We start from the raw sequence: 126,769 nt of genomic DNA, 5'->3' as shown, positions 1-126,769 counted from the left end.
AAGTGACCAGGCTCTCAGATGGCAGGAGAAAATATCTCGAGAGAATAGCAACTGTATACTGGAGTTTCGCAAGACTTGGCTATGTTTCCATTCAATTATCCCAGCCTTTGCTGGAAACCTGTCTGCCTTTTGGTTTGGGGTTTGGTTTTGTTTTTTAAAGGGGAAAAAAGGCAAGTACTTAGTGCTGTAATTGTTCCAAATCAAGGATTACTGCAGTGAGATCTGCAAACTACATGTTCCAAAGACAACAGTTATTTTTAGAACTTTATGAAACATGACTACTTCATTTAGATTTTTTAATGGCTGTTTAAAAAGCCATTTACGCATTCTGAAAAAAATTGTTCCTAATGGAAGTGTTGGCTTCATGTAGCATGTTGTCCCCAATACAGTGTTGTGACCAGTTGCCTGCCTTAAGGATGAAAGGTCTTTCAGCTCTAACAGTGAAGAAAAAGAATTTGGGAGCTAAAAATAATATCTCTGCTGTTAACATACAGTGAACAAGCACCATGTGTTGGGCTCATTCATAGATCAAAGACCTTTCACACAGAGCAGCTATGGGAAAGATTAATATTCAAGGCTTAGGATGCTGCCATGAGAACACCTGAAACAGAGTAACCCTGCCATCCTGGAATGCCCACTGTGACTTGGGTCTGTGTCCACTCCTGCCCTCCCCTGCTAATTGGCATCTGTTCCTGTGGGACCGAAAGAGCCCTCACTGTACTGTGCCAGCTTGTCAGTGGAGATGGATGAGCTAGTAAAGATGGCCAAGTGATGATGGTGCTACCATGGCAGTAAGACTAGGTCTAAATCCTTGTGACATGGAACAAATTATTCCAGGTGAGAGTCAAAACCAGCACCTAAATTCCTGATGTGCAATTTAGGCAGACATCAGAATCTAACCTTGTCTCTTTTGGGTGCCTGAGGAGATGATTATCCTGTATTTCCCAAAGAAAACATCTTCAAAGATTTAAATGCTCCTACCTAATGGCTGAGTTAATTATCCAGACACTTCTGTACAAGCATTCACAAACCACTCTCTGCCCCCACACTTGGTTCTGTACATGTACTAAAAGCAGTTCTTGCATGGATCACAGCATGGGTAGTCTAGTTCATAAACATAGAGCTATCCCAGTACCTAGGAAACACATAGCCTTCCCCCTGCCCTCACCAAAACCAGCAGACACAGAACAGGGGAACTGAGCCAGGATTATTTACAGCTAATCAGGCCAACATCATAGGATGGTCTGGCTCCTCGGGCTTCTGGATCACCTGGACCAGAGCCATTTTCCCTATGTTACATAAAAGAGCAATGCTTCAGCTGACTTTGGCTTCTTACACAGCGAGTGATGACAGATTCACTAGTTGTGCTTATAGGGACTCACCAGCTCTACTGAATTATCTTCTGTTGTAGTTTCCACTTTGGATTAGGCAACAGAAAAGTCAGTAACTTAGTTATACAAGGGATAGCTTGATGGCTGGGTCAATTTGCAGCAAATGTAGGACCTTAAGGACCCAATCCTTGCTCCAGGCTCTAGGACAGCAGAATCCACAGCATCAGTTGTCTGCGCTCCTTTGAAACCACTCCAGTGCACAAGGCTTTGAAGCAACCGTTCTGTTTTCTGGTGGCCTCCTGCTCTGATCTATGTGGTAGCTAATTAAGCTTTAGCAAGACTGGCAAAAAATGAAGGACACTACTGAGACTTAAGAAATGCCCTGTAGCCTCTCCCATAAGGCAGCTGCAGTTTTTTCCCTTCATTTGCAAGGGAACTAACAAGCAAGGAAGTCTCTCCTCCAGAATAAGGACCTAACACAAAGTAGAACATTAGAGGAGAAAGAAGTAAGTCCACAAATAGCCAGAAGTTCATCAGCTATGAATACATTTCTCCTAAGTCAGGAGGTGAGTGAAAAACTACTGGGCTAGAAAGGAAGTCAGCCAAAAGGAGAAGCTGTAACAGGCTGCCTATAAACACATTCCAAGATGAAACCAAAAACCTAGAAAGTATGCCCAAACATATTCATTTCTTTCAAGGGTTAGCACTGGCCAGATGTTAATGCATCTATGAGTGTATGTTTTTCCTAATGAGCTACTGTGAGATGTGGTCAAGAACAGAGCAGAGCAGGCCTAAAACTTGAAAACAGAGAACAAAACTTTATTACATTACATAGGAACAGAAATAGAAAGGAAAACACTAAACACACACAAAAACAGAAATGAAACCTTCCCAGAACATTTCTTCTGCTCCCCCAATTTCCACCCCCTACATGTTACCCTCCATAGACCAAACCCTTGGGTTTTAAAGCAAACAATCACCACTCAAAAAAACTAATCTTCAATTCAGCAAGGGAGAGAGGAGTCTCTCTCGCACCACAGACTGCTCCTCAGAAAACACAGGTCTACCCTTTATGTGTTTCCATGTTACCCATGGCACTACCCGGAGAAGTCTGCCGTGGTGCTCTCACCACTGTCCATGGGCCAAAGCTGCATATAGGGCTCTTTTTAAGGATGCTTGCATGCCGAGCTCTCCCCATCTTTCCCCTGGGGCCGAGGGTTCCAAGAGCAGGTCTCCCCTGAAGGGCAGAGGGCGCCACCACACCCTCCCCCTCTCTTCTCTGTTCGCTCCACTCTTAACATGCCAGTCACTGTAGCAAAAGCAGAGGCAGCTGCATCCACCCAAATGCAGTTTATGTTCAAAAGAGACTTGAGTTCAGTCTATGGCTAACATTATGCAAGAAAAGTCCAGCTCAGAAGCCACTCCTCTTCAATCTTTGCCCATCTAGGGTTCTTTTCAATCGTACTTTATCATCTATGCCCCAGGCTGTTTCTGTTTCTCTTCTGAAACCACTAGCCATGAGAAGCAATGTCTGGGAAAAAGTTTCCTTCTGCCAAGCAAGGGTTAACAGTTTCTGGCTCCCGGCAGGGTGCAGGCTCAGGCACTCCCAGGCTCGACAACTCCCACACGCAGCTGGGCACCTTCTCCCGGAGGGGGGGGAGGGGGGGGAGACACAGAAGGCACCTCTACAGTTTTCCACCCCTCCATCCTGGATCGGGCCAGCTCAGCTCCAGTCCTGTCCACTCTCTTCCCTCCCCGGGGCCCCAGCTTACTTCAGCCTGGCTGCGTGGTTCCCCTCCCCCACCCAGCCTAGTAAACTGGGCAGGGGAGGAGGTGGAGATATTTCTCTGCTGAAACCGGAACCCAAAAGAGGCAGACCTTCTGGGAGTCCTTGCTTTTAACCCCTTGTGTTCTCAGAGGCGTGTCCAAACCTCCCAGTGGCTACTCTAGGTGCCATCATAAAACCTGACCACTGACTGGTTTGCCCACAACTTCCTGGAAAATTCACCTCCCCCTCAACCACAACAATTTCTCCATGACACATCCAGAAGAGAAACTCTGGAATACTGTATAAATATACTTTTTGAGTCTCCTCATAGATATGAAGCTCAGGTTTAGAAAGCCAAGCAAGCAAATGGTCATCTGCACAGGAAAAGAAACATAGGGCTAATGAACCTCTTAATCACCAGTTTTTGGCCAGGTCAAAACAAGGACTGAAACAGTGCTCCCCACCCTCCCAGATAAACAGTCATACCTTCAGGCCATGGGTTTTAAAGGATGTCTTCTCCTTGGCTGGGATACTCCTCCTGCAACAACCATGCCTTCACTCAATCACAGATGTCTGCTTGGCTGAGATAACAGTCACTGCATACCTGGTCTGGGAACCTTAGAAAACTAAGGTTTTCTTCTTGTGAATTATGTTCTACAAACCACATTTTGATAAACTCACCCATCCCACCTTCCAGAAACCCAACACACTCAAATAAGCAACAGATTCATTAACCTGTCAGCTATGGAAAATCAGCATAAACCAGCAGAGCTAGGAGAAAAATTTATGCTTCATACTAGATCAACTGACCCAAGAAGTGGTCTGTACTCTTCATTGTGCTGAGAAAAGGTAACTGACATAATAAAATCTTGAGCACAATATGAAAAAAACATAGTCCAAAACTTAATGATGGTCAGAAGAGTTATTTGATGAGGCCATTCTTTGAATTTTTACGAATTTCCTACAGCTAAGAAAAGCGGCTAAAAAAGTCCTACATGATATCTATTTGGCTTTGTTAGGACATCTATGTTTTAAGACAGAGAGAAAAAGCCACAGAAACGAGGACTCAGGTCTTGACAAAGCAAAATGCTATACAAGAACCAGTTTTCCTTGGCACCTGCCAGTGAAAGCAAAGTGCTGGGTAACAAAAGAGGAGACAGCATACATCACAACAGGGCAGTGACTACATCCCTTGACTGAAAAAAGCCCGAGATGTATTCTTACATTCTAGTTGCTGCTTTTGCTACCCTGAAATATTTTTCCTTTTTACCCTTCTCTGTGAAATGTTTAATTTTGTCATGATTAACATCATCAGCAACAACTTCTTTCATTCTACACTCTATTAATCCTAAATTAATAGGCAGTAATCATATTTGCAAACAAATTATATGACAGAACAGCCACTGCTTTTTTCCTGTAAAGACTTGATAGCTTCAAACTGCACTTAACTTTTTATGACAATAACCTGAGAGAATTCACAATCAAAACACCTTAATCTAATAACCCTCAACAAATTTAACCATGAATGGCTTTAGCCACTGTTTGAAAATTCAAATTTTATAAGGCAGATTTCACATATGGTCAAAGTTTCTGTTTGAGTGGGACTGGTATAACTGTATTACCCAGAAATTAAACCACTCACAACACTTAATCACTGAGCAGTCTAATTCTGCCTATACTGGTACTCTAAAGTAGTGACTACTCAGTTTAGTAAGTGTGAATTTAGTGAAATTACATACTGAAACTGAATTGCAAGCCATTTCTCAATATTCAAGTAGTTTACTCCCTTCTTCATCTAGTCCATTTGATTTCACTTCTGCTCTAGGGCTCCTCCCTCCTCCCCTTTCTCTCTAGTGTTTGACTGACTCCTCTGCTCTTGGCCTGTCCTCATTGGCAGAAAGAGTTCCCTGCTGATGGAACAGCCTTGCTAATTGGTCTCACCCACTCAGAAACAGTCCCTCCTTTCCAATGACCTAATGCTGGATTTCCTATGAACCTAAAAAAGTGGACTTAAATCTAGCACAGGTCTAACACTTATACTGTATTTTTATTCTGTCCAGTTTGGAAATAAATGCAATTTGAAGGAAGAAAGGGGAGAAAGACTATTTTCTAGACAAATGAAGGAAGAATTTCCCTGCATATCTGTTCCCCAAGCACAAGGATGGTACTTCCTTAGATCCCAGGTATGTTGTGAGGATCAGATGCAATTATATGTAACTCATGTAAACCACAGACAGAAGAATTAAGAGATATTTTAAATGAGATGCATACAGCTATGTGGAATTGCATTTTATTGAAATGGTATGCTCTGGCTCACCCCTGGAAAGTGTATGGTTTATCCCAAGTCTGTAACCTCCCCTGCAGTATCGTTTATCTGTAACCTCATTGGCCTGAAGGTCTATCCGCGCCCACTTTGAATCTCTCTGTTAAGGGTGCAAATGAAGAAGGCTTGCTCTCTTTGCCCTGGAGGCCTCCGGAGGCTCTGCTCCTCTCCCCTTCCCTCTCTCCCCCTCCTCTCCCCTCTCCCTCAGTAACCATGTTGCCTTCCTGGGGTCGAAATCCAAATAAATCCTCACCTCATCAGCACCTCACCAGCCGTCTACAGTCTCCTTGCCTACAAGCACGTCAACACCCATGAACCTAGAGCCCAGGGGGCTCCTGGGGAACCCTCCCTGGGATCCCCCCTTCATCTAAACTACAACAAATGACCCACCAACGTGGGGCAAGAGCACCAACGACCCTGAGACAAAGATGGACCACCACAACACCAGCACAGCACAGAACCCCGCAGAACACCGCTTCAGTGCTGTCTCTGGCGGAGCGGCCGTCCGGGCCGTCGCGGCCCCGGGCGGCCCGTCCCCCAACGCGCAGAGACCCCGCGAGCCACCACGCCACCATCCCACCACTGCCAGCCGGCGCGGCGTGGGCCCGGGTCCCGGCCCCTCAGGGCTCTGGCCCGCGGCAGCGCGGCGTGGTGCTACTGGAGCGGCCACATCAGCGGCGCAGCCCAGGAAGCACGGTAGCACGGCACGGGCAGCGTGGCCCCGGCACAGCGAGGCTCCGGTGTGAGCCCCAGCGCGGCGAGGCTCCGGCGCGGCGAAGCCCTGGAGTGAGCCGGGCATGGCCCCGGCCCCGCTGCTGCGTGCACGTGGGCCCCATCACCCAGAGAAGCCACGCGGAGCATACCCGTCCGGCAGCAGCGGCGAGAAGAGCCCCGCAGAACAAGCACACCGTCGAGCTCGAGCAGCCAACGCCCTGGACAGCAGCGAAAGGAACCTAAGCCCGCCTGGTTCAGCGAGACAGCCATCAGAGAAGGAAAAAACAGTCTTAAGCTGTGCCCAAGCCCCACACCTCCCAAAACTTGGTTTTGTAAATTCTGTAACCTCCTTCCTCACCCTTACTCCCTCCTCCCCTCACTGCTCCTTCTCCCTAACCCCCCTTTCCCTTAACAAACACCTGACAGTTAACCCCGTCCTGCTAAGCCTGGCACAGCATGGCTGCTGCCACGTGCGCTGTAGCCACATGGCCAACATGGCCACGTGCGTCCCCTCCAGCTCTTAGTTCCCACCTTCAGCTAACTCCCACAAGGTAAATGCTAAGAAACCAAAACCCAAAGCTAAGGTAAATTTGTAATACCAGTTTTACAGCCTTGTATAGTTGTTAACTCTACTTTATGATCTCCTTTCCCTGTTATTCTGCCCCTGTCCCTTGCTGTTCTGGTCAAACAGCAGGGTGATCCAAACCCCTATTTCTCCAACCCTAAAACCCAAAACCTGTTGTTTCTCCATTTCCTTCCTATCCCCATGAAGTAGTTTTACAATTATGCCTTTCTAGTTTTTGTGTGTGTTCATATTGCAGATTCCCCTGTTTTCAGTTTTAGAAAGCAGAGGCCTTTTCAGGTCACAAGGGTAAATCCATGGGAAGCAGTTTTTGAATTGTTTTCTTGAATAGCGCGATTCAGTAATAGACTACTAAATCAGTAACGCTTTTGGGTTCATGCTGTCCTCTGTAGGTTCTGAGGGTGACTGATAACCTAAAATGGTGTCTGAGAAAGTATTTTGATGGTTTTTGTGGGGGTTTTTTTTCCTTCTTTTTGTTTTTCTTTTGGTGACCTAAAACTGGGGGTCTTCTGTTAGGTCTCCGACACTTCTGGTGCAAATATAGACGAAAAAAATCCCCAATGGGTACATATGAACGTATATAAACAATTGCATGCAGAGTGTCGCTCCTTTGGTTGAACCAGTTGGAAAGTGAAAGGAATAATCTGGCTCAGATCCATGAGTGAGAATCTGAGTCCTTGTGTGGAGCCTGGAGAACTCCAAGTGTTTTCCAGTCCCTAGAGTGGGAGCAGAAGTCAGCGCCATAGCCTAGAACTGGGGGCTATGGTGGTCTGAAAAGCCAGTTGGAAAAGGCTAGACACCATTAGGCCAGTCATGCTGAAAAGGTTAACAAATTTGTTTAAATTTTGCAACATGAACCCACATAACCCATTTATTGCAATTACATCAAGTCAGATGGACTGTTCACAGTATAACATAATCCTTACTGCAATTGTATTTGTTTTTATGCTGCAAAACTGTGTAATTACTGTTCATTTTTAAATTGTTAATTGTCATGTGTCATATTTCTCTTCTCACATTTTAACGAAAAAAGGGTGAATTTGTGGAATTGCATTTTATTGAAATGGTATGCTCTGGCTCACCCCTGGAAAGTGTATGGTTTATCCCAAGCCTGTAACCTCCCCTGCAGTATCGTTTATCTGTAACCTCATTGGCCTGAAGATCTGTCTGCGCTCACTTTGAATCTCTCTGTTAAGGGTGCAAACAGAGTGGGCTCGCTCTCTTTGCCCTGGAGGCCTCTGGAGGCTCTGCTCCTCTCCCCTCTCCCTCAGTGACCATGTTGCCTTCCTGGGGTCGAACTCCAAATAAATCCTCACCTCATCAGTGTGGCAGTGTGCAAATTAGGTTTATTAGGTTTATCGTATTATTCCTTTGTTCTCTCTCGCACGTGCGTGCACCTGTCGTTATGTAACAGTCCGTTACTTGTCGTTCATGCTGCCCGCGGTTTTTTGTATTCCTCCCCGCTTCCCCGGTTGGTAAAGTTAAATTTCCCATGTGCTTAACGGTCCTGGGGATCCCCTTCATTGGTTGTTGTACCCTCACCCCTCCCTCTCAGCTATCTGGATAAAACCCTGCGCAGACTGATCTCGTGCGCAGTCGCGGCGCAGTTGGAACGCGTGTGTACATACAATAAACTCCACTGCTACTCGCTGCCTCCTTCCTGCCTCTGTCTGTGTCATTTTACCACTGCTGCTGAGAGGATCTCTCGGGTACCAAGAACCCCGGAGGAATCAGTTTCGTTCGCATGGCGTATGAACTGATCCTTCAGACGATATACACGGTGCCAGGGCTAGCCGCGTATAGAGACGCAGAGGTCTCAAAGCGCAGCACAGTGACACATCAGCACCTCACCAGCCGTCTAGAGTCTCCTTGCCTACCAGCACGTGAACACCCATGAACCTAGAGCCCGGGGGGCTCCTGAGGAACCCTCCCCGGGGACCCCCCTTCATCTAAACTACAACACAACTACACTACAGGTATAGTTATCATAACATCAACCACACAATTATATAAACATGGAATATACTGTATTTATCAACCAAAATTCAAAGAATTCTTAAGTTCACCTTACTCCAGCCATTGTCTCACTAGCTTAACCCTTTGCCATTTTTGGGCAGGAGTTAGCTCACTTTCGGAGGCAATGGCAAGGAAACCCAGACAGAACAGAGAGAACAAAGCACAGAGAAATCTGATGGGCATGGATTTAAGAGTTTCATCTGAACTATTTTCTATTCGGCGCAACTGCTATTGTAGCATTTACCTTGCCATGACCCCAGGGAAGTGTGGAGAGACCCACGCTTAGGCTGAAGGTGTAACTAAGCAGAAGCAACAGCTCACAGAAAAGATAAAATGGAAAGGTGCAAACACCAGTTCCAACTACCCATCACTCCCAGCTGAACAATGAAGACTAGGCAAGACTTTCTCACCTGTCCCTTTACCAGATTTCATCCAGTTTCTTTTAGACATTGTGGCCAATACTTAAATTAAGTGATTTGCAGAAGACAACTCCTAACCGAGATAGAAAAGCCTGCCACATTCTTTGCAGCATACAGTTGGGGTTGAAGGATGTCCTTGCTAATTCACATCTTGAAACCTTCTAGTCAAAGGTATCTAAAATCCGCTAACACATGCTGGATTTCCAGCTGCCAAATATCAAACTTTGTTATTTTGCTCTCATTCTCCAGCAGATTCAGCAAGTTCTCCAAAACACCTTTCTTGCATGCAGAAGTTAGAGAATATGGCACTCCTTTTAGATTGATTTTTAGATTTTATTTCCCAATTTCAATATAAATCCATTTTAAGTTGAGCTATATGCCTGTGGACTAGCACTACTCTCATAACATGAATGATATGAAATTCTAAGTCAAACTGATACCAGCAGTAGCTAAGTCCAGTCTTATCTGTCACTGAAACAGTTCATTCCCTAAAAACACAATAAAAGCAATTTTTTGAAGCCATAGTTTTCACTAGAAACTTTCCTCCTTGTGATGTTAGAAATGTCTATCACTGTGGAAAAGCACTGGCCTTTGCTAAAAAGCAATGAGCCTGTGGGTGAAGATAGTGCCAATTGTACAATCATTTGACATACTCATCATTTGCTATTATTCTCCCCTTCCACTGCTACTTCAAATATCACATGTCAATAGGCTAAGCAATGATTTCAGCTGTAAACATGTGCAAATAGTCTTTAGAATATAACTCTGTCTTTGAGGTAAACTGTATGTTCATTGTTTAATCTATGACAACCAAACGTCCTTACAAATTTAGATCTAAGTAACAATACTGGCTTTAGTTCATAGATTTGCCAGTTATGCGTCAACTTAGGCAACAATAGCTTTCAGTCTTAGCCAAAAATAAAATGCTAAGTCTCTAAGAAAGACTTCTTCCTCCATTTTAAGTAATGCTTTTGTTTAAATCAATAAAAGAAATGGTATCAGGAAAACCACTTATGTGAAATTCATAGCATCTTCTCCCTGTGCTCTCATACTGTCTCCTACTAAAAGAAATATCCTCAAGCCCATCCTGAATCTCACACTTCACACACACTGCCATTTTTCTAAAAGTACCCTGACTGGTTTCAGAATCCACAGCCTCATTCAAATCAGCTCCCTCTCAATGAACTATCTCCCTGCAGTCTATTTCACCCATGCTCCTCCTCAAAGGACTCACAGAAGTCTTTTAAGGCACTTAAAACATTATTTGGGTGTCCACTGCTCACTCTCTGACACTGATGTCACAGAAGCACTCAGAAATCAATCCGTAAGCAGATGGGATAACACTTTGATTAAAAAGAAAGTGAAAGGAGAGGGTGAAGAAATCAGGAGGCTGTACTTTTTTCAGATTGTTAGCACAGTCTGATTGCTACTGTCTGAAGTTACTAATTAGCAAGAGCAGAATTTTGGTCCTGCAAGTAATTGTGTTCAAGAACGTAGAAAAAAAGGAAACAGACGAAGAAAAGTATGAAAGCGGCTGTTTTCTTTCACATTGTCTCAAGAACTGAAGGGAGGTGGGAAAACTTGCCATTGAAGTCCATACCAGTTCTTTTCTTATATTCCCCATTATTTTGGAAATTAGGTTCAAGATTTAAAAATAAACTAGGACCCCCAAAATCAGGCTCTTCAATAAATAGTTTCTTCAAGTTCTGAGAGGGATTTCAGTGCTGAGAAGAAATCATAAGAAGCTAGATGTCTCATCTGTTTAGACATTCTGGAAAATATCACTAGGCTTTCAACTGAAATAAAAGGCTTTTAGAAATTTCACCCTAAATTGCAATGAAGAAAGAACTGCAACATCAGCTGTAAGGAACCCATTAGCCCTCTTGACATATTCAGAAAAATAAAGCAGTTGCTAGAAACAGTTTACCTTTTACAACCTCTTTAGAGAAAATCAACAACTAAAAAACCTGTGAAATACAAATGCAGTGTATCTTGCACCTGCTTATGTTTGTGGCTGTGTAGGAGTCAAAGCAACAGGTCTCAAACAAAGTCAGTGTAAAGTAGGTGAAGATTCTGAGTTGAAGCAAGGGCTTTCTTTGAATGACTGCAGTGTTCCAATCCAAGTCAGGGCACCACTGTATGCCAAGGAGTCAGGGATCAGAGTGGTCCCTTCCTTGGATTATATGTTACTTACATAGGTCATGCCACCAACAGAGCAATGTCAGCCTGCACCCAACCAAGATCCACTTACTGTAAATGTGTGGTTTTACCAATTTCTATTGCACAAATGTTTAATAGGTCCATTTGAGTATGCAAGGATAATTAAGAAAAAAAAAGGGGGGATTTTATTTGGTGCTAATTTACCACATGCAAATTCCAGCTGTTTACTGTAGACCTACTACCAAGCATACACTTCTTCCCACAGCTCATCAGAAAGCCACTTGCTGGTGAAAGTGGTTAATCCACAACATTTTTGTTGCTGAAGCTAAGACTCCAAATGGAGGGTTTAAGTTACTAATGACAAAAATCTTGCATTCTTTAACTAGCGAATACTGTAAGAGTTTCTCCATTTACAGAAAACCACCCTAGAAGTGGTTGCTGGCAGAGAAAATGGACCAGAATAGAAGAAGCTGTTACCAGGCAGGACAGAGATGCAAAAAGCAAAGCAGCAGCAAACAACAGGCTAGGGAAAAATCCTGTTATCTGGCACACGGGACAGCCAAAGTAAGCGACAAGTTCCTTAGTGCCTGCCAAGCAAAAGCCTTGTGCTAAAATATCCTCCTGTGCCATGGCCAACTTGCAGCCCCTGACCCCAGGCTGGAAACAAATCTTGGCCTTATGCCTCACTGCGATGACTCATGCCACCACATGACAAAAGAAATGGCTCCTTTAATAACTAGGTTTGATGTTTTGTATTATTCCTGCCCCAGAAGCAACCAAAACTTCAAACCAGCATTAGAGCTTTATAGTGCTGGTTTCTCTGCAAAGAATGCACTGCCATGAGTTATTTGCAATTGATGGAAAACCAAACAGAAAACCTCTAGGGGAATAAAACAGAAGAGTGAATTGAACAAGTGCAAAGTTGCTCCATGGGCATACAAATCTAAATCTATTATCAGTAACACCTGACATCATCACAGAGTGTTCTCTCTTACATTTAATTTAAGACTGCATAGCATTGCATTTATAAGCAAACAAGTATACTGGATAGTAAATGATATATAAAGAGTGATTTCAGTTTTGATGTGAACTTTTGAGATCATAAAGTTCAAGGCAGATCATTCTACAAATCATCTTTACACTTACCAGATTGTGGCTCTACTTAACCCTTCTCTAACAGAATTCAGTAGAAGCCCATCCATCTGGCTGTGAATAACAGGAAAAGCTACTGAAGGAACATATGAAAAGATCTAGCTCTCAAAAGAATCACACCATCTGCTTTTTGCTCCTGGTCTCAGCTCCTCCAAAAAGTACAGGGAAAAGGCATTATTCAGGTCAGTTTTATAATTGCTCACATGGTTACAAACTGTAGTGAATAAAAATACTGAGATGTGGGCCACTGCTCTGGTACTAGTTAGAAAAGGAAGAATGTAGCACCATAGCTATGGGTGCCCCTCTTGAAAAAATAAGCTCCAAAACTGTCAGCAGTAAATTTTGAGGAAAAGTTGGTCTCTACAAACCACAGAAGGTGTGTGTAGTTTGACCCCATCTTTGAAGTCATTTGGTACTGTGAAGGGGCTTTCTCTGGATGCAAGAATAACACGCATGCATTAAACAACAGAGAGTGTCTGCTAGTACCTCCATCCTCTAGCACCCACCTCCTAGCATCACACTTGGCCACAGGAATACACTGCATTACATTAGCTTACACCTAATTCAATTGCAGATTTTACTGACCAAAGCCTGGCACAAAGTCAGGAACATACAAGACCTTTTCACAACAAAATCACCTTTTGGGCAGGCAAACAAAACACCTCTTTTTCAGATGCCCTTCTCATTCTAGTAACAGATACAGATTTAACAAGACAATCGTATCTCAATACACTTCACTTTATACAGAAAATTTCTTATTTTTTTGCTTCTTCACCCTGATAAATATACACTAATTTATAGTAAGTGGGTGTCCAGAAGAGATCAGCTGACGAACCTCAAAAGTTTCACAGATACCTGGAGGTGTGTAAGAGCCCCATCCACAGAACAAGTCACCAAATATGGTACTAAGAAAACAAACCCAAACCACAATGGAATCTCATTCAGATGCCACTACCTTTGCTTTTCAGAGACCTGATTCACTGCTGAAGTACAGGGCTGGTAGTACTGCATCTCATGGCTCTGAAGAGCCCATGCTAGATGCTAGAGTTAACTCATGTTAATTGGTTTTTGAAGGGTATTTGCATTGTCACCTCAAAACCCTTGGGTCAGACGGCTTGGGGGACAAATACAACTCATCTATGAAAGAAAGAAGTTACCTTTACAAGTTATTTTATGCAGTTGCTCAGTCAATCAATTTTACACAATTCCTCTTCAGATCAAACTTTACTGCCACCTCTTGCACTTTATACTCCATAAGCCACCCCTGCAGAGCACCCTCCCCTGCCCCATACAGACTTTGCTTTCAAGTCTGTTTAAAATTTGCTGTGCTCCTGTTTTCTCCCCTGCCACGTCAGCAGCTAGGGTGACCACAGATGGAGCACATTTGGCAGCTGAAATGACCCAGATGCTGAATCTGGAGCCATCTTCCCAGCTGCAGTTGCTGGGCTCACGTCCTACTCCTCAGCTGTTGGCTGTCAAGTTGCCCTTGAACAGTGCCAAGTGTACATCCCAAAGCTTTGACCAAAGTGGGGAAAATGCTCTAAATCTGTGAGGCCTGCTGGCAGAAAGGATAATAAAGACTAAAGTTTTAAAAGTAGGCAGTGAGGGAAACCAAACACCCTTCCCTCCTTGCTCTTCTATCCCTCATTTTTTCCCACGATCTCCTTTCCACTATTAATAAAAATTCAAGGAGAGCTGAATGGTGAGAGCAGGTCTAATGTACCGCATGCTAGTCTGAGGTACTGACCAGCAGGAGACTCTCCTTCATCAACATTGTGTGCAGTGGAAGGTGGCTCATGTACCTCTGCTTCAAGTCACAGCCACAGCAAGAGATGGGAAATAATCTTTACAGAGGAAAAGGTGGCAACACAATTCCTTCATTTCATTACATATTCTTTAAGCTCTCTAGAAATCTTTAAACTATCAAAGCTGAAGAAATCTTGTAAAATTCAGGAGTGACTACTTAATATCCTACTTCTGGCTAATTCCCTAATTTTCCTCCCTTAAAAGGGACTCCTACATTCTCCATGCCTCCCCACTGAGGAGCAAAAGAAAAGGCTTACCTTGTTTCAATGACTACAGTCAGTCATTCAATTACCACTCTGCATTCTGATCTAGATTTAAGAAGGAGCATTTGAAGTTTTCATCCTTTACCTCATTTCTACTCATCCTGGCACAGCACTCCACATGCTGATAAAATAGACTATGCCTATCCACCATTAAAGTACTTCCACAGGGCCTATTCTGCTAAAAAAAAGTCTCTTTTCAAATAGCAAGTCCAACTCATAAATGTCTCTTTTTGAAGTTTCTTCTATTTATTACATATACACATACTGTACCTGTTAGAGCTTCTGAAAGGAAAACACTGTTTTAGAGAAAGTTTATTTTTCTAAAATATCACATTTACTAGTGAAAAATATTTTGCACATTTAACATTAAATAGCCTATACCTTGATATAAACCTTCCCCTTTCCAAATTAAAGATTGTCATCCAAGTAAAGGGAGCAGTAGTGAGTTGCTTCTACCTAAATGTTTTTTTGTAAAAAACAAATAGCATTTTTTAAGACACAAGAGTCATTTACATTCCCATTTTTAATTACTACTGAAAACAGTAGTACTGAAGCTAACTTCACCCTGCAGTATTTAAAAGTCACTAAACTGAGCTACAAGCATTAGGAAATTCAGTGAAAAATACTTCATCTGTAAGAAGTGGACTGTATTTCAGTAAAACCAAGTCAGTTTAACAATATATTAGTAAAGGAAAGATACTGTTTATAGTACTGTTTCTTTCCTTTAACCCTTTTCTTTCAAGGCAAGTGGCTCAAAATTAGATATGTAATTAAGACCAGACTCCAATAAACCAAAAATTTTATTCTCTATTCAGAGATTTCTTATGTGATCATGTGCCAGGAAACTAACCTCTGTCAGCCTCAGTTTCTTCATATGCAATCTGAATTAGATGATGGAGGAGGGAGGAAGAGGCAACTTGGCATTAAATAATTATTCATAATTTCTGTAACTAAAGATATGTATATAAGCACTAAGTACAGAAAGTAAAGGAACACTACTACTGAGCTGAACTGGAACACCAATGCTCATGTCCACTTGCTCTGCAATACTTGGAGAAAAGACAGGATTTGAGGCACTCCCACCATGGACAAATTCAGCTCTGCTAAGCCCCAAGGAAATGAAGCTGCAAAAAAGAAGGTGCCTCACACAGCCAGACACACTTTTTTGTTTACGCAGCACAAATTCCCAATTGCAATCCTGAAGGTACTCAACTACAGTAGTAGTGTATTGTGTAAAAATGACACCTTAAATACAGCCAATTTACAGGACTCTAGAAAACATTCAGAAGCTTTCACCAGCGTCCTAGCTTATGCCCCTGAGAACAGAAATCACCTAGAAATCTTCATTATGTTTCTACAGCACCTAGCAAAAGTAGGCCCTCAACCACTAATTGAAAATGCTAGAAAACCCCCAAGCAAATCATGAGCTCTGCTTTTAAATGCTTTATTGGGAACCTTCTGTTCAGGGAGCAGCCTGCCATTGGGGGATTCTTTATTTATTTTTAAATATGTCCTTCAAAACCTTATTGTTCAAGGCACTGTAATTTACATCTACAGATTAGCGGTGCATTTAAGAAAAATCCTAACAAAACAACCCACTCCCATTCCAAGCTGCATTTGCTGGGGTGGGAAGAGACTGCCACCCTGTGGGCTCCTGTGGTGGTGGGTTTTGGTTAAGCTGTTTGGAGTTCTGTATCTCAATGGTTCTTCCCTGTTTCCCCCTGCTCGAAGGGTCGGGTGCTGCCCAGGCATGTCCCCCTTTTTGTGTACCTCTCCTACCCCTGCCCTGTCCCTAGAACCTTCGGTCAGCTGTCCATCTTTCCCCTGACCCTGCCCTATGTTATGGAAAAACCCCTGTCCATCTATCCTGGGGCAAATCACCTGCTTGTTCCACACCCCCCACCCCTCGGGTTTAAAAGCGGGCATGGGCTTTGTTCTTTGCCCTTTTTCATACTCCCCTCTTGGGGAATAAAGGTCTCTGAGAAATTGTACGAAAAAGAGTCTTCTCTAGTCCTCACTCGGAAGTCTAGACACCACAACACCTGTTGCCGTAGAAGAACAGCCTTGATCTGCACTGTTACCTGAATCTGCGGGCAGGTTTGGGAACGGCTCTTGGCACAGCCAGGAAGCAGAGCTAGCTGGGATTTCTACCGGCCGTGTCAGGCTCCATCCAAGACACAACTGCAAGCCCTCACACTCAATATAGAATTGTTGAAATTTTTATTTTTAAGAAAGTGAGGTTATTTTTAGGATTTTCCCCATCAATATAATAATGTTTCAAATACATAAATTCACTTGTCATTCTGTACTGCACCTGAGAAAAATCAACATTTCATGAAGGCACTGTACATAAAAAGCTTTTTGGAATTACAAAAAAATAACAATCCACCAAATCAAGCTTTGAACATAGTTAACTAGTGCAATCACTCAGTTCACAAGTGAGTTATGTTCTAAATGCAGTTTGTGCCGCCCTTGGGAAGGTTTAAACACCTGTATTATGGCAATGCTGAATAGCATATACAGATAGTTTAACACCTCTTGAGGTCAGGAGTTCATTTGTATTTGTAAAATCCTTCTCTGGTCTTTTTACCCAGCTTCTTTTCTTCTACCAGTTTATTCAGGAGTGAACTGGGTGCAAAAAGAGGATTGTTGGACTAATGAATGCCATCCTGGAAAGGAAGGGAAGTGGATGAATTAGTAACAGTTCTGTTTATATGCAAAGATAATAGAGATCTGCATCTCCTTAGAAAAATATTCAAAGGTCAGAAAACTGAAGAGGGACTGGAACTTACTCTAGGCTCTCTGAGACCCTGCAGTACAGCTTCATAAAGTCCAGATCAGTACTCATGATTATGCACAAATCTAACAATTAGACTTCAGGCTCAGTGTACTCCAAACACTTTATAATCTCCACCACTGAGGATTTTTAAAAACAGTTAAGGAGAACTTTTGAAACATAGTTAAATACAAGGAAATAAAATAAAGGCTCTGCTGAAAAGAAATTCAAGTGCAAAGAAATTCCAAGTTGAATTTCTACCTGCAAAACACATGGTTACTTGGAACAATATAACACTGCTCCACAGTACTGACTAAAAGCAAAAGAGGTTCCACTGAAAATGGCATCATCCAAGTGACATTTTGCCTCAGAGAATGTTTAAGCTGCTCATTCAAAAGAACACAACCACCAACAAGCCAGCACCAATGATGTATGTTTTTGTTACTGTATTAACATTCACCCACTTATTAACTGAAGTGACAGGGAGATAGTTCACTTACATCTTTTGAGATATTTACTGGGTTTCTTATTAATTAAGAATGAAAATATGGCTGGTAGAAAAAGGATAGGGAGTCTCAACATTTGTTGCTTTTCATAGAATTCCTCACCCCCAGTACATGTCACTCTTCCCACTGATTCTTTTTAAAGTACCATTAATGTTAATATTATTATTATTTTCCAATAGCACTTGATGAAGTCAGCAAAGCCACCACTGTTCTGTCCCCATGTACAAAGGGTACAGGCATGCAGTAAAAATGCTGTACTCACACAGCATTCTGAGCTGAATTCTAACTCCTTTCTCCTCAACAGTTCAAAGGTTATACCATAAACATTTAGTTTAAATACTGAGTCACATTTGCATTAGAACATCTACAATTTAGCTAAAAAGTGGAAAAGTAGAAAAAAAGAAGCATATAGTACCATCTATAATGTATTTACTGGTATCCAACCCAACATAGTCCAGAGGTTCAAATGGACCCATGGGATAGCCAGCCCCAAGCTTCATACCAACATCAATATCTTCCTTTGATGAATATCCTAGAGAAAAGATTGAAACTTTGATGAACAGAGAAGATTCCACATCTCCTTGGTACCACTTATAAATAATTAACAGGGTGTTATTTCACCCTGGTGCAGCTCTTCACAGAAATCTCTGCATGTTTCACAGCCACAAAAACTGGAGTCAGCATACACATGATGGAGCATAAAGCTGAACCTCTCACAAAAAAAACCCAAAAAACCCACACACAAAAAAAGAAAACCCAGCAGGCCATTTTCCTGGTTTCTTCTTGCATTTCAATACAGAGCACTGCACTGCTGATGGAGCCACAGCTACCATACTGACCCTATCAGAACGACTAAAGGAAGAACTGGTCACTATGAAGAAACAAGAGCTTCTTTTAGAGGCAGCAGAACAAGGTAAGTAAGGAAACAACTCAATTTCAGCTTTGTGAGATCATCAGCAGCTTTTGAATGATGCACAGGACAGAGCTACCCTTACACTACAACTGCCAGAACACAAGTGATATCCAGCTGATGGGTAAGGAAGGCATGGAGAGGGGAGCAGGAGCAGCTGAGTAACACGCTTAGCTACAGCACCTATCACCAGAGGATATCTGTTGGGATCAGAGATGGCAGATAGGCATAATATCAGAGAACCCTAGAAATAAATTTACAAAATCTCTTGTAAAGGTAACAACTTCAGTGACAGTTCTGTATGAACTAATAATTTACATATACCTCCTTTTACTTTTTAAAGCTGTCAATGGGTTTTTTAAGACACATTTTATTTCTGAGAAGCTGTGGAGAGTAACCTTACCTAAGTCTAACATAATTTCAGTTCCTCAAATTCAAACACAGCTAAATCCTCAGCTCATTTGCAGTTGATGCAAGTATACAGACTTGTTCTCTCAACAGATTTATCCCACTTTGTCAAACTTGGGACATGGCCACCCAACAGTTTCATTACAATGCAATAAAAAAAGGTAAAAGGGCAAACAAGGGCTATATCCCTAGTTCATTCTTGTCTCTTCTAGTATAAAGCAGACTTCCATAGAAACTTAGCTGACTGCTTTTTAGTTTTTCCACTAAGGACAGAGCAGTAAAGACCACTATATATTAATATTTACAATATGCCCCATTTAAGTAATTGTTAAAATACTGAAGGTATATTGCTTATGCAAAAGTGCACATTTAACAGAATGAGATTTTGTATAAATAAAAACTCACGGACTAGCCCAATAAAATGGCATTTCAGTGGTTGGGGTTACCAGGAAAGAGACACAATTTCATTTAATGTAGATGACAGTCTGGCTCAAGTGTCTACTCTGAGAATAAACACAAAGGATATGATAAAAATTTAACCTCATTCACTGGAACATATGAATTAAATGACAGCCATCAGCCTTCCCAAGACATCAACTAGCTTTTTAAATAGATTTCATTAGAGTTAAAAAGTCACAAATGAATTTTAGCAAGTTTGGAAATATACTGTGGGAGAAAATACAAAAAGAATAAAGATTAAATCAAAATATTGTTTTGTTTAGGCAAAAGCAGTCAGTTTTAACATACAAATTCAGTGACTGTTTACTTCTGCATTTAATTAAAAGTTCTGTTGTTTCCTGAAATATGCACAATGATACGTCACTTAACAAAGGCACCTCTTTTAAACACACTGAAACATCCATACACTATTTAAAACTGTGACTTTTCCTAAAAGAATAATGCCCCCTTGCATTCATACCTTTGCCTTTAAAGTCACTAAATTTGCTCTTTTCTCCCTTTGAGATGTAATTAGGTTAGGTTTATCTGTTGATGGATAAACAAGTAGTGTAGTTTTATTCTTTTTGTTGTTGTTGTTTGGAAATCAAACCATCCCTTCCATGTGCTTTAAAAGAGATTTTTAATATTTAAAGCATATTTGGTAGAATCCTGAAAATGGAGTGCTTTCATCTGTAAAAAAGCAGTGATTTCAAAACCAAAATGTTTCAAATGACATTCTTAGTAGCACATAGCTACAAGTAGAGCGCTTGAAATAAAAGCAATTATAGTTTGTAATTTCATCTTTATCCACTACATTCATTATTGGCTTCTTTTCAAAACAAGCTTCAATGCTTTGAAAAATTCAGTGGTTCTCTGGGGATTCATGATTATTTTTACCTACATATTAATGTAAAAGAGACCAGCAGTGAGACTGGAGTTTCTGAAGAACCTACATCTAAAACTCAACACAGAAGGGGAACAGGAAGTTTTACGTGGCAGTAGCTGAGCTCAAATCACTTCTGTGCCAGTACCATAGTGTGACACACCACTTACCTCAAAAGTGGTGGTTTGTTACCATGAGATTCTTCTAGTTTGCTGAGCCTTCATATTAAAGTAGGTCTTCACCTTCTCACGTTTGTTTCATGTAAACAAGGAGAGTGTATTTGTAAATATTATCATTGTTTCACATTATTATCCTTGGAGAGAAATGACTGTGTGACAGTCCCTTTGACCTATGTGGTTGAGAGGTGGGAATACCACTCTCCAATGCATGGTCACCTTGCTAAAAGTATATAATAGGAAGTAATAAACAAAGCAGGGATTCTCCCCTGCTGCTTCTGCTCTCCCAAATTCCTGGCTCCGTGTGTCTTTTTGAGCGAGGCTCACAGCGACAGTGGTTCATTTCACAACCCCGTATAAGTGAACTCAGGAGAACTTCACTAATGGTCCCATTATGGGACTTTCAATCACTTTTATCAGTGTCTCCTGGGATAGAGAGAGGAAAGTTTCTGAATAGCTGGCAGAGGATATTTTTACAATGGCACTACACTCACCTTGTCACCTCCAAGCCAGAAACATTTTCCACCACCAGGAATTTCATACACAAGTACCTTCCAACTCTGCATAACCTGACATTTCAAAGTGAAGGCAAGGCCTTTCCAGCTACACATGTTGGCTCATATTTAACATTCTCTATTCACTTCCAGCCTGAAAATTTTGAGGGAATCCCAAGGCTTTTCTGAAGCAATATAACATTTACCAGTGTTATATGTCAACATCCCTTGAAGCCAATTTCCCACTAAGTACCTCTCTCAAAAAAGTCGGACAGCTTCCATCATATATGGCACCAAGAGACGGTTTACAATAAACCCTGGAGTATCCTATGAAAAATAAAACAGGGATTCTAAGTAAACACTCTTTACCAGAACTACACTCAAATGCTACATGACAAATAAAACAAGTGGATGAAGACACTTATTGTATCATTATTTGAGATACTCTCTGAACTGTATTTTTCATCTCATTTATCTGCTCAGTATTAAAACATAAAGCATTGCGAAATTCAAACAAGGAATGGCACATAAAGTCATGACTGAGAACAATATGACTACTACAAGCCCAAAACAATTAATCTTAAAACAATTTAATATAGCTAGAATTTTCTTTATCAAGAGTCTAATGATATGATTTCCTGAAGGTTAGGAGAAAAGCAGCTCTTCCCTAGCAGGTTTTTTTTGTATGTCCACTATCAGAAGCACTCCTGACTAAACAGTCTGCTTCTTCCCCACTGCTCACTGGTGATCCATACTTTTGAAAATTAGGATCATTTTAACAGCAAACATCAGCACTAACAATGAAAAGATAAAACACATGCTGTCAGAAGGTAACAAATTAATACAAAACCTTTGCACAAACATCAATCAAAAGCACAAACGCAAGAGAAATAGTTATGCAAATATAGTATTATTTTGTATATTACTGCTGTTTCAGATGTTTATTATTCATTCCACTTTATCTCAATATTTAAATCAGAGAATCCCAAGCAATGTTTCTTCAATAAGCAAGAATTAAAAAAAAAAACTTCAGGTGTCAATACTGCATTATTCTCTATCCAAGCTAATTTATAACAATTCATCCTCTATTCTACACATTGCATAGTACTAAACTCTGACAGAAATAGGAGAAAAGTCAACTGAGTCCACAGAATGATTTAGCCAGAATTTAGAGAATATAGTCAGAATTAGAGTCCAGCATCCAGAAGCTGAATTAATTAATCCGGTAACTACCAGATAACAGACCCTTCTTTTTATGACAAACTGTCTCCTGGGGGCTGTGAAACCCAAAGCAGTGTTATAAATGTCAATCCACTCTGCCAATTAAGTATAATTCGGTTTATTAAAAAAATAAAATTACAGAATTTCAGTAAAACCAACAAGCGGAGTTACGGTGACGATTACCCGGGATCGTCAGAGGGTGAACGGAAAGCAGCCTCTATCCCACTGCAATCCCCCAGAGTTCACAAATTGGCCCCTTCTGGGGTCCAGGTTTTATACAGTTTATTTCACCCCTGGCATAGGATTTCCTCACAGTTCTTTGTTTTCTTGGGGTGGTTATTCGAATGCATCGCTGTCGTTGATCTGCTGAATGGGGTCTCCTCTGGGAGGGAGAAGTGTCAATTTCTTTCCTCCGGTGGGTGAATGGAAGATGAAATTCTGAATAGACAGGCATTCCCCTCCTATGATAAGCATGATGGTCGGGTGCTCATGGCTCCAGTTGCTTCTGGGAGGAGGACTGATGGCTTATCTTGATGTGTCCTCTTTTCTGATGCAAATGGCAAAGTCTCCAGTTCCTGGCATTGCATTGTCCTCCTCTGAATGGCGGTTTCTGGGTGTTGCCTGCCTTGGAATTTGTCGGTTCCGTGTCTGACTTGAACTAGTGTTACATTTTACAGAACATATTTACAGTTTGAATGCATCAAAACATTAATTAACATACTATATTTACTACATTCCATCAAAACATGAATTAACATACTATATTTACTACAGCAGTAACTTGGATAAAGCTATCCAGACCACAGCTTAATGGATTCAGAAAAAGTGTGCTTTCAAAGTAGGGTGTTTCTCTAGAGAAAAAAAAACCAAAGCTGAGAAGAAATTAAGATTAATGTGTCTAGTTATTGCAGTCTTAAGAAAAACCTGCAATGAGCACACACCATGGAGGATTTGGCCAACTGCCTCACGGTATAAGAGGCAGCAGTTTTCTCTCTGGCATGGCTAAAGATGAGCTCCTGCTTGAGCTCTTCAGTCTATGCTTATGCAGGACTTGAAAAAAAGACTCCATAACAGGAAGCCCTGATACCTGTGAATTTTGCTGCTCTAGATAAGATGTCTAGAGTCACTGGACTTTGAAGAGTTTGTGGTAAATGTGAGTGTTTTCTTTGTTAAATTGCTTTTAATTACGAAGATAAACCGGACAAAAAGCAGCCTGGAAAATTTTCAAGTGCTCATATGTAGGAGAAGGGAATACAGGTGACCTTGTCCGTGATAAGCAACAGCTGTGTTAATTACTCAATACAGCCTTGCTCCTGATGAGTCACAGCTATAGCCAATAAAGATAAGCGTGATAAAAGGGAGTGGATTAGCTGGTGAGGATGAACAAGAAAGTTCCTGGAGACACAATCAATGCTGTGAGGTCAGTCTCGGTTTGTAGTTAAAGCCTGTTGTTGGAATCTGCAGTCATAGTCTAGCTAGGTAAAAGCCTGCATTCAGAGTCTGCAAACTAATACATGAAGTCATAGTTTAGCAGGAAATAACCAGCAGTCAGAGGCTGCAAGGGAAACTCACAGTACGAGCTTGCTGCAGCCAGTCAGTGAATGGTTGGAGTCAGGATGGCTGAGCTGTAAAGAGGAATAAACCAGGACCCTTTACATGCTGCGATAAACAAGAAGTTTGTGTCAGCTCATTTCTACCCTCTAACAAGAGGGCTGCTGCAACACTCATGCATCTACTAAAACGTACCACCTTAAAATTACCAGTCTACAAGGACAGACCCTCTGAACACTATACTGTCAAAATGTACGCACCTTGCAACTGACGGGACTCTTTCCTACTGCTTTACTGGAATCCACAAGTGATTCAAAAGTCTTTTGGCTGGTCATTGGAGTCTTGATGACCTGGGTACAGGGAAGGTAGAGAGAGCATAAGCATATTTATGAGCAGAATCTCTCTCATTTCCCCATTACAGCAATGTAATCTAGAACACTCTTCCAGAAATTCACAAAATGTTTTGCAAAAAAACAACTTCAATGGATAGATATGTAACAGACACAGAACATTATTTTACACATAGATACACCATTTTGCAATATTGGTCTTTTTAGACACTTTCCCACTCAGCCACTATGGATGGATGGTAAAAGGAACCATTCTTTGAGAGCACACTTAAGAGATCATAGCGTATCAAAACAACTTTAAAAGCTATATAGTCTCAATTGTCCTGGGAAACACAAAGACATCACTCTAGACAACCATTTAAACAGCCGTAGTTCTCAATACAACAGGTCCTAACAGCTACTCACCCTCACTACAACCTCTTCTCAGGTAATTTTACAGTGATAAGGTTTCTTCTTGGCCTCCTTTTCTCAAGCTAAACAATCCCAGCTCCCTCAGCTGCTCCTCTGGTGAGTTACTCTCTGGACTCTTCACCAGCTCTGTTTCCTTTCTCTGGACACCTCATTGTCTTTCTTGTAGTGAAAGGCCCAGAACTGGACACAGCACTCAAAGTGTGGCCTCACCAGTGCAAGGGGGGGACAGTCACTGCCCTGGTCCTGCTGGCCACACTATTTTTGACACAAGGCAGGATGGCATTGGCCTTCTTGGCCACCTGAGCACACACTGACTCATGTTCAGCAGCTGTCAGTCAGCACTCCCAGATCCTTTTCCTCTGGTCAGATTTCCAACTCTAATAAATGATGTAGGATAATTCATGTTTTGTATATATGTAACATAATTCAAGTTGTATTTTATTAGTAACTGGTTAAAATCATTTGGGTCTGGGAATGAGATGAGCACGGGAATCGAAGATACCTTTGGGAGCAGCAGTAATTTACAACAGAAAAGAGGGCAGCTCCAGCAGCAGATGTGCCATCGTTACCAGTGGGAGTGTGAAAGACCCAGCGATCATATCTCGTCCCCCCATCTAGAGTGCTTATCCCAATATGAATCTCGCCACACCCTCAGAACTATACATCCCAATACCTGGTTCCCGGATTAGAATCAAGTATTCATCTCTCCTCAGAAAAACCTATTCAACTGACAGGACGGTGAAAAGTGGACTACATGAATATAGAAAGAAACAAAAGGGACAAAAAGAAGTATGAAGCAATACTCTGTCCCACCGAAAAAAACTGTATATAAGTGTTGGAGTCCATGTTTCCATGGATCCTCCACAGAGAGTGAGAAGTACAGAGATTGAATTAAAACCTTTAGAAAAATTAGAATATATAAAAGCTTTAGATACATAAAGAAGAAATCTAACCCTTAGCTTTAAGTTTTACATGCCTTAAGTCCTAGTTGTCAGTGTAGGACACAGCTTCAGGCCTAGTGATAGAGTATAGACATAACAAAAATAGAGTAGAATATTGTTTATAATTTTTAGTATGAGTTTTATGTACAACAAGGTAGAACATTATGCTAGTAAGATAGAGTTTTGCATTAATAGATATGCTATATGCGTAGGTTTTGATACTGATTTTCGTAGTTTTACGAACTTTAGAATTGTGCCTAGATTGGTTAGTGTGTAGATAAAAAATATGAATATGCATTTTGCAATTTGGGATAAAAAGCCTCTGTGTCAGTCGGTCAGTGGATTGGGGGGATTGGTTGATTGATCAATCCGATCTATCGATCCAACCTCCACCTCCTGCAGCCTGAGGAAGGAGCCTTGCCAGGGAGCCGGATGGGATTCTAAAGGTACCATCCACTGTAGTCTGGGGTCTGGGCCCTGGGGTCCCGTCCCTTCCCCCTGTGAGGGTGCAGGACCCCGGGGACCCCTTCTTGTCCCTGTGACCCCCCGGACGGGAACTCTGTGCGGTTCGGGATCCCTCACTGTCATCGTGACCCTGTGACCGAGGACTCTGTGTGGGTTTTGAATCTCAGGGCCCCTTTCTGTTGTTGTGATCCCCGCGGCCGGGACCCCTGTCTGGGTATCACCGTGGAGGCCTAACCAGGAAAACAGGCTGGAGACACAGATCTGGGTGCAACAACAGCAGCAGGGCAGAAGACCCAGTTTATTTACAAAAACCTACTCTTATACTTTTACTATGAGGCCTGTGGATTGGAGGAAGAAATTCCCACCTCAACACCACATTGGTGGAGGGGACTGTCACACAGTCTTGTTTGTCCCAGCAGAGAATGTAAAAACAATGGCTATGTTTATAGAACATAGCTGATGTTTACATTAAAAGAGCGTGAGAAGGTACGAACTTCTCCTTTAATATGAACGCTCAGCAAAACCGGGAAAAACTCATGGCAACATCTGGGATCTGTGATCTTGTGTTCCCTTTCTGTTATTGTGACCCCACGGTTGGAAAGCCCTGCTTGGGGTCAGATGGGAGGCTGATTTACCTAGAGGCTGTAATGTCACATTTATGCTTGCTTATAGTCTTACTAGTTTTGCTTGTTAGGAATTCTATGCTTTGTTTGCTGTTTCATTAGAACTCTGTGTGTTAAGATTTCTATGCTTTGGTTATTGTCTTGTTTAGACTTTGTTTGCCTAGGTTTATAATTGATTATAGAATAAGGCCGCTCTCAGAACTCTTATGCCTTCAGATATGTGCTTTTGTATAAATAAATTACTCTATTTAGATACTAAAATGTTGTAAGACCTTTAGAGACTTTATACCCATACAACGACCTAGGCATATAAGCAGAGGCCGCAGAAGCTGAATTCGTGAACAAGGGAGCTCCTGTGCGATAGAGGCCGAAGGTAAGGTTCACCCAGTGCCGATCCCGGGACTCTACACTGAATCTTTTATTGTGTGCTTACCCAAAATTCTGTCCAATTAATTTTTTTAAAATTAAATTATTATTAATAATTTGAATTGGCCATTTCATTTATAACATAACCCCTCTTCCCCAGCTTGTAGCATTGAAAACATTGAAACAAACACGACCGACTTTGTTTCAAAAGTGACAAGGCGATAAGATTTCATCTCCTGACATTTTAAATTGATTTCTACACTGCTATCAGCACTTCTTATGAGTAAGCCTCCCTGCTTGAAATGATGGCTGTAAATAGCACCTCTGTTGGCAGTTGAGTGGAGAACTCAGGAGCCTTGAGACTGAAGGAGTTACCTCGGTCTCTTAAACCTGCCCCTCAACAGAGACTGCAGCACCCTCAAATCACTAGAGGTAGCAAATTCCATATCAGTACAGCTGCAAATGGAGATCTACTCTGTCAATCTAACTGAAATCCCACTGCTGACAATTGCACTGCTGGGCTGCAGCTGCTACTATGATGGAGCATAATGATAACAGCCCCTGTAAGGTGTGCTCATAAGACACCTCCACAAGCTTCATCGTAGGCACAGGATTGAAGAAATGGAGACCACCAAATTGGTCCTGCCTGGTGGTTGCATTTGCCATCTTTGTGATTTGCAAGGATGAAGTGTTGCTTGCAAATATTGTATGCCTGGAAATAAGAAATATATAGACTGCATGAAGGACAGTAGGAGACTGAGGCACTAAACACAAATAGACATCCATTGGCTAACCATCCAAGAATTCTCAGAAATATCCCTGTGTCGCCCTGTTCTTTTAGAATTTTTTGGCCTTCTGATTAATTTATTGGAGTCAAATTCTCACGCTTCTAACAGTTTCTTAATGTAAAAATAGCACTGTTTACCTAACGGTAGTTTTTTGTTTACATTCCTTTTTGGAAGAAGAGAAGAACTGATTGACTGTCTGTTTGGCTAGTGTGGTTGGAGGAGTCGTGATCTCATTCACCAATCCACAGCTGGTGCCAAAAATGTATAAATATGAAAGAAAGTAAAGTTCTGCCGCTTTTTTTCTTGCTAGGACATCTGAGAGTCGCGTGGTTATTTTGTGTCGAACTGTGTCATCCCTGCAGTTTATCACAGTCCTTTTGCTGAGGTATAAGCACAGCCATGATTAAATAACCACTGCAAAGGCCGTGCGAATTCCTGATTCTTGAGGAATTATATTGAATACTTTTATCAGGTGCTGGAAAAAAGGACTGTGCAAGTAGAAAAATCTTGTTTAACTCCCCAGATCAATTCTAGGTAATTCCTTCAGCAGTCCTGGAAACCTAAGGGTATTATTATTTGTTGTTAAACACATTTATACACTTACTGAAACCCAATCACATACAATATCAAAAGTGCGCTTTGGAGTCTTACAGAAAATTTGCAATCTACTTTGTTTTAAAATTATCGGTGATAGATATGTTGAGCAAACCTACCATCAGAGCAAAGATTTGATGAGGAAAAAACCAGAGAAAACTTAAGACCTGCCATGTATAGGACACTGCAAAGGATACACAAAATGCCAAGAGTTTTAAGACATATATGAAGTTCTTTTCCAGACATAAACCAGATTTACTAACTGCAATTTATAATGGTTTGAAGTTTCTGTTTGTTTGGGGTTTTCTTCCCAGAAATATCTCAAAACCTCAACAGTCCTGCTATCACACCAAAAACTTACAGAGATGGCTTTTTCTTCAAATCATGAAAATCAGAAACTAAATTATAGATTAAAACCTACCTTTCATTTTGGGCTGCATCCTACTATCCCTTCAAAAAGTTATCCTACTGGACTCAGCAAATGTTTATCTACATTGATATTTTGCTTAGATTGTACTAAGATGTAACTGAGCTTTACAAAAGAGCTTTCAGAAAAGTTATGTCCAAGTCATGGGGACATCTGATAGTGGCATTAAGGAAAACATTTCAAGACAAAACCTCCCACTTTGTTTTCCATTTTTTATTATGTTTTCTTTTTTGTTATTGTGAAGGAAATTAAAAAATCATGAAAATTCCTGTTTACTCTTCGTACAAATATTCTTTTATTATCTCTCCAGCATAAAGTGGCCTTATACTGTTCTAAGGTGTTGTACTAAAAGGAGCATTCTGCACTTCATAGTTTTGACCTTGCAAGGTCAGTGCATACAGAAGTCACTCTCACCGAAAATTTGCCACTGTATATAAAAATTAAAATATTAATATAAAAAAGAAGCACATTGATTTGTGAAATGTAATTATTGCTAGGTTTATATCTGAGTTCACTTAAGAGATTTTACCTCAGTACCTCTTCTGTAGCCTCAGACAACAGAAAGCCTTGGAAAAAAGAAAAGCATTGAATTTGCACTGTCAACAAGTGCATTTTAGTTACACTTTCTTCTCTGACCAACCAATTGATTTCAGTTGAGTTTAAAATAGAATTTTCATGCCTGTGTGACTTAGAATTACACAATCCATGCTTCAGGTGACAGCAGTTGGGAGGCTTTGGGAAGCCAGTACTAGTGAAACCATAGAAATGGCTTTCCCAGCACCAGAGTGCTTTCTCTTGGTTCCATCTAGTGGCTCAAGGAAAGATGTCAAAAGCAGAGCCCAACACAAGAGAAACATTAATAAATATTTCCAATAAATCCGACTCTTAAGTCCAGCTGCCTTACACAGCAAACACTGAACAACACTTCTTTTTTAACAGTTTTATAATACATTCATTCTAACACAGTGAACAGGTGAAAAACACTGGTCAGGTCCAAGCTGAGTTTCCACATCTAAAGGTAAATCCTAGACCAAGGAATATTGATGGGCATTAGAAAAAAAAAACCCCAAAACCCAGAAAGCAAGTACAGAAAAGTGCTTAAAGTGGATACCCAAATGTTCTTCTTCCATATTCATTACGACCCTGTTTGGAAAAGTACTGCAGTGTCTACAAAAATCCTAGCCTTACCTTTTTCAAAAGGGAAATGCAAGACTGACCATTCAAGAAAAAGAAAACAAAACTGAAGAGTGGGTAGCAATGCTTTACTCTGCTCCAAAGATGATGACCATGTAACACAGTAATAAATACTAAATATGGTGAGTATAATACTGAGAGGAATAGAACATACAATTCTGCCTTCCGCATTTTGCAAAGCTCCAAGAATATAATTTTGCAAAGCTCCAAGAACCTAAACTAGTATGTTCTCAGACATGGCACCCAAGAAACAGCATCCACTGTTTCACCTAGACAGTTACCCAGATGAGGAATACCCTGAGTTTCCACGGTGCTCTGGAATTGCCAAACGCTTCTGGCTTATTACATTTGATTTGAACACTTAAGAGAAATTCAGTCCCCACTCACAAATACAACTTCTCTCAATAAAAGAATAGCTTTCCCATCCCCTACCTGTACAAATCCACTTTCAGAGGAATTAGTTATTTTATAGGAAAAAGAAGAGGAATTAAGTTAATTGTGTTATGCTTTTTCAATGTAACGTTTTAGATATTTCCAGTTCCCAGACTTATTTATTTTCTTTGGAGATGTCTTCGTAGTGCAAAAATGGGAGAAGAACAAGTACATGTTGCAGCTGAGGAAATGCATGAGACATGAAATACAGCACAAAAGAAGAAAAATGCATGGTTTCACACACCTTGTATTTCACAGGTAGAATTCATCATCTTGTCAGAATAACTGCAATACATAGCCCCTTACATTTCCACCTGCTATCATCCACTCCTGTGGTAAGTCCTGAGATTTGAACGAAGCCAAGTCCTCCCTCCAGAGCATCCTGGTCTTTCCTGGTCTCTCCCTGTAACCCACACTTCAGAGGGCCATTAATGCTCCAAGCCCCTCAGAAGCAAAGCTCCTCCTGAGACTCAAAGCTGTCTTTAAAAAAAATCCTGTCTTTGTTACCAATTAACTACAAGTCTACCACCCCTACTGAGCTGACACAACAGTCCACACAATAGGTTTATAAATTTTGAACTATTCAATCTTAGAAAAGATTGTAGAATGCTAGCACTGGCAGGAAGAACTTTCCATTCCAGCAGAGTGCCATGTGGGATGAGTAAAGCATACTGCTTCCTTCTAACACATGGAAAAAACACTCATACAGGTTTCTGTCTTTCCCCACACTATGCACACGATCTGCAACTCTATACTCTCTCTCAGTTGCAAAGTACCTTTTGTAGCCAAAGCTAATATTTTAAACACTCGACTACTAAGTTTCACTATTACAGGGGTTTTTCATCTAGACTTTTTAAACTGCAATCCATTTTCTTTGCCATTCACTTCACTTTCCTTTATCCTACACATAAGATATCTGTATGTTTATAATAATTTCCAAATATGCTCTTAAAAAGGAAGGCTTCTTGTCTTAGCCATTTTTCCCAACCCTGCAAAATCATCCCTTTTGCAATGGACAGGAGCATATTTGAACAACTCCCAGTGTCTTTTAACACTGTAATGTAAAATTTGATGTTTTACAGCAGCTATGCTGACAAACCGCTCAGTCTTACAAAAAATAGCCTTAGGTGTTCCAAACACATATTTTTAAGTGAGGTTCCAAGTCCCCACACCCACAGTTCTTTGCTGACTGGTTTTAGACAGTTTACCACTTAGTATACTCCAGATTCCTCATTAAATACTTGGGCAATCAATGGTCTGTTTGCACAAAATAGGCACAATCCAACTATAATAAGGTACTCTCATAAATGCAGAAGACAGCTACTTACTTTTGTGTGTCAAGGTAATGGCAAGTTACCCTGTGCTCAGTACATGGCTGCTTGTCATCATTTACTGTTTTCAAAATTACCAGGTAATTTAAATTACTGACAGTAGGAGAAAGCCTGAAAATCTCCCCAGGCTGAAGTCAACTAATGATATCTTTTCTCCCTTGACATGATATTCAAGGCACAGCTTGCCCAGCTGACAGGTTAGACAGTCTAGAATACCTCTTAGCCAATATCCCCAGATTTACCTGCACTAGTTAAAATCTAAACCTGCAAGCAGTCAAGGTCTTGTGATCCTGACTCATCAATTACAAGCCTCAAATTTCTGAGACTGCATTCTCACCTGAACAGCATTTTTGAGTTTGGATACAATTCAACAGTAGCTTCCAACAGTTATCAAATATAGTTCAAAGACATTTCCAGGGACTGTAAGTAACTGAATGAGTGTCTACTAAAATACTATTTACCCTTTTACATCACACACAATAACCAGCATTTGCTGTTTCCTAACTCTTGTAATACAAAGTAAAGTTAGTTCACTTAAGACATTATTGAGCTGACAGACTTGTTCTTAAAACTTGTTTGTGGAAATGCATTTTATGGAAATGGTTTGCTCTTGCTCACCCCTGGAAAATGTATGGTTTATCCCAAGTCTGTAACCTCCCTGCAGTATCAAGTTATCTGTAACCTCATTGGCTGGAGAATGTTACCGTGCCCCTTTGAACCTCTGTGATAAGAATGCTAAGGCAAGGGGTCTCGCCCTCTTTGCCCCTCTTCCCCTGGGGGACCCTCCCCAGGAGCCCCCCAAAATTTAAACTACAACACTTCTTTATGTCAGGTGTGCTGGAAACAAATACTTTATCATACCAATTCCTTATTTAAGTAAACGCAACACTAACAGTAACCCACGTGTACTTGAACAAGTTAATTCTAATGTCCTGCATTTGTAGTTTGATTTAGATTTGAACTTGCCAAGTAGATGGGCAATCTTAATGACTAAACTCACCTGGAACAACAAATGAACAATACAACGAGCAAATGAAGCAATGCAACACACCTCAGAATGTTTGTAACATATGGACCTGGCACAACAACTATTCCAACATGATAGTCTGGAGCTAGTCTAAGACAGCAAAACTCATTTTTAAATAACGCAGCTGAGAAAATAGAGAACTAACTGTAACTATAAAAACAGAAAATAAAATAGTCTAAGTTTCAAAATGTAACAGGAAAAATACACATACTCTGGAGCAAACTTATCCAGCGTCTTGAAGAGTTCATTTTTTACTTCCAGGTTTTCCATAATGGCTTCTATCACCAAATCTGTGCTGTGGACCACTGATGCTGCATCTGTGCTTGTTGTGAGGTTCTTCAAGGTCTTCTTAATGAACTCAGCACCAGCCTGAAACATTTTCAAGCAGCTATAATGTCTATTTACAATGATTTAATTTACTTTTCATGAGAATTCCCTTATGTGCTCTGGTGTTTTTGACCCCATCGTAAAATGCAGGCAGTCTGCCACATTTCCAAATCAATGAGAAAGTTCTAAGTGTGTAGAGATACAATGCTTTCCACTGACAAAATTTTCCTAGCCAATCAAATCTGTTTTGAAGCAAATAGGAGACCTTAAAACTCATTCTTTTAGGAAGACCATTTGCTGTAGTCCAACCGTCAGCACAAGAGTCTGAGTGATCACCTAGTCGATCAATCAGTAGCTATAGTTTCAGTGAAAAAGCAGGGGGAAAATGTCTTCTCACTAGTAAGTCTCTTTATATAGTTTGTGTGGGCAGAAATCAAACAGAAATGCAAGACTTTTAGCCAGGGGTAAATGGAGACGTAGTACAAATAAAAAAAAACCTACATGGTAGAATATAATGGCATACAAAAAGTGCAAGTATTATGTGGACAGTTTTCTTTTTGATTAAAAGACTCCCCATAATTACGTATGTATGCTCTACTTATCCTGACACTCCCATACTCCTGTGAACAAGCCCTTTTCATTTCCTTTGTGTGCTGCATCATTTTCTGGCAGTCATCAATATCAGTATACACTGTATATATTAATATGTATCAAAAGAAGAAATGAATCTGCTGTGTAATTTAGAGAAACAAGCACAGCAACAAGTAAGCCTTAGGATACAAAGTTAGACTCATCAACTGCTCCACAGTGGCTTGCTGTATGCAAGTCATACTCAGCAATGCAAGTGCAAAGTTATACATCCAATGTGTCACTTGCACTCTCATTTCCTTAGCAGTAATCCTGTGCCCAAGTGTTAGGAGGAAAAAAAAAATAAAATAATAAAAGACTCCTTACTCAGGTATTAAAACAATTTTGTTACTATTTGCTTTTGGACAAAATGGGTGCATTCCCTGGTAAGCACTCAAAGACTGCTTGCTTTTAAGTTACGATGAATAATTTGACTCCATTTCACACTTAGCATTAGTTTTAAAAGATTGCCAAGTTGGTTTAAATCTTTATCTTAAAGCTGAAGTTTATTAAGGAAAGAAAATGAGGTAAGACATCTTTCAACCTCCCTAAATTAAAAAAAAAAAAATCCCCAAAAAACTCCAACAAAACTGAAAGTCTAGGTTCTTGAGCACACTGGGAAAAATGTTTTCTTTTTAAGCAAGTATAACAACATGCTCTATAATGCATAACTGCAGTATCATAACTTCAGTACGACAGTTTTTATTCTTCCAAGTTTTCCTAGAGGAATAAAGAAGGTGTCAACCTCAGGCTTATCTGCAAACTTCTTCTTTGTTACTCTCCCCAAACTCTCTTCAATTCCTTTTGTAGACTTTTTAAGGATTTCATCTGACTGGTCAACTAACACCACAGTATGACCACTGGCTGCTCCAACCTGAAAGTTTAAAAAAAAAAATAAAAATTCAACTTCAGTGTCACAAAACAACCAACCATATTGATTTGTGTGATATGCCAGACAATATGCCAGGCATTAAGGCAAAAGAGAGCTAAAAGACATCAAATTAAATACACTTGACTAGAAAAATCAAAAAAGCCTGTATACAGTTGGGGTGATGCTGAAGGGATAAAGATCTCAAACAACTTGAGGGAAAAAGAAATCTCTTCCTCACACTGCCTGCAGAATCTTGTGTCTGAAGGCATCTAAATTCTGTGACTATGGCTACAGAATAAACCGCCATCTTGAAAGGAACAAGTGTTTCAGCTGAGAGCCTTGGATCTTGTAAGGAAAAAGGGCTGTGGAGACCGAAACTGGAACACTGGCAGGGTGAGCAAGTGGTACAAGGGATGGCCTTGTGTCCCCAAAACACAGCTCTGCTGTCAGGTCATGAGCATGTCCCTGCAACAACAGTGTCTTGGGTTATGTAACCAAAAAAAAAGTGTATTCTATTTCATCTGTAGAAAGCACTTGGGAGATGGTTTCTTTTTTATCTCTTGTAACTCCAGGGGGGAGGAGGGTGGATGCCTTCTGATAATAGACCATTGTCGGAGTCCAGGACATCCCTCTGGCCACCCTGGAGGGTTTGGAGACCAGACAGGGGGGTCTGGGATCTGTACAAGGGGGTCAGCCAGCCTCGCACAGAGCCCAGGAGGACACTGCTTTTGATCCCTGGCCATGGGAGTGAATACCCACATTGTATGAAGAATCACAAGCCAAGAGAATTCGAAATAAGTAGTAGTTAGTTTATCGCAGAGTGTGAATGTAGAATCTAGGATTTTTAGCATATGGGGTTGAAGAGACAAGATGGAGGAATTGGGGAGTGGTCCTGTCCTCCTTGTTCTTGTTCTCGTCCCCCATTTTCTGCTGAGTTGTGTCACAAGGATTGGTTTAGAGTAGAAATGACATGTTAACATAGGTAGTAAGTATTGGTAAGATTTTGTAAATAAAAAGTACATTGTGGATGGTGGTTGGGTCAGGGAGACCATACATTAAGTCTGGGACCCTCTGATCCACCCAGTCTGCCATGTGTCCTGCTCTGCTGGGGACACCTTGCAGAACTGAGAAAGAACTAAGAGATAATGAAAGAATAAACAACCTTGGAGGCATGGACTGGCAGACTCTGTTTCTCTTCTCTGGCTCTGGCGTGGACCTTTTGGGCAAGAAAAGCTCGAAAATCCTATATACCTTGGGGAACAGCAACCCCAAGGAGATTCTCAGGGAAAAGCAACCCTGAGACACCATCTGTTAAAACCAGGTGGGGCAGTGTTTCTTATCTCTTTCATCAACTTCGTCCACCTCCCGGTGGATATCTTCTGTTAATGGGCCATTAAGGCTCACCAATGACATGACACATTGAATCATTCCATTGTGAGATGCACCACCCAGTGGGGAGGAGCCAACTATTCCCTACCCACATAAAAATGGAGACATAGGGACCCCAGACATTCCCCTTTTCCACTGGATTATCAGAGGAAGACTGGACTCATTTCGCCACCACTGAACCTGTCTACAGGATCATCTCTACTTCAACAGAACCACATCTGTCACTCCAGGAAGACTTTTTTGGACTGCTTCCAACACCCTGACAACAGGGTGTCAGGTAGTATTCCTGACTCTGTCACGGTTTTCTAGGACTTTTGTTCGTTTGATTGTTTGGGGTTTTTTTATATTACTGCATTTACATTTCCAATATTTCTAGTAAATAACTGTTATTCCTATTCCCATATTTTTGCCTGAAAGCTCCTAATTGCAAAATTATAACAATTTGGAGGGAGGGTGTTTTACATTCTCCATTCCAAGGGAAACTCCAATTTTCCCTGACAGATATCTGTCTTTCCAAACCAAGACAACAGGAAGGTGACAGTGGAGCTGCGAGCAGCAGTGAACATTTGCCACTCCAGGATTCCACACAGACAGAAATGGCTGCAAAGACTCCTTATTATGCACTTGGTGCAAACACTGGCTCAGCTACACACAGCTCTACTGGATTGCCTTTTTGGTTGGTATTTACTTGGTATTTAAATTAATTTCAAATATGTAACGTCACTGTCTCACACTGCATCAGCATATTAAAGATCAGCTGCTCATTATCTGTTACTTTACTATTACTTTATGTTCCTTTTCATAGTTAGCAACAGCCTATCTTCACTTTCAGAATCCTTGAACTAACAGAGTTGTGATTTAGTAACTGTGTAAAACAGATATTAAAACATGGTGCCACTGATGGTTTTAAAGTCACTCAACTTCAGAGCTTCCCTTCTGCAATCTTTTACCTTGCATTTAACCTTACACCTGATGACTAAAGACTCATGCACCCACAAGACCTACTCAAATAAAACTAGCTGAAATGGAAAGTACAGATATCTCATGAAGAAAAGCATGGTGATATTCTCATCCAATTTGCCTCACTAACCCAGCAAATAAAGAAGTGCCAGATTGTCTCTGGACAACAGCCGTAGAGCTTTAACAAGGGGTCAGTCTGCAGACGGACATTTCTTTATCCAGCTTGGTTTCTTATTTTCACTATGGCCATTCCATAATAACCACCTAAACCAAGCTTGTACTTCTAACACTTCATCTGTTGCTGATCATTTATAACAGTGAAGTGAGACTCTTCAATCTTCAGATGAAAAATCATTACCAAGCACATTTTTAAGAGGTGCTTCACTGAGAATCCATTTATGACATTATCACTGACCAGCTGGTGAAAAATCCTAGAAAAAATAACATCTTTCATTTCCCATCATATTTACATGGACAGGAAGGAAGAAAATGAGACAAAATCACCATTTCCTTGCAACTCAAACATACACTTGCCTAAACTCTACTATCCAATGATCTTAAGAATGCTAAATAAGAAACCCAAGTGCTGGGGAGTCAATTAATGCTTTTCTCATACAGAAGTGCTTTTCACAGGGCAGAATCAAAAATTATGGCTTTCAGCCATAGATTTTAGCAGAGGCTCGTTTCACCTAACATTATGAAAAAGCAAGAGGAGACAATTTCTTAAGTGTTCAAAAAGGGATGAAAAGCAGCTTTATTAATAGGGTACAGGGGAGACACCACTCAGTGTTATAATGACCTCTGCTTTGGGATTATTTTGGATTGATAAATTGGAGGCAGATGGTCAGCAAAACAATCCTGGCTCCTTAACAGTGATAGAGGCCTGCAACCCCTGTTACTAACAAATACCAGACACATTTCTCTTGAAAAGCTGCTCTCTGAAAATGTGCAGTCCAGCAGAAAAAGATCAGCTCACTTACCTGGAAAATTATAAGCTTTGCATAGTGTGCATCTTTCTCAAACAGAAAACAACTTTTTTTCTAAGGAGTTCTTTGATGGTTCTTCAGTGGAAACCTCAAGCTCTAGTATCATGATGCAGAGGAGTGTTTTTATCAGAAAAGTGAATAAACAACTATTTTCTTAGCCAAAAAAAAATTACTTCTGTATTCCTTCTGCTAGAAATTTGCCAGGAATGTAAGAAAGCTTTCATTCTGAGAAGCAAACCTATTAATTCATTGAAATGGAGAACTGCTATTCATGAGCTCCAGCTCCAGCCTTACTGTCAATTTCTACTTGGATGTTTGCTTACTCCCCTTATTCTTTGTAAAGATTGTGAACTACCCTGGTATTCTGGGCAACAGGTTCTTTCTCTGAACTAAGTGGTGAAATTTTCAGTCACTGAAAGGACTCTTCAGTTTCACGTCCCAAAGCTATCAAGTTAAAGGTGTACTTAAAAGCTAAAGGCCTGAGATTAAACTCTGGGAAAATAAGTCCTATTTAAATATTAACCACTTCATAACTCTGAAGATGACTGTCAGCTAAATGCTCGTTTAGCTGTTGCATTCTACTGGTAAAATGTATAAAATGTCACTTGATCTGCTCCCTTGGCAAGTTAGAAGAATCTTCCTTCCAACATTTTCCACATACCATTACCCCACTTTCTGTTGAGAATTAGTCCACACATTGTCTTCAGAACCACCTTATAAAATTTAAACCATCAGCCTTGGTTCTTTTCACCAACCCATCTTGAAATGAACAGGGCTAATGCCTTTATTAATATTCAGCTCTTTATTAAAGTGATCAGCTGGGTGGTAGAGCTCAACAGAGTTTTTCACGCTGCTGTAGCAATCCGGAGGAGCAGGAAATGTCCCAGATCATTACTCAGCTGCAAGCAGTAGGTGCCGAGTCCTTGTTCCCATGGGAACAGCTAGAAGCTCTCTCTGGTCAACTCTGAGGAAGCAGAGAGGTGCAGGTCTGGTTCCTGATGTGCAAAGCAGCAGACGTCAGCTCTTTACCCTCATGGAAAAACCTCTAGAGTTTCTCTCTCTCTCTCTGAATCTGTCACTTGAGCTGGCCCAGTCCCCACGCCCGTCAGACTCTTAATAGATCACGGCGAGTTCTCAAACCAGGTCAGGGGATGCGTCCACCTCCTCCTCAGGGAGAGCATCGCCTGGCTCTTTCACCGTGTCCAGTCTTCCATCTTGGGGTGCCTTTCATCTCCAAAGAACTCTTTCCCAGCGTGCTGTGTGTTTGTCTTATTTGCATATGCCTTCCTCGAGTAGGCAGCGTGGGATGGGGGGGTGCTAGGTGAGCTCCGATGACAGTAGACACAACCAGGACAATCAACTTGCTTTTAACATGCTAATTCAGAAATGCAGGACCGGCAGGATGGCTGCCCAGCCCCGCCAGGGACGGGGGTCGCCTGTCTGAGGCGCCGGGGCACCAGCGCCTCCCATTGCCCCCTCCAAAGCCCTGCAGAACCACGCTCGGCACTCCCCCCTGTCCAGCCACAGCTCCCGCCAACAGCGACAGGGCTGGCCCGACAGAGCCAGCCGGTGGAGCGGACGCTTCCGGGGGGGGAGGGCCGCCACACCAGCAGCCACAGCGGCTCCGGCAGCCACCAAGGCACCTATGGCGGCAGGGGTCCGGCAGCAGATCTGTCAGGGCTGGGGCGGCGGCAGCAGTCCCAGGAGTTCTGGAGACATAACCCTGCCACATCTCGGGCCACAGCAGCCACACGGGCAGCTTTTGGAGCACCCACACTCACTGAGAATTCATTCATAACAATCTGACCTGAAGATGTGCGGATCAGCAAGAGAAGTGTGAAAATTGAGCAAGCAGAGAGCAGCATAGCAGCAATACTTTGTACCCTGCCCTGGCAGCAGTCGAACCGAAACCCACAGCAGTCTGGCAGTAAAGCACAGGGGCGCGTCCCAGCGCAGCCAAGAGCCAGCGCAGCCGAGAGCCAGCGCAGCCACTGCTTGCCACACAAACGCAGCCTGGAAAGGCAAGCGCGAAGGAGTTTGACCACGGACTGCAACACATTCCGAGAATCGCTAGGTTTATTTTGTTTTGTTGTGAGTTTTATTAATGCTGGTCTGTCAGCAGACCGCTCGCCCTCCCTTGCGCTCGCCCCTTCCCGCCCGGGGACAGTGCGGAGTGCAACACCGCAGCTGGGCTCAGCTCCGAGCGCAGAGCCAAGCTGAGCGCAGGGACTCAGGAGCAGCAGCCCAAGAAGGGCCAGCGCTGCCCGCAGGGCTTGCCCTGTGGCCCCAAGCACTCACTGAGCCCTCCAGCTGCCATGGCGCCACGCTCCCCCTACCCCCCCTCGGCCGGGCTGCCCCACCACGCTCACCTGGGCAATGCCGGCACCCATGAGGCCGCCGCCGATGATCGTGACATGCTTGATGAGCAGCTTCTTGGTGGCCACCGTGGCGGCGTTGGAGGAGGCGGTGTGCACGAAGTGGTGGGTGGCGAAGGGCATGGCGAAGGCGCGGAGTGAGCAGTGGGGCCAGGACAGGCGGGACGAGGGCCGTGCTCCGCCCTGGGGGAAGGCGGCAGGTCCCGGCTGCGCGGTCCCAGCTGCCTGCCGAGGGAGAGGCACGTTGGGTCTTTCACCTTGGTTACCTCTGATTCCTTTAGAGCCAAGCAGCAAGGCCAAGGACAGCACTGCCGGAACGCCCGCAAGCCCCCATCTGGCGCTGGCCCAGTGGCCGAGGCTGCGCTGATTCCCACTCTTTGCCGCAGAGGTCACCCTGCTGCCCTCAGCACTCACCTTCCCGCTGCCACTGCTCATGCTCACAGAATCGCAGAATCAGTGAGGTTTGGAAAGACCTCCGAGACCAAGTCCAACCCATGACCAAACACCACTATGTCAACTGGACCATGGCACCAAGTGGCACATCCAGTCTTTCGTTTAACGCCTCCAGGGACGGTGACTCCACCACCTCTCCTGGGCAGCCTATTCCAATAACCAATCACCCTCTCTGAGGACAGAGTTCAACCTAAACCTTTCCTGATACAGCTTAAGGCTGTGTCCTCTCATCCTGTCACTGGTTGCATGGGAGAAGAGGCCAACCCCCACCTGGCTACACCTTACCTTCAAGGAGTTGAAGAGAGCGGTAAGGCCTCCTTCGAGCCTCCTTTTCTCCAGGCTAAACAGCCCCAGCTCCCTCAGCCACTCCTCACAGGACTTGTGCTCCAGACCCTTCCCTGGACACACTCAGGCACCTCAATGTTGTTCCTATTTGCACCATTAGAAGCTCTCTCCACAACAGATGTTTCCTGACTAGAAGGGGACTTTATTTCCAGGCTAGCACAATATATATAATAAACAAATACAATAAAACAACAACAACAAAATTCTTCCATTATAAACACTAACAGCTGAATCATATCAGATGCAGACTGCCCTGATTTTCCATCTAATTCACTTATCACCAGAAAGACTTGCACTTCAAGTCAGCAACAGCAGCAGCTGACAACACAGCAATTACTACTCTAATCAGCATTGGGGTAAACATTAAGCAGCTTGTTTTATTCAAATAAAGTGTTGTATTCTCATACCTCTGCACTTTGTACCACAAGCCTACTGCAAAAAATCCACCTGGATTAGGCAGGAGCAGGAAGTGGCTGTGGAAACAGCTTTACCCAGAGACTCACCCTTAATGATCTTTGTGTATACAAATGACAGGTGAGTGGTAATTAGTGAATTTCCCTTAAAAGAAATAAAATAGCAGTATGCCAAGTAACCTGCAACCTAACTCCAGGGCATAAGACACAAGATTTCCACCTACAGATGTTACTCCTAAGTGCCCAGCTCCTGGTTAACACCAGTGCTGATATCCACTCCTTCCCCACAAACACTTCAGTTGGCTCCTGCTCAACCCCTGCCTTCCATATGGAAGGATCTCCCGTTTTCCCCTGAGAGCCCTTGGGGGATCTTTGCTGTCTACCCCAGGCTCCCCCTTGGCACCCCTTTTGCTCTGTGCCCTCTGCCTCCTGTGATGCCAGGAGCCCAACTTCTGCCCAGGTTTTCTTTCCTGCAGACTGCACACCTCCTGCTGACAATTCATTTGCTCTTTTATCTTCCTCATCTCTACCTTTCCTTCTTCTTTTATTCCAGGTAACAGTGTTTTTTAAAAAAAACCTCTTTCTATCATTTGATCAAAAACATGCCTGGCAATGTTACTTTCCCAATTTCACTTTGTTTCCCCACCTCCTTCACTCCTCATCCAAAGCATTTTTAACATTTTCTCACTCAGAAGCTTTTTCTGCAAGATGTAAGATGCCAAACACCACAAGTTTTGTCAGTAAATGGAACTCACTGAAATAACTATGCAAAGCTGTGAAACACTTACTTGGTAATTACTTTATTCAAAATAAAAACACATTGAAGCAAAGTAATTTTAGAAATAAAGGTATTGTCAGCATTCAGAAATGGTCACCCATTTATATGAACATAGATTTTTCAACAAGGCATTTGAGATGCTTCCTCTGCTAAAAAGAGAGGGTGAGGATACATTTGCAAACACAAACCAAATCTGCTACCGCTCTTTACAGTTTGCCTAAGATGGCAACACACTTTGAAAACCACAAAGAATTTGTTGCTTTTATGTTATTGTTTAACTATTTTCATGGTATCCTGTCAAAATTTCAGTGCACCTGGAAGGTATGAAAGGCAGGTTGCTATTGCCATTTCCAACAGCATCCTGTATTCTAGCACACCTTGACATGACTGGAACTTCTCATCAGTAATTTTTGCTTGTCACACATTGCAGCATTTGATTACAGATATCACCAAAAACCGCATTCTCAATGCAGTATTTGTAGAAGGCTAATTTTCAAAGGATAGTTTTCAAAGGTGACATTTTAAACTAAACTCAGAAGGCAAAACAAGCACAAATATGTACAGTTTCACATATCAGGGGATTATGTGAATTGCATCTTCTTTGGAATCTGTAGAAAAATACTAAAGTGCTTTTCAAATGTGTCCTCATTGATTAAAAGGACAGGTATTTTGTACAAGTGATCAGTTGCACACCAACATCATTATGTTGTTTAAAGAGGCATTTCAACAGAAAGATAAATATTATCAGCACTTAATTTTAGCTTCTCAATGAAGCATAACTATAGGATTTCCAGACAAAAATCCCAACTCTACAGAATCTATTTATTCATTGGAAAATACAAAATCAAATTAAATAAAGTGCTTAATTCTCCAGTGCTGTCAGGTTTTAGAGCAAGTTCACTGGCATTGGTACCAAACTCAACTTTTTATTGTACTAAGTTTTCAAAAACTTCATACCAAAAAATCCAAACCCGCAAGCCTATATAGTCCAAAGTTAACCTAATTAAGAATTGAAACTTCTCACACAAACAGTGGGATACCTGACCAACCAAATATATAATTCAGAAATTAAGGCACTCTGTTATTCAAAACAGGTAACAGAAAACCTTAATTTAAATGCAAAATAACTATCTTACAGTCTTTGTTAGGCACTACCTGGCTTTTAAAACTTCAAGGTTAAAAATGACAAAGCCAGACATTAGTTTAAAGCTGAAAAGTTGTCTCTTCTTTTACAATTTAGGTTTCGTTTCTGCTATGGAATACCCAATTCTAAATTACATTCAAATTCACATTCCAGTCTTGTGAAGTTGATATTAGGAGGGCTCTGGGTATTCTCTAGATCTCCAGTGAGGGGAAAAAAGTCTTTAGAAGAGTATATAAGAACTTAATTCATGTGATATGAAATTCTGATAGATCAAAAGGAGTGTAAAGAGATTTAAGAATGATTAAGAACAACTGTTTAAAGGTAAGTTGTTACATATTCCCCCAAAAGATCACTTTCCATGTTTGAAATACAAGGCAAGACTGAGTGCCCTGTTCTGAAACAATTAACATGAGCTTTCCCTGGCAGCTGGTTTGACAGTGGTTAACAGCACTAAGATTCATCATGTAAAGAGTAAGGTACCAATACACTAATACTGTATGAACTGCAGATATTTTTACTCTATATGGAAGATATCAAAGAGAGAGCCATTATAGTAAAACCTCAAGTTTGTCAGCTTCCTCCTGTTCCATGGTAAGGCCTTCACCTGTACTGCTGTAGTGATGCCATATTTGAAGATTCCAGTTCCCAAAGCCAGAGGCTGTGGCAGTACTGTCCACACTGCCTGTTGATGAAAAACCTGAGTGCCAGCCTTGACTTCAGGACTACACACATAGTGTTTTCCCCAGTGAGCAGCTGCTGGTCCCATCCAGCCTGCAGCCACTGCTGCTATGAGGTAAACAATGAATGCCAAGAGGCTGCACAGATGTCTTGAATATGTTTGGCACCATAGAGAACAGAGTTCTGCTGTTTCTAGTTAGAGAATTCCTCTCTTGTTTGTATTCTGAGAGAAAATATCTGCATCCAGATGCTGCACACTCATTTCATGTTGAGAATATGGCATATTCAAGGATTCATTTGGCCTCAAATCCTGGCTTTTAAGACTTGGTACCTTCTTTTTTATAGTGAGCCCTGAATCTCAAGGATGTTTGGATCCAATCTACTACCCCTATAAGTTACTTGCAAAAAAGAATCCTCCAAGGTTAAAAGTAATGTCATTTGGTAATTTCCAAAAAGTATACATAATTATTTAAGCTAAGTTATAATCTCTCTATCAGTCTCTCATTCACAAATACTTTTAATATTACATGATGTGCTTCACTCCATTGGTAAATGAAATGTTTATGTGCTGCTTTGACAATTTTTTATGATTTCTATTTGCCAGAACAGTAACAAATGTTTTGGACCATTCTCCCATAATCAACATTTGACAAACTGACAGTGATAGACAGAGGTTAAGCCTACCAAGTTTTAATATCAAATTAAAAACTATGCTGTCAGTTCATTTGTGGAATGGAACAATGGACAAAAAAAATCTCATTCCAGAAGTCTAAATGGATCATTCTCACTGACTAGGAAAGCCTATGCAATTGGGGTTTTTTTCTGGAAAGAAAGTAACAAAATAAGCTGGAAATAATAAAAAAAGCACTGTATTTTAAAAGTGCAGCATTTCTTTGCCTAATCTTTTTTGACACTATCATTTCTTCAAAGCTATTATGTTGAATGGACATGGAGCTAAAGTTAGACCAAACCTTCCCTCCATGGATGGTTTTGCAGCATTTTCAGGGTACACGAAGGTAAAACTTTGCATAAGACTTGAAAAAATCAAGAATAGCTCCATTTTTGCCAACTGCTCTCCCATGCATACACGTTTACCTAAAGAAGTGTTAGAAGTATTACTGGCTTTATACAGTTGACCTATTTGTTAACACACATGTAATTCCTGTGCTACCATAGTCCAAAAAAGGCTCAAACTACTATTAAGCTATGAACTCTGAAGCTCTGGCCTCCTGTATTTGAGTATAAGCCTTACTCAGCTGTACTATTTAATATTAACAATATTTACATCCACAGCAAAAGTAGTATCAAAGGACAATTCGTAATTTCTATCTGGCAACTGGCTGTTTAGGAACCCAAACCATTTTGCATGCCACCAACTGTGATAATAAATCTACTTCTATAATTGGTCCTATGTGCAACTTTTGCATCACCCCTAAGACACTACGCTTGAAACACCATCACCCATCCACTCAGCGAATGACTCCATGTGGATTATCTTACCCATTCCAAAAGGAATGAATGACACTTTCTTTATTAGCTGGCCATTTTCATCCAGAAATCTTGATGGTTGAAATTCATCTGGCTTCTCCCAAATGTTAGGATCTCTGTGTACCTACCACAGGTTGGGCACAATCACACTACCCTTAGGAATAGTATATCCCTGGAGCACTTTAAACAAAAACAGAGACAGAGATGTGACAAGTTGCTAGAAGGAAACATGGGAAAAATACCAGTAAAAAGGCAAGAGGATGTCACAAAAAATTATATCGATCCCTAGCTGTGAGCTGCAAATGTAGCAAAAGCTGAAGGCAAAGGTGATCTCTGCTACCCTGCTTGAGTCAGAATCACATAAGCCTGAGCAGCTGGAAAGACACCAAGCTACACCAACAGCTTCTGCAGAGAGAAGGAAGCAGCAATTGTCAGAAATGCACTCTGCAGCACCCCAGTGCTGTGACCCACTTTCCTCCTGCTCCTGTGCTGTCACAGAGCTCCACCACAGTCAAAGGATGGATTCTGAACTCTTGTGACACAAGGGTTTTGAAATTACTAGTCTCATTTCATCTTGTTGCACGCCACTCTCCTGCAAAGCAAAACATTTAAAAAAGCAGATCAGTTCAGTAATAGGTTGAAAAGGCAAGTATTGCTCTCTCACACTGACTTTGGCCAGTGCTCAGCTATGTTTATGAAAACGGATAGATGAGTTGGAAGAGGATATTTCTTAATGTTTTCTGTACATGTGAAGGTCAATGGTATAAGCCTTTAGCAAACCAATTACTCTAAACTGATGCTTTCAGACCTGTGTCAGAATGCCAAAAACAAAGGTGGGAGTTTCAGCTGCCAACTATGACTAAGCACATTAGTCAATACAAGCTGACCCCAAGAGAAGAAATCACTCGAGATTAGAAAAACTGCTGGATGTCAGGTCAGACATGTTGCTTACATAGAGAACTAGGTTGAGGCCTCCTGCTCCCTATAAAGGGCATTTTACATATTTGTTTTACAGGTCTAATACATAAATGAGGTCTTTGTAAATTATTACTAGATGTCCCATCAGATCTTCAGCCCAGAAGAAAGCTGTAGTAACAAGTCTCTAGAAATGCTTACCCACAGTTTCTGAGGCCATTCGAGGAATAGAAAGGGGAACAACTGCAGTCATCCTCTGCACTTCCATAATGGTTGCCTCTGTGAAGGGCATTTGAGCCTTGTAAGCAAGAGAGGGAACTTGGTCACATCCTAGAACTGCTTCAATTTCTGCATGAACTTTCTCTATTCAAAGGGAGCAAGAAAAAAAAGAAGTCAAAAGACATAATATGTGAGAAGACATCATCTCAATTTCATCTGACTGTGCTTGCTTCAATGTTTACATAGATTTCTAAAAAATTACTCCAAGATGTGATTCCTAACTGAAACAGCTATGCCAACATTAGCTTTAGGAACAGACTCAGTTAAGAAGAAAGCAACCAAGCACAATCTTGACAACAGTCAAGAGTAAAGGTACTGAGATGACAAACTTTGCTAGCACTTCAGTATTGGGAAAGTACAGAAAAAGTCCTGTTGCTACTCCAAACATATTCATAATCTTACTTTAGGAGTTTAATTATACAGTAACTTGAATGATGAAAACATCAACCTTCTGCTCTGCAATTAAAAACTTGAACAGTAAGAGAACTGCATGCAGTGTGTGCCTGAGTGTGAAGAGCTGGGAAAGTTTTTCATGCAGCTGCTTTAGATACTTCATTCTGCAGCAGGAATTGTGGTGCTTTTACTGCAAGCATTGAAGCCATTTAATGGCTCATTCTTGCCTTTCCCTACTTTCTATTCACAGAACCTAAACTCAGCTATTTCTCATTTCCCTCAAAGGCAGCAGCAGATACTCCTTTCCTACACTGCCCTTCTGCAAAGTCAAAAAAAAAAAAAAAAAGGTAATGAGCTTCTTTACTTTCTCATTCATGGGAAACAAAAAAAAAATCAAATTATTTGCTTGCCCCTTTCATTTCACTGAAGGCTCAGCATACAAGTAATTCTCTTCATAGAAGTTTCCAAGATTCAGGATTTGTTTCACCTACATACATGGAGGATGATGTGCCTTTTCTTGCAGGTAACTTGTAATCTGGCTACACCACAAAAGAATCTTGGAAAGAGGAGACCTCAAAATTAACCTTTAATCAAAAATAATAAAAGTCAGTTTTCATTTTTTACCCTTTATATCCTGCATACTTTGTGGTTGTCCTGCTTGCCTTTTCCAACCAGGATGCTGATATTCTGAGTTTTTGCTCTTTTCTCTCCTTAGCAGTAATACAAGATTAAATAAAAGCTCAATGCAAAAAACCCTGTCCGTTTCCTGAGCAGCATCCCAAAGTGCTGCTTGGACTGTGTCTAACGAACCACTGCTGCCACCTACTGGATTTTCCAGATGAAAAGCCCATGCATGAGGAATATTAAAAAACACAAAAAATACAGTAAAGAGATGTGCTGACAGTGTGGCTCTCCAGTACCTTCTTTGTGGGGGTTTCCTACTTCTATTAGGGACATATCATAGCCCTATATTCAGGCATGCATGTCCACAGTAATCTAAACCCATAAATAAAGTTTTCAATATATAAAAAGAATTAAAAATTAAGGATACTGTCTCATACCAAATGTCAAACCAGTGCTTTATCCTGAAAAACTCATTTGTTCAGCTTTTCTAAAAATATGAGGAACTATACAGAGAGCAGCCAAACTGCTGCTCACATTACCAGCTGCAAAATGTAAACTCCAGCAGCCTCTGCAACAGCATGTTATTTGAACTGCTCCACTACTTTTCATATATTTAAAAATCTCACAGATCTTCAGATCTATGTTGTCCATCCACATAATTCTCTATTTCTGTGTAAAAAACAAAACCATTTTCCAAAGAGAAAAATGCTTGTTTTTCCTCTGATAGCCCTTAGTTTGCCATTCCATGTCTGCAAACAACTTTTGCTACTTCTAAAAGATACCAAATTCAGGTATTTTCTCTAGGGAGGAAATACATTTAAGAGAAATGTATTACCAGGAATAAAAAAGAAAGAGGCCCATACATAACTGCAAGGCAATCAGGATATAAGGAATGGGATACTAAAAGTGATACAGTCTGGACTACTGAGCATATTTAGATTACTTGACAAGAGCCACAATGTCGTGGTGCCTTTAAGAGAACTCAGTCTCTCTGCCTGCCCGGCTAGCTCAGACACTGCAGCAGGCTAAAGGGTACAGCTAGGCAAGTCACGCAAGCCTGCTGGTCCCTGTGAGTTCTTGTCCTGAGAGGCTGTGTGAGGCGGTGAAGAATGCTGACAACGACGGAGAAGAAGAAGGGAGGAGCCAGTCCGGTAAAAATGACAGATTTATTTGGGGGTCCCACGGGACCTCCTTACCACTTGCCGGATGCTCAGACTGCCCCCGAGGCTCTTCTGACCTGCCGTTTTATACAGCAGTGAAATGGGGTGTGGTAAGGAGGTTACAACCAATGGGTTTCAACTAAAGAGGTGGTACGAACATGGGGTGACATTACAGAAACCAATCAGGGACAACAGGGAGGGGTTTACACAGACCATGATAAAAGATTGACAAATAACTGAAGAGTTATATGACTTAGGGAATGCCAGGATAATACCAACAGGGGAAAATGGGGTACAAGGAACATACCATTGTACAATCAACCTGCACAAACCAAATAAACTTATTATGAACTTAATTCCACACCACCACATCTCCCCCTTTTGTTTTTATTAAAATGATGAGAATTGGTGTGGAGGCGGCAGATATTCTGACTCCCGGTACAGTTCATCGAATCCTCTCTCTGTGGTCAGCCACTGCTCGTAGGGTGGATATTCTTGCCCATCAACATCTCGGAGGTCCATCATTTTGATCTCTGGATCTTCGGGGAGGCTGACTTGATTCACAGACGGATGGGGGGTAGATGTAGCACTCAAAATCAATCTGCTTAACATGTGTCTAACTAAACCTAAGATAATTAAGGCAACTATAATAATGAATAAAATTAACAGACAAGTTTTTATAATTGACCCAACCCAGCCTGAAAGTCCCCAGCTCTGCAAAAGTCCACTGAACCTATCAACAGGACTAGGGAGCTGGCCATGATGGTGAAGGTCAGGAGCTGGACTGGATCCTCACAAACTGAAAAAATGACTTAAAATGAAATACGATTAGATTTAATACAAATAATATGAGAAGGGCAGGGGGTCCTCCCATTCCCACAGAATTGGGAGAGTCAACCGGTTCAATATTTTCTTGCGGTGAAGTGCCGCTGATGCAACCTGTGGCACCTCATTATTTCTTTCTGGCTGTTTCTTAACAAATGGTCTCACCCATTTTGCAGGCACCCACCTCAAACCTGTGGACGTAGAGACACAGGCGTACCCACGCCCCCACGTCACAAGGTCGTATGGGCCCTCCACCTGGCCTGACTGGTGACCTTAGCAAAACTGGCAGCTTTTCCTTGAGGTCGAAATTGGAGTTTGATCCAAAGTGTTTCACGATTGGTGGGTTCAAAACCTCAAAGGTGCAATTTAAGAAATTGATGGTATATAAAGCCCTGGCCAGTCTAATTGAAGGAGGCTCGATCTTTAGAAACTGTTGCTGCTGAGCAAGGACCCTTTTGATCTCCTGGTGGGTCCTTTCTACGATTGCTTGGCCAGTGGGGGAGTGGTGGATGCCAGTTTAATGTTCCACTCCCCATTGCTGCGGAAAGTCACAGAATTCCTTGGATTTGTACGCTGGGCCATTATCCGTTTTCAGGCTCTTGGGGATGCCCATGAAAGAGAACGCCTGTATGAGGTGTTTGGTTACATCTTGTGCTTTCTCTCCTGTGTGGGAAGAGGCAAAGACTGCACCTGAGAAGGTATCGACAGAGACATGCACGTACTTTTGTCTGCCAAACTGTGGGATATGTGTGACGTCCATTTGCCAAACCTCGCAGCTCTCCAGGCAGCGAGGATTGACTCCTGCATGCAGTGTGGGAACTGTGTGTGATTGGCAAGATGGGCACGAAGCCACAATGGCCCTTGCCTGCTGGTGCGTGAGGTGAAAACGCCGAACAAGGCTTGGCGCATTTTGATGAAACAATTGGTAGCTGAGCTTCGCCTGCTCGAAAATGTTCGGCAGTGGGGCAATTGCTGCAGGAGCAGCGAGAGCATCTGCCCTCCTGTTCCCTTCAGCAATATACCCTGGTAAATCGGTGTGCGATCGTGTATGCATCACATAAAATGGATGCTCTTGGTGGGAGACTAGCTTCACTAGCTTCGAGACCAACTCAAAAAGAGCTGTGTTGGACACCTCCTGTAGAACAGCCTGATCTGCCCTAGAAACCACCCCTGCAAGGTATGCAGAGTCGGTGACTAAATTGAATGGTCCGGGGAACCTTTCGAAAGCTCCGACTACTGCAGCCAACTCCGCAATCTGGGGTGATCCCATCACCTCTTCTATATCTGTCTCCCACTGCTGAGTTTGGGGATCTTCCCAAGTCAAGACTGACTTGTGAGACCTCCCGGACGCGTCTGTAAAAACTGTCAGAGCCTCTAGAGGTTTTTTACTGCGGACACTTTTCAAGGCCAATGTAAACTCTACATTTGAATTAAACAATTTGTAGGCTGGCCGATGAATTGAAATTTGGCCCGTAAAGGAGTCCAGGGCAAATTGAAGCGCTTCATTCTCCTGAAGCAGGTGCTCCAACATTGGTTTCATGATTTGGCCCGTTTGCAAGCCAATTGGCATGTGAATGCATGGGAAATCGCATCCGGCCAATTCTTTGATCCCTGTTCTCGCTTTGCGGATTAGCTCAGCCATCAATTCTTGTGGCTGTGTCATTCTCTTGGGCCAGTGGTGACTGAGAAAGACCCACTCTATGATAAAAAGAGGGTCTCCTCTGCCTTGGCCCTTCCTACCTTGTTTCGGTGACTTGTGTGATGAGTCCCACTGGAAAATCACACCATGCAGGTGTGGCAGCTTTCCCATGATGATAAAATTGAATGGCAGACCAGGGTCACACCTGCTTGCCTGTCGTGTTGACATTGCCCCCTGTACCTTCACCAGGGCTGCCTTCGCCTCCAGGGTAAGTGTCCTAGGAGAACTAAGCTCCTCTCCCTCTTTCAATAAATTGAAAAGAGGAGCTAGGTCCTCAGTAGTCAGACCTAGCCAAGGCCTTACCCAGTTCAATGCACCACACAATTGATGGACATCCGCAAGAGTCCTGACTTTGGTTTTGATGTCCAATTTTTGGGGTACAATGTATCGCCTACTGATTTCCAGGCCCAGGTATCTCCAAGGTGGCATCTTCAGAATCTTACTGTCCTGCAACTCAAAATCTGCAGCAACCAACGAATCTGTTGTGAGGTCAAGCACGTAGGCCAGCAGATCATCAGTTGGGGCGCAAATGAGTATGTCATCCATATAATGATGGATGATTACTCCCTCCGCGGCTGCGCGGACAGGAGACAGCAAAGAAGTGACGTATTGTTGACAAATCACTGGAGAATTTTTCATTCCATGGGGAAGCACCTTCCAGTGATATCGCTTCCTTGGGGCCTCTCAGTTGATGGAAGGTACCGAGAAAGCAAAACAAGGGGCATCATCAGGGTGCAAAGGAATTTGAAAAAAGCAATCCTTAATGTCTATTACAGCCAATTGCCAATTTCGTGGGAGCATGGTTGGGGAAGGCATCCCAGGCTGGAGAGACCCCATATCTTCAATTACATTGTTGATTTGACAGAGGTCATGGAGGAGCCGCCACCGAGTCTTGTCAGCCTTGCGGATGACGAAGACTGGGGAATTCCAAGGAGAGTTAGTCTCCTCTATGTGTCCTTTTTTCAATTGTTCCTCTACTAGCTCCTGAAGCGCCTTCACTTTTTCGGTGGTGAGCGGCCACTGTTCTACCCAGACTGATGTATCAGTCTTCCAATTCAGCCTTTGGGTAGGGCGCTTCTCAGTAGCCACAGCCCAAAAATTTTGCGAGGGTTCAGGAATGTCAATTGTGACCCCCCACTGGGCCATGAGGTCTCTTCCAAGCAAAGGTTCCTCATAATCTAAAACAAAAGGACGCAGACTTGCCAATTGTCCTTTCGGCCCCTTAATTTGCACCACGCTCTTGGATTGTTTTGCCAATTGGAGTCCCCCTACACCTCTGACGTGTCCAGCCACGTTTTCCAAGGCCCAATGTGATGGCCAGTCCTTGGTGGGAACGATCGTCACATCTGCCCCCGTGTCCAAAAGTGTCTCTGCGTCAAAAGATTGATTTTCCACCGTAAATGTTTATTTGATCTTTGGCATGTGAACTGTTACCTTTTGAACTGTGTTGACTGATGGAGTGTTTTTCGGAGATGGATTCCCAAAAGGAATTGCCTGTGCTACAATTTGCCCTTTTGGTAAAAATGTTAGTGGGTGGATGCATTGCAGCCAGAGAATGAGGCCCCTGGGATTGCTGGAAAGTCTCCCAGGGAGAACCTCAATCTCGTGCGGAGTAAATTTGCAATCCCCAACAATGAGATACTCACCTTCAATTAGAGGCCAGTTCTCTATCTCGTCAGGATTGATGACGACGAAGTGCCAATTGCGGTCATTGAGAATCAAAGATTCCGTCAGCTGCAACCTCTAAGGTTCAAAGGTAGAATGAGTTGTTAAAATCGGTTTTCCCAAGTCATGTTCTAAAGATTGAGTCGTGTCAGGTAATTTTGTGTCACAGTGTGGTTGTTCTCCCCCTTTCTTCCCTGCCCGGTCCACCCCGTTGGTGTCATCGTGCTGGGTGGACCCGGGCTCCCCCTTTAGTTTTTTTGGAAACGGCGGTTGGGGCATGGCGTTCCCTGTGGTGCTACGTGTTGTGAATTCCCCTCCTTGCCCTGAGTCTGCTGTCTGAATGCCTGGAATTGAGCTTTGACTGGACATTCAGTTGCCCAATGACCACCCTCCCCGCACAAAAGACAAGGCTTTATCGGGGTCTGGCGAAAGGATGGCTTGCGCTGCAAAGGCTTGCAATGTGTAGAATCTGCAGCGGTCGCACCAACAACGTTGACTTCACGTGAAGTACGATGCAGTTGGGTCAGTCGTGTCGGATGCCTCGGGGTCAGGAATGGCACCTTTATCTGGCAGACTTGTAGCATACTTTGAAGAGTTCTAGGGGGGTCTAGAGGAAGACTTAAAATTGCTGCATGACAAAACTCGTTAGCATTCACAAAAGCAATTTCCTCTAAGATCCCTTCCCTAGCTTGCTCATTCTTAACCTGGAGCTCAATAGCTCGTGTTAATTTTTCAAGAAAATCTACAAAAGGTTCAGCTGACCCTTCTTTAATCTGAGTATATGGAGGCAGAGGACCATGAGGCTGCAGACCAAAGAATGCTTTACATGCAAGCTCTTTGACAACATCAAGGGCAGGAGCAGGGATTAGGGAAGCCTGAGTGGTGGCAGACATCCACTGTCCCTCACCACAGAGCAACTCAGGGGTGAGAGCACTGCCTTGCTCATCAACTGCCGTGTCTGGTTGCTGCAGGAGATGTGGCAGTGAATCTCTGAGCAACTGTTTCCATGCCCCTTCCCAGAGCTTAGATTCTGTTGTATTCATGAGGCATGCAAACAGTTGTTGGAGATCTGCTGGAACAGTAACAATTCCTGAAAGATCAGCAGCAAGGAGACCTCTGAAGTATGGACTTTCTCTGCCATACTCCTTATGTGCCTTAAACAGATCTCTAATGATGGATTGGGAAAAGGCATGCCAATTAGGATTGGCATTATTAACTCCCCGAGATCTTCTGTAAGTCACTGGGGCAGCAGTGAAAGAGGCATGGGGACTTCCAGGTTCCCGGCTGCACACTTCCGGGTTCCAATCGTGGGAACCAGAAGTGGGGGCGTGGGAACCAGAAATCCAAGATGGCCGACTTCTGGTGAGCAGTGAGGCTGAGGGAGGTGGGGATTCAACGTCAGGGGTGTGTCTGTGGGCAGGGAGAGTGGGTGGGATCGTTGGGGAAGTGGGAGGAGTTGGGGACCGGAAGGGGTTGGAGGAACAGAAGGGATTGTGGGAAGAAGAAAGGGACAAAGAGGACCAGGATCACCACACGTGATCGCTGCCATTTTGAGACGACGACTGCGGCACGTGATCGCCGCCATTGTGACGCAGCAAAATTATAACCACAGGTGCCATTTTGAGACGATTGTGGCGCAGCAAAATTAAAACAAACTTCAGGTTTTTCAACTCGGAAAGTCTGGGGAGGGCATGATCCTCGGACTGCCTGGCCAGGGCTTTCAGAGGAGTCCCGGGCAGTCTGGCCTCGACTGCTCAGGCAGGGGGATCAAGGGACCTGTGGGGAGCCTGAGCTGACAGACCTCGGGGCTGTCACTCCCTTTAGAATCCCTTTTCTTGGGAAAGAGGGGTTGGGACTGGGACGAGGAGAAACTGGGGAAGGTTGTCCTGAACCTGGCTTTTCCTCCATTTCCCTGTCTTTCAGTGTGGCAGCCTTAAGCTGCAGGACCAGGAATGAATAATTTTGAACTGTTTTGTCCCCTGCATTAGCCAATTCTAAAATTTTCTGCTCCACAGTGCACCACAACTGGGCACTGTGGACTTGTGCTAGGGATACTTGAGGGAAATGTAGAAAAAGCCATCGGACCAACCGCTTCAAACAACCCTTAGAGAATTTAACTTTCTCTAAGTTCAAAACTTCAGCTAAAACATAAAACACCCCCTTCTGAGCTGTGGAGAGACCTGCACCCATTCTGCTCTCGATGTTAAGTACAGCTCACACACACAGGATCAAGACTAAATAAGGCTAGCAACTGAAATTAGAAACCACAGCACTCTTCAAAATCCAGTATTCAAAAACCCAAGCACTCACAAAAAGCCAGACTGGGGCACTGTGCTTAACTTAAACTGACTGACAGCAATCTGCTCCTGTTGGAGCTGACAGCCACTTGAGCTGACACTCACTCTGCACAAACTAAAAGCACGAAAAAACCACAAAAAAACCTAAAGCTGCCGGGGAGTCAAAACCAGGGAGAGGGGTCAAAACCCACACCCCTGGGGCTGCGCAGCCGACGATTCGGGTGACACTGCACGAATCGCCCACGGAGGGAGAGAAACTCAATCCCTAAGACACACACATCTGCGTCCTCACAGAGGAACGAAGGGTACTCACCACTACCCAGCTTGAGTGCAACGCTTGATCCTGGGGTCTCCATCTGAGAAAGACCTCTCCTGAGTGCCTAGAGAGGCCACCTTCCTCGTCCACCAGGATCAGACCCCGATTACAGAGGCTGCTACGACCGGTGGTAGCGTGACGTCCAAGGACGATCTTCGCAAGCCCAGAGCTTCACACTGTGGCTTGCCAGTCCTCTCTGCGGGGTCCGTGGAGCTTCTCAGGCTCCCACGTTGGACGCCAGGCTGTCGCGGTGCCTTTAAGGGAACTCAGTCTCTCTGCCTGCCCCAGCTAGCTCAGGCACCGCAGCAGGCTAAAGGGTACAGCTAGGCAAGTCACGCAAGCCTGCTGGTCCCTGTGAGTTCTTGTCCTGAGAGGCTGTGTGAGGCGGTGAAGAATGCTGACAACGACGGAGAAGAAGAAGGGAGGAGCCAGTCCGGTAAAAATGACAGATTTATTTGGGGGTCCCACGGGACCTCCTTACCACCTGCCAGATGCTCAGACTGCCCCCGAGGCTCTTCTGACCTGCCGTTTTATACAGCAGTGAAATGGGGTGTGGTAAGGAGGTTACAACCAATGGGTTTCAACTAAAGAGGTGGTACGAACATGGGGTGACATTACAGAAACCAATCAGGGACAACAGGGAGGGGTTTACACAGACCATGATAAAAGATTGACAAATAACTGAAGAGTTATATGACTTAGGGAATGCCAGGATAATACCAACAGGGGAAAATAGGGTACAAGGAACATACCATTGTACAATCAACCTGCACAAACCCAATAAACTTATTATGAACTTAATTCCACACCACCACACCACAGCATAAGGGGAAATCAGAGAGAGGTAACAGAACTGTTAGAGATCAGCAGAAAAGTGAAAATTGACTAGCACATACACATACAGCATCAGGCAGAAGGAAAAGAGGTTAAAAAAAACAAACACAAAACTCTTCTAGATTCCATTTGTGTAATTTAGAATATATCTCATCCATGTAACTGCATATCAAGTCAAGCAGTTACACAACATTAAAAACAGAAGAATAAGCCTAAAAATAAAAAATAAAAGTTTACTTTAGATTTTTCCCCAGTGAATGCTCTCCCCCATGTACTGAACTGGTGCCCTATTTTGCAATCTTTGGTCAACAGTTTGTTTGACTTTGTGCAATAAACTATGATCCTGACCTATTTAAAGAGATTTTTCCAAACAGATCCAACTCAGGGTAGATGAGACTACTACTGGTCATAACCCACTTAGTTTTGAAAAATTCCAAAACCAGACATTCTGTTTACTCTCAGGGCAATCTGTGTCACTCCTTTGCCATGTTCACGGGGCAATTTCTTCTCCTAGTATCTGATCAGAATTTTCTTGTTGTAGGTTGTTTCCTCTGCTTCCCTTCCTTCCACTGCACACCTCAGGGGAGACTGCTTCAATCTTCTTAGCATCTTTTGATCAGATAGTTATAGAAAGCATAAGCTTTCCCCTCAGTCATCCTTCCCTAACACTGAACAAGATCAATTTGTTCTGCCTCTGTTTTTGTCCCCTCTACCCCTCACCATCAGCAACCCACCCAACTGCCATGAGCACTCAAGACTGATGGGAAGAGGCCCTCTAATGACAATGGCAGCTGGTGCTGTGCACTTGTGCAAGTCCAGTCTGCTTAAGCTGTCTCTGATTTGATCTTCCTCTACAGTAGGTAGTGTTTCACTTCCCCAAACTCTGCTGCCAGGCTCAAGAACCTCCCTGCTCAGGGAGACATAAAGCAGACTTAGTGTTATGATTTTCACACATATCACTACTATCTGCCTGGAATGTCACAACTGCCAAAATTTTTCAAACATGCTAAAGTTCCCTGGAATTGCTTGGGAAAGATTAAGTTGTCCCAAACCAGAAGAAATTTACATATTAAAGGGCCATTTAGCACTTAATATATAGCACTAACCCAAAAATCATCATCGAACAGCAGGATAGAAGATGCCTGATTACATACAAGCCTTTCAAATCATACATACAACATGAACCCTTGGTACTCCAAATGATTTCTTTACTGATGCTGCTTGCTTCTGTTTATGAGCATCCACCTGGGGCTTTACAGTCTGGAATAAATCACCTAGAATAAAAGTAATCTTACCTTGTACTTCAGGGTAAAGAGACATGTAGAGCAGGTACCACAGCAATGTGTTTGAAGTAGTATCTGTGCCTGCGATGAAGAGATCACCAATGATAAAAAACAGGTAATCGTCATTAAAACTGCTCTCCTTGTTCTTCTCTTCTTCCTCATGGATGAAGTACTGTCATGGGTTAGCACTGGCCAGTTGTTAATGCACCCATGAGTGTATGTTTTTCCTAATGAGCTACTGTGAGATGTGGTCAAGAACAGAGCAGAGCAGGCCTAAAACTTGAAAACAGAGAACAAAACTTTATTACATTACATAAGAACAGAAATAGAAAGGGAAACTCTAAACACACACAAAAACAGAAATGAAAACTTCCCAGAACATTTCTTCTCCTCCCCCAATTTCCACCCCCTACACAGTACTCTCCATAGACCAAAACCTTGGGTTTTAAATCAATCACCACTCAAAAAACTAATCTTCAATTCAGCAAGGGAGAGAGGAGTCTCTCTCGCACCACAGACTGCTCCTCAGAAAACAAGGGTCCACCCCTTATGTGTTTCCATGTCACCCGTGGCACCGCCCGGAGAAGTCTGCCAGGGTGACACTCTCTTTTCCATGTCCAGTGCTCTCACCACTGTCCATGGGCCAAAGCTGCTATAGGGCTCTTTTAAGGATGCTTGCATGCCGGGCTCTCCCCATCTTTCCCCTGGGGCCGAGGGTTCCAAGAGCAGGTCTTCCCTGAGGGCAGAGGGCGCCACCACACCCTCCCCCTCTCTTCTCTGTTCGCTCCACTCTTAACATGCCAGTCACTGTAGCAAAAGCAGAGGCAGCTGCATCCACCCAAATGCAGTTTATGTTCAAAAGAGACTTGAGTTCAGTCTATGGCTAACATTATGCAAGAAAAGTCCAGCTCAGAAGCCACTCCTCTTCAATCTTTGCCCATCTAGGGTTCTTTCCAATTGTGCTTTATCATCTATGCCCCAGGCTGTTTCTGTTTCTCTTCTGAAACCACTAGCCATGAGAAGCAATGTCTGGGAAAAAATTTTCCTTCTGGCAAGAAAGGGTTAAGAGATTCTGGCTCCCGGCAGGGTGCAGGCTCAGGCACTCCCAGGCTCGGCAACTCCCACACGCGGCTGGGCACCTTCTCCCGGGGGAGATGGGGACGACGGGGACAACGGGATGGAAGACACCTCCAGTTTTCCACCCCTCCATCCTGGATCGGGCCAGCTCAGCTCCAGTCCTGTTCACTCTCTCCCCCCACCCGGGGCCCCAGCTTACTTCAGCCTGGCCGTGTGGTTCCCCTCAGCCCGGCCACGTGGCCCCCCTCGCCCACCCAGCCTGGGTAGGGGAGGAGGGAAATGGTGCTCCTCTCTTGAAAGCAGAGCCAGAAAAGAGGAAGTCCCTCTGGGAGGCCTCGTTTATAACCCCTTGTGTCCTCGGAGGCGTGTCCAACCCCTCAGTGGCCACTAAAAGTGCCAACATTCAAACCTGACCACTGACTGGTTTGACCACAGCCTCTTGAAAAACTCACTTCCCCTCAAACCAGGACAAGTACATATCAATGAAGTCCCTGGGATTTGCTGCATCCAGTGTATCCTTGTGCTGGGCAATTATTCTCTTCAGAAAAGCAGTAATGTCTAACTCAGTTTGCTGAAGTTCCCAGAAAGGCCCAAAGGGAAGGTAATAGAGCCAAGGGCAGATGTTGACCAGGATCATGTAGCTGTTCACGCTCAGCTCCAGGGCACGGGCCATGTTCTTCAGCATCATCTTGAACTCATCATCTTCGTAGTTAAAATGCTTGCCAAAGGCCATGGAACAGATAACATTGGACACTGCATTACGAATGATTGGAAAGGGATTAAATGAATCCTTTCCATGTTTCAGCATTTCCTCCTTTATAAAGTTCAGCTCCTCAATGATTTTAGGCACTAAGCTGTGCCTCCCTACTCCAAAATGACACAGTGTTGAGAGAATTTCCTCTGTTGCTTCCAGACAGGGCTATAAGGTGCAAAAATAACACCTGAAAGAAAAAGGGAGAGACTAAAACCAAAATGCCTAATTTTCAGTTAGAAATAGTTAGACATGCCTGCAACCCAAGAGCCAGAGGAGAAGGAAATGATACACAGCAAATCTCTCCCAACCACCTGTCTAGGAGCTAAAGGAAAAACACAAGGTTCTTTATTATAGCTTTTGGAAATCCTGTCTCTCTTTTTTCTCATCACTGAAATGAATACTCAAGTTACATCACTAGTTTCATTAGAATTTGCAAGACACAAATAGATGGAGAAGAGGGAACGGTGAGTCTGGGACATATGTTAGATATAGCCTTTTCTCCCCAGTGTCCTGAGACAAGAACTTCTTCAGCAAGGCATAACAGAAGACATTAAAACAAAAACTGATTTGCATTTTTTTCCCTTCGTGTTATACAAACTTCTTGTGTCTATTACAAGTGAGCTTTATCTTTAAGTTATAATAAAAATACAGGATACTCACACTGCAAGAGAACTGGGAAGGTGAAGACAGGTTCAGAGACCCTTGGCAAAACCCGGCTTGATTTGCATCTTAACAGTTTTGATGCCCCGAGGCACTTGTTCTGCATGATTGTGTCATTATGAAACACCATTTAAATTAAATCCCTATTACTCACTTTCAAACAGAAACATCTCTTAAGTTGAATTAAATGACCACACCAAAGACACCACAACCTGCAATTTTGAATATACTCCATGGTTAACCTGAGAAAGTTTAGTCATCAAACATGACCTAGTTCTGGATTTGTTCTTCTAGTAAAATGACACCACTTTTTTTTTTTTTTTTTTTTTTTCTGGAAACAAAAAAGTTACTTTGTAAAAGCAACATCAATTCTTCTGTCAACTGCAAACCTTAATATTGAATTTAAAAGGAGAAATGGCCATAAGAAAATAGAAGAAGTACATAAACACTAGAAGATACACCATGTTTCAATATTTAACATTACTCACATTTCTATTACGAGTTCATGTTCCTAGCCTTTAATGCTAAGTGAATACAAACACATGACCTAGCTTCAAATGTCCTAAACAAGAACATTAGGAAGAGTCAGGACAAGCCCAGAATCAGCTGTATTTCATCTTCTCTGCATGAAGACATCCCTCAGGCTATTTATTCGAATGCCCACTTCCTGGTCCTTCAAAAACAGAACCAAAAACTTTCCAGATTTCCTCTCTCAACTGTTTCCTGTTAGTACTGGTGTTCTCAAGTAGGTTAAGTGAAAAAACAGGAGTATTTGGGGCTGAATTTGTCCAAGAACCAAATTGGATTTCCAAGGTTTGTAGCTGGGTTGTGAAAGAAACACCGATTTCTTGGAACAAAACAAAGTTATCACTATTTCTATCCCACAACAAATATCTCCAAAACAGGCTATTCATCCACAATCTCTTCTTTTGTTGTTAGGAAAAATAGTTTTAGGATCCAAATGCTTTCATAAAAGAAAACAGACCTGTCGCGGTGTGTGTTTCCCAGGACTTGCACGGCAGCATTAGGGTGCAACACATTCCCCCGGGGAGCTCTTCCTCCCCGCCCAGGGACTCGGATGCTCTTAGCGATTGCTTCTAGGGCGCAGAGATGAAGCAGAGGCGAGACAGGTTTTGGGGTAAACTGAGGAGATTTATTAAAGGTGCAACTGAAGAATAAAGCCTAAAGCTGAACCCCAAGAACCGGGGAGCACGCCTCTGACCGTGGGTTTTATAGAAAGGGCGACACAAAGCAAACAAACAATGAGGGTGCACTCAGGGAGGAGTCTAAGGCGGGGAATACAGAACTAAATCCAATAGAAATAGCAAAAGGAGTGGAACGACACAAAATAGCAAATGATATATCAAGATAGGGGAGATTGGCAAGGAAGGTTTTAGAAACAGGGGCAGGGATACAGAGAATTGACATATAACGGTATGCATAATTTAAACCATAACACATAAATGAAATAGAAAGCTGGCCTGAAAACTCAAAGCAAAAACCCACACCACAACACAGACCTATTGCCTTGAATGTAAAAGTGACTTGCCTAGGTCCACAGAAAAGCTAACACCAACAACACACCTCCCCACAGTCAGTGAGCCCCTCCAGCAGTCCTGCATAGACCATGGGTGTTTTCTGACATCCCAAAAGTCCAAACTGCTGCAGAATACTAATAACTGATTTGTAAATTGGGAAAGAATTACGTAGGAGACAGATTAAGGAAGAAGAAGAGCATAAAAATAGAACAACAGAGGTAAGAGAAGAAAGCAAATCTTCAGCTGCATCCCTACCAAGCTACAATAATGGAATAGTCCTTTGCTGATTTCAAAGAAAATCTGCCTGCCCTCAAAAGCCAGGTTACTCAGCAGAGACATCTCTACTCTTAAAAAAAATCCAAAAAAACCTCTAACCACAAAAACAACCTCCCCTGAAAACAAATTAAAGCAAAACAAAACAAACAACTACAAAACCTGAAGGACATACAATAGTAAATTCTGAAGCAACAATAACCAGGACTTCATGCTCGCTGCAGAGGCCTAATTTCTATAAACTTATAATGAAACCCTTTCAATACAACCAACAAACTCACAAAACCAGAGAGTTCATTTTATTCCCCCTTTTTACATGAAAAAATTTCAAATCCTCACAAGAAGCAAGTTCTGGCAATGGCTTAGTTACTGTCCTCCATCCCCATCAGTTTTTACTGCTAGCTCTAGTGCTGCTACTGGGGACATTAACAAACACAGCAGTAATGACATTTAATAACATTCAACTTCTGTATTGTCAGATATCCACATGTGGATATGCATAAGGCAGGGCTATAGAGGCAGACAACCACTCTGACTCCATGTACTCGGCAGATTCAGTCTTTACTACCTCTTGTAGCTATAGAATACAAAGACCTAAAATACTAAAATTAGACCACAGAAATGTCTTGTTTCTCCCAGTCTACAATTTCTCTGTCTGCAGACATATGTGATGATTAATTAAGAATTAAGAACTGACTACTGCCTTCTCCCTTAAGTTCTTGTGGCACTTTCTATCCAGCCAAGAAGGCCTCCCTCACTTGCTAATCGAGTTGCTGAAATGCAGTATTTGCCATTTCTGATACATCTACCTGCTCTCCCCCAGACACAATTATTTTATTTGCATCTTATATGCAATAGAGCCACACAGCTAAGCCCCTCTTTCTTCCATACCATACCTGGCAGGGCAGCTCAAGGTAAAGACAAAACTACACCAGCAAATGTAGCTTACAAGAATACAGCTCTGTAAGTTCATACCACAGTAGCTCACTTACAGAATGAAGGAACCCAATGAACCCAAGGACATGCAGGAACCCATAATAGGCACTAAACCTCCCAGAGCTGTAGTACTCAAATTGTGAGTGGTAGATCTGAAGTTACCCATCATCCTGCCTTTATTGTTTCCTTTCCTAGTGCACAGTAACACAACTGCCACTGTCCTGACCTGCAGCAACATCTCACCCACGAACTCCTGAAATTATCTCCCAAAACAATCTTAAGAGGCCTCCCGTTTGAGTGCAGTAACCCGTTGACCTCCCCCATGAACCACACACAAAAAAGGCAACACTTGCTAGCACAAACGCAGCATCGCAGAGGCTCAGTCATCTCCTCATGCTGCCACTAAACCCAAGCCAGTACAGGGGACAGTATCTGTAACTTCCACTGGCATTTGGAGAACCAGCTTGCGGGGAGCAGTGGCCCCACTGCCCATACCCACCAACTTCTCCCTTTGTGCACTCAGAACACACCACCCCTGTGGTTCACTCTACAATACTCCTACATCCGTGGCAATTCAGCATGCTGCTAAAGCGAGCTCTATGGAAGAGCTGGGGATGTTTTATGGACCACTGGGCAGCCCTGATGCTGCAGTCCTCATGCCTGAGCACAGCTATAGCGACCTTCCAGATAAAACCAAACCTAGAGCAACACAATGTTCCTGCCACAGTGCAACACAGATAGGCACCGTCCCTGGGCTTGGCTGCAGCATGCTCTGGCTATGGACAACAGGTTCCTGGTACCTCCAACTCTCCTGGAGCACCCACTGGTGGAAGCTGCCAACTGCCCTGGCTACTCTTTGCTTCACCATATTCAAAAAAGTCTGGCAGAGAACAAGAAACATGAGATTCACAACATTCAAGAAAAAAGAAATCCACCATGAGCATGAAATGAGGTTTTACAGCCCTGCTAAAATTATCTAACTCCTCTTCCCCTTTCCTCCTCCAGTTCTTGCTAAAGTACTGTAACTAAAAATACTCACACATGATAACAACGTGCCAGTAACATCGGTCTTGGAACAATATTATTAAATCAACAGAATTCATAATTTATTTTTTTATTCTTTAAACTAATTTCAGCAATGGTCCCTGATAGCATTTTAATAAACACAATCTAGGTCCCTCACTTTCTTCTTCTCTTTACTGGGGCAATTCTGGTATAGGAAAAAAAAAAGATAAATGTTTCATGCACTTAAAAACCAGATTTCCCTAGCCTTGGGGAAAAAAAAAAAAGGAAAGGTAAGTTTCACAACAAGCTAGCATACTAACAAGCTTTCTGGGGTACACCTCCTAAATGGAAAAAGGGTAAGTATATTTCCATAAACACTGAGATCAGTAATGACATCAAAATTAAACATGAAGAAATTCTACCCACAGTATTGTCAGCATGTGTTTAAACTCTTCATGCTCTTTTCCTGCAAAAGCTAGTAACTCTCCTTTGGACTCTTAAAAAAAAGACAACCAAACCCAAATATGCCCACTAAGTTTTGACAAGCAGAATAACACATTTGCAAATATCTCAGCAACAGTAGCTTGCACACAGGCAGCGCGGACTGTGCAGCCATGGGACTCCACAGAAGCCTAATCTCTCCCACCACTACGTTGGTAAGAACTGGGAGAGTGCTCAGTTTTGTACCACTGCCCAAGTACTCAAAATTTCTTCCTCTCACATAGCCAAAATCAGAAAGCCCCCAGGTGACAGACCAACTGTGCCTTAAACCCCTGCACAAATGCCAGTCACAGAAACAATGAAGTTGGGAAAGACCTCTGAGACTGATTCCAAACCATGACCGAACACCACCTTGTCAATGGGACCATGACACTGAGTGCCACATCCAGCCTTTCCATAAAGGCCTCCAGGGACGGTGATTCTACCATCTCCCTCTGCAGTCCATTCTACTGTCAAACTACTCTTTCTGTGAAGAAATTCCTCTCCTAATGCCCAACCTAAACTTCTCCTGGTGCAACTTGAGGCCATTTCCTCTTGTCCCATCCCTTATTACCCAGGAGACTGACCTGGCACACCTCCCCCCGGCTACAAGCCCTTTTCAGGCAGTTGGAGAGAGAGGTAAGGTCTCTCCTGAGCCTCCTCCAGTTTAAACCACCCCAGCTACCTCAGCAGCTTTACTGCAGAGTCCCTTTACTGTACACAGAGCTACAGGGATCAGGCTGATTTCGGTCACCCAGAGATGCTCCATGGTGCATGGCACAGCACTGCCAACTTCGTGGGGATGCTGCACCTCAGGGCAGGTCAAGTTTCTCTCTGAGTGCTTTCTGTCAGCAGCAGGGCGAGGGACATATGTGAGGAACAAAAAAGCAAGTAAACATTTCAGCCCACAATTTGTAGGAATTATTTATAAATTTTGGCAGAGCAGCCATGGTCCCGAGCAGCTCCCGCTCCATATCGCTCCTAAGCATCACCCTGGCCATCACCGGGCATGCGGCAGCTCTCCGGGCGAGACTCGGGGTGCCCCCAGGCACTTACCCTTGTGGTGTGTGATCATGAGGACGATGGGCACGGAGGGCTGGTCGCTGAACACCTCCGCCTTCTGCACCAACGCCTCCCACACTGCCCCGAAAGTGTTGAGGATGATTAATGGGCGGTTGTCCATGAAGAGCCGGAAGACGCTGCTGTACGTCTTGGTGAGGCCAGTGAGAATGACATGGGGTGAGAAGGCAGGGGAGAGCCGGTCACCCTTCACGTCCACCGCCCACCTGCGCAGCAGCGGAGGTGGCAGAAGGGCGAAGGCGAAGTTGCCCACGAGCGGCCAGGGCGCGGGGCCCGGCGGCAGCCCCGACAGCGCCTGCGGCCGCCGCCGCAGCAGCCAGTAGCAGCCGAGCCAGCACAGGGCCACCAGCAGCAGCTCGGTGGCCCTGGGCGGCCGCAGCAGCCATGTCCAAGCTTCCGTGCTTGGCCCTGCCATCTCCCCAGGCAGCGGCACCGCTGGCCTTGCCCCGCTGCCGGCGCATAGCGGTTTAAGATGGCGGAGGCGGGCAGGAAGCGATGGCGGGGGCGGATGAGAGGCAAGGCTGGGAGGCGGCCTGACCCCGTCCCGCCGGGCCTGTGGGCGGGCAGTGAGGCCGGGCCCTGACACTGCCCCGCGCCTGGCAAGATGTGACGGAGCCCAAGTTTATAAAGGATTAAGCATAAACCCAGATGTCCTGCTTGTGGAGAAAAAAAAAAAAGAAGTGAGCTCTCTTCTACACCCCCCACAGGACTTGCTTTCAAATGCTCCTTACGCAAATACCTATTTTTTTTGTGGTTTAGAAGGGAGGGAAATACAGATGATCCTTTCCCCCCATTCCCAAACACAAAAACCCGGCAGTTGGAGGTAAGACCCCGACATTTTCTGTTTCCAGAGCCAAGGACAAACCTAGAACCTTGTCCCAGCTCTAGGTTCCCTGCTTGGCAAATGCAAAACACCACACAGAGGCTTCGAAGAGGGGCACTTAAATTTTAGAGGAAAAAGACATGTAGTTCTCTTCCTTTCCCTCAAAAAAAAGTAGTAATAAAAAAACCCAAACACACACACAAAAACCCAAAACACACCTGTGAAAAATATGGGATGTTAATTCATGTTCTTATGGGTTATGACATGTTAAAAAAGTTATGAAAACTACTGTATATATGTTATATGAGAATATAGTTTCAGTCTGCCTTGAATTTTTCTGAGATAGAGGCAGCCACCACCCTGGAATTTCATTTAGAAAGGAGACAAAGGATTTACGGGAAACCTTGGCCTTCTCTTTGGCATCAGAAAAGGACACATTAAGATAAGCTATCAGTCTTCCCCTCCCTGGATGACAGAGCAATCAGAGTATCGAGATTTCTCTCGATAACTCCGAGGGTCCAGCCAGCGGAGTAATGGCTTAATAAAATAGCGATACGGCTTCCCAGGATATGCTTTGTAAAATAAAGGTTTTAATAACAGCAAAAATAATAAACATTACAAAATGAAAAGAGAGAAGCCGAGCACAGTGTACCAAGCACAGTTACACTGGCTAAGGCACTCCCAAAAAGCCTCGTGCACCCCCTGTGCAGGCTCTTTAGTACTCGATGGTCTAGGTGGGCTTATTTGGCTCTTTGCCCAATGAGATGGACACTAGGCTTTGAGGTGCACTTCTAAAGCCCTATCACTGTGTCTGTGCTGGTACTGAGCCAATTGCAACGAGCAAGCTATAGAAAATTCTAGTTTAACTTCCTTATATAGAAACACCTGCTCGGGTACAGAAATGCACAACTACATCAGAGCACTCTCATCAGCTATCAGAGCACCTCATAAAAAGCGTCATCAGTGAACCATCATCATCAACATCTTCGGAGATGAACTTTTACCATTCATAAACTTTGGTGTCCATTCACTCATGGGAAACTAAAAATTAACACCTTGCAGTAGAGAAGGAGACTCTTTTCAGCTAAGCCGGAGAGAACTATGAATTTGAATAACTAGCTTGGAAACAAAAGGACTATGAGGAAATTTTTGCCAGAGGCAGAATAAAGTGTGTAAAAACTAAGCCCCGAACAAGGCCAGTTTGTGAACTCAGGGGGGACGGCAGTTGGCCAGATACTGCGTCCCAGTTCACCGCTGACGATTCCCGGGTCAATCGTCAACACATCTCCATTGTGGGTGGTTTTGCCGAAATTCTGTAATTCGATCCTTTTTTAATAAACCAAAAATTATAATTTTAATTGGACTATTGTATTGACATTTATAACACTCCTGTTATAAATGCCAATCCACTTTTCCAATAAAATATAATTTGGTTTATTAAAAAAAATAAAATTACAGAATTTCAGTAAAACCAACAAGCGGAGTTACGGTGACGATAACCTGGGATCGTCAGAGGGTGAACGGAAAGCAGCCTCTATCCCACTGCAATCCCCCAGAGTTCACAAATTGGCCCCTTCTGGGGTCTGGGTTTTATACAGTTTATTTCGCCCCAGCATAAGATTTCCCCACAGTTCTTTGTCTCCTTGGAATAGCTATTTGAATGCATCACTGTCCTTGGTCTGCTGAATGGGGTCTCCTCTGGGAGGGAGAAGTGTCAATTTCAGTGGGTGAATGGAAGACCAAATTCTGAATGGACAGGCATTCCCCTTCTATGATAATCATGATGGTTGAGTGCTCATGGCTCCAGTTGCTTCTGGGAGGAGGACTGATGGCTTATCTTGATGTGTCCTCCTTTCTGATGCCAATGGCACAATCTCCAGTTCCTGGCATTGCATTGTCGTCCTCTGAATGGTGGTTTCTGGGTGTTGCTGCCTTGGAATCTGTCAGCTCTGTGTCTGATTTGAACTAGTGTTACATTTTACAGAACATATTTACAGTTTGAATGCATCAAAACATTAATTAACATACTATATTTATTACATTCCATAAAAAAACACGAATTAACATACTATATTTACTACACACCCAAACACCCCAATCCCCTAAACCCACTCAGAACTGTTTTTGAGGGTAACTTCCCCCTCCCTCTAGAACACGCCTTAGTGCACTTTCTCCAGCTGATCAGCAATATAAAATTTAACCCCTAGAGAGGTAATTAGATGTTGAAAAATGCCACTGTCTGGTCTTCTCAATAATTTGCTGCAGCATCAGTGGGTTTAGTAAGTGTTATAAATGCATAGCAAATTAAATTAATAAAAAGAAATTTATTAAATAATTTACAAAATAGAATTTGGAAAAGCTACAAACAAAATCAGTTTCAAGCCCCGGGTCGGCACTGGGTGAACTTAGCTTCGCCTTCTATCGCACTGGAGCTCCCCTGTTCACAATTTCAGTCTCTGCAGGGTCAGTTTATATACAGTTTCTTTGGTTGGACAGGGCATTGCCTCATACTTCTTTGTCTTTCCAATTTCTTTTCCATATTCATGTAATTCTGTCCTCACTGCAGGGACGGCTGAATGGATTTCCGAGTAGAGATGAATACTTGATTCGATTTCTGGGAATCTCGTATTGGGATGCACACCCCGGATGATGGAGGCTAGATCCATATCAAGCGATAATCCTTGCGTCGTTGTCGAGTCCACCTCTGGAGTGGGCTTATCTCTTCTCAGAGTCACTCTCTTTTTTGTTGCAAATTGTGGTCCTTGCCTGAGTTTTGGGCAAGGGCGTTTACAATTCCTGATCATTTTTCTTTAATTCTAAGTCCGAGCGACTGTTACCGTATTCCTTCTAAAACGCGACTGATTTTACACCATTGATAACAAATGCAAGCTATTTCACATTATATTACATGAACATGAATGATTTCACATTTACATTGTATGAACATGAATTATCGCACATCATATATTACAGTAAGTGCTCTTGATATCCCCTCACTAACAGAGAAAAGTGATCATGTTTTGCCCATAGTGCTCCTTCTTTAAAGTGACCCCCTAAAAATAAAAAATGCACAAAATGGTGCTTATCCATTAAAAAGGGTGTTCTTAAACTATATTTTAAACAGTTGAACATTCAGTAAAGATAGCAACAAGTGGCTCTTAAAATAGTGGCTGAAATGTATTAAAAAGCTTTTATGGTTTTATTGCAATTATACAGAAGTTACAGCAATTTCAGAAATACATAAAGCTTTAAATGGTCAAGGTCAGTTTTCCTCTGAGCAATTAAGGCAACTTTCTCTTTCATCTAAACAGCAAGTGGACATTTTACCAGCCATGGATTAGACAAAACAGAAAAACTAAGAGCAGATTTAAACTGGCAGAACAGAATGCAGCTTTTATTTTGTCCATATTTGGCAGAAATTCAGTGGCTAATTACAATGTATACCAATAAAATGCATCTATTAGAAAAAATATGTAAAAACAGGTGAAAATTTAGCTGAACTAAAGATATTTTAAATCTGAGTCTCCAGAAAAGTTTAAGTTCTGTAGTGCAAAAAAAAAAGAAGCTAAGGTATTTAGCACAGCTGAAACAAATTACTGGTTTTGCCTGTTTTCTTTGTACAAGAGCAATCTAGCCTCACTTCCTTCTCAGTCTAGTCAAGAAGCAGAACTTGATTTAAAAAATGCCTTCCTTCCTTATGTATGCAATTGAAAGTTTGGTTTCAGTGGCATATGGCCAATTCTAGGGTGTCCAGAGATTAAACTGCACATTAATTTTGATAAAAATGAGATTAATTTCAAAATTTTAGGTGATAAAATGTAACTTTTGCTCTAACATACCAGTACATAAGTGGATGTTTCAAGTTAAAATAATTGTGGCAACATTAAAATCAGTTTCTCAAATTTAAATTAGAACCAAATAGCCTCTTTTTAAAGCATGAAATTAACAGCAAAACATATCCAAGTACTTTACTTATATTCTGTACACCCCAAATAACTATATGTACAAGTTTTAGCACTATAGTACTTTCCATGGAAATCCTTCCTCTTCAGTTCTGGCATCAGTATAAAAAAAATCACAACCCCTTTAAGGCTGCACTTAAGGAAAAACCATTCTTCAAACTCTTTTACCTCTAATTGAGGAATCAAAGCATTTGATGACTCCATTTTTAACAGGTCAAAAAATAGCTCCATGTAACAAGCAAACAAATATCCCCACAAGAGTAAAGACCATCATGAAAACAAGAATTAAAAATAGAATAGTTCAAGGGAACTAATTTTTCTTTAAAGATAATCAAGTTACAGAGTTAAGGCCCAAGCAGAAGCATTGGAAGTTTAATTAACACAGTAAACTCTCAAAAGCAACATAATATTCTTCTCTCAAACTTAATCTTTGAATCCTACCAATGCTTAGGACTGTTGACCAGCTGTTCTCTGCAGCTGCTGAATTAGCACCCATTCTCTTCAAGTATGATGGGCTGTTGTTTTATATGCTTTATTTGAGTTTGCAGGCAACTTTTGGATTTTTATTTCCACAGGCACTTTATTCATTAAAAACACTCTCCTGGTCAAAAGCACATTGAAAATATTTGAAAGTTCTGAGTTACACTAGTGCACTGAAACATGTTTCTGTAACACTAAAGGTGTAAAAAAAAGCTAAAAAAAAGGTAAAGCTAAAAAAAACCCCACTTTTGGTCAAGTGCATGACACATGCTTGCAAATGTTTTGGTTTTGCAAGGCATTGAAACATGCAGGCATTTGCCTCTTAATATTTCTGTAGGTATTGCAATTTTTTTGTAAATTAAGAAAATACAGTCCATTTTCTCTGAAGCATCTAGTAATTAAGATAGGGAAACTATATTTCAATGTGGCTTAGGACTATTACAGATGACTTTGTTCAATCTTTGGCTTTTTCAAGTGTCCTACTATTAAAGCAGGCACTGAGACAAGCGGGAAGACAATCCAGACTATTGTTACTAGACTATCCACCTTCACACAACAAAAACCCCACCCAGCCCTGCTTTTATCCTAGATGGCGAGTTTGTTTCTGCTTTAAGTTACTCTAAACGTGGAATATTCTTTGCACTGACATAGAAGTTTCATCAAATAGATCTTAGAGACCCATTTACTTCTTGAAGTACTAGGTGGAAGTGATTTAAGAGAATTTATTGCAGTATATAAAGGATAGCAATTTAAGGTACAACCACTTCAGAGCAGTGTGATGCAGTGCCACCAGTGCACCTGGACATGGCACCTGCTCTGCACACTCACATGTCTGGATGAATTAACATCATTATGCTCATTTAAGAGCTGACTATAGCAGGCTTACCATACCTGTCACAGGCAGATAATTTCACAACTGTAAGTTCACAAGTAAGGGGCCTTTAATAGGAACTAAAGGCTCGATATTCTCTGTGGACAGAAAGTGTAGGTATGTAGGTACTGCTGCCCAAAAATTCCTCTCAGAAAGAGGAAGCGCGCTGTCCATTATATACAATAAAATCACAACCAAAGACAGGGGGAAAGGCAACAATAGCTTCTGCAACAGAAGGCACAAGATAGTTTTTCATCTTGAGAAAAACTTGCTTATGAAGCTTTCAAACAAAGCCAGAAAATTTCTTTGTTTCACAATCTAAACAATCTAGTTTAAGGTTCTTTCACGTGTTTTTATGATGTCCTGCTGTGAACTGCCTTGACAATTTTGTTTCACTTCTGTTCTTTAGATAGTTACATGGTCATGTCCATCACAAGTTGTTTGAGCTTTTAATGTTTCAGCAAAATACACATCTATACTGCATAATCAGTGTCCTCCTAATACAGCTTTGTTCATTCCACATCCTCTCCCTCTGCCTCCAAGGCTTCAACAGTGATGATGAAGCCAGAGAATGATTTTCTTTAAACTAGTAGCCTGTCCCTTAATCCTGCCAAGTACAATTCTTATATTTTGGACTGAGTTTCAGAAGATTAGCTATCCTAAAATGCAGGAAAATTTAGAATTGGACATGTAATTTAGAACAATATACACTCCTAATGTCTTCCTGTACTAAAATACTAAATTTTTTCCAGTTTTTATATGAAACAGAAATAGAAAAGTGTTGTATTTATATAAAAAGCATTTGGAACAGGCTTAAAATGTAGCGAAATTCTGTTTTATTGAAAAGGTGTCACAACAGCTTTCCTTAGTGTTTATGTGAAATGAGAGAATACCAGCTCTTTATAATGTTTGAAATTATTAGCACCACAAATGGATATAAGGTTTTTGATTTTTAAAGACGTGGGTGGTTATCTAAATAGTCCAGCTGTATTCATTAGTACACAGGCTGACCATAAAAAATTTCAACTTGAATGTGCCAAGTAAACCACATAGGAAAATTTCTTTAACATGTTTTTTACCAAATTCACAGTTGGCAGTGAAATGTTCATGACAGACAGCACCTCTGGAGAGAAAAGCTACAAGATGCTCCTGTTATTGCTTTTTAAAAGTACAGCTAGTGCAATAGTTGGCTTTGGTTTGGGTTTTTTTTAACACAGTGAACAGATTGCAGCACAAATCACAACGCTAGCTCTAGTATCTTTTGTACATATATAGCAAACCATAACACTCAGTTACTTAACAAAGTATCAGCTATAAAGTGTTATCCTGAAAGTTTTACAACATAAAAGACAACTCTTGCTAATTGTGAAGAATTTATATGAAAATGACACCCAGTTTGCAAAGATCAGTAGAAACTACAGCACCAAAGATTTCTCAATTTGTTATTGTAGTAGTCTTCTCCAATTGCAGAATTGGACCCTAAAGCTACAGAACAATGCCATTTTATCAGCTCCTTATCATGCACGTATTACAGCGTTCTTATATTACCATGTAGGATTCCTCAGCAGCCTAGTTCTCTTCTTGCCTAGTTTTTCCAAGGTTGGAAAAACTCCAGCTCCAATTGACATACAGAGCTATGGATACACAGGATCCAACCTAGGAGAAGTCATGCAAGAAAAGCTGCAGCCAAAGTGAGGTCCTGTACTTTTTTTAGGGAAGTCTTGAGAGTTTTCAAAGTCACATGAAAAGCATGAGAACCACAGCCATCAAACCATTATTTCTGCTTTCACTTTCAGTTTCCTTGGTATAACCCTGACCTCAAAAGCTACCAGAACCTTTTTCACATCTCACACATGCTCTCCTGAATCACAAAAATAGACACAAATAAATGTGCCAAACATTTAAGAATCAAGAATTGATTCCTGAGGGAAAAGAAGTATGTCCTAGTATGTTAGGTTTTGAAACTTGAAATTATTTTCACGTACTAATTGTGGAAAGATGCATCTGACAAGAATGCCTTTTGGCTTTAGGGTTAATTATGAAGTCTTCTCCAATTTAAACCCTACTCTTCTGTATTGAGCCATTTAAAAGACAATAGAAGCAGATGTAGTTAGACAGGAGTCTAAAGCAGCACAGGCTTCAGCATAAGCAGCATTTTGAGTGGCAACAAACTGAAAAAAGTGGAATGCAAACCCAGTTTTTACAGAAGTAACAAAGCACTGCTAAGTTACAGAATGTAAGAGGGGTTGAAGTTCCGGAAAAATTTTTAAGGTTCATACACAAACCCTTCAATGGTAGGGGTAAAAGTAAGCAGGGAAATAAATTTCCTCTTGGTATTCTCAGAACACCTGCCATTTTTAATGAGAAAAAAATAATTTAGAAAGCAAACAGTCCCACTCATCTTAAATGTGACACATACCTGAAGTAACACCCAATTGTATGTTCTGTTGAATTGGAATGCAGCTCTCTGGTTTTACAGAGATTTTCAGCCCCATTTATAGTTTTGATTTGTAATTGACCTTCATTTTTTAGCTATTACCAACTTTAGTACTGCACTGCCAGTCCAAAAGAAGATCAAAAGGACAGGTAAAGATGGCTCACAGCCACCTGTACAGTACAAGTACAACTTTGTTTGCCTTCCTAGGGAAGCTGCTGTGTACTGAATCCAATATTGCTTATGCCAGAGAAACCCCTTTCCACACCCATGTGCCTGCATGGTGTCTGGCCCCAACTGCTCGAGATGCTTTTATTTCAGACTAATTTCTGAAGACTTTTTCTCTTAATTAAAAACAAACAAACAAAAAAACCCCACCAAAAGTAATCTCCAAACATATTTCAGCAAAGATACTTTGTGAAAATTGATCTCAATTGGCACAAAGGAGATTCTTCTGTAGTAATTCTTTGCAGTGTCAGAAATGCTAACCTCCTTAAGACCATATTATGCTGAGAGAAAACTCAAGAGCTGACATTATTATTAAGGCACAGCTTGAAAGAAGAGTATTTCTCCTAGAAGAAACCCATGCACAGACACTTTGAAACACCTTAGATACTGTATCCGAGATCTGCAATTTTTCCATTGACATTTACCAGAACTAAAACCAGTTATGTTTAACCATACAGACAGCAAATAAAGACAAAAGCACTCACTCCTCATCCAGCAGAAGGACTGGATCAACCGCTACAGAACCATTTCAAAAAGTGCCAACACTAACTATAATAGCATAACATAGCATCTTTTTTCAACTGTAGTACAGGTGAGACTGCATGTAACATGCAGCCAATATAATTTTAATTCAAAAAGTCACACATTGCTCCTCTCAGTAAGAAGTGGTCTGCCCTTTCCTCCTACCTAGTTTGCATCTTAAAGGTTAGTACACAGCCAAGAGTCACAGAAAACAAACAGCTAGTTATTTGCTCAACTCTAAGTCCTTTGCAATTAAAAAAAATTCACTGAGAAAAAGTCAAACCTTTGTGGATTTTTAATCACTGATTTACAGTAGAAAGAAGGAATCTTCAACACCAGTATTTCATACACACATTAGAAACTGCACAGTATTGTTACTTCCTTTTTAAACATCATTCAGGCATTGAGTGTTTAGTTAGGAAAGATGAGTTCAGAACTGAAAAGTTTCTCTGCAATACATGAGCTACCTGTATCTAGCCTGACATTCTTATGTGCTGCTTTCTAGGTTAATAAGATTTAATCATATGGTTAAATCCATGGAAACTGAAGCTAACTAGAAAAAAGCTTCAGTATGTTTTAAGAATTGCAGCTCTTTGTTCTTGTTTTAGAAACTATTAGTGACAGCTTGCAGGAACAACTTATAAAAAACTGCTAATAATATTTAAGTACTTTAATCTCCAAGCATCTCTCACTGAGTTGGGTTTTGTTTTTATATTGTAAGTTTGGATGAGAGCCAGCAGAGATACACAGCTGTACCATAGAATGATGTGCTTAATACTGATGCTTCCTTATAGGTCTAGGGGATTTTTTGCAGAACTATTACACAATTTAAATCTACACTTCTTAGAAGTTAACTCATTTTCATGCAAAAAGCAATATATGATCGCCATCTACTTCAGTGTTTTCATTTTCCTTCCTTTTCCTTATAAATACTACAACAAATGCCTTTGTCTCTATTCTGTTTAACAGCACTTCTCTCTGGATTCTAAGAAGCATCATAAAGTGGCACATGAAGGCTTACTTATAAGCAAAGTTATTTTAATGGCATGCTAAGATATTTTTCTCATGTGCACTTAAGCAGCAACACTCATTTGAATGATGCCTAATAGGAGTATTTACTTTTAAGATCCCTATTCTCAGTAACTGAATTTAAGACATTGATTTTACAATGCCTGGAATAGAACACTTCAATACAGAAGTGTTCAATCTTATAGCATCCCTCTAATTTTGTGTGCCTTTATAAGAGTTCTAGGTAAGTCCAAAACATGTACATTGTAAAAATATGAAGATGACAATGGAGCTCTACAACTATTAGATCTGCCAGTAAAGCAAAATGGTTCCAGTCCAACTGGCAGCTTTGACCCATTTTCAAAATTACCCCATGAATCCCAAAGATTCAAGGTTTATGCATTAAAAAACAACAACACCACAAATCCACCAAAACCACAAAAAAACAAAAACCCCACTGCCAAAAAAAAAAAAAAAAAAAAAAAAAAGAATCCCCACAAACAAACATAAAAACTAAGAGCTATGGGAAAGTTCACTTGAAGTTAATGGAAAGACTACACCTTGCACTGAAGTTAATGGATCTGTCTCTAGAACAGTAAATCCCATCTAATGGAATGAGAAAAAGAATTTGGGTTAGTACCAAACAACTTAGGATAAACTGTCTAGCCAGATACTACTGATAGGAGAAAGCCAGAGATTGAACAAATTCTGGTTTAAGACCCTGGTAGGTGGATTTGCAATAATCCAATTAAGAAAATGGTCTTGCATCTCTTTTAGGACTTCCCAGTTCTATGTTGTTGAGCTTTATTTCTCTATTACATGAAGGTAGTGTATTTTAAGAAACTTTTTTTCGTCTCCTTCTCTCTTTTTTTTTTTTTTTTAAGGAAGGCAGCAAATCCAGTAGTAGGGTTTATAGCAATGTTTAGCACAGCTATTTTTGCTACTACGCCACCTGTGGCGATCTTTCCAAGAAAACAGCAGTGAAGGATGATTAACAGTTAGTACCATTCATGTCCACATGGGAGTGCTAATCACGTACCGAAAAAGGTGACCATTTACAGTGCTTTCAAGTAGACGTTAACAATTTCTGGCATTAGAAGTAAGCATCCGTAGCATGACCACTTAGTGGCATATTTCTTTAAATGCTCAAGTTAACATTTAAAATCCAGATTGAAATTTAAATTGGGCATTTTAAGAAAGCCCATTAGCATTTAGGTCATACTGACAGGTCAGGTGTACAGATGTAGTGGGTTTTTTATTAAGTATCTGTAAAGTTGAACATGTAAATGCTCTTCAGTTGAGAGGAGCATGTTATAGTCAGAGTAAAGGGGCAGCTCATGTGACATCTGAGAAATATTACTGTAACTAGGAAAAATAGTGACACACTGCAAAGTATTGGGCACATACAGACCAAATAATATACTGATCCACTTGATTGTAGGCTTAAGCAAAGACCAAGTTTCTCCTTTTTACCTACTACAATCTCTTGCCTCTCAGGATGAAACTATACTTTCAGCTTTGTATACATTTGTATACAATGATCAAGATGTTAAAATTAGTAGTTTTTATGTAGCAGTTGCAGTTTGAATTGGATAAACTACTACAGCAGTAAAAACTAGAATATACCATTACTTATCCCATTTTATCACCTTACATATAGGTCTTGAGATATCAAATACAGTTACACCATCCAAGATTGTAAAACCAATTAAAAACTATTGAGAACGCGCACAGAATTGGGGCTTTCTGCTAATTAAACAAACACACACATACCCCTTTGAGAGTTTTCATACAATGGATAAATATTAAGCACTTAAGGGAAGACTGAGCCAGAACAGGAATCAAGTATTTTGAGCCAGAGCTGCTACTTAAACTTTCCTTTTGTATTACAATAGAAGTCTTTATCAAATTCAGCAGTAGAATGAAAGTTCACACAGCCCAACAAAAGCAGTCTTTACTTGGTTCTATTTTATCCCTTTCACATCTTTTTCTTTCAGAAAAAGGAATAAGTGTAAAAAACCTCAAACACCTCATCCTGCACAAAGATGTGCTTTGCTGATCTATTACAGAAACCCCACTGAAGCATGGTGGTGGTGGTTATGCAGACAATTAGATATCTAGACTATCAAAGTGTTTATTTTTCAGCCACCAGATGAAAACCCACTGCTTAAGCTCCTTCAGTAATGCGTTTCATCATGCTATTTTCAAGGCACGGTGACCACTAATGAAATCCATTCATAACTCCTAAAAGATAGTATTACTACAAGTGGATTAACATGACCATATTTAAGGTATCACAAAGCTTAGATTTTAGCTTAAAAAATTATGATCTATGAAGTAGTACTTATATAACAAGGATCTTGGGAGATCTACTGACTGGTGTTGAACAGATTCATTTATATGAGAGAAAAAGGATTCAAAAGTTTTTTGATACAGGCTTTTTAGCTGTTCAAGGTCTGCAAGATGCAAGCAAATGAAAGCACAGATATGCCCACACACACCCAACTTCAGGGGCATATTATCAGTCTACTAAGCTCATTTTAAATAAAAAAACCAAACATCAGGAGAATTTCTTTCTTACCTAAGTTTTTCCAAAAATGTATTGAAAGGAACACTTTTTATTGTATTATTTTGATAATGTACAAAAATATTTGAAATGCACATCAAAAATATTCTCATGTACAACTCAGAGCAATGATCCCCTTAACTGAAAACGATTATACTTGAATACTCTGTATTTCATTTTATAACTTTAACTGAAGTTGTCATTATTTAAATTGTAGTCACACTTGTCACTTAGTTCAAGACATTCTTAAAATATGCAGCATTTTGTTTATATTAGTATCACCTCAACACTTAATGGAGTTCTATCTTTTCATTAGGTTTTAGTGAAGATCTGAAAATAATATTGAGTTAACTGCAGAAATTAATAGAGAATATAAATGGCTAAACATGGTGTGCTAATTTTCTACTTTGCTTTCACAACAATACAAAGCAACATAAACTAACAAGAAACAGGTAGCTGTTAATCTGTGGTTTTGTTACATGTTCACCCCATAGTAATATCCCCCATTCATCAGCCAACTTGTTTAAATAGCCATTTTAGCTGGACTGAAACCCTGGGGAAAAAAGGTAATCTACATTCGAGTTCTACCACAGTGTAATTTGATATGAAATTATTTAGGTTGTAATTGAAGAAATGATGCTGTTGTAGATATTTCACCTTAGCACTTTTTTTTTTTTAAAGTAAGTCACAGAAACATGTATCAAGAGGCAAAAGACAAAAAAATAAATTCAATGGAGAATTATGGCTCCCAAGCAAGCCTGCTACATAGCTTCAGCAAGAGATTGCTACTAAAATTAAAACATTTATTTCAAATGTAGCCTCATTCTGGACCTGGCTTTGCATTCCTCAAGCAGGTGAGAGCTGTACAACTTTTGCCTGCATCAAGAACTCTATAATCACTCTTCCCAGTAAACCATTTTGTTTAAGGTGTGTGCTTTTGAGTATCTATGCATTTATATACACTGACAGGTATTGTATATCTATATACACAAGGCCAGCTGCAATTCAAGATTTAGATGTTGAAACTGTGTCCCTTATTAAAGATAAAATTTTAGGCTCCTTGAGCTCTGATGTTAGCAGCTATTTCTAATTTGCAAATTCATCAGGTAGCACAACTATTTAAATATAAAATTATTAATAAAAATGTAAAAACTGGTATATAGTAGAATACATGGGAGTTAATAGTGTTAAGTAGTATTTTCAGGTCATAAGATATTCATACCCGCAGCGTGTAAAAAAGTCAGACTTGCTTCCAGCTGTACCAGTCACACAAAGGCCTTACCTTCATTAGCAAGAATAATGCAACAAACCACTTCCCACAATTGTGTTATTTTTTTATACACCTCAATACAGCAATATCATGCCTTTACATTTCAGCATGTTTTTGCCCTTACGCACTCCAGAGCTCTGAAGATGAGACTTTTGGGTGCTTCTGTGGATGAGTGATAGTAACGGAAGTGTTACTGTGGTCTTTGGCACCTCTATCTCCTTAATAAAGCAAAGTCCTGCTCCAATTTTTCTTTAATAAAAAAATCCCATCAGTGGTGCATTTCATTAGCACTGAAGAGTAGAATAGGTCTGAACAGCCTGACAAGAGGAAAACATCTGAAATGCAATATATGCGTCTACAATTGTCTTTCCATCAATTGCACAGAAGCTTGGCCCACTTCCTCAGTTACAGTCTTCTTAAGAAGAACTTTGGTTACAAATGTTTTGGTTAAAAAAAAAATCAAAAATGAAAAAAACAGACCAGATGCTTTCCTTCTTTTCTTCAGGTAGATTTTTCATTGTCCTCTCCTGTCTTCTGAACCCGTGAATACTTTTTGCATGAAGATTTGAAGCAGCTGGGAGGCCAAGATATTGGCCAGGAAAAACTGCAAGGAACAGAGCCTTGCACATTCTTCTCGAAGAAATAAAATATTGGATACCACCATGCTCGAGAGAGAAAATTCGTCTGCAAAGACACCTTTAAAGTCTGTATTGGCACAAGCATGTAAAGAGGAAAAGGCAACTGTCAGTTTAAAGGCTTATAATCAATTACAATTAATCAAGACAACAGCAAAAATGCAATGCATTTGCATGCATTTCTGCAAAGACAGTGAGTATTTAGCCTAGAAAACACAGAATTGAGATAGACATAGTCCAAATGCATACTACAAACTGAGCAACTTTACCACAATGAGATACTTTGTTGCTGTGCAAAATTGGGGGCAACAAGCACTTAGGCCCTTTTCCATATGAGTGCTTTCAGGCACGTTGTGTTTCCACTGATGAGTAATAGCTGAGAATTAGATTAAATGGGCTTAAGATCTATGCTTCTTACTTGTAAGTGTTGCTGAAACAACAGCAGCAGCAACCTTCTGAACAGTGTACCTTTAATGACATTTACACAAGAATTGTCACTAGAATTGTAGGACTGTCTAGGTAATTTCAGTCGGCCAGAAATTTTATTACTCAACTACTGCTTATTCATAAGCTGAGACAAAGAAGGGCGATTCTATACATCAACTACAGCATTAAAACCTCAAAAAGTATTTTTAAGACAAATTAATATTATTTACTTAAATAACAATGAAGTGAAATTCCTTGCCCATTCTGTTTAAACTTCAATATGGAACACCTATTTTTATTCTATTAAAATTAAGAACTAACTTTCACCTTTAGGCAATTTTAACAAATGCATGCTACACATTGATTGTGAAGGTATTTGCCACTCACCTTTTCATTAGCCAATGAGTGGTACCACCAGAAGAGCCGCGTGGTGATATAGTAGGCAATGATGACATCTACAGTATAGTGTTCATGAGCAACCAGGATACAAATGATGCCAGCAGCACTCATCAGCCAGCAGATTAAGTGATACCACCAGAGGTCACATGGTGAATCTGTGAGACAGGGAGGTGACAGGGAAAAAACAGCAAAAAGCAATCTCTGTTATTCTAACAATCTACAAAAGGAAGGGGAAAATATAAAAAAAATAATGTAAGGCTACTAAATTTGAACATATAAATCATATCACACTGGTACAGACCACCTGCTTTGATTTGAATGAATCTACATAATGAATTATGCAAACTTACCGAGGTGTTCTTTTTAAAATGAGCACAAGATGGGTTAGTTAGACAATGCTGCCACCCATTTTCTAGTCAAATTAAGTTTTCCAGGTAAATAATTTCTAGGATTTGAGGCGCAGAGGAAGAGACAAAATTGAAGTAAAACATACACCCAAGTTAAATAACCAGAGTGTATTTAATCTTTTCACAGTCTATATTTGAGTAAACTCAAGTCCCTAGAATTGATACAACCTGAGCAGAGATCACAAATTAAACAGAAAACGACACTTATTTTAATTCTTAGGTTTTAATTCATTTGCATGAAGCCTCAGTTCTGTGAAACAAAATATACTGTACAGAAAAGGACAGTATGTGAATTTATACCCTTTAATGAAAGATTTAACAAATGGGAGCAAAGCTATTCAAAATGCATTTCAGCCACTTCAGTGGAAAAGTTCTCCTATATTTCTTTCCCCATTGAAAAAATGCCCTGAGTGTCACAACAACCACTCATAACTTCTGACAGGCTAACTGGCTTCATTTCACTCCCAGTGGGAGGTTTTGGCACCTCTTGCCTTGTCGGGTAATGGTCAGACTTTACTTTCACACAATACCAGCAGAAAAGTTACTGATCTCAACAAGCCTACCCAGTAGGCTCTCAGAGGCCTGTGCAAAATAATAACTGTAGGGCCATTTTTTGGTGCAAGTGTCAAAACAATAAATTCTTTAAACTCTCCCCAAAATACTGAAGACAGATCTCCACCTACTGATTTTTTTTTTTTTTTAAGATAGAAAGCCAAGTATTCTCAAGAAGTTGATGAAAACAGCATTGAGCAAGACAGACATACCAAGGCTAAAAATATGAAGAACTATTATAGTGAAAAATGTGGTATGTAGAGAATAAGTGAAAAAATGGTAGAGTATGAAAGGAAGAGCAGAGCAAAAACTCCACTAAGCCAGACATAAAAACCTCAGAATGCATCTCACACCAAAGACATGATACCAAAAGAGCAAAAAAGACCGCCATAAGCAGCCTCTAATTCAGAGCAATTATATGGGAGGTAAAAAAATGAAAGCTATGCATTTCTCACTTAGAGAGCACAATTTCAGTGAAATATATGCCTAACAATTAGGCAGCAAAGAGCTAATTACAAAAATTTGTATGCTAAAATTGCTCCAATCCCTTATAGTATAAAGTACAGGAGACACTAGCCCAGAAAATATTGGATTGTCTTCATCTTTCCTGGTACAATTGAGTACGTGAATAGCATTAAAATACAATGTAACAGACACAACAAGACAAGCTAACTCTGTTATTAGGATATTTTCCTAATATTGCTCTGGTAATTTTGATGAGTTACAAATGCCATTCCCCCAGTAACAGTCACATTACAGTAAAGACCTAGGCCTAAGAATCATCAGACTATAATCAGCATATTAAATCACTGTTCAAAACAGAACATCTCCAATCTGCGATGTGGCGTCTATCGCATTCAAGAGGCCCTTTTATTCGGTGGTTTTTGTTTAAGGCAGAATGCAGCACTGCAGCACCTTGTTCCCTCAGCATTTTAATAAAAGGAAGGCATCAAACTAATGCGGATTAGTCTTAGTTTTGTTTCAGTGAGAATTACTCATTCCCATGAGACAAGGTAGCATTTGCATGCTTTGGGATACATAGGAGGGAAGATTCCAACTCCAAACATGTGAACTGAGAAGGGAACTCCTCACTACATATTCATGAGCGGCCAAGCTCCTAGGATAGAAGCACTGCTCACCATATATTAGATTTAGAAGTCAGTGCTAAGTTCTCTAACACTTCAATAGATACTCTGGGTGCAGCACAGAAGATTTTTCCTCCCATGCCCTAGAGCAATATAAAGCCAGGGAGAAAACCATAACTGCATCTTCTGCATGCTTGCCAAATTCTTATCAACTACAAGAAGCATTAAGTAGGAGACTTGAGCACAAGGCATCCAAAGAGCATGAATTAACTTTTCAAAGTTACTTTGCTTCTGGATGCAGTATAAGTGTGCAATGATCTGGGAATACACAAGACAGAGAGTCAAACAGACTTGATTAGCATAGCTAGTTTGATAACCAAGATGCCATGGCAGGAACAAACAGAACTGTGAAAATTACAGGAGATGGGATTACACCTGCTTACGGGAAGAGAGAAGATTCAATCAACTTCTGCAAGCAAAGAATTGTTGTAAAATGCATGAGTTTTCTGTGTGATTTTTAACCTGATTATTGTAGTAGAAATCATTAACCTGTTTGAAATAGTATATAAGCTTTTGGGAAACCTGAGTAAAATGGAATTCTGATCACGGAATCAGTCTTCCCATTTCTCAATCAATCGCCAATAACTGGTGCCCCGTGTGAGGAGAGAAGAACCAGCTACCCAATGGCAATTGGCGACGCCCCTGGAACTGATTGTGACTGTGAGAGAACCGTGTTTGGGCCCACAATTGCCTGTACGCTGCGACGTGATAGGTGAGCCAGGGGAACTCAAGGTATGGGACAGGACGTGTCCGACGAGAGAGATGTTAATGAAACCATGCTACGCTTGCTGAGCAAGCATGGTTCCCCCGTCCTTAAGCAGGACCTTAAGTCGCTCCTACGATGGGTGTCACGCATGTTCCCCGATACCACCCCTTCCTCTGTTCTTACTCTCTGCTACTGGGACAAGGTCGGCGTAAAGCTCTACGACCTGGCTACACTGCCTGGCCACGAGCCAGAGCTACGCCTGCTTCCTGCATGGAAGGTGGTTATGGAAGCGATTAAAAAAGAGGGGGGGAGCGAGGCAGCCTGCGAGGCTACTGCGGAGACGGCCCCGGAGGCTGTGCCAGACCGAAACCTGCCCAGGTCCCGCTCCCCGTCCCTGTCCACACCCCCTCCCTGACGAATGCCAGGGATAAAGCCCAGCTGCCAGCTGCACCCCCACCGGGATCCCACCAGCGACCCCAGAGCCGCCGAACGCTAACCGCTTATGGGGACTCTGACTCTAGCAGTGACAGAAAGCCATTCGACCCCAGCCCCGAAAATGATCCGGACTTACTCGCTTCAAATATGCATAACAATTGGTTACAGATAAAAAAGAAAGCCCTTAAAGACAGAGACTTTGCCTTTATTTGGCTAATCAATGCCTCTTCAAGTTTCACCAAATGGCCAGCTTTTACAGCAAATCATCTCACAGCACGGGACAGCAACGAGTGCAGACACAAGTCCCACAGCACACGCAGCAGCTGACACAGTAACCAGGAGCAACCTTCAGCTTCCAGCCGGCCCTGTTGCCATGAATTTTCCTGGTTTGCTGAGCGTTCATATTAAAGGAGAAGTGAGCAGCTTCTCACGCTCGTGAATGTAAACACAGGACCATGTTTTGTAAATACTGCCCTTGTTATGAATTCCTTCTCAAGGAGAAGGGGAGGTTGAATGACAGCCTCCTTGACCAATGTGGTTGAGAGGTGGGAATACTACCCTCCAATCCATGGTCACCTTGCTATAGGTGTATAATAGGGAAATAAACTAAGGGGCAAGTCTTCTGCCCTGCATGCTCTGTTGCACCCAGACCTGTGTCCCCAGTCTGTTTTCTGGTAGGCCTCGCGGTGATACCGGCCCAGCCCCTATCCACCGGACCATCTCCAACCTATGTGCAGCCACCCCAAGAACTGCAGTAACGTTGTCTAATTGCTCAGTTTTTGTCTCCCTACAGGAAATCTAGGGACTCTTCCCAGGTCCTCTCAGGAGTGGGTGGAAACAGTCAAAGCTATCAAAGCCAACACCTGGTACAGATCACAGGGGTTGAGGGGAGGGTGGCAACTGTCAGGCCTTATGTGTTTTCTGCGCCGCTAGTTTTGTGGGGGGGAGATGTTCTATCTCAGTAGGGAATTTTTATGCAGTCAAATTTTGTATAAAGGTCATTGAAGCGCGCGACTTTAAAACTAACCTAGGGAAAAAAAAGTTTGGTAAATTAATGTCTCAAGTTCTTAACAGGAAAGGGGGAGCTGAGGATGGCACCCCTGCTGAGAAGACTGCAGAAAGCTCTTTTACGTTTTCAGTCTTTTTTGTTCTTGATGAACTCTAAACAAATGGTTACAGCCTTTGAGTGAGAACTTAATGCAGAACTGCTTCTCTCCTTCTCTTGTTTAGTTTATCATCAAACCGAGGTTAAATACAAATGTGTTGAATGTGAGATACTCTAGTACTGTGCATCTCATAAAAGATGAGGTATTTGCTGTCAATGTGATCCATCAAGATGGATCAGAAATAATGCACAAATTCAACGATTAATGTGTCTATGTAAATTTGATCCACCTGAACAATTAGAGCACAGTGGCTTACTGCCACTGAGAATAAGGATATGATGATTTCCTGACTATCATGATATTTACTGAGAATTGTTTCTAGTGCTCAGATATAGTCTGTAAAACTTACATGCTTTTGACAACTTACATGCTTTTGACAAAGATTGTGATAACCAGTTTGATTTTTAGTTCAAAATACATCTCCCTGGAAATATTTGGGCTGGCAAATAGGCATGCGTTCAATTTCTGCACAACCCTTGCAAATTTCAACTGAAATCAAAACTTTACATGATGCTCAAAAAAATTTTTGGGAGCAAGCTCCCTATTAGAAATCCCAAATGCAGAACGAAGTCTTTTGTTTAGCTTGCTAAAGAGAGATTCAAACCTTTTTATCACCTAAAAGACTTAATTTAAAAGTTCAACATGCACTGCAGAGCTTGGTAAACTAGCAAGCTGCATGCTAGGCACCTAAACTGCCTTTCCTTTTAATAATTTTGCATCTAGCAAAACAGCCTTATGCCTTAATATTTCAGTGGGACTCAGAAAAACCAGACTCTCTGCTAATTATCGAATGGGTCTTTTTGCCTAACAATATGCCCAAGACTATTTCCATGCAAGATGAACTTATGGCCATGTTGATTGTCAAGGCTCGTCAAAGACTGACCTCTTTGGCTGGGAAAGATTTTGATCGCATCTATCTACCTCTCACAATGTTTTATTTGAATTGGTTGCTACAGATGTCTGAAAAATTGCACATTGCTTTAACAAATTACCCAGGGCAGATATCTATCCATCTGCCTAAACACAAATTATTAAGTTCGTCTTTTAACTTAATCCCCAAGCCAAAGAGAAGTGAGACTCCTTTGCAAGCTATGACAATATTCACAGATGGGTCTGGGAAAACCCATAAATCAGTGATTGTATGGAGGGACCCTGAAACTGGAACTTGGCAATCTGATATTGCTGTTGTTGAAGGGTCTCCACAAATAGTGGAACTAGCTGCCGTGGTCAGAGTGTTTCAGAAATTCAGCACACCTTTTAATCTGATTACTAACTCCGCATATGTTTCAGGTATTGTACAGAGAGCAGAGAATTCTGTTTTGAAAAATGTTAAAAATGACATTCTTTTTTCCTGGTTAAAACTACTGGTCTCTGTTAGACCAAAGGACGGCTCCTTACTTTGTGATGCATATCAGGTCACATTCTAATCTACCTGGCTTTCTCACTGAAGGTAATGCCCAGGCAGACTTGTTAACCTTATCAGTGCAGCATGTTTTGCCTAACAAAATAGAGCAAGCTAAACTGAGTCACTCCTTTTTTCACCAAAATCCTGGGGCTTTGGTAAGACTTTTTGGATTAACTCCAGCACAACCCTCTAATATCATTTCTATATGCCCTGACTGTCAGTGTTGCTCCCTTCCTAATGTGAACACAGGGGTCAACCCGAGAGGTCTACAGAGCCTGCAAATTTGGCAGACAGATGTGACACACATTCCTGAATTCGGCCGCTTGAAATTTGTGCATGCTTCTATTGATACCTTTTCAGGTGCTCTGTTTGCCTCAGCTCACACGGGAGAGACAGGGAAAGACGGGAGAGACAGGGAAAGACGTTTGCTGTCATTTCGCTGCTGCCTTTGCCACCTTAGGAATTCCGCAGCAGATTAAGACAGATAATGGACCCGCATACATTTCCCGTAGAGTTGCAAACTTCTTCTCCTTATGGGGTATCACCCACAAAAGAGGGATACCTCACTCACCCACAGGACAATCAGTTATAGAACGTGCCCATGGCTCTCTCAAACGTCTTCTGTTACAACAAAAGGGGGGAGCTGGGGACATTCCTGCTGAAAGATTACGCAAAGCCCTGTATGTTTTTAATTTCTTGAATTGTTCAATGACAGACTTAAATCCCCTCAAATTATTGAACTTGCTACTGTTGTCAGAGCTTTTCAAAATTTTTCTCTTCCTTTTAATCTAGTAACAGATTCAGTTTATGTTGCAAAATCATGAAGCCTCAGCTCTAAAAGAAAGTGTAAAACCTCCAAACAGATGATGGATTTGAATAGCTGAATAAACTCCTAAGAAGCTAAAGACTCCATAAATAAATTAGAAATTTAGTTAAAATAAGCTTATATGTATTAGACATTATATTATGTATTGTTATAATTATTCCTTATCTTTTACAGTGTGTTTAAACTAAAAGTAGAATCTGGATCTTGGCTAGATAACCTCTTTAGTAGCTGAGGTTTGACACCTTGGCTAAAGGATTTTCTTAGGATAGGAATGCATGTAATGATTTTAATAATAATTGTATTAGTTATGATACCTTGCTTGCTTCAGTGTGCACAGAGATTAATTAATAAAGCCATCAAGGGGTTGTTCTTGGTTAATACAGAAGGGGAAGATATAGGAATTCACAAGACAGAGAGTCAAACAGACTTGATTAGCATAGCTAGTTTGATAACCAAGATGCCATGGCAGGAACAAACAGAACTGTGAAAATTACAGGCGATGGAATTACACCTGCTTACGGGAAGAGAGAAGATTCAATCAACTTCTGCAAGCAAAGAATTGTTGTAAAATGCATGAGTTTTCTGTGTGATTTTTTAACCTGATTATTGTAGTAGAAATCATTAACCTGTTTGAAATAGTATATAAGCTTTTGGGAAACCTGAGTAAAAGCGAATTCTGATCACCGAATCAGTCTTCCCGTCTCTCATCAATCGCCAATACAATGATGCTGTTTTCAAGCCACAAAATTCCCTACAACCACCTGCAGCTGACCTGCACAGAGCTAGTGTGCACAATTACTACAGCATGTTTTATCCAAAATTTAAATAACCTGTCAACAAATGCTGAAAAGCTATATTGTTTTAATCAAGTAATAAACACTTACATAAAGATAGAGGTGACACGTTTAGTCACATTGCCCTTAATTAAAGCCCACAACACTTATAGTCAGCCTTACCACAATCCCTAGGAAGGCGATGGAAAAGCTCATCCTTGAGACCATCACTAAGCATGTGGAAGACAAGAAGGTGATCAGAAGTAGTTAGCATGGATTCACCATAGGGAAGTTATGCTTAATCAGCCTGATTGCCTTTAAAAAGTGGAAAACTGGCTGGATAGATAACAGGAGACAACAGGCTATTGTCTATGTGAACTTCAGACTTCTGACACTGTCTCCCATGATATCCTCACAGGCAAGGCTGAACAATTGGTGAGGGTGGACTAAGAACTGGCTGAATGGCAGGGCTTGGTGGGTTTTTAATCAGTGGCACAGTCTAGTATTGTTTAACTTACTCATCAACAACTTAGATGAAGTGATAGAGTTCATCTTCAGTAGGTCTGCTGAGAATACAAAGCTCAGAGGAGTGGTGCTGTGCTGCCCTTCAGAAGATGACACACACTGAAGGGATGGGCAGAGCAGAACCTTTTGAAACTCACCAAGGGCAAGTTCAGGGTCCTGCACTCGGGAAGGAATAATCTGGTGCACCACTACAGCATGGGGGTCAACCTGCTGGAAAGCAGCTCTGCTGAGAAGTATCTGGGGGTCCTGGTGGCCAAGCTGTCCATGAGCAGTGCGCTCATGGCCAAGAACAGCAGAGTAGCCTGGGGTGTATTAGCAAGATCATTGCCAGCAGGTTGATGGAGGTAGTCCTGACCCTCTACTCAGCCTGGTGAGGCACATCTGGAGTTCCAGGCTCCCTAGTACAAGACAGATGTGGAACAAGTCCAGTGGAGGGATATGATGATGATTAGGAAACTGGAGCATCTCTCTTATGAGGAACAACAGGAAAATAGGCCTGCTTAGACTGGAGAAGTGTGAGAGGAAACTTCAACGTGTCTAAATATCTGAACGGAAGGTGTCAAGAGGACAAAACCAGGCCCTTCTCATTGGTGCCAAGCAATAGGACAAGAGGCATCAAAAGCAGGAAATGATGCACAGGAAGTTCTACCTCAATGTGAGAAGAACATTTTTACTATGCAGGTGACCAAGCACTGGAACAGACTGCCCAGAGAGGCTGTGAAGTCTCCCTCACTAGAAACATTCAAGAAATGTCTGGACACAATCCTGCACAATGTGCTCTACAGAACTCTGCTTGAGCAGAAAGGTTGGGCTAGATAACCTACACTGGTCCCTTCCAACCTTAGCCATTTTATGATTTTACTACAGCGACAGTTCCATTTCCACTCAATTTGTGTTTCTAACCCTTATAAATACAGTCTGTGTACAAGTGATGAGTAACTTTTGGAGGACAGTAGTTTTACATGTACTTTTGTCATTTGTTTTCCCAGTACAACAAATATGAACAAGAAAGTGTATCAGAATACAATCACTTACACTCTTTGATGAACAAATAGACCAGCGTTAATACTACAGTGTGTCCACTAAACAGGAAGTCTCCACACAGGATGTGTGATCCAGTTATGGATAGACCACCACCAGAAATCAGTCGCAGGATTCTCTGAACCTTTGCCTGAGAGTCTCCGTTCAACTAGAACACCAGAAAAGTATAAAATAAATTTTAAGATACACCTTTAGTGACTCAAACCTCTTGCCCAAACACATGTAGAGTCAGGGAGACAGGGATAAATAGACAAATTATTTTCATTTTCTTTGGGTTTCTTTCACATACTCTTAAACAAATAAGCATGCATTTTGAAGTTGACAGGTGATAAAGATCAGTTTGGTAACATTAGCATTCTGTCTTTGCTTTCCCAGGCTATTTTAAAATATGTGTTGTATGAGAATGAGATGCAGAATATACTGAAAAGGTAAACATTAAAAATTTATAAGGTCAGGTCTCTCACAAAAGCAGTTGACAGAATGAATAAAACCCATTAAAAACTGGTACAATCTTGCATACCAATTCTTTTACTCTGTTCAGAGCTGACCAGTGTTTTTACTGAGTAAAAACCTCTAACTTGCTTCATTTTAGATTTAGTTACAAACTCAGTCAGGACTTAAAACATATTTGGAGGATGTACATTTTTAAAGCATGTATTAGGACCAGCTTTTGATTTCTCATAGATACTAGACAGTTTTATCTAGCTGTTTTAAATTAACTCTAGAAAAAAAACCCAAGAAAAATGGATAACTGTGTTTTCCATAATCAGAAAAATATTCTCATATGACAAAAGAAATCCAGAAGAATTATCATCAAATGTTTTTCCAGAGTTCAAGTAATTCATACTGGTTTAATGCTAGCAAAATGCACTTTCAGCAGAGACATTTGCATTTTCCTTTGATTACCTCTTCTCACTCCTCAATACACAGTCCACTACATAGTCATTCCCCAAGCTATTAGAACAAAATCATTAAATCTGTACAATAGTGGAAGTTAAATAAAGCATTTTCAAATAGACATGGATTCATAAGAAAAGTAATTCATCCACTATAGCCTCACATTGTCTCAATGTAGAAGACAACAGCCATGATGCTGTAACTCAAGACTGGAAATGTTATCCAAGAGGTGACAAATTTATCCCCCCACTAAACTGGTAATACTTGTTTTTCAGTACAGCCAACACAATAGAATTTGTTCCAAGAAATTTTAAGTCTGCAACTTTTTATTAGTAACCTAAAGTGGGAGTAACAACTCTTTTATGTCACAACTTAATTCCAGTGTCCTTAAGTTTTTCAAATATTGTTGTAAAATTATTACCACATTCATGTTTCTATATGTATCAGTTCATTTACGCAGCTGAGTTTAAGTCACATTTCAATACATTTTTCAGGCTGGAAGTAGAGATAGGCAGTTGGCTACGAGTATTGCAATAGCTCTTGACCAAATAGTGTGACAAACTAGGCAAAGCACATAACAGTGTGGGTTTTTAAAGGGATACAGCAACACAAGCTTGCATATCAGCCCATGAATTACAGTACTGACCTTGGGTATCCTACCATATAAGAAAAAATATTGCTACAGTATTAGAAGTGATTAGCGTGAGCCTCAGAAGCAAGTTGATTTGATTTAGTAGAAGCATGATTTCAACCTAAGATGTTCTGAAAAGGAGCACCCAACTGCATCAACAACTTGAGTCTCTGTTACCACACAAGTTTTGGTTTATCACTACCTATGTTTCTGAAGACATCAGCTGAAAGTAATTTGTGTTATTTAGTAATACCTGAAACATTATCTACTATTTGTTCTAAGGAGCCATCAGGACTGATGCAAAGACTAAGGCAAGAAGCAAGAGGCAAAGACTCTTACCTTTGGCGCACACTGAAAATGCATTCCAGGCACAGGTAAGGTGGTAACATACATGGTAATACAGCGGTACAGATACAAAGTTCCTATTATAAAAAAGAACCTGCGTCCCACTATTGATCTGAAAGTAAGGAAAGGGGGAAACAGATTGAGTGCAAAGTTTACATGCAGGATATTCAACAGTTACAGAGCTCCAGCTTCATTAGATAGCTAAATCCTTAGAATGAAAGCGCAGCTCCACATCAGCTCTTCACCATACACTTCTCTGAATCAAATATTAAAATATCTCTCTTCAGCTTTTAGTCTTGTTAGCTCCTTATAGTGTGAAGCTCCCACCAATTTAACATGGCCTCAGTCGAACTTACAGGTGCGGTCAGGCAGTTTTCCTCAAGTCAGTGACCTTTTCTTTTTAGTCTCATACTATAACCACATTCTTGACTTAGATATAGTTTAGGCAAACGAAGACACAGGAGAAAACTTCTATTTAGCTGGAGAGGACAGTGGGTTCTCCCTCAAATTTCGATGAGATTTTCTTACATCATCATGATTTCCTCAGTTTAAACATCCCCAGGTCAGTAAACACACTTTGAAATGCCCAATCTCAAAATAAATTTGACTAGTACAATACAGGTGTCCGAAATTCAGAATTCAAAGCCATTATTCAATAATCAGAAAACATGTATTTCCATATCTGGCATGGACACTAGAACATTTTGTAAACAAGCCATCCCTTTGTTATTTTCCTGCCAGCCCTAATCTACAATATTGTCAGGGATTTTACTGTACAATTTCTTCTACCCAAAATGAGCAATATAAACATACAGCAGAGAATAAAAAATATATATTGCTAACTTACTTGTATCTAAGAAACAACCACTGGAATATCCATAATCCAAGTAGTATCATCCCATTTATTTCTGATACAGAAAAAGCCCATTCCACACGATCAATGTAATCAAAAAATTTGTCAGGCAAGGGAGGGCTTAGCTCCTTTGGAGGTACTCTCTCATGGACCACAGTGATCATGACAGTTGTTAAAATCAAGTTGAAGAGAGCATAGACAAAGGCAATGCCTGTTTTCCACCATTCCAAAGGAAATATGTTCCTAGATTCAGCAGGCATAGCAATCTGGATATAATCGGGATACTTCTTTGCTGTTTTTCGCAAGCCATTTGACAAGCCCTTTGGTTTGCTAGTGCCATTTTTGTTCTCTTCACTGACTGAGAGAGTAGGTCGTGAGTAGCCATTAGAAGTCTCATTTGGCTGACCCTCCATATGCTCCTCAAGCTTTGCTGTCTCAATGGTATTAATTTCCAAGCTGTATGGCCAAAGAGGCTTTATTAGTGACCAATTTCTGAGCTCTCTGTTATTCCTCAAAGTCCAATGTTCTTGTTCTTAGATGACTTCTGTAGAACTCTAAAATGCATCCATTGTGCTTTCAAAGGAATTTCTGAAGACAAATCTTTTTTCTACAGCTGAATCATCTGCAAAAAGACCCCAAAACAGATATTGAGGACCTTCATAACAAGTGATGTGACAGTGAACAAAATATTCTCAGAATAGGCATTTTTAAATATTTGAATTCCATCCAAGTCTACTTACAAATACAGTCAAAAGGCAAATTACTGTGAAATAATTCAAGCCAAATCCTACTTGACAAATCTCATATCAGTTTAAGAACTAGTACCAACTTCGGCTCGGGTTTTTTTAAAGGACAAGATTCACAGACTTCAATGATCACTTGCTTTATCAGTTATCAGAATTAAGGCTAATCCATATTTGCAGTAACATTGAATTTTACTGCTTAAAGATATTCCATGCAAAATATCCTGGTTTTGACCATAGGGTTGCTGCAGATATTAATATGGGTTGTCCATACAGATCAGACAAATCTTGTCAGTTCAGGTGACAGGACAAAAAACAGAAGGGCACTAGAGAATTCAATTTTGTAGGGCATAAATTAATTTAGATTCATCTAGAAAATCTACTCAATAGATAGCTCCATTAAATTTCATTTGATCTAAATGAGTATTCCATCAAGTCAAAAATGCGTTTATATAGCCACCGTAATATCCACTAAATGTCTGAAATTTCAGATAACTGAGAAATATACCCCTGGATTCAATTCTTAGTTATGGTATACCATACACAGAACAGATGACAAATGAACCTGCATTTGTCCTTTAGCTACTTAAAAAAAAAATCTATTTAGATGGTTTTTAAACAGGAACAAATAGAAAGAGTCATTATTACTCAGGATTTATTTCAGGCTGCATTTCCTAATTCATAAAGGTTTTGTAAGCTAAAAAAAACCCAGCTAAGTGGGTATGTCTTATAACAAGATTTTCTACAAGGAAAAAAGAATGAAGTCCATCTCCAGCAAACAGACATTTCTCTAGTAAAAAAAAAAAGGCCATTTCCCCATCTTTAAAGTTCTGTGAAACCACTTACCATAGCTATAATGTACCTATTTTTATTATTCTGTTCAGCTCCTATGGCAAAAACAGTATTATCATGTACAAATTGCTCCCCATCTACCAGTAAATTGTGATTCTCTCTTATTTTAATGGTTCCTGCAAGAGAAGCTCATCACCGCTACCCCCTCAGGTCTCTGCACGGCAACACAGGCTGCCAGTTTGCCATGTTTTGCATACAATTAAGTTGCTGGGATAGCAGCTAGAGCTGCCAGTCTCCCTAACCATACACCACAGGACTTGGCTTAAGAACATGCAATCTGCTTAGAGGACAATCTAAACAAAAAAGAACCTGGAAAGTCAAATGATTGTGTTTTGGTCCCTCCAGCCTCATCTCACCCAAACAGAAAAGACACTTAACATGGTCAGCACATAAATCTCACTGATTTCCTGGATGCTGCTCCAACCACTGAAAAAGAGAGGAGGTAGAAGTTCAGATCCCCAATACGAGATTCATACAAATAATACTGAAATAGCCCAAGAAGAATTTTGAAATTTATCCCCCAGCAGTGTTTCTGAAATCCATTGGCATTGGTTGACCTTCTCTAAATTCCTGATTAGCAAGTGTATGATAACTATCCACACACAATACACACAAACAATAAACACCCAAGAAAACAAGTGATGATTTTTGATACTTTTTCTCCCTCTTACCAATCATATTGTGATCCCCGCATCTCTAAGAAAAGGGCATGATTAACCCATCAGCCAGGTAACAATTTCTCTGATGCTTCCTACAACTAAAAATACCCTTTTAGGGCATCTACAGAAGCAACAGCCTTACTCAAAACTATACCAGAATAATATTTTAGCTTTCACAAGTCTTTTTCTTAACACACACTCTTCTATTCCTTCTGTCTACTAAGTTAAGCATATGACAGAACACTTTAGAGACAGTACAGAAAAAAATCTGAACCTAATTGCTTATGTTTTGGAATGCATGTATCTAACACTCATCTACTCAGTCAAGACCCCACTTCTCACCATTATGTTACATATAGCAGTCACTGAGGCAGCAATCAGCAAAACTTGGTAGATTTTACATCATGCGCAGTTGAAACATTATTAGAATTATGCATTTACTGAGAGAAAACTACCTTAGTTATTTCCTTCTCTTCCCCACAAATACCTAAAGTAGTATGCCTAGTGACATAAGTGAAAGATGTTACTTTCAGATGTTTAATGACATCCAAGTAAGCCTTCAAGATCAAAGAGTATCTGAAGTACAGATGAACAATAAGCTAAGAACCTAAAAAGAAGAGTGCTGCTCATGGACTCATATTAACTTATTAAGCAAAACAATTATAGCTACAGCTTGCAAGAGAAAGTTGTGTTCCTTCCTGGTACTTTTAAATGGATTGTAAGGCATATTGATCTACCACTTCTGATGGCACATCAAGATTATTTCAAGCAGAGTGCATACTGTGGCCAAAAGTTTGATTACGTTGATAATTAAAGGTGCTACATATCATCTGATGAGTAATCTGTAAGAAGGTGCTTCCCTTTATAGTACCTTTTCAATCTCTTTCTCCCATATTCTTAAATTCTCAATTCTATTGATTGTTGCATTTTTGTTAAATGGTATGCTCTATCTCACCCCTCAAAAATCTATGGTTTATGCCAAGTCTGTAACCCTCCCCTGAAGTATCATGTATCTGAAATCCCATTGGCCCAAGTCTTATTCCACGCCCATTTTGAATCCCCCTGTTAAGCTGTGAGGGGGATACCAGAAGCTCACTCTCTCTCTCAGTCCCTTGCTCCCAAGGCTGTCCCTCTCTCCCCCTCCCTCCCCCTTCCCCCCCTCCTTTCCCCCAGAAATCATGCTGCTCCCCAGAGTGGGACCCCCAATAAATCCTCATCTAACTAGCATCCTCAGAATCCATGTGGAGTCTCCTTGCCTGCCTGCTGCTACCAACAAACATACAGCTTAGGGGGCCCCCGGGGACCCCCAAACACCACAGCAACAACTGGCGCTCTCAACGTGGGGCTTGAGCACCAACAACCCTGAGCTGAAAATGGACCATCACCGCCCCGCCGTCACAGCACAGAACCCCGCAGAACACTGCTTCAGCACCGTCTCCGGCACCACGGGGCAGCTGTGCCAGGCCACAGCCGCAGCCCCAGGCAGCCCCACCACCATGGCGCAGAGGCCCCGCGAGACACCACGCCACCCTCCCACCACTGCCAGCCAGCACGGCCCTGGCCTGGCGGGCCCTCGGCCCGCCCTGGCCCTGCTGCTGCATGCTCACGCCCCAGCACTCAGAGAGGCCACGCGGAGTGCACCCAGCCTGCCGCCCGTGGCCACCTGCCCGGGAGCGGCAGGGGGTGGCCCTGCAAAACAAGGAGACCGTGCGGACCACCGAGCCCGAGCAGCCAATGCCCTGGACCATAGCAGCAGCGAAAGAAGGAACCAAAGCCCGCCTGTTTCCGCGGGAGAGCCACCAGACAAGCAAAAAAGCAGTCTTCAGCTTTGCCCAAGCCCCGCACCCCCCAAAACTGTTTTCGTAAATTCTGTGACCTCCTTCTGTAGGGTGGGTGGGTGAGATCTTTGGGGAAGTGGGAGGAGTTGGGGACCGGAAGGGGTTGGAGGGACGGAAGGGATTGTGGGAAGAAGAAAGGGACAAAGAGGACGACGATCGTGCCATGTGGTCACCGCGATTTAGAGACGACGGCTGCGCCATGTGGTTGCCGCCATTTAGAGACGACGACTGTGCCACGCAGTCGCTGCCATTTTGAGATGACTGTGGCACAGCAAAATTAAAACAAACTTCAGGTTTTTCAACTCTGGGGAGGGCATGATCCTTGGACTGCCTGGCCAGGGCTTTCCGAGGAATCCCAGGCAGTTTGGCCTCGACTGCTCAGGCGGGGGGATCAAGGGACCTGTGGGGAGCCTGAGCTGACAGGCCTCTGGGCTGTCACTCCCTTTAGAATCCCTTTTCTCGGGAAAGAGGGGTTGGGACTGGGACGAGGAGAAACTGGGGAAGTTTTTCCCAAACCTGGCTTTTCCTCCATTTTCCTGTTTTTTAGTGTGGCAGCCTTAAGCTGCAGGACCAGGAATGAGTAATTTTGAACTGTTTTGTCCCCTGCATTAGCCAATTCTAAACTTTTCTTCTCCACAGTGCACCAAAACAGGGCACTGTGGACTTGTGCTGGGGATACTTGAGGGAAATGTAGGAAAATCCATCGGACCAACCTCTTCAAACAACTCTTAGAGAATTTAACTTTATCTAAGTTTAAAACTTCAACTAAAACATAAAACACCCCCTTCTGAGCTGTGTAGAGACCCGCACCCATTCTGCTCTCGATGTTATATTTACAGCTCACTCACAGGACCAAGATTTAACAAAGGTAGCAACTGAAATCAGACACCACAGCGTGCTTCAAAAACCAGCACTCAAAACCCATGTACTCTCAACAACCATATAAAATCCAGCTGGGGCGCTGCGAATAACTCAAGCTGGCTGACAGCAAGCCGTTCTAAGTCCTGTTGGGGCTGACAGCCATGCACATGTGCAAATTAAATCTATTGAAAACTCACTAAAAGAACTAAAGCTGCTGGAGAGTCAAAACCAGGGAGAGGGGCCAACACCCACACCCCTGGGGCTGTGCAGCCTGACGACCCGGGTGACACACCTCGCAGGTCGCCCACGGAGGGAGAGAAACTCAATCACACACACACACACACACACCTCTCCATCCTCAGAGAGGAAACGGAGGGTACTCACCACTCTCCGGCTTGGGTGCAATGCTTGATCCTGGAATTCTCCATCTGAGAAAGACCTCCCCCGAGTGATTGGAGAGGCTACCTTCCTCGTCCACCAGGAGCGCACCCCGATTATTGGAGCTGCTGCGACTGGTGGTAGCGTGACGTCCAAGGACAATCTTCGCAAGCCCAGAGCTTCAAGCTGCAGCTTGCCAGTCCTCACCGCAGGGTCCGTCAAGCTTCTCAGGCCCCCACATTGGGCGCCAGCGCTGTCGCGGTGCCTTTAGAGAACTCAGTCTCTCTGCCTGCCCAGGCTAGCTCAGGCACCGCAGCAAGCTAAAGGGTACAGCCAGGTGAGTCACGCAAGCCAGCTGATCCCTGTCAGTTCTTGTCTCCCGAGAGGTTGTGTGAGGCGGTGGAGAATGCTGACAACGACGGAGAAGAAGAAGGGAGGAGCCAGTCCAGTAAAATGACAGATTTATTTGGGGGTCCCACGGGACCTCCTTACCACCTGCCAGATCCTCAGACTCCGCCCCCTAGGCTCTTGAGACATGATGTTTTATACAGCAGTGAAATGGGGTGTGGTAAGGAGGTTACAACCATGGGCTTCAACCAAAGAGGTGGTATGAACATGGGGTGACATTACAGAAACCAATCAGGGACAACAGGGAGGGGTTTACACAGACCATGATAAAAGATTGACAAATAACTGAAGAGTTATATGACTTAGGGAATGCCAGGATAATACCAACAAGGGAAAATGGGGTACAAGGAACATACCATTGTACAATCAACCTGCACAAACCTAATAAACTTATTATGAACTTAATTCCACACCACCACATCCTTCCTCAGTCTTACTCTCTCCCCCACCTCGCTGCTCCTTCTCCCTAACTCCATCCCTAATCCACCTTCCCCTAAACAAACCCCTGGGAGTCCACTCGGTCCTGCTAAGCCCAGCACAGCAGCCACATGGCTAAGCCTCAGCACAGCTGCCACCATGTGCTCTGTGGCCGCAGGGCCTGAAGATGCAACATGACCCTCCAGCTCCTAGTTCCCACTTTCTGCCTTCCAAGTCCCACAGGGTAAGAGCTAGAATTAGGGAAGAAGCTAAGAAACCAAAACCCAAAGCTAACGTAATTTTGTAATACCAGTTTTAACAGCCTTGTGTATTTCATGGAATTGTGAATTCTACTTTGTGATCTCCTTCCCCTGTTATTCCAAGAGCAGGATAATATCCTTCTCTGCAATCCATACCCCGTTTTTCCTTATGTTGGGTAGTTCACTGGGAGCAAACCGCCCAAGGGTGCAGGGTCCCCCAAAAAGGTTTTTCTTTCACAGAGTCCCTGGCTCCCCATAACCTCCCCAGTTCCCAATCCTTATCCACTTGTTCTAGCTGAAAAGAGCTCGTCAGCTAGAACTTTTATCCTAAAACTCTCTAACCTTTTTGTTATTTTTATCCAATACTCTCTTCTTTCCATTTCCCTCCCGCCCCCATGGAGTAGGTTTTACAATTATGCTTTTCTAGTTTAAGTGTGTATTCATATCGCAGATTGTCCTGCTTTCAGTTTTAGAAAGCAGGGGCCTGTCAGGTCACAAGGGTAGATCCAACGAGAAGCAGTTTTCAATTGTTTCTTTAATAGCGAGTGTTTGGATAGTATTAGACTGCTGAATCAAAATCACTGTTGGGTTTATGCTGTCCTCAGTAGGTTCTGAGGGTGACTGATAACCTAAAATGGTGTCTGGGAAAGTATTTTAATGGTTTTTGTGGTGAATGCTCCCTGAGTATAGGTAGTAGCTGAAGCCAAACTTCTTTTTTCTTCTTGTTTTTCTTTTAATGACCTAAAACCAGGGGTCTTCTGGGTTAAACTGGTTGGAAGGTGAAAGCAGCAATAAAGCTCAGATCCAAGGGTAAGAATCTGAGGCTGCAAACCTGCCTGGAGTCCAGGGGCCACCAGGTGATTCCCTGTCCCTGATAGGGGGAGCAGAAGTTGGCGCCTTAGCCTAGAACTGGGGCCTGTGGTGGTCTGAGAAGCCAGTTGGAAAAAGTTAGACACCATTAGGCCAGTCACGCTGAAAAGGCCAATCCCAAAACTCTCATATGAGCTTAGTGCCAAAGGCTGAAGCCCTTTAAGCACTCGCCCATGCTTTAAATTCATCTAAAATCTGCAATATGAACCCACATAACCTGTTTATTACAGTTAAATGCTCTTTTTATAGTCAAAAGTCAAAAAGACTGTTCACAGTGTATTCAATTTAAAACATAATCCTCACTGCAATTGTATTTATTTTTGTGCTGCAAAACTGTGTAATTACTGCCTCATTTTTAAATTATTAATTGTCATATTTCTCTTCATCTTTTCTTTCTAACAAAAAAAGGGTGAGGTGTTGCATTTTTGTTAAATGGTATGCTCTATCTCACCCCTCAAAAATGTATGGTTTATGCCAAGTCTGTAACCCTCCCCTGAAGTATCATGTATCTGTAATCTCATTGGCCCAAGTCTTATTCCGTGCCCATTTTGAATCCCTCTGTTAAGCCATGCGGGGGAGACCAGAAGCTTGCTCTCAGTCCCTTGCTCCCTAGGCTGTTCCTCTCTCCCCCTCCCCCAGAAACCATGCTGCTCCCCAGAGTGGGACCCCCAATAAATTCTCATTTAACTAGCATCCTCAGAAGCCATGTGGAGTCTCCTTGCCTGCCTGCTGCTACCAATGAACATAGAGCTTAGGGGGCCCCCGAGGACCCCCGAATGCACGGCAACAATTGATGAAAAAGACAAAAGTCCCTCTTGACTGGCCAGCAAAGTGACAGATACAGAGCACCAACAGCCTAATCATCCTCAGCTACTGCCTGTAAAAGGAACTCCCCAGAAGTACACAGGTTCTTCTGCCAAGTTCCTGTCCCCAGTTCAAATATCCATTCGCATACCCATAAAGTGTGTGGTTCCTTTTAGCTTCATATTGTCCTTATGATCCTTTAAATAAAATATCCATTTGATTTTTTTGTCAAATCCAAACCATCCCCATATCAAAACTAGAAGATGCCCACAAACTGCCTAGTAGAAGGCCTTAAAATTCTTCAGCAACCAGGCAGCAATGCTTAAATCTGGCCATCTTGCCAACACCTAGGTCTGAAAAGCACACTAAACTGCTCCAAAACAGGGAGCAACTACTGGGGCAGTCTCAAACTCACAAAAAACTGGCCAAGTAACCCAAAAGGATAAATAAAATTCCTATCAGGGATACCTCCAAGTTTTAGCAACAAGTTTTCTTTTTGGAACAACTTCCATACCTTCTAAAAATAAATGTTACCTCATCAAGAAGCAGAGCTTCTTAATCAGCAGCTTTACAGCAGAAATCATGATTGACTCAGGGAACAACATATTTCAAAGAAAATCTTAAGAATTAAAAAGATGCTAAAAGAGGAAGAGCCCTAATATTATATCCTGAGCTCCTACCTGTTCTCATGCAAATATCTCCCTTAGTTTTCTGCATATCCATTTGACTGTCATTTGAAAGAAAACAGTTGATGGGAGGCACAGCTTTGAGACAAGCATCATAAAGCATGTCTGCATTTGGCTTTTTATGCTAGAACTTAAGAATAACATGGAGTTTTATTTAGCTTGTTAGTCATCCGATTTTCATCTAAAGATCATTTTCACATAAAGTTAGCTCCCAACTGGTATTTCTCATCCAGTATTGGAATTCCAACATTTCTCAAAATATTTTAATTTCTATAATTTTTGAAGGACTGAATAGTCACAATTTGCACAGGGTTTTCAAGTAAGCAGTTCTTAATGTGCTGTTTCAATACTATTTGAACAAGAGTATCCAGAAGAGTGAAACTTACCTATTCTGACATTAGGAGAAGCTATACTTTCATATATAAAATGAAAAAGATTTCTGACAGCACTATTGAAGCATCATTCACTTTTGTTAGGGCTGGCTCAAATATTTGATACAGCTGTATTCTTGTATTTAGTAGCTGCAGAAAAAATGGCCTGTAAAAGTACAGTTTGAAGTAACATGAGAGAACATTTTATTATATTTATCTATATCACAGTTACTGGGAAACAACTGCTAGCTAGCTTGTATTTTGGTTGGTCAGTTAAATTTTTAGGACTACCTATGGAACTAGAACTAAAAAAGAAGCCAGGTTACTGCTGTTATCTAGACAGCAATGAATAAAAACTTGCTTTTAGTGATTTCTCCTTAATTTTTATTTTTGAAAGCATTCCGGGTTTCAGTTAATTTTTATAGTATCCCTTCTTCCAGGCTATATGTACATCTCACAGCAAGCAGACTGCTGAAAGGGAGAAAAAAGAAACCCATCACCACCCAAAACCTCCAAAAGACAACTGCTGTGATGCTAAAGAACTGCAAGTAAAACAAAGCTGGATTACAGAAGTATCGTTCATTATCATCACATTACCACATAGAATAAATGTTAACTTTTTTATAAAAAAGTATTAACTACTTACATCATATAAAATCCTTTTCAGCAGTAGAAATAGAGCAGTTACTCCCTCTACCTTGAGAGAGGGATTCTGCAAGTCCCTCATTTAGGATTATTTATGTACCAAGAGAAGACATCTTTAAGGACTACATCCCTACACTTGCCTAAATAGAGGAGAAAAGCTTCAAAGTTACACATTATCCATTTGTACAAACCAAGTTTTACCAATCCCGTGGAATTCTGTTTCTTCTACCTCTTAATAGTAAAAAGTATGTTAGGTTCCATTTTCCTAGTAATTCATTATCCAGTGTGTTCTACAGCAGTGCCAGGTTTCTGAAACATTATGTCCCAAAAAGCACAAAAAAACCCCATTCGTAGCACCACAGAATGGTTTGGGTTGAAAACAACCTTAAATATCATCTAGTTCCAACCCACTTGCCATAAGCAGGGACGCCCTCCACTAGACCATGTCCTCAAAGTCCCATCCAACCTGGCCCCAGTAACTAAGCAAGCAAGGAAAAGAACTATCTTTAAGCTCCTTTATCATTTTGAACACTGCTGAGTAGGTTTGCCTTAACTGCATGAAGGCATCTTCAAACTCTTGAACTGTTTGGTTCCCAGACTCCAAAGGACTGTATTTGGTAACTAAGAGTCTGATGTCCTTTAAAGGTGACACCATGACATGGCTAAATTTTCCTTGTGATTATTATTACCCTTATCTTTCAAGAAACAAACAAGATCACAATAGTTGTCAAATATTTGTTATCTTTTAGTTCTACTGTAACTCAGTCCAGAAATAATCCATACCTATATGACAAAGTTGGTTTTATTTGCAGGATAACAGTCTTTCCTATAACAAGTGTTTTGAGAATGGTCAGTCACATATCTGTAGAACCAGCCAAATGAACAGAATAATTCAGGTTAGAAGAAACCTCAGGAGGTCTCTGGGCCTCTGGCCAGGATCAGCAATGACTCAGGGTTTCAATCCAGCTGCACTTTTATAGCCTACAAAGATCCACAACCTCGCCAAGAAGCCTCTTTCACTGCATGGTTGTTCTTACAGAGAAAGTTGGACTTATTTTTGTTGATTTGGTGTTTTGTTTGTTTAATTGTTACATCTACTGGTTTTGTATCTACTTCTTATTGGAAGTCACAGCCTTTGTATCTCATCTTCCCACTGCTGTGAAGAGTCTGGCCCTGATGTTCCTGATGGCACCCTTGCAGGTATGAAGGGGTTGCAGTCAGGTACCTCTGAGACCACTCTTCTTCAGGCTGAAGCAACCCAGGCTCCCCCAGCCTCCCTTCCCAGGCCTTCTGACCACCCTGATGGTTCCTCTGCTGGGCTTGCTGCCAGTTCGTGTTTTGCCTGGATCAAGGACCAAAAACTAGATAGAGTATTCTAGACACAGCTAAGTAATACTGAGCAGAGAGGAATAATCACTTCCCTACAAATAATGACTATGCTCCTATTCATTAAATACAGCTCAGGATAGTGTTGGCTGCCTTCACTGTCAATGCACACTGCTAAATCCCTTTTCAACACAGGCAAAACAAGTATTAACATTTCAACGTTAAAGTCTAAAGCTTAAAGACTCCCTCACAACTTCTTTATACCAGAAAGATTAGGTCTTCTTCCTGCTTAACCTATACTCTCCAAAATGGGATGGTTTCAGTATTTCAGATTTGCACAGAAAGGTCTGCTAACCTGAAGTGATATTTAAACTCTGAATCAGCTGCTTTTGAATAAAGGAAAAAGAAGTTCTCTATCAGTGCATATTTTGTAGCATTGCAAAAAATGTTTGGCTCATAACCTTCTATTCATTAGAAAAGTCTGTTATAAACACTGTACAAAGTGTGGAAGTCACTGTACTACCTCAGTCTCATCAGACAAAATAATGCCAAAAACAAGTGCCAAAATAAGCCTCTGGATCAGGCTTTTATGTGCAAGCTGACTTCTCATTGCTAACTCCTTTCATTCTGCTAGAGCTTCACAGACACTGCTGAAGAGCCACTATCCAAAGCAAGGTTCTTTTCAAAGAGACAGCAAGGTCTAAAGATTTTTCAAGAGCCTAGCAGCACATTTGATGCCTCAAATCTTTCCTAGCGGACACAGAAGTTGCAGACACTGGCTGTGAGGTAAGGAGGACCCAGCCCAGGAGGCAGGAATGTTTTAGACTATTTTGTGAAATTTTCCACTTAGTTACTGAGGGTAAAGGTTGCACTTGATAATGCAAAGTTAGACCCAGAGTTTAGTCACCACTTTCAGTACAGGGTGGTGAGGAGTCACAGTGACTAATGTGTGCTTTAAAGTGACTGTGCTACAGTTTATCAGCCATCAGGCAGCTAGAAGAGGAAGTTACATAATAAATTTATCAGTGATATACCCTAAAAATATTTGAGTAGTTATTAAGAAGATAATGCCTGTCAAATTTTCCCCCTATATTACTTCCAAAAAGCAGCCGTGTCAACTCCAAAATCACAAAATCCCACAGAATCACTAGGTCGGAAGAGAACTTCAAAATCACTGAGCCCAACCCCATGCCCTAACACCTCAACTAAACCATGGCACTGAGTGCCACATGCAATATTCTTTTAAACACAGCCAAGGATCATGACTCCACTACCTCCCCAGGCAGATCATCTCCTGTAAAAAACTTTTTTCCTAATATCCAACCTGTATTTCCCTTGGCGCAGCTTGAGACTGTCCTCTCCTTCTGTCAGTTGCTGCCTGGAGAAAGAGACCAATTCCCACCTGACCACAGCCACCTTTCAGGAAGTTGTAGAGAATGATAAGGTCACCTCTGAGTTTCCTTTTCTCCAGGCTAAACAACCCCAGCTCCCTCAGTCATTCCTCACAGGGTTTGTGTTCCAAGCCCCTCACCAGCCTCGTTGCCCTCCTCTGTCGCTGTTAGCCTCACTCAAGTAACACGCAGAGTCAGGAATTTTGCGGAGAGCAGAAAGCAGCAGAGGAGAATCCCTGCTTTGTTTATTACTTCCTATTATATACTTTTAGCAAGGTGACCATGCATTGGAGAGTGGTATTCCCACCACTCAACCACATTGGTCAAAGGGACTGTCACACAGTCATTCCTCTCCAAGGATAAGAATGTGAAACAATGATAATATTGACAAATACCATCTCCTTGTTTACATGAAACGAGCATGAGAAGGTGCACACTTCTACTTTAATATGAACTCTCAGCAAACTAGGAAAATCTCATGGTGACACTCCTCTGGATGCACTCAAGCATCTCAATGTCCTTCCTCAACTGAGGGGCCCAGAACTGGACACAGCACTCAAGGTGGGGCCTCACCAGTGCTGAGTACAGGGGAAGAATGACCTCCCTGCTCCTGCTGGACACACTATTCCTGATACAGGCCAGGATGCCATTGGCCTTCTTGGCCACCAGGGCACACTGCTGGGTCATATTCAGCTGCTGTCACCAGTACCCCCAGGTCCTTTTCTGCCTGGGCACTGTCCAGCCACACCATCCCCAGCCTGTAACACTGCAGGGGGTTATTGTGGCCAAAATGCAGGACTTGGCACTTGGACTTATTAAATTTCATCTTATTGGACTCTGCCCATCCATCCAACCATTCCAGGTCTCTCTGCAGAGCCCTTCTACCTTCCAGCAGATTGACACATGCTCCCAGCTTAGTGTCCTCTGCAAATTTGCTAATGAAAGACTCAATACCATCATCCATGTCATCAATAAAAATATCGAACAGACATGGCCCCAGCACAGACCCCTGAGGAACAATACTGGTGCCTGGCCACCAGCTGGATGCAGCACTGCTCACCACCATACTCTGGGCTCAGCCATCCAGCCAGTTCCTAACCCAGCAAAGACTGCTCCTGTCCAAGCCGTGGGCTTCCAGCTTTCCAGGAGTGTGCTGTGGGAGACAGTGTCAAAGGCCTTGCTGAAGTCCAAACAGACAACATCCACAGCCTTTCCTGCATCCAAATAAGAGGTCACATTTAAGAAAACATTCTAGTGTATTTTCTGCAGCAACAAGATCCTTCCCCCTAGAAGTTTAAAGTGAGAGGACAGTAATTGCTTAAATCTGCAGAGCATTTTACAATATCAACAGTAATACATATAAAAGTTGCACAATCCAGAGAAAAGCTGTTTTAGCACTGAGGTGTACACAGAGGCTGCTACCTCATAACTCACGTTTTTAAAAAGCCTGAAACAGACAATAGTCCTTGCAAAGCATAGGACTGTAATTCTCACCCCACATGAGTTCTTAGGAGAGGGCATATTTTAAACTTATTAGTGTCATACTATAAGTTTGTTTCGGTCTGAAAGACAGGTGTCTGCTAGGGAGGGGCAGGACCTCCTTAGAGATGGAGAATTCAAATCTTCTCCCTACACATTATTCTAATTTAGAAAATTAAAGGGGCTTTCAGGCAGAGGTATGGGGATAGGAACAACAGTTCTTTACTAGTATATATGACAAAACAAACAAACAACAACAACTACAGCATTAATAATAAACAGAACCAGGAACCTTGAGGGCTTTCTCTCACAAAAGCCCGGGGCAATTTGATCTTGGTGTCTTTGCAGGACTCCGAGAGACCAAGCTGGAAGGGCAGAAAGTCCCAGGCTGGTGGATGAGATCAGAAGCTCTGTTGGTGGTATCTTGAGCAGCAGGGTTGTCCCAGCAGGGCAAGGCAGGGCAGTGCAGGGCTACATAGTAGCAGAAAAGCCTCAAAGTGCCAAGGAAGCAGCAGCAGTGGGGCAGGGCTGGCCCAGCAGGGCAGGAGGCGACCTCAGGATTCCCAGGTACATGAGCAGATGATGGTAGATTTCCCAGGACGAGATGGAATGATGATCGTGAACTCTTCCCACAGCAAACAGGTGCCTGACCGTCCTCCCCGATGCAGAGAGCAAGAGAGACTGAAGCTGCCCCCAACCCCTTTTACTTCCCCCCAAACTTGTGTTAACTCCCCTCTCTGAGGGAAACTCCCAGACACCCAAAAACAATAGGTGTAGCCTTGTGCTGCCATCTCCTTTGGCCACTTTGTTTTGGTTAAGCATTCAGTCGATAAGTTTCCTAGCAACTTATGGGAAAAAATTCTGTAAGTGAAAAAAAGCAAATCTAACCCCCAACAAAGTTGGTTTCACATATCCCTCAGTTCATGTGACATTACAAATTGTGACTGTGGTACACAGCAGCAACACTTGCTGTGTTCAGAGGCTCAAACAGTGAAAACATCTCCTTTCAGTCAATACCTACACACCCACATACCCCCTTATCTGATGGTATTCTGACCAGTGTTTTACCCTCTATGCCAACAATAGAAGTCTAGCACACTACACACTGTTAAAACCGGTCAGGAAAGAATCAATGACTCATTTCTCCTCTCTTCTCCCTAAGAACAATTTTCAGTTTGTTCAGCTCTGTGTTGATGTAGGAAAGCTTTATGAATATTAGTTAAGAAGGATGATGCTGACATAATACATCATCTACCACTCACAGTAAACAGAGTGACTAAAACTCACCAAGAACCATGATCTAGTCCCTATTTTGGTCTTCCCCTCTACCTTCTTGCCACACCTACCACCAAGCAGCAATAGCCTAAGGCTTGTGCATCACAATCAGCACCCCCAGTCTGTCACCATGAGATCTTCCTAGTTTGCTGAGCGTTCATACTAAAGTAGAAGTGTGCAGCTTCTCACGCTCGTTAATGTAAAAAGATCATGTTTTGTAAATATTGCCATTGTTATGAATTCCTTCTCCAAAAGAAGGGGAGGTTGAATGACAGCCTCCTTGACCAATGTGGGTAAGAGGTGGGAATGCCCACTCTCCAATCCATGGTCACCCTGCAAGAAGTATAAAATAGGAAGTAATAAACAAGGCGGGATCTTCTGCCCTGCTGCTCTGAGATACCCAAAACTCCAGCTCCGAGTGTGTCGTTCTGGCTAGGCTCACAGCGATACCAGTCAAATAGACATGGGAATACACAGACCCTTCATTCAAGCCATTTGTTTACAGGCTCGGACATCCAAATCTACATCCAGCTCATACACTAGATGCTTCCTTCCCACTTTTCCCCCCCTGCCCCCAGCTTTTGGTATACACTTTCAGAACTAAAATCTGGTAAATTTAATTCAAACACCAAGAAGTTAAGAGTACTGAGCAATTTCAGTAATTACCACAATCAATCCAGACGTGTTTACTTATGGGATTAGAAGAGCAGCAGATAACCCTTTCATAATATACTCTTCAAGCTTCCAGTCTGCAATAACCAAAATTATATCAAGCTTTCTATGTGTAACTGGGTTTCTCACTGAAGTTCTAAGCACAACACATTTAAAAAAAGGCAACACAACCTAAGCTTCCAATGCAGTCCCATGGCTTTCTTTAAACTTGTACAAGTATTCCATTAGCTCAAAGCTTTCTATTAATAGAAGAAAATACTTTCCACATTATTCTGGCAAGAAAAAAACATTTCCTTTTTATATTATTTTATTCAGAAAAGACACTGTTTAACTTCAAATACTAAACCCTTTAATACTATGCACTTCAATGCTTCCTTCTTCATTTTGGTTTCTGCCACAAACTGACGAACAAAACACTTGTTTCCTTAGAATAATCACTTCTCCTGCCTGGCAAGCTATCTCCCCACAACACAGGGTATCATTGTTCAGTAAATTTTCTGAGGATGTTAACAGTGGGGCAGCAGTGGAAAATAACAATTATAATCTAAAACCTTTCTGTAATACCTTTCCCAGATATTTTGCTACCTCCATTCCAGTCTCATCCTAGAGGTCAGAAAAGGAGGCCAAGAATCCTATTAATGTGTTTTTACTGCCCCTCACAGAGCTACTATTTAAGAACTTAACTGAACATCTCCAAAATAATTCAAACCTCTCTTCATTATTCCCTGCTGAACTGCAGCCTTCAGTGAGAACAACTCTGCATTGAACATCAGGGCAATAACAAAATTCCTTAATGCCAAGTCGCTCATGAGACTCAGCACAGGGGCTTTCCCCATTCATATCAGTACTTTCATTTATTTGTCTTCCCCTTCTCACCTAATAGTTTGAGAACTCCATTGCTTTTTTAAAAGCTTTTAAAAAGTATTTAAAGAACCAACTTAGTCAGAAAGGATTTAAATAAGGAAGGTGGTGATGTTCAAACTCCCACTTACTAAAAATATAATGTTAAAACTATTTTTGCAAGAAAACAGCTGAATAGCATCTTCAGCATTGCTCCTACAAAGCCATCATTAGTGTCTTTCATTGTAACATCACACAACTGCTTTGTAACACCTACATCCTGCCCAGGCACACACAGAATAACTAAAAAGGTACAAATGAAATTAATGACTGAAATTACATTGATCTTATCCTACCAGTTGGTAAAACCAGGTGTGAAAGTACTGAGGTGACTCAACCTACACAGAATGATTTATATTACACTGTATCATCATGTGCCTCGAGTAGCAACTTCCACACTTTAAGCTACGTGTTGTACTCAAGGAAGGCTTCTGGTCATCACTGAACCTGTTATCTTTAGAAGCACAGACAAGCAAATGATCACTCAAACCAATCAAGCTTGAATGTCAAGTGGAAATACAAGCTATCAAATCAAACTGTCTGCTAAATGTTTATACCAGCAGCACAGCGTGCTGCACTGAACAAACATCATTTATTTTCCATTTGTGTAACTTTACTCTGACTTTAGATTTTGACCCAAGGGACTACTTCCACAGAAAAAACCCCACAAGATGGAAACCAGGACCATTTCTGACCTTTGTCTTACTGTCCGTGAAAAATTTTGGGGCAGAGGAAGTAAAGAATGTATGATCAAAAAAGATGTTTCAGGAAGGACATTTGGAAAAAGTGATTTACAAACATACATTGTAATACTTGGATACATTTTCATGGGAGGTCCTAGAGCTATTAAGCTTACTTTAAAATAGAAAGTATTTTATAAAAATCATCCCAAAAGCATTTTATGGTATACTTATCCCAATGTCCAGCAGACATCCATATACACATTGATTTCGGAAGAGGAAGGGAGGCCAAAGAGGTGCCATGTAGACTAGCTGAAACATGGAAGGCCAAACAGATTCTAGAAACTGTTCCCCAGTCAGAACTGTAGCTGACAAAACTGTTTAGGACAAAGTCAGTCTCATCTTTAGACTCCCTGAGACCAGTGATGTGAATGTGTGCTAAGTAGCCATGGTGTACAGTAAATAAGTGGTGAATCAACTAATTCCATGTGATCAATTACAAAAGTCTAAGGACAGAACTAAGTGTTCAAATGGAAATAGTGCAAATCAGTCTTAAAAGAAGAGAATTAAGGCAAAATTACAGCACAGTAAAAACAATTATTCTGGTCTACCAACTGTCTTTTTCTATGAAGGAGGGCACTATCATATTACATACTGCTATTTCTGCTGTGTTCCTGCCTAAGTTTTCCTCAAAAATACCAAATATGTCAAGAGATCTGCATCTATCAGCAAGGACAGATCACATTCTGGTTTTATAAGTAACCTTCTAAATTTAGGACAAATAAGCATAATCTGAGAAAATTGTTGTCTAGAGCAGAGCATGAAATCGAGACAATAGTGCCTTGGATTTCAAGAGCTTTCATTAACATAGCACTACAGCAAGCCAGGCCACTTTTTAAGGTCCTTGCCTAGCTAAATGCAGGCCAGGATAAGGGCTTACACAACACAGCCTCCACTAAAATCATCTGTTGCAGGAACTGCTCCTGCATGGCCATTTTACAGCTAGAGCCACTGCCGGTGTCTTTGCTCTCAACTACTCTCCTTTGCGTGAGTATACATGCCAAGAGTAGGATGGCACATCCAAGTATCAGTGGCACCAAGAATACCCTAAATTCAAATCTATTCTAGAGATACAGCAAAGGGAATCAAGGGAAGTCTCACAGGGATTTATCCTAGAAGGTCCCCACGTCAGTTGCACTTGAGCACTAGAAAAGGTGGGTAACTTCACTATTTCAAAGGTGCACAACTGAAGCACAAAATACATGACAAGGACAATATTAAACACATGAATGCCACATCTTGCATGACAGACATTGTATAACAAGAACCACCCCACAGGAGCAATTACAGGCCTGCAGAGGAGAGCCTTCTAGAGTCATGCAATCCAATTAGGAAGAAATCAGAAAAATTCACCTTACATTAGGCTACAACCATAATACATGAGGTGTGCTCAGATGTTAATGACAGCTGAGGCAGACCAAGATGGTCTGAAACATTCCATACCCATCCCAGCTCATGGAATCTCTTAACACAGCTTTATCAAGACAACATACAAAGATGGGGACGGTTCAGGACTGGTACTAAAAGCTGCCACCCAGAAAGGTGTATTTTATTTATCTGGAAGCAGAAGTCAGGCTGGGATACTAGCATATTTCAGCCCATGTTAAGCTATTCCCCTCTCAGTGCAGAAGAATTAATTAGTTAAGTTCATGCAAACAGTCTAGGCCATGTATGTTTAATTTACATGACAGGTCAGTGTTAATTTTATTGAACCACATGAAGTGCAGTTATCCATATTGTACATCTGTATAAACAATGATAGTGGATCACAAATTACCCACGCATTGGTAAGCTTTATTGGTAAAGAACAGAAGACATTTATCTGAAATCCCAGAGCAGATCTATTTTTCTCTCCTTCCTAATACTTACACTTGAAAAAAAGTAAAAAAACTGTTTTAAAAAAGTCTTTTAACACAAGGAATGCAAAATCCTGTTCTAGTATAAGAGAGAAATTGAGTTAGAATTTTAGTTTAACACCTTCAGAAAAGAATCTATGCCCTACAGCAGATATATTATTCCTCCCTGAAACTTTCCAGATGGACTCCATCTCATGCAAGACAAAGAACAGAAAAGAAACAGCTTTTATATACAGCAGTGTTACAGTCCAGCAAAGACTGTAAACAAATCAGCCCAAAAATAAGTCCAACCTCTGAACAAATCTGATTGCCTTTTCAGATAATGCACATTTGTAAGCTGCTTTAAGTATTGAATACTCAGATGTGTGGGTCTTATGCAGAAAAGAAGCACCACATCCTTAAAATCAAGGCATCTGCCAAAGCCTAGATTTTCCTATATTCCTGGGACAGCTTTACAGAATGCATTCAAACAAGTTAAGTATTGAATCTTAATAGCTTAATTCCAACAGTGTACAAACCCTAATCTAAAAAGAATTGTTCAGAGAAAGTTCTTGGCTTCCCAAAGTTTCCTCATGTCTGACAGTAAGATTTATGAAACAGATTTAGACAGAACTGACACTTGTTCAGTTCTGCTTCTATGGGGCAAGAGCACAAACTTTGATCTCTTATTCTGCAAGGAGGCAGTCAGAGCAATCACCTGAACTGTCCAGCATAAAAACTTGCAGTAAAATTCCTTAAGCATATTCAGACACCAGAACACTGCATATTCATAGACACATAGTGAGACACTTTCCAGGAAGTACTTGAATTGCCACTAACCCTCAACATTTGAGCTAATGTGCAGACTTCACAGCAGGCAATTGAAAAACAAACACAAGCAAACAACTTCCAACAAACACCAAATAAAAAATCCTACTGGAACAGGTACTATTCAGTCTAACTATGCAAACCACTTTAACATATACAGGAGACAGAAAAACATAACACAAGGGGCTCACACACCCACAGACTCCTAGAGCTGTAACTGCTAGGTAAAAAGCTACATGTTCCTTGACACATATCAGCATGAAAATCTATTTGACATACAGCTTGGTTATCTGCAAACATATCTCATGGGCAATCACTGAGTGCTACCTGGCTAAGAGGTAAACAGACACAAAGGTCCTCTCAGACCTCTGAACTGTACTAGACCTACAGGACACAAAAAGAGGAGATCAGAGGTGTGGAAACAGTGTTATAAAACAGTCATAATAGTGACAACACAAAAACATCATCCTAAATAACCATACATTTTCTGTCCACTAAGATTGTCTTTTACTCCCATCAAATCATACTATGACAAATACACAACACTAAAAATACCATCCTGCAGTTTATAAGCCTTTTGATGAAAGGAGAAAGCCTTTTTCTCTGATTCTGATTGGAAATACTATAGAATATCACTATAAATGCATGTGTCAGGACATTTTTCATGCTACATTCTCAACAACACGACCAAATCATAAGCTATGTAATATCAGCCTAAAACGTGCTGAGCAATGCAAATCATTAAAATCAGAAGCATCTTCGTAGTAGTGTTATGGAAGATTAATCAAGATAAGAGTTCTTCAAGCAAATTACAGAAGCTCATGCACAATATTCCTCCTGTAGCTGTCTTTGTAACTGCAATAGAGACTTTGATAAGAATGAACTTCATCTGCCTGTTAAACACATCACAGTCAAATCTTGACTAAGCTGTATTGCCTCTGTCACATGTTCTAGAAAGGCTTGCAGTGCTAAAAGCTTTGTTCCTCATTCTACTACCACAGGATGCAGAGGGAGGGAGAACAGAAAAAAAGCACATATGCCTGCACACTCAAAAACAGTTATAGGTAAGGTAAAGAACATGGTTCTAGTGTTTGCCCTTACTGCAGCATAACAGAACAGAGAGTTTCTGCTTTCCTGCCACTCTTCTCTGCCCTCCAGGCCTTTGAAGTGGAATAGTACCCCATTTTTAATTCAGTCATTCAGTTCTGAGCTCTTCAAATATAAGACAGGAAAGAGTTTAGTCAAATTCTATGATGTTTAAGAGTTCATATTACACTTTATCTTAGTACAAATTAAGGAAAAAAAAAAAACCCAAGCAAGAAACTTTTATGTGAACATTCATTCTGCATAGTAAAACTAAGCCATGCACCTTACCTTGTTGAGATTGTCCAATGACTAGGAAGCAATCCATACAAGAAAGCATAAACTGCCTGCAAACTGTAAAATTTTGCTTAAAAAAAACCCCCAAACACTTCATATCAAAGAAAAATACTTTTAGAGCAAGAAGTATAATTATTTAGCAGAACTACTTGAGCTTTGCTATTTGAGGTAATGTGCCTCAAATAACTGAGGTATTTGAGGTACTGTGCCTCAAATAACTTATAAGAGTCAGTACAAGTTACTGACTTTACGAGTGAGATACACATTATTCCACCCTACTTTACATAGTTTGTTCCAAACAGAAGAATGAAGAAATGTTACTTATCTTAACACTTATGCCTGTTTGCACATATGGAAAGAGCTGAGCCATTTTTTAAGATCTGCATGGAGGAAACTAACGACCATGGTTACTGCAAAACACGAAACAAAGGCCAACAAGAAAACTATTCTCATTGGAAAGTACTTGCCATTCAGCTGTGTAGTATGTGTAGTATTCAGTTTCCAAGTCATAGTTACCCCTAAACAGATCAATTCTGATTAATCTGAAAATTCAGGATACAATCACTGCAGTGGACAGAAGTTTAAACCCATAATGCTAAGCTCTTCAATAAGTTGCCTTAATATTAACTTCCAAGTTCGCTATGGCACCTTGGAAGGAACAATGCCTTTAATACTTCTTGTTTCAGTGCCAAACAGGATGCCACAGCCCTTCCTTCCTCTCAAGACTGAAGTCCACCATGAAAGTTAAAAAATTTCTAGGAAAACAAAAACACTAGAGTGTTGCTTTTCTATGTTAGTGCATGAGCACTTTTAATAGTCAATAATAGGATTCAAACAATTTCAGCTGATGTGCTGTCTCCCAGAATGGAAATAAACAGAGTTTCATTTTGGAGGACCACCTTTAGAGTTCTGGCACATTTTCCAGATCAAGCAGAGTTGATTTTTTTTCCCCAAAATTTTAAGATTGTTTCCCATAGCTGCGTGCAAAGTATACACATGCTTTCAAAGCAATTTACAAACAATTCTGTGAAAAACAGCATCTGCATTTTAGTAACAGCATCTTAAGAAAGTGTATTAATTTTTACTTATAAATTAGAGCCAAGTTTTGGCCTCTAAAAAACCAAGATGGTATGCCAGAAGACAAGAATGAACTCTTGTCAAGTGACACAAACTAATATACAAAATCTGAGTAAAATCAAATTAAGACAAGCTCATGGTTCAGAGATTGGCATTGTAAGGAACAATACATTGCATCCATTGCATCCTAACAATACATTACCTTGCATCCTTACAGATTAGTATGATATGCTTTGGTAGGACTTCTCTGAGGCTCCTAATACACAGGAACTATAAGTAACATGAGTTAAATTTTTAAGCTACAACATATCGATAGTTTCTATACACTCCTGAAAAAGTTAAGTCACCAGAAAAAAACAGCACCTATGAACAAATCCAAATTAGAGTCCTAAGAATTAATATCTCTCAGTATTACACAAAAAATCCCACCAAAACAAAACAAGGCTTTCAGAATTTCAGTTTAAATGCTTTTGATTTTTTTACAGAAATTGTAGCACATAAATTTGAACCAGAATAACTGTCAGAAGATGAAACAGAATTCTACATTATGCATTGCTTTGGCACTGTTAAAACAGTTACACATCATTACAGTTTTTAAGATGTCTATTTTAAGCAACTGCAGTGATGGGAACACTTTGCTCCAATACAGCCTGTGTTCAGTCTCAAACCAAGACATAGGCAGTGGTATTTGGCATAAAGCATCTATAGACAGCAAGTGCAGTTTCCCATTTACAAGGCTGATGTGGGGAAGTAAAAAAAGAAATTTAAAAAAAATCAAACTGTAATTTCTGTAGAAGCATATTAGAACTATAAACAAGCCACAGGATCATATCACACCCTCCAGATGAAAGACAGAATTAATGACCATGAGGCATGACCTTCTCTACTGCTGTTTCTCTTCAGCAAATTATGTCACCTAAATAAAGAGACTGTCTCATTATTTCTAATTTAGCAGTAGTCTGGAATATTAAATGGAGCATATAGAGGTGAATTCAGTTTCTTGGATAGGACATAAGCATAATAAAGCTGAACCTGGAAAAAAAGTCTGGAGACTTTGTCTTCTTATTTAGCTCTGCTCCACTAACCAACTGTTCAGCACTAGAGTGAACATAAGCAGAAACTCAGGTGTGTGCATAAGTAAACATTTTGTCACTGTTATGTACATTTTACATGGCTGAAACAAACTGTGAGAAGTCATTCAGCACTCATCACACAACAGTTTAAGATCTTAGGAGGCTAAGCAGAATACACACTCTAAAAAGAGAAAAATTAGAAAATGCAAACATATTTCAACATAAAAAAACCAAGTAGTGAGAGCAGGTGACTTCTTAATAAAGGACTTTTACAGACAAGTGTTCTATTAAAGGTTTTCTGGGGAGGTAATATATGCCAAAATACTTGTAATAATACTTCATTATATGAAAAACATTACCTTTTGCTTAGGGCTTTAAGCTATGTCTTACAAGATCCAAGAGACCTGTTCTTTGAGGCTGGACAGATTTCTGCACTCTGATAGAATTAAAGACTCCCATTTATTTTATAGTTAACTCAGAAAGAAAAAAACCACAACAAAAACCACAACCCAAACCAACAAACCAAAAATACCAAACAAATTTAAGTTCTAGTATTAGACATGAACAACGATCACAGATGTATGATCAAGCAAAACAAAAAACCCCATCCTTCTCTTAAGTTAAACGCTACAAACACAAACTCCAGTAAGTTTTGATACCTCATAGTGACACTTTGCTATCAGAATTTGCATAAAGACAATATACTAATTAGACAGAATAAATGTACTAATACTGGGCTTTTTTATTTATATGGAATTAGTCCATATCAGTAGTTAAAACTTCACTCTGTGAATATTTAAGCTTACAACAGCAGCAAGACTGACACAGGCCTAAGATCTCAATAGGGAGTCTAGGCAAGAAAAACTTCTTTCCCAAACGCAAGGAGGTTACAGAACTTTACATGGGCCATACTGGTTTATGACAACTAAGAGGTAAATCTACCTCAAACATTTCACTAAGAACATGACCAATTGCCTGGACACCCTTGAAAACCAGTGATCATAAACTGCTGCAGGCAGTTTGTAAATTCTCAGATGGGGGATTAGAAAAAATACCCTAAATATAAACAGCTTCCTGTGGTTTTTTTCTCACTTCTATTGATTTCTTTTGTGATACCCATCTCTTCCACCATCAAAGTAACCTTACTGTAATTGAAGATAGTTAATCATTATTTGTACTTCAAACTTTTTTTCCCAGTTTCAGCCATGATATGCTTACATCTTATCTGAAAACTGAGTACAACTCTATATGTTCCATTTAAGATTTCAGATTACTGCTAAATCAAAAATAATCCAAAGGGAATTTATTTTAAATTTAGCCATTCTTAAGCAAACATATTCCTAAGTGGTCTGCACCAGTTCAACTTAAATCAACCAAATTAAGCTGATTTGAAAATTTGAAAACATTCAGTGCTGTGCTCAAAAGGCTCAGCATTTCCCCAAGGACGAACAGGTGTACAACCCTAATCCTAATTTGCATCAGTAACCACAGACACAACACTGCAAAGTTTAGTGCGAAGCTTACTGCATGGCACAGGATCCTAGTAAGATTCAGCCTGGGGAAATCTCTGCATATAAAGAAAAAGAAACAGAAGACTACAGAATAGAGCAGAAAGAGATGAACTCCCAAGGCCAGGAGAAAAGCCAGGAAATGGAAGACATTCCGATGTGTGACTGCAAAGCTCAGACTTTGGAACCCTCACAGGTCTACTAATATCAGCAACTTCATTTTTGTATACAAACTTTATCAAGAATAAGTGAGATGTCCTTGAAATTTATACACAGCAGTTGAAAGTTAACCTCTATCAACTGGGGAGAATAAGTGACACCTATTTTTTGTTTAGGTACCTTCAAATGAACAGGACATTCTCCCATTCTAGAGTTACATACTGGAGACACTATTTTTCTGAAAAAAAAAGTAATTAAACGTTGAACACGTGCTTTTTTGCCAAAAAATTCTCTTGTCAGAATGAATGCGGTGAAGTTCTCCTGATTGATGATGCTCATCATTTTCTCTGAGGATCTAGACCCAAACACTGTTTCATTAAGAACCATTCTATTTGCAGTAATCACCTCAACAGCCTCAGATACTCTGACAAACTCTTTCTTCATCTGTATAACAGACTAGACTCCAACATTTTTAAATGCCATCAGATTGCAAGCAGGACCCACCTGACACACAGTAAAGCAGCAAGTTTTACTCAGAAACCACAAGCATGACCTCAAGGCACAGCAGTCCCCTTATTTTACAGATACTGCATATATGTTAGCTAGAGGGTAAGTACCATGTTTCCCTAAAGCTGATTCACTTTTACTATATATTTTGTTTCCATTAAAATTCCTATCAAAAGCCACAGACTTTCAAAACCAATTATATTGGTAAGAAGTACTTCATTCTCTGTATCACCCATATCCCCACAAGATCTGTTCTGGGGAAGAGAAACAGTGATAACTGCTAGTGTCAACTTAAGCAAGCATCCTCATACAGGAGACGCTTGTGGTTATTAATGTTCTGGAGCCTCACTAGAACAGCTGGGTTTCAGGATAGTTAAGCAATGTTCAAAATAGACTTTCTGTTTGAAAGATAAGACAGAGCTATCTGTGTTACATAAAAATTTCCCATTAGCAGCTCTTAAGGTCTTCAACATCTGCTGGGACAGTGGTGCCTGGATGTCTGACAGTCTTACTGTGTGCAGCATCTTTGGGGAGAGTGGTGTCCATGGTACAAACAATTGTCCCAGCAGGGAGAGATCTCTGAAGACAGTGGACCTAGTGTTACATTAATCTTCGTAGCATCTGTCTGGACTAGTGCAATACCATAGCCATACTAAATAATATATCACAGCATCTGTATTGTCCACTCACCACAAACAGTATCAAATAACATTGTAGGCCAACAGCCCATCAAAATTAGAGAAAAAAAAATCCAAACAGAAGATGCATGCAGTTTTATTACAAATATCTGTATCTTCAAAGTCCACTTCTGTTCCAGGAGACTTAAGTGTAATGAGCCATTTCTTCAAAAACCTTCTACATTTTTTGCTCCTTAAAAATGCTACTCATTTTTTGAATCCATCACTTGTTTCAATACATGCTTTGTCAATCCTTAAAAATCAATACTACATTTCAGTCTTCATAACTTAAATATGCTATAGTGACACATTGTAAATAAAGAACTCCAGTATTTAGAAATAAAAATGCCTAAGATTAAGTCTATTATTCAGCCCTTCCAGAGACAGGGAGGTACGTGTGTGGGCTGAGTTTTTTGCATTGATAAGGCAATCTTCAATTTTTTCACTATACTATATCCCTGATATAACACTGCTGATGTCTACTTGAAACATTAAGTTCCAAATTAATTTTTGCATCACAATATTACAACTACAACACACTTACTATGCAGAAAAGTAGATGCTTATCAACATGCCATCCATGGCTCAATACTTACAATTTAGGGGTAGAGGCATTCTATATTGAGATTACCAACCCATGACTTAAAATAATCTGCCTTTGCTCTCTTCAAGTTGTCATTTCTCCATCGTATAAGTTCACTTCAAGGACAGCACAGAAATCTACCTCATTAGGGGCCTTTATCAGCTTACTATTGTTGGCCCCTTAGATTTTGACCTAAAGTTTCTCCCAATCACAACTTGATTTGTCCAATACCCTTTAAAACTGACATACTACACAGGGTACACTGGAATATTTTTCTGAAGGACAGAAACAAGTATATGTTTTTCAATAGAATGTGATAATCTGTGTCTGACTTTGAACTAACAACCTATAAGGAAAAAAATATGAAAGCAAGCACATTGATCTTTCTAGTAAATTAAGCCCTAGATTATTCAAGTTAGGGCAAAATAAGGAATAAAAGTTACTGGTTTTGTTAGAAATGAGACGCTTGACACGGCCAATATATCAAGCAGCAATTCAATTTAATAATTAATTAATTAGCATGGTAAAGTGTGAGCAAAGACAGCGCGCTAGGTACAGTGGTAGGGGTTTTCCCTTCCGACTGCACCCCAATTGCTGGACTTGCTGGTATTTTATTTGCTATATTCATACATATTCATAAGCTTTCTCAGCAGTTTCCATTTCTAGTTTTAACGTCACAATTCAATACTTAACAGTCATAAATTCATAGTTTGTCCTGTACAATTCTATAGGCTATTGTGATCTATTTAGATATTTCAATATTCCAGGATGTACTTCCAGGATATGTTTTACAGATGGTGGGGTCCAGCATCCAGATGTGGGAGTCCAGTTTTTATTTTCCAGGTCCATCAATCTTCGATAGTGATGTCCAGTTTCCCTCTTCAAGAGCCATAAATCAGTGAGCTGAAATCTTGTTTCCGTGTCCAGGATGTTTTCCCACCTTCTGTGCAAGGCCTGGGCCCCTTCTTACTTCCTTCTTTTGTCTAAAAGCCTTTTTACAATCTAAAACTACAGTTAAAAATTCTTTAATACAAAGCAAGCTTCTAAAGTTATAATTAAAAGACACTTATTACAGAATAGCTTGAGATTTATAATAGGTAATTGCAAGCAAAAGATTTATTCAAAAACTTCCTTCCATGCTTTCCTCAGCTGTTTATTAGAACTCTTTATAACTGTCCCATGGCCGTGTTCCACAACTACAATTACACAGATTTTCTTCATTTCCCTGACACAAAACATAACTTTGTATTTCACAGTTTCACAGCGAGAAAGTAAGGCTATAGAGCCTCAAAAAACCTGCCTTGTCAAATAATAATACACCTAAGCAACTACATTATATATAACGAAAAAAAAAGCAAATTGTATTTGGACAAACCACTTAAGTGTGGTTTAAACTGAAGCCTGCCAGAACTCCTGTAAGGCCTGCTGTTTCAGATGAAGTACCATGCACCTGCTCAGTTTATGCTAATACTTCTATGGAACCATTCACTTGTATAATTAACTGTGCATAAATTAATAGCTGTCAAGTGGTTTGAGGACAGATGTTTGATTTTCTAAGGTGTTCAAATGAAAAAAAATTAAAACGTTTAGAAATTGACTAAACTGAACAACAGCTATTCTACATTGTATCCTAGTTTTAGTACCTTGCCAGAAGGTTATGAATTAACCATTTTCCCAAGAATTTTAAGCTAAATTTACACCAGAAACCACACAACATTAAAAGAAATATGACCTGCCACTATGTCAAGAAGTTTAGTTCAGCAGCACTTCAGGAAGTTTAAGAGTGGCTTCAACAGAGCAAACATGCAACAAGGAAAAAAAACCACATACAACAAAACACCTTCACAACACCCTTAGGAGCTTTATAATAATACTTTATCTTCCTGAGCTGAAATCCCACATTTTGAAGTCCCCTCCTGAGCAGCTAGGTATGTGGTACTCCTCTAAGGGGTATGTACACATTGCCCATACCAAAACCATAGAATTTTACTCACAAACTAGGTATTTCCCGTAAATTACATATTGGCAAGAGAAATCAAAACAGCAGGTGCCCTCCCTAGCTAGAGGGGCCTCAAACTCTAGAAATGGAAGAGACCACAAGAGAAGGATTGCTCTTCCCAGCCTCTATCCGATTGACATGTGTAGGTCTTCTGTGAAAGAAGTTATCCAAGTGGGTACCTGTGGTATGCCACACTTTGAATCCACCTGTGCCGTTCCCAGCTTACCTACTCAGCCGTATGTGCAAAAGCTTGCACTGCTGGCAGTTCCTCCTCCAAAGGCGGTTGGAAGTCTTTTTTGGAGCCTCAGGGCTCTTAGGTTCGGGCTCTGCAGTTCCTTATGGGCAGACACTCCCACCAGTGAGGTAGCAGTACGCAGAAGCAGCTAGAAAGTTTGCCACAATCTCTACCTTCCCCTGCAATTTGCTCCTCTCTCAGCCACAGCCTCTTCTCCTTCCTGGCGAAAAGGACCGGCTTTAAGGGCGTCGGCGGAGGCGACACTTCTCGCAGAGGTTTCCTACCTCAGCAGTGCCGCAGCTAGAAGGGCTCTCCCGCTGGAGGACGGCTCCGGGCCGGGGGGCGCTGGGGGCAGCGCTCGTTGGGGGCTGCGGCCACCGCCGCGTTTGCCGCGAGCCTCGTGCTCGCTGCGGTGGTCCCTGACATCATTCATTCTGCTACGCGCACGCCCGCCCACTCCATTTCCAAGCAGTGACTCACCCCGACGCTGCCACCGCCGCCGCTGTCCGGGACAGGCCGGGCCGGGCCGGGCCGGCCGGACCTCTCGCAGCCCCCGCCCGCCGCGCAAGGTGCCGGCCTCGCCCGCCCGCCCGCCCGCCCGCGCGCCTCTGCCGGGGCCGCGGCAGCCCCGAGCGAGCACGTCACCCCTAAGCCCCTCTGCCGTGCCCGCCTGCTCCTCTCCTCGCCCGGCCCCACGGCTCTCCACGGCGGCACATGAGAGCCGCGGCCCAGTACACAACCCTGGGTTCAAGGAAGACACCTGACCCTCTGTTCGTCACACCCCTGGAAAGCCCCCTTCGCCCAGCTATTGGCTATTCTGCTTGGGTTGCTCACACTTTGTTTTTTTTTCACAAAAGCTTGGGGGAAGGGAAGAGACAATCTGCTTTATTCCAGCACAGAGTGGAAAAATTTTCCACACTCAGATTTCTGTGGGACAGGGAAACTACCCTGGTCCAACAGTGACAGCCAGGGCACTGCTACAGACAGAATGCTAGGATTTCCAAGTTTTATCTCCTGCAGGCTTAATGCAAACAGTCCCTTAAACAGTTTAGCAAGGCTACTGCTGTTCCTGTTGCTAGGTGAATGCACATACACACCTGTAGTGCTGAACCAAAGACATCTGCTGGAACCTCACAGCTCTCTACTGTCACTGTGATCCCGCTCCAATTCGCCTAAGTGGGTAATGCCTCCTTTAAAATAAAATCTGAAGAAAAAAAAAGGTACCATGGGCAGGGCATTTGTTTTTAACTGATTACAAAGATATCTATATATGCCTTATCACATACAGAATCACACACATGCCTTTGCAGAATCGTGTCTTATTTCAAGCTGTTATAAAGAGAGGATAATAACTGACAGAGTAGCAGATCGAGTAGAAATAGCAATGCAAGTGAAAAAAAAAAGTATCTACAGGCAAATATACATATAGGTACAGCAAAGGCTAAACAGAGGCCTTCCCTACTTTGCCTTAATAAGAAAAGAGCCACTGAAGAAAGGTTAAAAGCCAAGACTGGAAACTTTACTGCAATTTTTCCAAATTATTAGATAGATCAGTAAGCTGAAACACTGGCATTACTCTTAAATAATATTCTCTGAAGCACTGCATTTGAGTAAAAAATAGCAGTACATTTTCTCACTGTTCAAGGCTATACTTCACACCCAACCTCACAAGCTCATCCATGCAGATGAGAGAGGTTGAAGTGTAGAGCTCAGAGGTGGATCTGTGAGGAGCAGCTTGCAGGAGAGGGTCTTTAATCTGCTAAGAACTATTTGCAAGTCCTGCATAACAACAAACCTTCGAAAGCAAGCAGCAAATTTGCCGTCACAAAACTTGCCAGAGGAAATATCAGCACATCTCTTGATCTTTACTTTACATTAACTTCAGAAGATTGTTTTCAGATGGAATTTTGTGAGAGAGAACAAGACTTACAAAATGATAACTTATTTTGAGGAAAAAGAAACCTTGCACACACAGATAGAATTCCATGGGGAGACTCACAGACAAGTCGCATTCCCCTTCAGCTCCCAGGGAGGTAGATGAGGAAGAGAGAACAGAAACAGTTTTGAGGGGGAAAAGAAATTACTGTTCCTTTCACTTGGAACAAACCCAGCATCTTTTTCATTACTGTTTGCTTTTTTCCCCTTTCATGAGATCAGCAGGGATATTATTGGAAACAGTAATTCTATAAACAAACACAGCCAGCTTGTGCATTAAAATTCTGACAATTTCCAAAGAGACAGGCAGTTTTCAGAAGCAGCTACTGCCAGAATCCTGCTTAGTTCTACCATGGGAGAACTGAAGCTACAAGACTGGGTTTGTGGTGGGGGGAACCAAGAACCATACAGAAATTTCTAGCTCAAGTTGACTTTACAGTTTGTAGACAGAATAAACAGTACTACTACAAAAAAAAAAAAAAACAAACACCCAAAAAACAAAACAGGAAGCTTTTTTTTTTTTGTGTAGCCAAGCCATAGCAGAATTCTGTGCAGAAACTTGATAGGCAGAAACTATGTACCTGTGCTCAGCCTAAGTACTTTCAGAACTAATTAACTGTGTAAGTACACGTTCTAAGGAGCTCACGTATATCTGTAGTCTTTATTGCAGCTGTGTTAAGGGCAGATGAAAACATACATATTTTATATTGAAGTATGCCATACACTCCCATAATTATAGTCACTTATAATGCTTCCTTGCCTTTTCTTCAAGTAGCATATAAATCAGGGTAATCCTGGGAACTACTTCTATTCAAGACTAACATTATATTAGGTACCCTGGTTCTCATGGCAGCCCTATTATATCTGTGAAAGTGCTAGTTGATACTTCTACCTTAAAACAGATGGAGCAAGTTCCAAATGATTTATTATTCCCACCTAATTATGAAAGAGTAAAACACGCTGTCGTAGTTGCGGGGGGAGGTGAATTTTTCCAGGGGGAGGTAAGCAGGCCAATAAGTGATTAGCTTTTCTGCTAGCACCTGGATTGGTCACTCAGAGGTTTAGACACGCCTCTGAGGACACAAAGAGTTAAAAGCAAGACTCCAAGGGGGTTCAGCCTCTTTTTAGATTCCGGTTTCAGCAGAGAGACGTCTCAGGCCTCCTTGCCCTGCCCAGCCACGAGGCTGGGTGGGGGAGGGGAAACACGTAGTCAAGCTCAGGTAAGCCAGAGCCCCGGGGAGGAGAAGAGAGTGGACAGGACTGGAACTGAGCTGCCCCGTCTAGGATGGAGGGGTGGAAAACTGTAGAAGTGCCTTCTGTGTGTGCTCACCCCCCTCCCCCCCCAAACTCCGGGAGAAGGTGCCCAGCCACGTGGGAGTTGCTGAGCCTGAGAGTGCTTGAGTCTGCACCCTGCCGGGAGCCAGAAACTGTTAACTCTTGCTTGGCAGAAAGAAACTTTTCTTAGACATTGATTCTCAGGACTGGTGGTTTAGAGGAGCGAGAGAGAAGCGGCCTGGGACCGAGATGATAAAGCACGATTGAAAGGAACCCGATGGGCAAAAAATAAGAAGAGTAGCTTTTTGAGCTAGACTTTTCTTGCATAATGTCAGCCATGGACTGAACTTAAGTCTCTTTTAAACATAAACTGCATTTTTGGGTAGATACAGCTGCCCTTGCTTTTGCTACAGTGACTGGCACTTGAAGAGTAGAGCGAGCAGAGAAGAGAAGGGGGGGGTAAGGTGGCGCCCTCTGCCCTCAGGGGAGACCTGCTCTCAGAACCCCAGCCCCTGGGTAAAAAGAGAGAGAGCTCAGCATGCAAGTATCCTTAAAAGAGCCCTGTATGCAGTTTTTAGCCTATAGACAGCGGTGAGAGCGCTAGACATAAGAAAAAGAGAGTGTCACCCTGGCAGACTTCTCCGGGCGGTGCCAGGGGTAACATAGAAACACATAAGGGGTGGACCCGTGTTTTCTAAAGAACAGTCTGTAGTGCGAGAGAGACTCCTCTCTCCCTTGCTGAATTGAAGATTAGTTTGTTTTTGAGTAGTGATTGTTTGATCTAAAACCCAAAAGTTTAGTCTGTGAAGAGTAATGTGGGGGGGGGGGGAAACTGGGAGAAGAAATGTTCTGAGAAGTTTTTATTTCTGTCTGTGTGTGTGTAAGAGGTTTTTTTTTGTCTCTGTTCTTATGTAATGTAATAAAGTTTTAGTGGTTTTTTTGTTTTCAAGATTTAAGCCTGCTCTGCTCTGTTCCTGATCCCATCCCACAGGAGTTGTTAGAGAAAAAACATATATTC

General features: G+C 41.5%; 3 protein-coding genes across 9 annotated transcripts; all 3 read right to left on the bottom strand.

Annotated features, from left to right (window-relative positions):
• Window positions 1–16,754: 16,754 nt before the first annotated feature.
• LOC134565156 (hydroxyacyl-coenzyme A dehydrogenase, mitochondrial-like) lies at window positions 16,755–41,400 on the bottom strand. 6 transcript variants are annotated; one of them, XM_063424609.1, is made up of 7 exons: window positions 40,377–41,379; window positions 34,547–34,675; window positions 33,059–33,216; window positions 24,159–24,248; window positions 21,380–21,453; window positions 18,233–18,349; window positions 16,755–17,204 (listed from the first exon to the last, which is right to left on the bottom strand). In XM_063424609.1, the coding sequence occupies exons 1-4, from the start codon at window positions 40,815–40,817 to the stop codon at window positions 24,230–24,232; spliced, it is 747 nt and encodes a 248-aa protein (XP_063280679.1). In that variant the 5' UTR covers window positions 40,818–41,379; the 3' UTR covers window positions 16,755–17,204; window positions 18,233–18,349; window positions 21,380–21,453; window positions 24,159–24,229. The 6 variants fall into 6 exon arrangements, with proteins under 6 accessions (XP_063280679.1, XP_063280683.1, XP_063280678.1 ...); XM_063424613.1 differs by lacking the exons at window positions 33,059–33,216; window positions 34,547–34,675 and having other exon boundaries at window positions 40,377–41,390; XM_063424608.1 differs by lacking the exons at window positions 16,755–17,204; window positions 18,233–18,349; window positions 21,380–21,453 and adding an exon at window positions 21,502–23,972.
• A 1,029-nt stretch (window positions 41,401–42,429) lies between these two features.
• Window positions 42,430–66,581, bottom strand: LOC134565158 (cytochrome P450 2U1-like). The gene is given in 8 exon segments (XM_063424614.1): window positions 42,430–45,288; window positions 45,694–45,861; window positions 46,798–46,959; window positions 57,984–58,143; window position 58,733; window positions 59,525–59,939; window positions 59,942–59,989; window positions 65,751–66,581. Coding segments are annotated over 8 exon segments (1,572 nt in total). The 5' UTR covers window positions 66,190–66,581; the 3' UTR covers window positions 42,430–45,109.
• Window positions 66,582–68,901: 2,320 nt separating this feature from the next.
• LOC134565170 (phosphatidylcholine:ceramide cholinephosphotransferase 2-like) lies at window positions 68,902–123,201 on the bottom strand. 2 transcript variants are annotated; one of them, XM_063424629.1, is made up of 6 exons: window positions 123,022–123,201; window positions 93,100–93,727; window positions 92,247–92,364; window positions 90,374–90,527; window positions 81,387–81,553; window positions 68,902–80,643 (listed from the first exon to the last, which is right to left on the bottom strand). In XM_063424629.1, the coding sequence occupies exons 2-6, from the start codon at window positions 93,516–93,518 to the stop codon at window positions 80,440–80,442; spliced, it is 1,062 nt and encodes a 353-aa protein (XP_063280699.1). In that variant the 5' UTR covers window positions 93,519–93,727; window positions 123,022–123,201; the 3' UTR covers window positions 68,902–80,439. The 2 variants fall into 2 exon arrangements, with proteins under 2 accessions (XP_063280699.1, XP_063280698.1); XM_063424628.1 differs by having other exon boundaries at window positions 122,533–123,198.
• Between the last annotated feature and the right edge of the window lie 3,568 nt (window positions 123,202–126,769).

This window comes from Prinia subflava (genome assembly GCF_021018805.1).
Source record: "Prinia subflava isolate CZ2003 ecotype Zambia chromosome W unlocalized genomic scaffold, Cam_Psub_1.2 scaffold_37_NEW, whole genome shotgun sequence".
Taxonomy (NCBI): domain Eukaryota; kingdom Metazoa; phylum Chordata; class Aves; order Passeriformes; family Cisticolidae; genus Prinia; species Prinia subflava.
Note: the sequence above shows the minus strand (reverse complement) of the source record. Positions and strands in the feature narration are given on the sequence as shown.

What these genes read in the sequence shown, in the direction of transcription:
- LOC134565156 (XM_063424609.1), bottom strand. Translation starts at nt 40,817, where the DNA reads ATGAGCAGTGGCAGCGGGAAGGTGAGTGCTGAGGGCAGCAGGGTGACC. An exon ending in TGGGTGCCGGCATTGCCCAG is followed by an intron (nt 34,676 to 40,376) that starts GTGAGCGTGGTG and finishes TTAAACTTTCAG; the next exon opens with GTTGGAGCAGCCAGTGGTCA. An exon ending in AGTTTGCAGATAAGCCTGAG is followed by an intron (nt 33,217 to 34,546) that starts GTTGACACCTTC and finishes AAAATGTTTCAG; the next exon opens with GCTGGTGCTGAGTTCATTAA.
- LOC134565170 (XM_063424629.1), bottom strand. Translation starts at nt 93,518, where the DNA reads ATGGAGGGTCAGCCAAATGAGACTTCTAATGGCTACTCACGACCTACT. An exon ending in ATTTTCAGTGTGCGCCAAAG is followed by an intron (nt 90,528 to 92,246) that starts GTAAGAGTCTTT and finishes CTGGTGTTCTAG; the next exon opens with TTGAACGGAGACTCTCAGGC. An exon ending in ACTCATTGGCTAATGAAAAG is followed by an intron (nt 80,644 to 81,386) that starts GTGAGTGGCAAA and finishes GTGCCAATACAG; the next exon opens with ACTTTAAAGGTGTCTTTGCA.